The sequence below is a fragment of the Oncorhynchus gorbuscha genome, linkage group LG02 (genome assembly GCF_021184085.1).
Source record: "Oncorhynchus gorbuscha isolate QuinsamMale2020 ecotype Even-year linkage group LG02, OgorEven_v1.0, whole genome shotgun sequence".
NCBI classification, from domain to species: Eukaryota; Metazoa; Chordata; class Actinopteri; order Salmoniformes; family Salmonidae; genus Oncorhynchus; species Oncorhynchus gorbuscha.
The window spans coordinates 15,765,431-15,890,630 of NC_060174.1; the positions used below are offsets into that span (position 1 = coordinate 15,765,431).

General features: G+C 43.0%; 4 protein-coding genes and 1 pseudogene across 6 annotated transcripts; 3 read left to right on the plus strand and 2 right to left on the minus strand.

Moving 5' to 3' along the window:
* The first annotated feature begins 22,260 nt into the window (after positions 1–22,260).
* Positions 22,261–31,273, plus strand: LOC123995712 (annotated as a pseudogene).
* Positions 31,274–42,017: 10,744 nt separating this feature from the next.
* On the plus strand, positions 42,018–74,080 carry LOC123995720 (roquin-1-like). Its single transcript, XM_046299394.1, has 18 exons — positions 42,018–42,141; positions 48,924–49,384; positions 57,112–57,232; positions 57,629–57,871; positions 58,677–58,852; positions 62,443–62,643; positions 62,761–62,893; positions 63,196–63,314; positions 63,560–63,672; positions 63,867–64,127; positions 64,305–64,383; positions 64,590–64,958; positions 65,186–65,347; positions 65,468–65,614; positions 66,016–66,223; positions 66,311–66,555; positions 66,874–66,962; positions 69,821–74,080. The coding sequence occupies exons 2-18, from the start codon at positions 49,154–49,156 to the stop codon at positions 69,984–69,986; spliced, it is 3,063 nt and encodes a 1,020-aa protein (XP_046155350.1). The 5' UTR covers positions 42,018–42,141; positions 48,924–49,153; the 3' UTR covers positions 69,987–74,080.
* Positions 74,081–75,760: 1,680 nt separating this feature from the next.
* On the plus strand, positions 75,761–87,502 carry LOC123997731 (antithrombin-III-like). Of its 3 annotated transcripts, none has more exons than XM_046302246.1 (7): positions 75,761–76,253; positions 84,401–84,770; positions 85,071–85,286; positions 86,161–86,298; positions 86,438–86,656; positions 86,754–86,993; positions 87,203–87,502. In XM_046302246.1, the coding sequence occupies exons 2-7, from the start codon at positions 84,402–84,404 to the stop codon at positions 87,377–87,379; spliced, it is 1,359 nt and encodes a 452-aa protein (XP_046158202.1). In that variant the 5' UTR covers positions 75,761–76,253; position 84,401; the 3' UTR covers positions 87,380–87,502. The 3 variants fall into 3 exon arrangements, with proteins under 3 accessions (XP_046158202.1, XP_046158193.1, XP_046158209.1); XM_046302237.1 differs by lacking the exon at positions 75,761–76,253 and adding an exon at positions 78,952–79,110; XM_046302253.1 differs by lacking the exon at positions 75,761–76,253 and adding an exon at positions 83,004–83,025.
* A 4,067-nt stretch (positions 87,503–91,569) lies between these two features.
* On the minus strand, positions 91,570–99,662 carry LOC123997741 (zinc finger and BTB domain-containing protein 37-like). The gene is made up of 4 exons (XM_046302268.1): positions 99,151–99,662; positions 98,007–98,992; positions 97,684–97,783; positions 91,570–95,439 (listed from the first exon to the last, which is right to left on the minus strand). The coding sequence occupies exons 2-4, from the start codon at positions 98,966–98,968 to the stop codon at positions 94,936–94,938; spliced, it is 1,566 nt and encodes a 521-aa protein (XP_046158224.1). The 5' UTR covers positions 98,969–98,992; positions 99,151–99,662; the 3' UTR covers positions 91,570–94,935.
* A 9,147-nt stretch (positions 99,663–108,809) lies between these two features.
* On the minus strand, positions 108,810–111,185 carry s1pr1 (sphingosine-1-phosphate receptor 1). Its single transcript, XM_046292827.1, has 2 exons — positions 111,047–111,185; positions 108,810–110,246 (listed from the first exon to the last, which is right to left on the minus strand). Exon 2 carries the CDS (start codon positions 110,047–110,049, stop codon positions 108,931–108,933), a length of 1,119 nt encoding a protein of 372 aa, XP_046148783.1. The 5' UTR covers positions 110,050–110,246; positions 111,047–111,185; the 3' UTR covers positions 108,810–108,930.
* Positions 111,186–125,200: the final 14,015 nt, after the last annotated feature.

Genomic DNA, 125,200 nt, shown 5'->3' on the forward strand with positions numbered 1-125,200 from the left:
GTAGACAACAGGTGTAAACTAATAATATAATAATAATATATGCCATTTAGCAGACGCTTTTATCCAAAGCGACTTACAGTCATGTGTGCATACATTCTACGTATGGGTGGTCCCGGGTAAACTAACAGCAAAATGATTACTTATGGGTCCTTTCCCAACAAGGTAAGTTGGAACATTTAATAAAGAAATAGAAATAGTGAGAGTGAAATGCACAGTTAATAATAAATAAAAAATAATGAGTAGAAAATATCATTGCTATCTACACTGCTCAAAAAAATTAAGTGAACACTAAAATAACACATCCTAGATCTGAATGAATGAAATATTCTTATTAAATACTTTTTTCTTTACATAGTTGAATGTGCTGACAACAAAATCACAGATTATCAATGGAAATCAAATGTATCAACCCATGGAGGTCTGGATTTGGAGTCACACTCAAAATTAAAGTGGAAAACCACACTACAGGCTGATCCAACTTTGATGTAATGTCCTTAAAACAAGTGAAAATGAGGCTCAGTAGTGTGTGTGGCCTCCATGTGCCTGTATGGCCTCCCTACAACGCCTGGGCATGCTCCTGATGAGGTGGCGGATGATCTCCTCCCAGACCTGGACTAAAGCATCCGCCAACTCCTGGACAGTCTGTGGTGCAACGTGGCGTTGGTGGATGGAGCGAGACATGATGTCCCAGATGTGCTCAATTGGATTCAGGTCTGGGGAACGGGCGGGGGCCAGTCCATAGCATCAATGCCTTCCTCTTGCAGGAACTGCTGACACACTCCAGCCACATGAGGTCTAGCATTATCTTGCATTAGGAGGAACCCAGGGCCAACCGCACCAGCATATGGTCTCAAGGGGTCTGAGGATCTCCTCTCTGTACCTAATGGCAGTCAGGCTACCTCTGGCGAGCACATGGAGTGCTGTGCGGCCCCCCAAAGAAATGCCACCCCCACACCATGACTGACCCACCGCCAAACCGGTCATGCTGGAGGATGTTGCGGGCAGCAGAACATTCTCCACGGCGTCTCCAGACTCTGTCACATGTGTTCAGTCTGAACCTGCTTTCATCTGTGAAGAGCACAGGGCGCCAGTGGCGAATTTGCCAATCTTGGTGTTCTCTGGCAAATGCCAAACGTCCTGCACGGTGTTGGGCTGTAAGCACAACCCCCACCTGTGGACGTCGGGCCCTCATACCACCCTCATCTGTTTCTGACCGTTTGAGCAGACACATGCACATTTTTGGCCTGCTGGAGGTCATTTTGCAGGGCTCTGGCAGTGCTCCTCCTTCTCATCCTTGCACAAAGGCGGAGGTAGCGGTCCTGCTGCTGGGTTGTTGCCCTCCTACGGCCTCCTCCACGTCTCCTGATGTACTGGCCTGTCTCCTGGTAGTGCCTCCATGCTCTGGACACTACGCTGACAGACACAGCAAACCTTCTTGCCACATCTCGCATTGATGTGCCATCCTGGAAGAGCTGCACTACCTGAGCCACTTGTGTGGGTTGTAGACTCCGTCTCATGCTACCACTAGAGTGAAAGCACCGCCATCATTCAAAAGTGACCAAAACATCAGCCAGGAAGCATAGGAACTGAGAAGTGGTCTGTGGTCCCACCTGCAGAACCACTCCTTTATTGGGGGTGTCTTGCTAAATGCCTATAATTTCCACCTGTTGTCTATTCCATTTGCACAACAGCATGTGAAATGTATTGTCAATCAGTGTTGCTTCCTAAGTGGACAATTGGATTTCACAGAAGTGTGATTGACTTGGAGTTACATTGTGTTGTTTAAGTGTTCCCTTTATTTTTTTGAGCAGTGTAGTTGGTGAACCCGGTGAGGCAATCATTTGAGAAACCAAGGCTGTTGAGTTTGCCGAAAATAATATGGTGATTGACAGAGTTGAAAGCCTTGGCCAGATTGATGAATACGGCTGCACAGTAATGCCTCTTATCGATGGTGGTTATGATATCGTTTAGGACCTTGAGAGTGGCTGAGTTGCACCCATGACCAGCTCTGAAACCAGATTGCATAGTGGAGAAGTTACGGTGGGATTTGAAATGGTCGGTAATCTGTTTGTTAACTTTGCTTTCGAAGACCTTAGAAAGGCAGGGTAGGAGTGAGTGTGCAAACCCACCACCATTGACACGGGATTCTCAATGGTGTAAGAATTGGGCGGCACCACCACAATACCATTAGTTGGGCTCACTGGTGCCAAACTGTGATTGGACCTTGGTGGTGTTGGCAACACCGTGATGAGTGCTCCATGCCCATTGGTGCCCAGAATTTCCCCTCTCCTACTCCTCCTCGTCGACACCCAAACACTCCCACTGCTCCTGTCCGTCTCTCCTGCCCAGCCACGCCCTGTCCCGATGCTAGCCGCCACATCGCGGAGGGCTACCTTCCCAATGTCTCCTTGCTCAGCTCGGTAAGAACTGCCTGGTTGGGCACACTGGTAGCCACCCAGCAAGACATGAGCACCTTCCCCTTCTCCTCTCCGTTCACTGGGCCGTTCTGCCCTTTCGGGGGTGATGGGTTCAGATTCGGGACCCCACCTTCCAGGAACGTCCCGCACGAGTTGCATTGCCTGTTGAGCGCCTCCTGTGCTACCGCAGCTTTATAATGGCCCCAGCTTCCCCTGTTTACGTAGCCCTCCTGTGTCCTGTGAGCCTTCTTGTGCCATAAGAAGCTGTCATGGAGGCAGCGTCCTCGCTCGATCACTATTCCAGTTCCTGGATCAGTGTCCATCCGCCCGTTGACATAGGAAGAGAGGTTGGGCTTGGATATGAGCAGACCCTGGGCCCTCCTCCGCTGACGGAGCCTCTCCAAGTAACGTACCTCTGCATCTTTCTCTAATTCGTCCTCGAATTGGACCCGTGTCGGTGATTGGCTGTTGCGCCGCTGGAGGAGTCACTGAGATTTCCTGACAACGAGGTAACTGCGGCAACTATAGCCGATGACACACCTCCCTTCCCCACCAGAGGAGCCCGGTGAACGGGAGCTCCAGCCATGGACAGCTGCTCCCTGTGGATGGACACGCACACTGAAAGACAGAAACCCCATAAAGAAGCATCCAACATTTTTCCTCCTAACACAGATTGGTTACATGGCTGTGGGATTCTTCTCTGTGATCTGGCATGTGTGTATCCCAGCCTCTACATTCCGAACATGCTCAGCTCTTGCTAAGGGGAAGGTCATCCCCAGTACAGCTGTCCTCTCAGTCTGTATCCAATCATCTAGTCTATTTTATGACTTTTCTATTTACTGATGAAATAAACACATTAATGACTATCTAGAGTGGTGTGTGTATTAAATAAGCCATTTATTATTACTAATACACTTTAAATGTAAAATTACAAATGTGTTTGTCAATATTATTTTCATGATCCTTTCTACAATGACTGAACAGATAACTTCTAGTGGGTGAGAGGCTATATTATTGCACTGTACTGGTAGGGAACATCAAACTGCATGGCTGGCTAAAATAGCTCCCCAGAGAAGAGGGGAGTGATGTACTGTTCTTGCCTTGCATGTGCTCCTCCTTTTATACCCCTGGGGGGTGTGTGTGTGGGGGGGGGGGGGGGGGGTGCAGTATGACAGGTGCAGTGAAGCGGTACGAAGAATCAGTCTTATCAAGCGTCAAATCACAACCAGGGAGCTCCCTCCAAACCCAGATATATTTCCAAATGAAATCAGACCCAACAGTAAATACAAAATGAATTGTTCTTACAAAACACAATCCAATGCATAAACACAATCACATCAATCCAAATGGATTGCATTTAGAAGGATTTTCATAGGTTGGCTGTCTTTGCAGGGGCCATTATTACAATTTTTATATCACATCACCTAGTGGTTGGTCGGTATCCAAAACTTCCCGTCCAATCAGTCTAATCTGGAGTGGGTGCTGACACTCTGGTAATTGACAGCTGTATGTGTGGGAACATCCCACCTTAATCAGAATGAATATAATGAGGTAATCAGTAATCTGCTCCAGGACCACAGATGATATTAGGATTAAGATCGAGGAGGTGTTGTAGTTGTATAATTACAGCTAGATTGTGTAACGTGTATCTTGGAAATAGCTGTGAGCGAGAGAGCACCTGACATAGAAACTAAGGTAGCCCAATGGGCCATCATGTATAGGCCAATGATTTACATGAAGTTACCAAATACTAAACTCAGCAAAGAAATAAACATTAAGTACTGCAGTGCATCTCCTCCTCATGGACTTCACAATATTTGCCCATTCTTGCTGTGAGATGTTACCCCACTCTTCCACCAAGGCACCTGCAAGTTCCCGGACATTTCTGGGGGGAATGGCCCTAGCCCCCACCCTCCAATCCAACAGGTTCCAGACGTTGGAGATCCAGGCTCTTCGCTGGCCATGGCAGAACACTGACATTCCTGTCCTGCAGGAAATCACGCACAGAACAAGCAGTATGGCTGGTGGCATTGTCATGCTGGAGGGTCATGTCAGGATGAGCCTGTAGGAAGGGTGCCACATGAGGGAGGAGGATGTTTCACATGTAACTCACAGAGTTGAGATGGACTGCAGTGACAACAAGCTCAGTCCGATGATGTGACACACCGCCCCAGACCATGACGGACCCTTCACCTCCAAATCGATCCCACTCCAGAGTACAGGCCTCGGTGAAACGCTCATTCCTTCGACGATAAACACGAATCCGACCACCTCTGGTGAGACAACCGTGACTCGTCAGTGAAGAGCCCTTTTTGCCAGTCCTGTCTGGTTCAGCGACTGTGGGTGTGTGCCCATAGGTGACGTTGTTGCCGGTGATGTCTGGTGAGGTGATGTCTATTGCGGACAGTCTGAGCACTGATGGAGGGATTGTGCATTCCTGGTGTAACTTGGGCAGTTGTTGTTGCCATCCTGTACCTGTCTCGCAGGTGTGATGTTCAGATATACCGATCCTGTGCAGGTGTTACACGTGGTCTGCCACTGCGAGGACTATCAGCTGTCCGTCCTGTCTCCCTGTAGCGCTGTCTTAAGCATCTCACAGTACAGACATAGCAATTTATTGCCCTGCCACATCTGCAGTCCTCATACTCCCTTGCAGCATGCGTAAGGGACATTCACGCAGATGAGCAGGGACCCTGGGCATCTTTCTTTTGGTGTTTTTCAGAGTCAGTAGAAAGGCCTCTTTAGTGTCCTAAGTTTTCATAACTGTGACCTGAATTGCCTACAGTCTGTAAGCTGTTAATGTCTTGATGACCGTTCCACAGGTGCATGTTATTTAATTGTTTATGGTTCATTTTAATCCTCTTGGGGCTAGGGGGCAGAATTTTCACTTTTGGATAAATAGCGTACCCAATTTCAACTTCCTGCTACTCATGCCAAGAATATAAGATATGCATATTATTCATAGATTTGGATAGAAAACACTGAAGTTTCTAAAATTGTTTGAATCATGTCTGAGTATAACAGAACTTATGTAGCAGGCAAAACCCTGAGGACAACTGTTCAGATTTTTTTTTTGCCTCTGTTCCCTGACTTGTTATTGCCAAGGGATATTTCATAGGAACTTGTTTTCAGTTCGTACCACTTCCCCTGGATGTCACCAGTCTTTGGAATTTGGTTTGAGGTTATTCCTTTGTGCAATGAAAAACTGGGCCAACTTGGAACTGGGCACATTTTTGTGAGTTGCGCAAGACGTGAAAAGTGGCACTGGTTTGTTTTCTTTCCTGTATTGAACACAGATTGCCCCATCTACAATTTGATTGATTATTAATGTTTAAAAATACCTAAAGTTGTATTACAAAATTAGTTTGAAATATTTTGGCAAAGTTTATAGGCAACATTTGAAATATTTTGTAGTGACGGTGCGTTTTTTTAATCGAACAAAAGGACCAATTGTGATGTTTATGGGACATATTGGAGTGCCAAAAAAAAGCTTGTCAAAGGTATTGCATGTTTTATATTTTATTTCAGCGTGTTGTGTAGCGCCTGCAGGGTTGACATATGCTAACTGCTTTGTTTACTGCTGGTGCAGATAGTGCAGGCTATCAGATAATAGCTTCTTATGCTTTCGCCGAAAAGCATTTTAAAAATCTGAGATGTTGGCTGGATTCACAATGAGTGTAGCTTTAATTGAGAATTTTACATGTTGGATTTATTGAAAGTTTGAATTTATAGTATTTTATTTGAATCTAGCGCTCTGCATTTTCCCTGGCAATTGGCCAGTTAAGACATTTGCGTCCCGCCTATCCCTAACTAGTTTTAACTAGCATGGGAAACAGTGTTTAAACCCTTTACAATGAAGATCTGTGACATTATTTGGATTTTTGCTAATTATCTTTGAATAATTATAACTAAACTCTGAGTTTATAACTATGTACTCAGCTGTACATGGTCACTGCAGATAAGATACATTAGCGACATATTGTATAGTTAGTGTAGTTACTAGTTAGTTAAATGTAAATATCAGCATGTCACATTACTACATTATGTAGTATCTGTGTAACACACTTTAAAGCACAGGTGTCATACTCATTCCACGGCTGGCCGAGCGTCTGCTGGTTTTTGCTCCTCCTTTGTACTTGATTGATGAATTAAGGTCAAATTAGTAAGGAGCTCCTCACGCCTGGTTGTCTAGGGCTTAATTTAAAGGAAAAAACTCAAACCTGCAGCCCCCCATGGAAGGAGTTTAAAGCAGAGGTGTCAAAGTGTGACACATAATAGATATCTGCGACATACCAGGCATTTAAAAACTACTGAAGTGCACTATAAACAGAAGACAGATGTATAGTTCATTTTACAGCAGTAAATCAAATATATATATATATAATGTGTGTGTGTGTGTGTGTGTGTGTGTGTGTACAGTTGAAGTCAGAAGTTTACATACACTTAGGTTGGAGTCATTAAAACTCGTTTTTCAACATCTCCACAAATGTCTTGTTAACAAACTATAGTTTTGGCAAGTCGGTTAGGACATCTACTTTGTGCATGACACAAGTAATTTTTATAAACAATTGTTTAGACCGATTTATTTCACTGCATCACAATTCCAGTGGGTCAGAAGTTTACATACACTAAGTTGACTGTGCCTTTAAACAATTTGTAAAAATCCAGAAAATGATGTCATGGCTTTAGAAGCTTTTGATAGGCTAATTGACATTTTGAGTCAATTGGAGGTATACCTGTGGATGTATTTCAAGGCCTACCTTCAAACTCAGTGCCTCTCTGCTTGACATGGGAAAATTTTTAAAAATCAGCCAAGACCTCAGAAAAAAATTGTAGACCTCCACGAGTCTGGTTCATCCTTGGGAGCAATTTCCAAATGGCTGAAGGTACCACGTTCATCTGTACAAACAATAGTTTGCAAGTATAAACACCAGGGGACCACGCAGCCGTCATACCACTCAGGAAGGCGACACGTTCTGTCTCCTAGAGGTGAATGTACTTTGGTGTGAAAAGATCAAATCAATCCCAGAACAACAGCAAAGGACCTTGTGAAGATGCTGGAGGAAACGGGTACAATAATATCTATATCCACAGTAAAACGAGTCCTATATCAACATAACCTGAAAGGCCGCTCAGCAAGGAAGAAACCACTGCTCCAAAACTGCCATATAAAAGCCAGACTACGGTTTGCAACTACAGATGGTTACAAAGATTGTACTTTTTGGAGAAATGTCCTCTGGTCTGATGAAACAAAAATAGAATTGTTTGGCGATCATGACCATCGTTGTTTGGAGGAAAAGGGGGAGGCTTGCAACCCGAAAATCACCATCCCAACCGTTAAGGACGGGGGTGGCAGCATCATGTTGTGGGGGTGCTTTGCTGCAGGAGGGACTGGTGCACTTCACAAAAAAGATGGCGTCATGAGGAAGATAAATGATGTGGATATATTGAAGCAACATCTCAAGACATCAGTCAGGAAGTTAAAGCTCCGTTGCAAATGGGTCTTCCAAATGGACAATGACCCCAAGCATACCTCCAAAGTTGTATCAAAATGGCTTAAGGACACCAAAGTTAAGGTATTGGAGTGGCCATCAAAGCCCTGACCTCCATCCAATAGAACATTTGTGGGCAGATTCTGAAAAAGTATGTGCGAGCAATGAGGCCTACAAACCTGACTCAGTTACACCAGCTGTGTCAGGAGGAATGGGCCAAAATTCACCCAACTTATGTGTGTGCGAGCAAGGAAGCAAAGAAAAAGCCATATCGGGCTGGCCAATGAAAATAAAAGATTAAGATGGGCAAAAGAACACAGACACTGGACAGAGGAACTCTGCCTAGGAGGCCAGCATCCCGGAGTTGCCTCTTCACTGTTGACGTTGAGACTGGTGTTTTGCGGGTACTATTTACTGCCAGTTGAGGACTTGAGGCATCTGTTTCTCAAACAAGACACCCTAATGTACTTGTCCTCTTGCTCAGTGCACCGGGACCTCCCACTCCTCTTTCTATTCTGGTTAGAGCCAGTTTGTGCTGTTCTGTGAAGGGAGTAGTACACAGTGTTGTACGAGATCTTCAGTTTCTTGGCAGTTTGTCTCATGGAATAGCCTTCATTTCTCAGAACAAGAATAGACTGACGAGTTTCAGAAGAAAGTTCTATGTTTCAGTTGAGCCTGTAATCGAACCCGCAAATGCTGATGCTCCAGATACTCAACTAGTCTAAAGAAGGCCAGTTTTATTGCTTCCTTAATCAGAACAACAGTTTTCAACTGTGCTAACATAATTGTAAAAGGGTTTTCTAATGATCAATTAGCCTTTTTAAAATTATAAACTTGGATTAGCTAACACAACGAGCCATTGGAACACCGGAGTGATGGTTGCTGATAATGGGCCTCTACGCCTTTGTAGATATTCCTTTTTTTTAGAGCCGTTAGCAGCTACAATAGTCATTTACAACATTTAACAATGTCTACACTGTATTTCTGATCAATTTGTTATTTTAATGGACAAAAAAATTGCTTTTCTTTCAAAAACAAGGACATTGCTAAGTGACCCCAAACTTTTGAACGGTAGTGTGTGTGTGTGTGTGTGTGTGTGTGTGTGTGTGTGTGTGTGTGTGTGTGTGTGTGTGTGTACACACACACACACACACACACACACAGTACCAGTCAGAAGTTTGGACACCTGTAGTAACCAAAAACTTGTTAAACAAATTCAACTATATTTTAGATTCTTCAAAGCAGCCACCCTTTGCCTTGACAGCTTTGCACAGTCTTGGCAGAAATGTTTTGGTACCTTTCCCCAGATCTGTGCCTCGATCCTGTCTCGGAGATCTACGGACAATTCCTTCAACTCATGGCTTGATTTTTGTTCTGACATGCACTGTCAACTGTGGGACCTTATATAGACAGGTATGAGCCTTTCCAGATCATGTCCAATCAATTGAATTTACCACAGGTAAAGTCAAGTTGTTGAAACATCTAACATCTCAAGTATGATCAATGGAAACAAGATGAACACTTTCCGAATAATGTATGGAAGAACCGTATTAAGTTTTCCCCATTTGTTTACTTATCACTTTGTCTATAAAAAGCATGGTTCATTTAGCAGGAGAATATTTGAGGCCATGAAAGTGAGGGACAGCAACCTACAGGCGAAAGAGAACTTCTGTTTGTGAGACGGTCACAATTAGGGGCATTACGATCATTAAACATCTGGTAAACAGTCAAAAATAGACTCGCCCTCCCTCCCACCTTCTCCTTGCTATTTTTTTTTCTCTCTACACCCCGTTGTAATTTATTACCTTTATCACATCACATTGATTGTTTATAAAGGTCCAATGCAGCCATTATCTCAATATCAAATCATTTCTGGGTAACAATTAAGTACCTTACTGTGATTTCAGTGTCTCCTGACCCCTCCTGTCTCAGCCTCCAGTATTTATGCTGCAGTAGTTTGTGTCGGGGGGCTAGGGTCAGTTTGTTATATCTGGAGTACTTCTCCTGTCCTATTCGCGGTGTCCTGTGTGCGTTCTCTAATTCTCTTCTTCTCTCTTTCTTTCTCTCTCTCGGAGGACCTGAGCCCTAGGACCATGCCCCAGGACTACCTGACATGATGACTCCTTGCTGTCCCCAGTCCACCTGGCCGTGCTGCTGCTCCAGTTTCAACTGTTCTGCCTTATTATTCGACCATGCTGGTCATTTATGAACATTTGAACATCTTGGCCATGTTCTGTTATAATCTCCACGCGGCACAGCCAGAAGAGGACTGGCCACCCCACATAGCCTAGTTCCTCTCTAGGTTTCTTCCTAGGTTTTGGCCTTTCTAGGGAGTTTTTCCTAGCCACCGTGCTTCTACACCTGCATTGCTTGCTGTTTGGGGTCTTAGGCTGGGTTTCTGTACAGCACTTTGAGATATCAGCTGATGTACGAAGGGCTATATAAATAAATTTGATTTATTATTTATTAAAATTGTCAAAAATAAACAAATAGCTTCTTAGCAAAGAGCAATTTCTCAAGCAAGAATTTTGCTTGGACTGTCTGGGAGTGGTCTGAGTGGGGAGGGGAAAACTAGCAGTTATTAGCAGAGATGTTTAGACTATTAACTAGTTTACTGCCTAGTGATGTTAGTAGGCAGGCCAAAACTCCATCCCACCAAAACAGGCTGAATTTTCCGGCGGTCTTTTCAAACAGCTCTTACATTACAGGGTTATCATTTTCACAACTTCACAGTATTATTCCAACCTCAGTGTGGTAAATCAATGTTTTATTCCAGCCTCATCAAAATGGTGGTGTCTGTTGCAAGAATATCACTGTGGTGGAAATATACTCTCCACCTGACTGCAAATAGATCAGGTTTGTCTGAGATAAATCCCTTACATCCCTGAGGGTAAAACAAAAAAACTTATTGTCTAGACTCTGTCTCTACTCACAAATCTCATTACTGTTATCTGAAGGTATGCTAAACAAGGCTAACACATTAGCTAACATTCAATAATATAATCCAAGGTTTTGATAATGTTAGTCTGAAAAGGTTGTGTGCTGAACTTGAAAATAGCAGTAGTGTGCTACTGTTTTTTGGGGGGAGAAAATCATTCGACAATATATTTTTTGTTTATTAGTGGGTGGAATATGGTGGAAAATGCAGGCGCAGCATCTTTAGCTCTTTACTGTACCTCTTCCATTGCATGGGGTCACTTCTGCTCTCTCTCCAGGTTCTCTTTGGACCCTGGCTCCGGTCCCTGGCTCTTATTCAGTATCTGCTTGAGGAGGCCCTGGTTCATCTCCACCCTCTCTGCCAGAGATATGAAACTCCGGTTGCTGCACACACTCTCAAGGCTGTTGGCCCTCCACAGGCCAAATGTTTCCCCCTGGGACCCCAGCTCGCCCATACACTGCCTCAGACCCTCCAGGCTGTCCCTGCATAGCAGCTCCCTGCCCACCCTGCTGTGCTCCTTGGCCTTCCTCTGCTGGCCCCAGGGTTTAGCCACGTTAGTGGCACTAACGTTATCCTCCAGGGGACTAGCATTGGCGCTAACGACAGAGAGGTTCTCTCGGCTGGAGACCTCGCGGGAGTGCTAGAAGGCTGAAGTCCAACCCAGCCATCCCTGCCCCCTCTATCAGGCTGTCAGGCACAACTGGCGAGAATGTGTAACCCTGGGACTCTGCATCGTCATCGCTACTGATGGAGCCCCAGCTCACAAGCGAGGGACTGAATAGAGAGGAGGGCTCAGGGGAGGCCTTCTTATCCATGTCAGCCTTGAAGGCTGTCTTGTTGCGCTAAGACAGGGCCTTGACCTTTCACGGGCGACACGGCTGATCCCGGGGGCCCAGGTTGCTGCTGGAGCAGGAGCTGGCTGAGGGGGCATGGGGAGGACGAGGTGGGTCTGGGGCTGGAGGAGGGTTGGCCGTCTTCTGTACCAGGGTGGAGGGTCTGGGGCTCGGCCCTCTGTGGCACATGAGGCATGGGGAGAAAGGAGTCTGCCGAGGCTACTTTCTCCATGTCCACATCACACAGTCAGGGGAGCATTAGCGCTATGGAGGAAAGAGAAGAGAAAGACACTATTTTTTTAGGGCAGGTAGCCTAGCGGTTGGAGCGTTGTTCCAGTAACCGAAAGATTGCACCTTCGAATACCTGAGCCGACAAGATTAAAAATCTGCCGATGTGCCCTTGAGCAAGGCACTTAATCATAATTAACTCCAGGGATGCCATAGTACTATGCCTAACCCTGTAAAACAACACATTTCACTGCACTTATCCGGTGTATGTGACAATTAAAGCTTTTTTTAATGTGAGATGTTGATTCAAAAGAGAGAATGTTTTTAATTTTAAGTTCACCGTTTTTGGAACTACAGCCTTTCAAATCTGTACTTTGATATGACAAATAACTGTTAAATCAAACTACAATCCACAAAGGGCTTCAACCTGAGATTAAGCTATTTGTCCCTCAATAGAAGAGAGAAACACACAGGAATTCTCTTTCCCCTGTCTTTGTATGAGGTTTGTAAAAGGCCAAGTGCAGCCAAAAACATAATTTTGCTGTGTTTTATATACATTTCCAGACTCATTTTGATAATGCCCTTTTAATGTCAAAGCTGTTTGAAAATCATATTTTGGTGGTTTTGGCCTGCCTAGTAACATCACCAGGTGGTCAATTAGTTAATAGACCAGTAACAGAGTTTCAAAGGTCTCTGCCAGAGTTTTTCGCTCCCCACTCAGACCACTCCCTGACAGTCCTAGCAAAGTTCTTGCTTGAGAAATAAGTCTTCCCTAAGAAACCATTTCGGTTTCTCTTTGACCATTTTAATTGAAAGTAATCTCATTAAGGTACTAGAAATTATTTTATCTTGAGATTAAAAACTGCTGCATTGGACCTTTAAGAGAGACCTGGCCTTTCTGTTAAGGAACATGGTGGGCAGAAGTACAACATTGCCTGGCAGCTAATTACTATGGCAACCCTCTCTGATATTCACTCCACTTTGAGGACACCACTTCATCGCCAAGGGTAACATGACGGCGGCGATAAATGATGTCACAAACAGACCAGCTCAAAAAAGAACTAGCAGACCAGTTAAGAACACTACAATTAACAGCATGAATTGTGACCATTCCAGAGACTGTGGAAACAGGTTTTAGGTTAAGAGGAATCTAATAGACCACTGTATCCTACTATACTGCATTGAAATTAATTGTGTAGCACTCAAAGTTATATAGAAAACTATGGATAAACATTTGTATGTCACCCCTTTCCAAACATATTGCCAAATATTTCTCTTATCTCGAGGAGTATTCAGATATATTGGCATTCCCAGCTTGCTTTTCTCACTCACTATGTAGCCACAAATCCACAGAAGACCTAACTCTGCTGGCTAAATGGCATTAGATATACATCAACAAACCTAAAATATAAATCCTATTATCACTGGTTAGAGGTTAACAGGGTTGCAACCACTACATTTGAATAATTTTCTGCAGTAAATTTAGAGAATATTTTATTAAACGCTAGGCAGGCTTTCGCAACTGTATGAAGAAAAGAGCAGAACGGTTGCCAGAGTCATCCCCATGTGATTCTGATTAATATAGTGTGTGTTGCTATGTTACCTTTCAATAACAACTCAGATATTTACTCTGACCATAATTGACCTGCTACTCGTCATACCCATATTCAACTACCTATCTCTGTGAACATAGGCCTACTGTGCACATGAGTGTTTCTTAATGTTAGCGAGCGGAATTAATGTAATACCACAGGAGGCTGGTGAGGGGAGGACGGCTGATAATGTCTGGAATGGGGTGAATGGAATGGTATCAAATACATGGAACCATGCGTTTAATGTGCTTAATACCATTCCGTTGATTCCATTCCTGCCATTACTAGGAGCCTGTCCTCCCAAATGAAGGTGTCACCAGCCGCAAGTATGAAATGCATACCATCATCACCAAACAAACCCCAACACAGTTCTGTGCCTCTGAAGACACATCCCCTGCAAACACTGACAGCTCACGAGAGTGCATGCTCACATGAGAAAAACACAGTCTGGTTCTCTGACAAGATAAACGAGTGTACAAAACATTAGGAACACCTTCCTAATATTGAATTGCACCTCAGAAAAACCCTAAATTCATCAGGGTATGGACTCTACAAGGTGTTGAAAGCGTTCCACAGGGATGCTGGCCCATGATAACTGCAATGCTTACCACAGATGTTAAATTAACTGTTGAGCGTGAAAAACTCTCCAGTGTTGCAATTCTTGACACAGTCAAACCGGTGTGCATGGCACCTGCTACTAATACCCGGTTCAAAGGCAGTGGTGGAAAAAGTACCCAATTGTCATGAGTAAAAGTAAAGATACCTTTACAGAAAATGACTCAAGTGAAAGTCAACCAGAAAAATACTACTTGAGTAAAAAAAAGTATTTAGTTTTAAATATACTTACAGTTGAAGTTGGAAGTTTACATACACTTAGGTTGAAGTCATTAAAACTCATTTTTCAACCACTCCACAAATTTCTTGTTAATAAACTATAGTTTTGGCAAGTCGGTTAGGACATCTACTTTGTGCATTACACTAGTAATTTTTCCAACAATTGTTAACAGACCGATTATTTCACTTATAATTCACTGTATTACAATTCCAGTGGGTCAGAAGTTTACATACACTACGTTGACTATGCCTTTAAACAGCTTGGAATATTCCAGAAAATTATGTCATGGCTTTAGAAGCTTCTGATAGGCTAATTGACAAAATTTGAGTCAATTGGAGTTGTACCTGTGGATGTATTTCAAGGCCTACCTTCAAACTCAGTGCCTCTTTGCTTGACATCATGGGAAAATCAAAACAAATCAGCCAAGACTTCAGAAAAACAATTGTAGACCTCCACAAGTCTGGTTCATCCTTGGGGGCAATTTAAAAACACCTGAAGGTACCACGTTCATCTGTACAAACAACAGTATGCAAGTATAAACACAATTGGACCATGCAGCCGTCATACCGCTCAGGAAGGAGTCGCGTTCTGTCTCCTAGAGATGAATGTACTTTGGTGCAAAAAGTGCAAATCAATCCTAGGACCTCCGGAGACACCTGAAACCCCACCTCTTTAAGGAATACCTAGGATAGGATAAGTATTCCCTCTCACCCCCCCCCTTTAAGATTTAGATGCACTATTGTAAAGTGACTGTTCCACTGGATGTCATAAGGTGAATGCACCAATTTGTAAGTCGCTCTGGATAAGAGAGTCTGCTAAATGACTTAAATGTAAATGTAAATGTTGTGAAGATGCTGGAGGAAACCGGTAGAATAGTATCTCTATCCACAGAACCTGAAAGGCCGCTCAGCAAGGAAGATGCCACTGCTCCAAAACCGCCATAAAAAAGCCGGACTACGGTTTGCAACTGTACATGGAGACATGTCCTTTGGTCTGATGAAACAAAAATAGAACAGTTTGGCCATAATGACCATCATTATGTTTGGAGGAAAAGGGGGAGGCTTGTAAGCAGAAGAACACCATCCCAACCGTGAAGCACGGGGGTGGCAGCATCATGTGGTGGTGCTTTGCTGCAGGAGGGACTGGTGCACTTCACAAAAAAGATGGCGTCATGAGGAAGATAAATGATGTGGATATATTGAAGCAACATCTCAAGACATCAGTCAGGAAGTTAAAGCTCAGTTGCAAATGGGTCTTCCAAATGGACAATGACCCCAAGCATACCTCCAAAGTTGTATCAAAATGGCTTAAGGACCACAAAGTCAAGGTATTGGGAGTGACCATCACAAAGTCCTGACCTCAATCCCATAGAACATTTGTGGGCAGAACTGAAAAAGCGTGTGCTAGCAAGGAGGCCTACAAACCTGACTCAGTTACACCAGCTCTGTCAGGAGGAATGGGCCAAAATGCACCCAACTTATTGTGGGAAGCTTGTGGAAGGCTACCTAAAACATTTGACCCAAGTTAAACAATTTAATCATAATGCTACCAAATACTAATTGAGTGTATGTAAACTTCTGACCCACTGGGAATGTGATGAAAGAAATAAAAGCTGAAATAAATCCTCTCTTCTATTATTCTGACATTTAACATTCTTAAAAGAAAGTGGTGATCCTAACTGACCTAAGACAGGGAATTAAATGTCAGGAGTTTTGAAAAACGGAGTTTCTAAATGTATTTGGCTAAGTTGTATGTAAACTTCAGCCTTCAACTGTAAGTATCAAAGTAAATGTAATTGCAACAATATGCATATTTCTTATAATAAGCCAATCGTATAGCACAATTTTCTTGTTTTTTAAAAACTTACAGATAGCCAGGGGCACACTAAAACGCAGCCATCATTTACAAACGAAGCATTTGTGTTTAGTGAGTCCACCAGATCAGAGGCAGTAGGGATGACCAGGCATGTTCTCTTGATAAGTGAGTGAATTGAACCGTTTCCCTGTCCTGCTAAGCATTGAAAATATAATGACTACTTTTGCTTGTCAGGGAAAATGTAAAGAGTAAAAAGTACATTTCCTTTCAGAATGTAGTAAAGTAACAGTAAAAGTAGTCCAAAATATAACGTACAGATACCTAAAAAAACAACTTAAGTAAAAATACTTTAAAGTACTACTTAAGTACTTTACACACCTGTTCAAAGGCACTTCCATACCCCATTCAAAGGCCCATTCACCCTCTGCATTTCACAAGTGACATCAATATGGGATCATAGCTTTCACCTGGGTTCTAATTTGATGTAATTACTGTGTGTGCTTAATATGCAGGGCTCCCTTACAAGTTAACACAACCCACAGGCCTCAACTGTGAGCTGTCAAGTACCCTCTACTTAACCACACAAAGCATTACTGTAGCGTACAGTACATCACCACCAGGCAAGATGGAACATTGTATTTGCTGTGTCACTTGAACATGACCTAAGTCACAGACACAGCTTTGATGGGAATGTGTTTGCCTCAAGTCAGACCAGGGCCCATATTCATAAAGTGTCTCGAGTGCTGTTCTAGGATCAGTTTTCCCCTTTAGATCATAGAGAATAATATTACAGGGTGGAACCTAGTGCTAGATCAGCATTCCTACTCAGAGACGCTTTATGTAGTGGCACCGTAGGGTTTTTTAATCCTCATAGCAGCTGCATACCTGAGAAAATCTATCTCCAAATTCCAGGGAGCAACTGTGAGACACAGAGAGCATGTTAGAGGTTATAGGCTACACTTCCACTGCACTTGTGTTGAAATGCAAAGCATTTTAAAAAACCATTTGTCATTTAGCAGACACTCTTATCCAGAGCAATTTACAGTAGATTTTCTCATACTGGTCCCCCGCCCCATGGGAATCAAACCCACAACCTTGGCATTGCAAGGGCCATGCACTACCAACTGACCCACACTGGACGTCAAGGTCTACTTATGAGACCAAGAGAGAGAAGGAAAACAATTGCTTCTGCAATACTGGGTTTCTACTATAAGAAACTGTCTTATTCTACCATAATTTATCATAATTTCCTCTCACGGTCCCATCTCTACTGAATTGCCATGTTTGATTCTCATTTTGGACTCTGCTCATTTGTCACTTCATATGTTAATGATTGTCAGATAACAATAATAACCCTTACATTTGAATTAATCTTTAAATGTGCAAAAAGTTTCACTAGTTATGAACTGCGTTCTCATGTTTATTTTTTTGGATCCCCAAAGTCTCCACGGCCTGTTTTGAAACAGGGCCAAAGTAATAGGGAAAATTGGGAAAAAGATTGAAATTTATGCACTGCCAGATCCAAATACACAGACCTGAGTTAAAAGTCAAGCTTGGGAAACTCAGGAATCTATCACAAACTCACAGCCTTATGAAAACATTTCTCTTCTTACCCCAAATCAATTCTGCCCCTATTTTCCGAGCTGAAATGTGAGTTGCTCAATTCATCCTTTCCTTCTTCGAACAAGACCTCTATTGTACTCTAACTCCTATTTGTAACATATGACCACCAGGATTCTAGACCAGGACTATGTCACATTAGCATTAGACCAATGCCCATCTCCACCTTGGGATAAAGCCAACATCTGTGTCTGGTGTTTGTTCACATTCTGTCAGTCTGAGTACCAGACTGGTAGTGTAATGGTGACTAATTATTTTTGAAAAGCAACAGTTTATGCTAGTGTTTCCTCTGTAGACAGGGTTCTCTGAGTAACTCAGGACTATGACCTAATTTCTGCCAGTGGGCTGTTGAAGCAATAGTCTAATAGTATGTGTAGCCGGAGAGAAAGTAGTCGACAGCATATTAATCTTTAACGTTGAAACAGTACTTTTCAGATTGTGGGGTTTTCAAAAAAAGCAGAATTCCAGTGCCTTCATGAGAGGGTTAAAAAGCTTTGCTGTATGCATCTGACAGCCTTAGAAGGACTATGGGAAAAGACGGTCGAAGATGCGGTGAAATCTACACTTTTCACCAAGCTTGAAGTTGTGCTTTCCTTTGAACATAGATTTAGGAACAGTTTACATTGTCGCAATCCTAACCACCGCTATTGAGGGATAAATGCAAACCTGACTTCAAGTCAGTGACTCTTACATCATACAGTCTGATGTTCTGGATCCCAATCATCATATACAAGACGCATTGAGCAACCAAGACCAAACGCTGGGCATATACATCCAGTGTTTCCCCTGGTTTTTTAGAGGGGGCAAAGGAAGCGTGGTGGGGTGCATTGCTACTAGCGTTAGTGCAATGACATGCTAGCTGTTCCAATAGACTTTCAGTCATTAAGCCAACAGCTATCCATTGAAAATAACGTTTTGGCAGAAATTACATCATATTTCTTGCTGCGGTGGCAATAATTTAGCAGCGGTGAGACACTGTACATAACATCAGATACACTATCTATACGAAAGTATGTGGACACCCCTTCAAATTAGCGGATTCGGCTATTTCAGCCACACTCGCTGCTGACAGGTGTATAAAATCGAGCACACAGCCATGCAATCCCCACAGACAGACATTGGCAGTAGAATGGCCTTACTGAAGAGCTCAGTTACTTTCAATGTGGTACCATCATAGGATGCCACCTTTCCAACAAGTCAGTTTGTCAAATTTCTGCCCTGCTAGAGCTGCTCCTTTCATTGTAATTGCTGTTATTGTGAAATTGAAAAGTCTAGGAGTAACAAGGGCTCAGCCGCAAAGTGGTAGGCCACACAATCTCACAGAATGGGACGGCAGAGTGTGTCTGTCCTCCCTCTGTCCTTGGTTGCAACACTCACTACCAAGTTCCAAACTGCCTCTGGAAGCAATGTCAGCTGTTCGTTGGGAAATTCATGAAATGGGTTTCCATGGCTGAGCAGCTGCACACATGCCTAAGATCACCTAGCGCAATGTCAAGCGTTGGCTGGAGTGGTGTAAAGCTTTCCACCATTGGACTCTGGAGCAGTGGAAACGCGTTTTCTGGATTGATGAATCACGCTTCACCATCTGTCAGTCCGATGGACATATCTGGGTATGGCAGATGCCAGGAAAACACTGCCTGTCCAAATGCATTGTGCCAAATGTAAACACTGCCTGTCCAAATGCATTGTGCCAAATGTAAAGTTTTGTGGAGGAAGAATAATGTTCTGGGGCGGTTTTTCATGGTTCGGGCTAGGTCCCTTAGTTACAGTGAAGGGAAATCTTAACGCTACAGGATACAATGGCATTCTAGACGATTCTATGCTTCCAACTTTGTTGCAACAGTTTGGAGAATGTCCCTTTCCTGTTTCAGCATGACAGTGTCCCTGTGCACAAAGCAAGGTTTTAGGCTGGGTTTCTGCATATCATCTTGTGACATCGGCTGATGTAAAAAGGTCTTTATAAATACATTTGATTGATTGGTTTGTCGAGATCGGTGTGGAAGATTTTGACTGGCCTGCACAGATCCCTGACCTCAACCCCATCGAACACCTATGGGATGAATTCAAATGCAGACTGCTAGCCAGGCCTAATCACCCAACATCAGTGCGCAACCTCATTAATGCTCTTGTGGCTGAATGGAAGCAAGTCCCCGCAGCAATGTTCCAATATCTAGTGGAAACCTTCCCAAAAGATTGGAGGCTGTTATAGCGGCAAAGGGGGGCCAACTTCATATTAATGCCCATGATTTTTTTATGAGATATTTGACGAGCAGGTGTCTACATACTTTTGGTCATGTAGTGTAGTTATCAAATTGAAGTGCAACATCAAATGAATATTATAAAACAAAGTATGTGTCGATGTACAGTAATCAGTTAATCATGTGAGAAAGTGAAAAACGTTACCTCTGCATTTCTTCAGTGCACTGTTTTCCCAGATAAGATCCAGGTTCAAAACAGAATGGGGTATGTCAATCATCTTGGGGCGGCAGGTAGCCAGTGGTTAGAGTGTTGGGCCAGTAACCGAAAGGTTGCTAGATCAAATCCCTGAGCTGGCAAGGTAAAAATCAGTTGTTCTACCCCTGAACAAGGCAGTTAACCCTCTATTCCTAGGCTGTCAATGTAAATAAGAATTTGTTCTTAACTGACTTGCCTAGTTAAAGAAAGATTATAAAAAATATGTAGCATTTCTCACAAACTCCTTCCTGTCACACAGTCTCTCTCTGCATATGAACAATTGGTTTGGTAATGTCCTCTGATATTAAATGGATTTGGGAAAAATAAATCCATGACGGTGAGCCATAGGCTGTTGTAATCATTGCAATCTGCGACACAGTGCCCTCAGCCAGCATGAGTGAATAAGACCTGGGTATACAGGAAATAAGCACATTTCGCCCCTGATCGAGCTATACTCAGTCATATGTGTGGTGATGTCACATCACAGCCTATTGCTGATCCCAGTTGATGTTTGGGTGCACAGTGGATTATTATTTACTACCAATACAGTGGTAGGCTAAATTTGGTCAATATTATGTTGCTCTTTTCTGAAATGGCATATCATCATGTTGGAAAAGCCATGTATGACTTGTAATATCTAGAAATTAAAAGTAACCTGTGAAAGATTAGGTTTGACATTTTTATTGATGTAGACTTGTGGCGTACTTATTCTGTTTGCTAGATGTGCTTGCTTCTGTCAATACAGATTATAAACTACGTAATTATGGCAAATGCGAGTATTTATTAGTGTATATCTGGTAAAATGGCGCCCCCTTGTGCTATGTTCCTTATCCCCTTACACTGTGTATAAGACAGTAGTTTTGGAATTGTTAGTTAGATTACTTGTTGGTTATCACTGCATTGTCGGAACTAGAAGCACAAGCATTTCGCTACACTCGCATTAACATCTGCTAACCATGTGTATGTGACAAATAAAATTTGATTTGATTTGATTTGTGATTTAATTCAAATGGTTATCAGTATCAAAACGCAGTTTTCCTTTGCAATACGTAACATACTAGCGTAGCGTCATAGCCATTTCATATTCTTTGCAACCACAACCTGACGCATGTCTACAATGTTGTAAATTGCACAAATTGCAAGAATGTTTGCAAATATGGGTTGAAATAATTATTGATTGAGCATATGGGGTTGAGCGAGTAATATTTTCAGCTCCTCTGATAGGTCAGCAGCCATGAAACGGAGCCTTCTATTGGCTGGACTTTTTGGTCAGCCATTGGAACATAAACAGCGCCACAATCAGTTTACATTCGATTTATCACAAGGACCGTTTGTGTTTAACAACGTGGAAAGTGATTAATTACTACATACGACTTTCGTTTTTTTGTGTGCTATCAATTGAAGATAAATATTAGCGAAACTAGATTGATACATCGTGGATTTACCGCGAATATGGCCGCTCTGATATTGCGGAAGAAGTCTTGAAACCACTGCTCGAGTAACATTACAGCCAGCCAATACGACTCCGTGGCACGCAAACCGAAATGATTCGCTAGCTATGCCATTTTCTAGGCTTTCCAGATGGCCAACGTCTTCTAACTAGTTTACGTGAAGTATCTAACGTCACCTTGCCATCTAGTTTGTCTTTTAGTGTAAGTGAATTACTTGCACATTTGCATCTTGTGGCATGCACACACATATTTTGACTAATAAGATGTAAAAGTTAGCTAGTTGTTGACGGAACCACTTCACATTCCCGTCCACACCACAGAAATGAGTATTCAAGTGAATTTGAAAGGACAGTCCTGGCCAATGTTTACAAACCAGAGAATCTGAAAATGACAACAAGGTATGTACTTGCGTTCTTCCTTTTATTTATTTATATATATATATATATATATTACACTTGTACCAGGGTTTATATATATATATATATATAACTCTGGTACATGTGTAATTGTTTTTTTAATCATTTTAATACAATAACTATAACTAACAGTTCCCACGGGAAGTTTGTCTGACACTAGTATTTGATGATGTTAACCATAAGGGACCCCACATCTAATGGGGATGTGATTAGCCTCCACCTATCCTATTACAGGTAGTCTACTGTTTTCTTTTTGACTGTGTCTTAGGATGCATCTCAGTAGGCCACGGTGGCTTTCTCATCTCCTTCCCTTGGTCTGTACTGATTTTAAATACTTGGCCAGTGTAAACTGCTTAATTCTCTCAAATCAGTTCAGTTGAACGAAAGGAGACAGGGAGCCACATTCTTTTGAAATGCACCCTGTGATTGTAATTAGATCATGTGCTGTCTTGTGCTTAAAAAACTTTTCTATTGAACAGAAATCCCAGACTACTTCTGGTGGAGAGTTCTTCGTTTGGCTCACCGGCATTCCCGAGGGAATAACAAGCCCCAGTTCAGCTGTTACTTGTTGGGGACTATTGCTGTGGATTCTGGTGAGATTACAATAGGCATTATCACAGAAATATTCATAGTTTAAGAGAACTTCTCACTCTATTTGTAGATGGAAAATAATTATGATAATGATGTATTGAGTACATATGTTACAGCTTGCTTTCAAAAGACAACTCTTAGCTTAAGTGCTTTTATTTAGAAAATTCCCCCTGTCCCTTCCCTTGATTAATGTGAACTCCCTTCTCTCTCTCCACTCTTCTTCCAAGATGAAGAGGGTGTGACTTTGAACTGGTTTGACCTGGGCCGGGAGCAACCTGGCTCCTCTGAAAAGGTCCCCACTGCCCTGATGCCCGGAAACATCCTGATGCTGTGCGTATTTAGAACCCAGGGGGTCGCTGCCACAGACACCATGGTTCACTCTGCAGAAGACTTCCACATCTCTTTCAAGGTAACATTAATGTGTAAACGTCTTCACTTAAAGTAAATGTCCTTTGTTATATTTGAATAAAATTAATGCTTGTTAAGTTATGTAGGCTTAATGGCAATAACTATACAATATATTCTTACACAATGCTGTTATCCATACTGGAATTTACATGAATCCAAACTGCAGCTTGTCAAACTCAACCCACCCTCTAACTGCCTATCGAAGTAACCCACCCTTTCTGTTGCCCGGGTAACAAAAGCAGCATACTCCCTCCACCCCAGGCTTGGCAGTTACTGCAACCTGTCAGTAACAGGTGTTGCTAATCACTGAACTGACTATTGTCAAAGCATTTTTTTGGGCTTGCTAATTCTAAACAGAGCTTTTTGCCCTATCTAATTTCCTGAGGTATTTTGGGGAGAAAAACACTTTGTGTTTCATTTACTGAAGTAAAGCAGAATTATGATTATTTTTTTATTTTTTTTTACATTTTCATCGCAAATGTCATGTTTGTACAACTTCTCACCCCTCCCTCCCTACCTGTTCAGATGCTGCAGCACCTGGGAGTCCCTGGACCTGTCCAAGCTGCTGGTCCTACGAGCACACCTTGGCTGCTCCCAGCAAACAGACAGCCTGGGCTTCTGCCTGCGCTGGGCCGCCGTCACCCCTGGTAACACACTGGACGCTGTGCCCATTCGGCCCGTGCTCATCACCCCCACAGCCTTGGCCAGGTACCTGAGCGGGCAGACCAGCCTCACCCAGCCGCTACGCAGCAGCGCTAGCCACAAACGAGAGTAAGGACATAGGCCAATAATGGGGTGCGTTAAGGTTAGAATACTTGACTTTGAGCAGACTTTAAGAGCTTATTGCAGTATTATCAGAAAATGGATGCCCCCGTTTCACTTCTTCTCTTTTCTGTTCAGCTTTCTGACAATGGATCAAAGCAGGAAACTGCTCCTATTACTGGAGTCTGACCCAAAGGCCTACACTCTACCACTGGTGGGACTGTGAGTATGCCCACCATCTACTTTATTGACATATTTTTCGTCCAGCTTGTTATTATTTTGGATGTGTGTAAATCCCCCTCCATTCATTAGAGATAATCTGAACCACAAAGGATTTGTCCTTATTGTGTTCATTTAGTCAAGCTGTTTGTGTGTGTGTGTGAGCCAATGCAGGAGTGTACAGTTTGATGTGGTTACTGTTTATCTGTAGCAGATTGCTGAGTGGGGTCTACCACATCTCCAACCCCCAGGTGTGGTGTTTGAGGTACCTGTTCAGCTCCTCTCTCCAGGACAAGTGAGTGGGGATGCCCATCTGTTCACACTGACTGTCATGTCCCAGTTGGCCTGGCTCCAATGCTGAATGTGTTGTTGATATTGTCACATGTTCAAAAACACTTTTTTATAAACATAAGATAAGGACAAATCAGTAAGGAAATAACGTGTTAGTATAGAAACTACATATTCTAGGCATCTTATAAAGGTGGTGGGTTAATGTTTGGGAAAAGCACCAAAATAATTGTAACAGGAGACATGGTGTGTTTGCTGTTCGGGTAGTCTGGATTTGTGTTTAGGCAGCTCTGTGTCTGACTTTTTGTATCGTTCTGTGTTCCACAACATTTGCCTGATATTGAACATACCCCTGGTTTGTCATTGCTGTGTTGCAGGGTAACGTCAGAGGGCGGTGCGTTCCTGGTGGTGTTGTACCCGCTGACCCACAGGGAGCCAGCGTTCTACCAGGTCCAGCCCTGCATGGGTCAGCAGCAGGACATGACCTTCCAACTGCTCACTAGCACAGAGTCACTCACCCTCTACAAGGTAGGCACAGGTATTCCTGAACATTTTCCTTTCAGGTTGTCCCCTCCAACAACTATCTATGTTGGATGTGTTAACCATCTCAGTACAGTTTGGCTCGGCTCAGTAGTATGAAAAGCCTCTAGTGCCCTTTACCCACTATTACAACAGATATGGTGGTAAATTCATGTGAATATATGACACTTATCTTTTGATCCTTGTCTGTACAGAATGTGGAGGAATCTGAGGGCCATACTCTGCAGTTTGACCTCAGTCCTTAGAGCCAAAACACAGGCTGAGTTCTTCAGGGAACTGGTGTCCCGTGCCTCCTCCACAAGGTATACATACACAAGCTCTTCTCTCAAACTTCTGTATTGACATGGTTTTACTTAGTCTAGTGCAGTGGATAGGTGGTCAAGGTGAATAGGGCCATTTCACTCTGAGTAGTGGCTGTTTGGATCACAAGAAAATCATTAGTCAGAAATGTTTTTGAATACTAACTGAACTCATGAGAAAGATACTCTTACAGAATTGTATGACTTCATAGGAGTTCAGTGAGGTAGACGGATGACAAAAGGCTTTATCAAGACAGTGGGCTCGACAGTGCCTGTCTTTTCTCCGTCAGCCCTGCAGTAGTGGCAGCATCTCAGAACAGACTGTCTACGACCATGACTCTGGAGTAGAGGACGATGACCTCTTCCCCCAGGCCCTCCCCAAACCCCCACCAGGTCAGTTCTGTCTCTCTCTTTTGACTCGTATCACCTCCAGCCCAGTCACGGACCAGGATGTCTTGCTCCCAGGCAGACTAAATAACTTTTTTGCCCGCGTTGAGGACAATACAGTGCCACTGACACGGCCTGCAACGAAAACATGCGGACTCTCCTTCACTGCAGCCGAGGTGAGTAAGACATTTAAACGTGTTAACCCTCGCAAGGCTGCAGGCCCAGAAGGCATCCCCAGCCGCGCCCTCAGAGCATGCGCAGACCAGCTGGCCGGTGTGTTTACGGACATATTCAATCAATCCCTATACCAGTCTGCTGTTCCCACATGCTTCAAGAGGGCCACCATTGTTCCTGTTCCCAAGAAAGCTTAGGTAACTGAGCTAAACGACTACCGCCCCGTAGCACTCACTTCCGTCATCATGAAGTGCTTTGAGAGACTAGTCAAGAACCATATCACCTCCACCCTACCTGACACCCTAGACCCACTCCAATTTTCTTACCGCCCAAATAGGTCCACAGACGATGCAATCTCAACCACACTGCACACTGCCCTAACCCATCTGGACAAGAGGAATACCTATGTGAGAATGCTGTTCATCGACTACAGCTCGGCATTCAACACCATAGTACCCTCCAAGCTCGTCATCAAGCTCGAGACCCTGGATCTCGACCGCGCCCTGTGCAACTGGGTACTGGACTTCCTGACGGGCTGCCCCCAGGTGGTGAGGGTAGGCAACAACATCTCCACCCCGCTGATCCTCAACACTGGGGCCCCACAAGGGTGCGTTCTGAGCCCTCTCCTGTACTCCCTGTTCACCCACGACTGCGTGGCCACGCACGCCTCCAACTCAATCATCAAGTTTGCGGACGACACAACAGTGGTAGGCTTGATTACCAACAACGACGAGACGGCCTACAGGGAGGAGGTGAGGGCCCTCGGAGTGTGGTGTCAGGAAAATAACCTCACACTTAATGTCAACAAAACTAAGGAGATGATTGTGGACTTCAGAAAACAGCAGAGGGAACACCCCCCTATCCACATCGATGGAACAGTAGTGGAGAGGGTAGCAAGTTTTAAGTTCCTCGGCATACACATCATAGACAAACTGAATTGGTCCACTCACACAGACAGCATCGTGAAGAAGGCGCAACAGCGCCTCTTCAACCTCAGGAGGCTCAAGAAATTTGGCTTGTCACCAAAAGCACTCACAAACTTCTACAGATGCACAATCGAGAGCATCCTGGCGGGCTCTATCACCGCCTGGTACGGCAACTGCTCCGCCCACAACCGTAAGGCTCTCCAGAGGGTAGTGAGGTCTGCACAACGCATCACCGGGGGCAAACTACCTGCCCTCCAGGACACCTACACCACCCGATGTTACAGGAAGGCCATAAAGATCATCAAGGACATCAACCACCCGAGCCACTGCCTGTTCACCCCGCTATCATCCAGAAGGCGAGGTCAGTACAGGTACATGAAAGCTGGGACCGAGAGACTGGAAAAACAGCTTCTATCTCAAGGCCATCAGACTGCTAAACAGCCACCACTAACATTGAGTGGCTGCTGCCAACACACTGTCATTGACACTGACCCAACTCTAGCCACTTTAATAATGGGAATTGATGGGAAATTATGTAAATATATCACTAGCCACTTTAAACAATGCTACCTTATATAATGTTACATACCCTACATTATTCATCTCATATGCATACGTATATACTGTACTCTATCATCGACTGCATCCTTATGTAATACATGTATCACTAGCCACTAACTATGCCACTTTGTTTACATACTCATCTCATATGTATATACTGTACTCGATACCATCTACTGTATCTTGCCTATGCTGCTCTGTACCATCACTCATTCACATCTTTATGTACATATTCTTTATTCCCTTACACTGTGTATAAGACAGTAGTTTTGGAATTGTTAGTTAGGTTACTTGTTGGTTATTACTGCATTGTCGGAACTAGAAGCACAAGCATTTCGCTACACTCGCATTAACATCTGCTAACCATGTGTATGTGACAAGTAAAATTTGATTTGATTTGACCTATTTGTTGATATGAACTCTGTTCTAAAAGACATACTCCATATTGTTTCAGACCAAGCGGGTCCACCGTCCTGTGCTGGAGCTCTCCATGGTGATGGACAGCAGCTTCCTTGATGGAAAGACCATGGGCCCCCCCTCATCCTTCCCCCTCAGCTCTGCAGCCCAGAGGCAGTTGCCCCCCCTCCCACCAGCTCCAACCTGGGGCAACCAGACACCCAGACCAGGGGCCCACCACACTCCGTGGCCCCCCCCACCCATCAGAAGGCCCCTGACACCTGCCATGGACACTCTGGGTAAGGGCAGCAGAGGATTCCTATTCACCCCTGGGCAGCAGCCACCACCACTCCGGCCCCCTTTCCCTGGCAGGACATCAGCCCCACCACAGTTCGGGAAGACTCTTCTTCCTCCTCTTCTCCAAAGACAAGCTCCTCTCCTAACGGATCAGTCCACCAGGCCAGGCAGTTCCACCAAGCACCAGGTCCCCTCTCTCACAAGTGGGCCTCCCCCGTCAGAGCCCCTCCACACCAGAGTCCCGGTTACCCCTCAGCCCCCATGCCCACTCACCAACAGCCTGCTGTCCATCTCAAACACTTCCACAGCACCCACAACATGAACCAGCCTTGTGGATGCTGCTCTTTCCACCCACATGACCATGTTACCCCCTTGTACAACTCCAACTACTGGCAGGGAACTTCATGCACCCACAACAGACTAGATAGACACTTCTGTTCCAACTTTGATGGTAACCTCCCCCCACCTCTCACATTTCCCCTTCCCACCAAACACACCCTCACCACAGCTCATTGTGCCACCCAATGGGGCCCACACTTACACCATTTCACCGCCCAGGGGCCCTGCTTGGAGCGGCCGACCCCTGTCTGTCAGAACCAGTGTTGCCAGGCCCAGTCGGTAAAGTCTCTCCCCCCCTGGATGGGCCTCCTGCCCTCTGACACCTACAGAATCCTGGTGGACCAAGACCGGCAGCTCATCTTACTGCAGTCACAGGTCAGGCTCTCTACGGTGTCGTTTGTGGTTGACACTGTACCAATCTTGCAGCTTTAGAGAACGACTTTTCAACCTTTCTTACCATTGGACTTTCTAATCCTGATGTACCAATTATTTCAGATCCAGAAGCTACTGGCATCTCAGGGAAAAGGGGGGAGCAGCTCCTCTCCATCCACTGAGCAGGCAGCCATGCAGACACAGATCTCCCCAGGAAAATGCACTAGGAGGATTGTCAGCATCGCTGTAGGAACAGGTACTGGACTCACTGGTTTCAGCGATCTCACACGTGGTTCATTTGAGAGTATTTCCCTGACTACATGGAGAAAGGATTGCTGCATAGAACTATAAACTGCACTCTCTGCAAGTCACTCTTAATTAGAATGCCTGCTAACACGAAGTCACTCTTGATTAGAATGACTGCTAACTGATTAGACATTTAGCTACTCAACTCTTAATGTATCTCTCCTTTATGTGTAGGTGCCAGTTTGTTCTGGGGAAACCCCATCGATGCCCCCGCTTGCGATGAGGACGAGCGCCAACAGCCAGAGTGGCACACGGAATGGGGGCCTGGTGCCACCGATGGTAGCAGGTCCTCCTCTGGTCGGAGATCTGGCATTGCCAGCCTCACCCACAGCAGGCACATTAATGGCACGGAAGACGAGAGTGGGTGTAGTGAGGGACATGTGAAAGGTACACCCTTCAACCAGTCAATGCACCAGAGGTAAGAGAACGGTTGGCTGCATTCCACCAAAGGGTGGCTGATCCATCATTATTTTGAATTGACTGGAAGGGTGCATGCAAGAAAGTCATGTCGTAGTTGGCCACCTAGAACTCTGAAAGGGGCAATCTGCTGTTTAAACAATAACAATGTTATTGTGTGTGTAGTGAAATGCTTATGCTTCTAGATCCAACAGTGCAGCAGTGTCTAACAGGTAATATCTAACAAATTCCACAACAACTTCATACACACAATCTAGTAAAGGAAATGGGATAAGAATATATAAGTATATAAAATATATGGATGAGGAGTGACAGCGGCTAAGATGCAATAGATAGTGAAGGATACAGTATACATTATATACATAATGAGATGATGAATGCAAGATATGGAAACATTCATAAAGTGGCATTAAAGTGTTCCATTTATTAAAGTGGACAATGATATCAAGTCTGTAGGTGGTGGCTGTTTTAACAATCTGATGGCCTTGACATAGAAGCTGTTTTTAAAAATATATATATATTATTTATAGGTAATTCATTTGCTCCATGTATGGAGAAAAACTAGGAAAGGAAAGGAAACAAAAAGAGTGTGCACAGCCCATGTGGTGATGTATTTGCCCCAGCTTTTATCCTGGTATACTTATTACTGGGTAGGCTTCAACAGAATCTAGTATTGCAGTGAAATGGTTAATATACAACGTTATGTGACCAACCTCCCTCCTGATCCCTGACTATTTGTCACTTTCCACTAAATGTATGAAAAGCGCTTATCAATGAATTAAATTCTTCTTTCCTCCACAGGGCCAAGTGAACAGCCGTCTCCACGGTACAGTGAACGAGGAGGGCGAAGACTAGGCGGAACAGGACAGGCGGACCTCATACCCACGGCAGGAGAAACACACCTTGTCCCTCTGTCAGTCCCAGCAGTCGTACCCTAGCCCTGTTCCCCTCTGCTCCTGTAGGCCGGAGCCCAGAGAGCAGCCGCCAGGAGGGAAGGATCAGGTGCTCCACGCCACACTGTGCCAGCTGCAGCAGCTATCGGTCCATGTGGATGTAGACTCTGCCGACTCGGGGGGCAAGGTCACACGCAGCTCAATGGAGAGTGCCAGGTATGAACATCGAATTGTCATGTTTACTTCAGCTTCTTTGTACCTACAGTATGTAGATCATAGATGCTATTACTGTTGCTAATAGTCTTATTCTCTCTCTCATGTAAATCCCAAAACTACTTGAAAAATAAATGCTTCAATTGGCATGCACTACAGCACATCTTAAAGAGTAATTATATAGGTTACATTACTTATGCAGAAGGTGTTCCTGTTAACTTCTCCCCAGTACCTGGCCGGCATCAACCCAGAGGCAGTCATCAGCAGACTGACCTTCCTGGAGTCCACGGGAACCAGCATGCAGGGCCCCAGTGGCAGCGTGGACCTCAGTCTGGAGGCCAACGCCATCGCCCTCCGGTACCTCAGCAACCAGCAGCTCTCTAGACTTTCTGTGGGAGGGGGCAACAGCCCTCCCTGGCCCTAGGGCCCTCCCTAGGTTCAGCCCCTGCACACCTCTCTCGGAGAAGCCTGGAGCGGAGAAGAGCACTGTGGAACTCAGTTGTATCCTGTCTCCCAACAACATGTCCTTCGCCCCCAACAAGTACATGAGAAGGTACGGGCTTATAGAGGAAGGGAGCAGGAGTGAGGAGGACGGCAGGGCCGAGGGGGAGCAGTTGGAGATGGGATATACCGTACAGAGAGGGAGCGCCAAGGTTTGGTTTTGAAAAACATCACCAATCAAATCAAATCAAATTTATTTATATAGCCCTTCGTACATCAGCTGATCTCTCAAAGTGCTGTACAGAAACCCAGCCTAAAACCCCAAACGGCAAACAATGCAGGTGTAAAAGCACGGTGGCTAGGAAAAACTCCCTAGAAAGGTCAAAACCTAGGAAGAAACCTAGAGAGGAACCAGGCTATGTGGGGTGGCCAGTCCTCTTCTGGCTGTGCCGGGTAGAGATTATAACAGAACATGACCAAGATGTACAAATGTTCATAAATGACCAGCATGGTCGAATAATAATAAGGCAGAACAGTTGAAACTGGAGCAGCAGCACAGTCAGGTGGACTGGGGACAGCAAGGAGTCATCATGTCAGGTAGTCCTGGGGCACGGTCCTAGGGCTCAGGTCCTCCGAGAGAGAGAAAGAAAGAGAGAAGGAGAGAATTAGAGAACGCACACTTAGATTCACACAGGACACCGAATAGGACAGGAGAAGTACTCCAGATATAACAAACTGACCCTAGCCTCCCGACACATAAACTACTGCATCATAAATACTGGAGGCTGAGACAGGAGGGGTCAGGAGACACTGTGGCCCCATCCGAGGACACCCCCGGACAGGGCCAAACAGGAAGGATATAACCCCACCCACTTTGCCAAAGCACAGCCCCCACACCACTAGAGGGATATCTTCAACCACCAACTTACCATCCTGAGACAAGGCCGAGTATAGCCCACAAAGATCTCCGCCACGGCACAACCCAAGGGGGGGGCGCCAACCCAGACAGGCTGACCACAACAGTGAATCAACCCACCCAGGTGATGCACCCCCCCCAGGGACGGCATGAGAGAGCCCCAGCAAGCCAGTGACTCAGCCCCCGTAACAGGGTTAGAGGCAGAGAATCCCAGTGGAAAGAGGGGAACCGGCCAGGCAGAGACGGCAAGGGCGGTTCGTTGCTCCAGAGCCTTTCCGTTCACCTTCCCACTCCTGGGCCAGACTACACTCAATCATATGACCCACTGAAGAGATGAGTCTTCAGTAAAGACTTAAAGGTTGAGACAGAGTTTGCGTCTCTGACATGGGTAGGCAGACCGTTCCATAAAAATGGAGCTCTATAGGAGAAAGCCCTGCCTCCAGCTGTTTGCTTAGAAATTCTAGGGACAATTAGGAGGCCTGCGTCTTGTGACCGTAGCGTACGTGTAGGTATGTACGGCAGGACCAAATCAGAGAGGTAGGTAGGAGCAAGCCCATGTAATGCTTTGTAGGTTAGCAGTAAAACCTTGAAATCAGCCCTTGCTTTGACAGGAAGCCAGTGTAGAGAGGCTAGCACGGGAGTAATACGATCCAATTTTTTGGTTCTAGTCAGGATTCTAGCAGCTGTATTTAGCACTAACTGAAGTTTATTTAGTGCTTTATCCGGGTAGCCGGAAAATAGAGCATTGCAGTAGTCTAACCTAGAAGTGACAAAAGCATGGATTAATTTTTCTGCATCATTTTTGGACAAAGTTTCTGATTTTTGCAATGTTACGTAGATGGAAAAAAGCTATCCTCGAAATGGTCTTGATATGTTCTTCAAAAGAGAGATCAGGGTCCAGAGTAACGCCGAGGTCCTTCAGTTTTATTTGAGACGACTGTACAACCATTAAGATTAATTGTCAGATTCAACAGATCTCTTTGTTTCTTGGGACCTAGAACAAGCATCTCTGTTTTGTCTGAGTTTAATAGTAGAAAGTTTGCAGCCATCCACTTCCTTATGTCTGAAACACATGCTTCTAGCGAGGGCAATTTTGGGGCTTCACCATGTTTCATTGAAATGTACAGCTGTGTGTCATCCGCATAGCAGTGAAAGTTTACATTATGTTTACATCCCCAAGAGGTAAAATATATAGTGAAAACAATAGTGGTCCTAAAACAGAACCTTGAGGAACACCGAAATTTACAGTTGATTTATCAGAGGACAAACCATTCACAGAGACAAACTGATATCTTTCCGACAGATAAGATCTAAACCAGGCCAGATCATGTCCGTGTAGACCAGGGGTGTCAAACATCCGGCCCGCGGGCCGGAACCGGCCCCCAAGGAGGTTCGATCAGGCCCGCAGGATAATTTGAAAGTGGAAAAAATGCATAAAAGACATGGAATTAATATTTTTAATTCGCTGCAATTCATGGATTATCCGCTATGGGGCGCACTCTTTCCATCAGAGTAGAAGACAAGCCGCATCACTGAGACAGACTGAAAACAGCAGACGGTATCAATGCGCCATCTGCTGCTTGTTACGACGTTGTTAATACCTTGGTCTCTACCTCTCCGCTACACCCTCATTAGCCAAAATGTCGTTATCCAAACGGAGAAAAGTAGATAAGGAGTGTAGAATTTAAGAAAAATGGACCACGTCCTATTTATTTACAGAGATGCGCGTATGTGTAAGTGGTTTAAAAATTCCTTTCTTTAAAAGTCTCATTTAATCTTAAAGTGCATTACTATATTTTTCAGTGCCAATTAAAGTTTTGTGCCTTTGTACAATCAGTGGGATCAGTTGCAATGCATATTTGTGAATGATAAAAGTAAATTGCACATTTGTCTAAGGAAATATGAGGTGTTTCATGAAATGTTTCGTAAAAGGATAGTTCATTAAATTTCAATATTTTCCTAATGTTCTTGTGCTTCTTTACACCAAAACAAAGGAAAGACATGATATTTTGGTTATTTATAGCAGAGTATGGTATAATTTTAATGGTCCAGCCCACTTGACATCTCCCTAGGCCGTATGTGGCCCACGATGCGAAATGAGTTTGACACCCCTGGTGTAGACCAATTTGGGTTTCCAATCTCTCCAAAAGAATGTGGTGATCGATGGTATCAAAAGCAGCACTAAGGTCTAGGAGCACGAGGACCGATGCAGAGCCTCGGTCCGATGCCATTAAAATGTCATTTACCACCTTCACAAGTGCCGTCTCAGTGCTATGATGGGGTCTAAAACCAGACTGAAGCATTTCGTATACATTGTTTGTCTTCAGGAAGGCAGTGAGTTGCTGCGCAACAGCCTTTTCTAAAATTTTTGAAAGGAATGGAAGATTCGATATAGGCCGATAGTTTTTTATATTTTCTGGGTCAAGGTTTGGCTTTTTCAAGAGGCTTTATTACTGCCACTTTTAGTGAGTTTGGTACACATCCAGTGGATAGAGAGCCGTTTATTATGTTCAACATAGGAGGGCCAAGCACAGGAAGCAGCTCTTTCAGTAGTTTAGTTGGAATAGGGTCCAGTATACAGCTTGAAGGTTTAGAGGCCATGATTATTTTCATCATTGTGTCAAGAGATGTAGTACTAAAACACTTGAGCGTCTCTCTTGATCCTAGGTCCTGGCAGAGTTGTGCAGACTCAGGACAACTGAGGTTTGGAGGAATACGCAGGTTTAAAGAGGAGTTCGTAATTTGCTTTCTAATAATCATAATATTTTCCTCAAAGAAGTTCATGAATTTATCACTGCTAAAGTGAAAGTCATCCTCTCTTGGGGAATGCTGCTTTTTAGTTAGCTTTGCCACAGTATCAAAAAGGAATTTCGGATTGTTCTTATTTTCCTCAATTAAGTTAGAAAAATAGGATGATCGAGCAGCAGTAAGGGCTCTTCGGTACTGCACGGTACCGTCCTTCCAAGCTAGTCGGAAGACTTCCAGTTTGGTGTGGCGCCATTTCCGCCATTTCTCTGGCGTCCTTGGGTAGGCAGAGGGAGTCTGGAAGGGCATCAAGGAATCTTTGTGTTGTCTGTGAATTTATAGCACGACTTTTGATGTTCCTTGGTTGGGGTCTGAGCAGATTATTTGTTGCAATTGCAAACGTAATAAAATGGTGGTCCGATAGTCCAGGATTATGAGGAAAAACATTAAGATCCACAACATTTATTCCATGGGACAAAACTAGGTCCAGCGTATGACTGTGACAGTGAGTGGGTCCAGAGACATGTTGGACAAAACCCACTGAGTCGATGATGGCTCCGAAAGCCTTTTGGAGTGTGTCTGTGGACTTTTCCATGTGAATATTGAAGTCACCAAAGATTAGAATATTATCTGCAATGACTACAAGGTCCGATAGGAATTCAGGGAACTCAGTGACCAATGAGTTCCCACATTCCAAACCTGTCCACCCGCAGGGGCAACACGCAGACTCTCAAAGCCAGCTCCTCAGGCACTTGTCCTAAAATGCAGCTTTTGGCATGCGGCCCCAAACAACATTCGGACAAGGAGAATTGTGCAAGACGGCTGCCATCTTTAGGTGAAATACAAAGAGAGTGTCCTCAACAAAGGGGTCGATGGGAAATTTCTTGAACCCGAGTAGACTTAGACAGCTGCCGAAACTAAAGGACCACGGGAACTAATGCAAAGGAAACTCAAAATGACAAGTGAAATGTATTTTCGAATCCATTGGGATTTGTCAGTTTGGTTGTGTTCTTAGTAAGATATTTTTAAATGCTTCCATACATTTGTTTACAGATTGTTTTGAATGCCTCTATTTGACTCTTCATTGTGCTCATTGTTTGTAATGTATACTTTTGTATGGGACCACTGAAACAGAGGCTCTTACCAAACCACTGTGCTCTTTGTCTGTGCGCAAAATGTACTTGTTGCCTTTCTACTACAACTATGTGGAAGAGGGTGTGGCGTCATGATGTATCCAGCTCTTTTCAATGGTGGCAGCTAGGTCATTGAATTGTTTAAAAAAAATCACTTTTCATTTTAAAGTGCTTTTTGGTGGCATAATAGACATGACATAATCAAAATTACTAGGCCACCCCACCTTTAAATCATTAGAATTTAATCATATATTCGATGTCCCCCTAGTCTGAGTACCAGTCTCTTTAGCTAACATTTCACTCCTTGCCACTCAATGATGTGTGTATATATAACCCTGTATAGCTGAAGCAATATTTTGGCCATGGAGAGGCTTTGAAGCAGTCCTCCATAAGAATGAATGGAATTCTATAGTATTTCATTGTAAATGTTTCAAGGAATAAATTACATGTAGTTAAGTATTTTTTGTTGTTGTAGTGTGGACAGAAACATTAGTGCTTTCCAAAAATTATACTTTCAGGAAAATTTTTATTTATTTTTACATGTAATTTTTTTAAATGTTTAGCTCACATAATATAATTTAAAAGTATGCATAAAGGTGTCTAATATAATAAATGTGGCAATATCAAATGTAGACTTTAGTAAATTCCTTTCTATAGCTTCCAAAATAGGTTTTTACAATGGCGGGGGAGTGCCACGATGATGGAGCGGGGAGTGCCACGATGATGGCGCGGGAGTGCCACGATGATGGCGCGGGAGTGCCACGATGATGGCGGGGTGGCTTCAAAACAGCTCCCCCTGTCAGACATCTAGTGTATATATTGTGTATATATAAATCTCAGCGGATGGAAACCAAGTTGCAGGCAGGATTTTTTGGGGGTTGCAATCATGTCCCCTACTGCTCACATATAGATAGATACACGCACATGCATTAGTTAAATAAAGGTTAAATAAAAACAAATGTAAAAAACATGCATGAGTCCTTAGTATATACTTAATTTCAAAATTCAAAAGGCACTCGCACATCTGAGCTATCTTTTTTGCAGGTGCATGGTAACAGTTGAATAAGACGAGGAAAAAAGAAGGAACCCGCACACTGCTTTTGAGAATATCAAATCAAATGGTATTAGTCACATGCGCCAAATACAACAAGTGTAGACCTTACAGTGAAATGCTTACTCACGAGCCCCTAACCAACAATGCAGTTTAAAGAAATATAGATAAAATAAATAAAAGTAACAATTAAATAGCAGCAGTAAAATAACAATAGCGAGACTATATACAGGGGGGGTACCGGTACAGAGTCAATGTTCGGGGGAACCGGTTAGTTGAGGTAATATGTACATGTAGGTAGAGTTATTAAACTGATTATGCATAGATGATAACAACAGTGTAGCAGCGGTGTAAAAGAGGGGGAGGGGCAGTGCAAATAGTCTGGGTAGCCATTTGATTAGGTGTTCAGGAGTCATATGGCTTGGATAGAAGCTGTTTAGAAGCCCTTTGGAACTAGACTTGGCTCTCCGGTACTGCTTGCTTTGCGGTAGCAGAGAGAACAGTCTATGACTTTGGTGGCTGGAGTCTTTGACAATTTTTAGGGCCTTCCTCTGACACCGCCTGGTATAGAGATCCTGGATGGCAGGAAGCTTGGCCCCAGTGATGTACTGAGCTGTTCGCACTACCCTCTGTAGTGCCCTGCGGTCAGAGGCCGAGCAGTTGCCATACCAGGCAGTGATGCAAACAGTCAGGATGCTCTCGATGGTGCAGCCGTAGAACCTTTTGAGGATCTGAGGACCCATGCCAAATCTTTTCAGTCTCCTGAGGGGGAATAGGTTTTGTTGTGCTCTTCACAACTGTCTTGGTGTGCTTGGACCATGAAAGTTTGTTGGTGATGTGGACACCAAGGAACTTGAAGCTCTCAACCTGCTCCACTGTAGCCCCGTCGATGAGAATGGGAGCGCGCTCGGTCCTCATTTTCCTATAGTCCACAATCATCTCCTTTGTCTCGATCACATTGAGGGAGAGTTTGTTGTCCTGGCACCACACGACCAGGTCTCTGACTTCCTCCCTATAGGTTGTCTTGTCGTTTTCGGTGATCAGGCCTACCACTGTTGTCTCATCTGGAAACTTAATGATGATGTTGAAGTCGTGCCTGGCCATGCAGTCATGAGTGAACAGGGAGTACAGGAGGGGACTGAGCACGCAACCCTGAGGGGCCCCTGTGTTGAGGATCAGCGTGGCGGATGTGTTGTTACCTACCCTTACCACCTGGGGGCAGCCCGTCAGGAAGTCCAGGATACAATTGCAGAGGGAGGTGTTTAGTCCCAGCGTCCGTAGCTTATTGATGAGCTTTGAGGGCACTATGGTGTTGAATGCTGAGCTGTAGTCAATGAAAAGTGTTGAGTTTAATAGAGATTGCATCATCTGTGGATCTTTTGGGGCAGTATGCAAATTGGAGTGGGTCTAGGGTTTCTGGGATAATTGTGTTGATGTGAGCCATGACCAGCCTTTTGCACTGTCTCTATGCACACTCATTAGAAACTAATATACACAGGCAGTTAGAAAAGCCAAGGGTAGCTTTTTCAAGCAGAAATTTGCTTCCTGCAACACAAACTCAAAAAAGTTCTGGGACACTGTAATGGAGAATAGAGAATATCAATACCTCCACCCAGCTGCACACTGCACTGAGGATAGGAAACACTGTCACCACCGATAAATCCACTATAATTGAACATTTCAATAAGCATTTTTCTACGGCTGGCCAAGCTTTCCACCTGGCTACCCCTACCCCGGTCAACAGCACTGCACCACCCACAGCAACTCGCCCAAGCCTTCCCCATTTCTCCTTCACCCAAATCCAGTCAGCTGATGTTCTGAAAGGGCTGCAAAATCTGGATCCCTACAAATCAGCTGGGCTAGACAATCTGGACCCTCTCTTTCTAAAATTATCTGCCGAAATTGTTGCAACCCCTATTACTAGCCTGTTCAACCTCTCTTTCTTGTCGTCCGAGGTTCCCAAAGATTGGAAAGCTGCCGCGGTCATCCCCCTCTTCAAAAGGGGGGACACTCTTGACCCAAATTGCTACAGACCTATATTCTACCCTGCCTTTCTAAGGTCTTCGAAAGCCAAGTCAACTAACAGATTACCGACCATTTCGAATCCCACCATATCTTCTCCGCTATGCAATCTAATTTCAGAGCTGGTCATGGGTGCACCACAGCCACGCTCAAGGTCCTAAACGATAGCTTAACCGCCATCGATAAGAAACAATACTGTGCAGCCGTATTCATTGACCTGTCCAAGGCTTTCGACTCTGTCAATCACCCCATCCTCATCGGCAGACTCGATAGCCTTGGTTTCTCAAATGATTCCCTCGCCTGGTTCACCAACTACTTCTCTGATAGAGTTCAGTGTGTCAGATCGGAGGGCCTGTTGTCCGGGCCTCTGGCAGTCTCTATGGGGGTGCCACAGGGTTCAATTCTTGGACCAACTCTCTTCTCTGTATACATCAATGATGTCGCTCTTGCTGCTGGTGAGTCTCTGATCCACCTCTACGCAGATGACACCATTCTGTATACTTCTGGCCCTTCTTTGGACACTGTGTTAACAACCCTCCAGACGAGCTTCAATGCCATACAACTCTCCTTCCGTGGACTCCAATTGCTCTTAAATACAAGTAAAACTAAATACATGCTCTTCAACTGATCGCTGCCTGCACCTGCCCGCCCGTCCAACATCACAACTCTGGACGGTTCTGACTTAGAATATGTGGACAACTACAAATACCTAGGTGTCTGGTTAGACTGTAAACTCTCCTTCCAGACTCACATCAAACATCTCCAATCCAAAGTTAAATCTAGAATTGGCTTCCTATTTCACAACAAAGCATCCTTCACTCATGCTGCCAAACATACCCTTGTAAAACTGACCATCCTACCGATCCTCGACTTCGGCGATGTCGTTTACAAAATAGCCTACAAAAAATTGGATGCAGTCTATCACAGTGCCATCCGTTTGTCACCAAAGTCCCATATACTACCCACCACTGTGACCTGTATGCTCTCGAGAGCTGGTCCTTGCTTCATACTCGTCGCCAAACTCACTGGCTCCAGGTCATCTACAAGACCCTGCTAGGTAAAGTCCCCCTTATCTCAGCTCACTGGTCACCGTAGCAACATCCACCTGTAGCACGTGCTCCAAAAGGTATATCTCTCTGGTCACCCCCAAAACCAATTCTTCCTTTGGCCGCCTCTCCTTCCAGTTCTCTGCTGCCAATGACTGGAACGAACTACAAAAATCTTTGAAACTGGAAACACTTATCTCCCTCACTAGCTTTAAGCACCAGCTGTCAGAGCAGCTCACAGATTACTTCACCTGTACATAGCCCATCTATAATTGATCCCAAACAGCTACCTCTTCCCCTACTGTCTTTATTTATTTATTTTGCTCCTTTGCACCCCATTATTTCTATTTCTACTTTGCACATTCTTCCACTGCAAATCTACCATTCCAGTGTTTTACTTGCTATATTGTATTTACTTTGCCACCATGGCCTTTTTTTTGCATTTACCTCCCTTATCTCACCTCATTTGCTCACATTGTATGTAGACTTATTTTTCTACTGTATTATTGCCTGTATGCTTATTTTACTCCTTGTGTAACTCTGTGTTGTTGTGTGTGACGAACTGCTTTGCTTTATCTTGGCCAGGTCGCAATTGTAAATGAGAACTTGTTCTCAACTTGCCTACCTGGTTAAATAAAGGTGAATTAAAAAATAAAATGTAAAAAACTCACAGGGCCCTAAACACTCACACACACTGTCACTCCAACACACACATAACCAGTCACTCCATCATTTTCTCACTCACACGTAATATGCACATACATTCAGAATGACTCTACACACCCACACACCCACTCACATCTCCTAGTCCCCTTCCCCCTATACATATCTACCCCATCACCCCAGGATCCCTGCACATGTTAATATAGTATTGGATCTGACTTTTGAAATATTTCTTGTATATAGTATGCTTCCTTACTTACTTTATTGTGTATTTTGGTAGAAATACTTTGTTAATGATTATTGCATTGTTGGGTTTTGAGTTTGCAAGAATGATATTTCATTGTACTTGTTTATGTGACATTAAAACTTTAAACACAAACACACTTTAGTCACAACCACTACCCAAAAACAAGCTGTAAGACGATAACAGCACCAACCAAAATCAATAGTGTAAAACTGTGAGGTATCAGAGTGAAAATGGTAAAGGTATGGGTCTCTCTGTGTTCAATACACTAACCCTCAAAACAAAAATACCTTTTCAAACCGTAGGCCTCTAGTGTGTGTGTGTGTGTGTGTGTGTGTGTGTGTGTGTGTGTGTGTGTGTGTGTGTGTGTGTGTGTGTGTGTGTGTGTGTGTGTGTGTGTGTGTGTGTGTGTGTGTGTGTGTGTGTGTGTGTGTGTGTGTGTGTGTGTGTGTGTGTTTCAATGACAGGAGAGTACAATAACAGATCTTTGCAACTCAACATTAGGAAGGTGTTTTGTACACTCGGTATATATAAAACTGTGACAAGTGTGACAACAGTAGCAAACAGGTTCAATAAAAGTATACTTCATCAGATATTTCAGAGTGACTAATGCTGACCATGATCAATAGTAGTGTCAAATATGCTTACACATATTGGTACCAAGCAAATAAATACCATCAAGCTCCACTGACTACTTGATGGACATTTCAAAGTGTCTCCCAAATCGGAACTGTTGAGACCTTTTTAAGGGCTACAAATAGTAATCATATAAAAACCTCACGATTATGTGGTATTCTACTAATGTATGCTTGATGTGTATAATAAGTAACTGCTGCTGCGTATAGACAGGCAGCCAAATTCTGATATGTTGTTTGACCAATCAGTTCAGCTTTTAAAAAAAAAGAGCAGATGTGAAAGATCTAATGTGATTGGTCAAAATACCAATTCGTGGAAAAAAGCGGGGAGGACATGGCAAAAACAACAAAAGCAACATGATTCAAATAATTTCAATGGTGTTATGTCTCTGGAGATTGGGAGTAAAAATGGACTGACTATACTATCTGCTAAAAAACAATTAGCGTACCGCATATTATGTACAATAAAAGTGATATGCATGTGCTAATTTAAAAATTATGTAAATGAAAGTAAAGCAAACCTTTTCTTCTGAGAAAATGTATTATAGTAACCTGCCGATGTGTTGCTATTTTTGTATGTCTTGCTTGCAGTTTTGCATAGTGTGCTGCTGTGACATACACAGCCTAGCTAAAAGCTAGCCACCTAGTTAGCTCATTACTGCCACTGCCAGGTTCCAGCTACGTGGTCGACATGGCGACCGACGAAATACAACAATATTAGCTATCATAAAAACAGCTGAAGGTTGATGGCATTTAATTGGAAATTGTAAGTATACAAAAAATGGTTATACAAAAATTATAAACGGCTAGCTAACTAGATAAAGTCGGATTATGTTCGACAGGTTTTATTTTTGCGACAAATGTACAGCTAACGTTTTCTAGCTAGCTGTTCTGTTAAGTAGCTAACCATGTTAGCCGTCAAGTGTAGCTGGCTAGCTAGCTTTATACAAAAACAAAACAATGTAGCTAGCTAACTAATTGTTTTTGTTTCTGATAACAAGCTAACATTAGCTACCTAACTGGTCTATATTTCGTTAGCTCTGTCAATTTATAAGCTTGCTTACGTTGGCTAGTTATTCTAGCTAATGTTAACAATGTCCACTTAATTAATGTGTATTGCCTAGCTAAATTAGCACTGTAACTAATAGTTATGCTAAAGCACACATTACCAATAGCTAACGTTAGTTAGACAAACCAGTATAACTAGCTAGCTAGGTTCAGAGCATTTGACAAATTATGCTTTTGGATTTTAGTATGGGTAACGTTTGTCTCGTCCCGCAACGAGCCGGGCGAAGCAAACTCACATTAGCGAGTAAGCCTACTTTGAAGTATTAGCCTAGCAGCTGGCAGGTTAGCTAACTAACTTTAGCATCTAGCTCGCTAGCATTGCTTACGTTGCACTTCGTAGTGCTACGTTTTTTTTGTTATGTTTATGGATGCTTATACGTTTCAGAGGCCTAATAATAACTTTACAGTATTTAATCATTCTGCTGTGAAAGTGGAAAACAGCTTGTGGAAGAGCTCCATGATATTCAATCAAACTTGGTTTGCAGGTTGACGTTGGATTAATGTACCCAACAGCATGACAAGGGAACATTGAAACTAAACAAAAACGCAACTGCATATGTTGCTTATAGCTAATGCTTTACTGCTCATTCATTACATGTTATGCAAACCTAGTAAGTGGTTTTGATGATACAATGGTAAAATACATCACATATATTCTACATTGAATTGATTGATTAGTGTAGGGAAATCATTAGGCCTGTGACTAGTGGTTGTGTAAGGATGGTACAGTTCCTTCTAGTTTTATGAGTCATCGTTAAAGAGGAAATCTGCAGTTGTTACATCCATTTTTGACTTATACTTTAATGATTTATACCCCTTGATTCTTGAAGAAAACTTTTTATAAATGCCTCATGAGCTTAGTTCAACTGTCAACTCACCAGAGCCCGAAATATAAGTGTTTTACTCCAATGTTTGTAAACATTGTAAATGTACACAAACACTGTATAGCCTCAACATGTTTAAAACATAATGTTGATATCTTGGATGGTCAGGGCTCTGTTTATGAATTTGAGAAATGGTTACATTTCTTCAGGCCCATCCCTCAGCTTTTTACCAAAACAAATAGGGTGACCACAATTGTTTACTCATGTTAGCTGTGAGTGTTTTCATCTGCATCCTTATTATGAGTGTATGTCTGCTGTGGCTACAGTTCTGTAGGATTTAGGCCTTACTGAACTTTATTTGAGACTGATACGGTCATGGAGTCATTGGATATTAAACAGTCAATCGGATAGCAAATCACAAAGTTCAACAGTTAGTCTTCTGTCTTGGTGAAATGGCTATATAAGGACAAGTATATGGACAGTCAACATTACTCTGTCAGTGTCACAGCAGCATTATTTGCATGGCATTTTGAATATGGAAGATTGTGAGTACAAGGGGAGAGGGTGTAAAATGTAACCACACAGAATGTAGGCCAGGCTATCGAATCAAATGATATTTGTCACATGTGTGGAATACAACAGGTGTAGGTAGACCTTACCCGTGAAATGCTTACTTACAAGCCCTTAACCAACAATTCAGTTCAAGAAATGGAGTCAAGAAAATATTTACTAACTAGACTAAAGTAAAAAGTAACAATAAAATAATTAGGCTAGTCAATCACAGCCAGACTGTCAGGGGAAGTTGGGTGTAAATCTATTCATTAATTTTTAAATTAAGAATGCCTTTCCTGAACTAACACTTATCTTTTGCTTACTTGCTATGACTTTGCTGCTAGCTACTTTGAGGAAAAAATGTACTTCCTATGACTGTGGTGTAGTTGTCCTACCTAGCTATTTTAAGATGAATGCACTAACTGTTTGTCACTCTGGTTAAGAGACTGGGCCTCTCTTATTACATTCATTTACATTTTTGTAATTTAGCAGACACTTATCAGATGAAAACAAAGTCTTCAAAGGTCCTCACAATTCACACTTTTGTACCTGATCTTACATTAACCTCACTGGAATGTTTGTGTGGAAGTTGGCCTCATTTGCCCCATTTTAAGTTAAAATATTTTTATTTTATACACAAGGATGCAGTACATTCACTCATCTATTAAGCCCTTTGTTAGATCACATGCAGTGGACGTGGTAGATTTTTTATTTTGTCGAGAGGCATTGGATGAAATGACAGTTTTCTGATACCATAGAAATAAGAGTGAATTATTATTTCCATGTCTGCTACAGCATTGTGAGTGGTACCATAGCAGTTCCAGGCACAATGACCTCATTGACTGTCAACCTTCCCAAAAACACACAGGGATATTTATCATCATCTCTGTGTAGATTATCATAAGTCTGTCAGACTCAATTGCTGATTGAGGAAAGGCCCCTGTTGCTCCAGCACATGTATTATAGCCAATTCCCAGCACTTAGGCTCTCCCAGGCTTTATGGGAAACACGCTCCCTCTGCCTGGCCCACTCATCTCAGCACCAATGTGGGGGTGTTTCCTTCTCCTGTATCATAAGTAAACACTTAGCTATTCTACTTCCCTACTCAGATTGCTAACTCAGTCAGTCCACCCCTCCGGGCTATTTTCAGCCTGTGGAATCCCCACCCAGGTCGTCAACACCTGCTGTTGACATCAGGTGTGGCTTTGTTTTATGCTGGCTACAAGCAAATTATGCAGCAGAGACAGGGAAGGCAGAGGTAGTACATTTACATTTAAGTCATTTAGCAGACGCTCTTAACCAGAGCGACTTACAAATTGGTGCATTCACCTTATGACATCCAGTGGAACAGCCACTTTACAATAGTGCATCTAAATCTTTTAGGGGGGGGGAGAAGGATTACTTTATCCTATCCTAGGTATTCCAACCCTGACCTGGATGGACAATAAAGTTATATTCTATCCCTAACCTGGATGGACAATAAAGTTATATTCTATCCCTAACCTGGATGGACAATAGTGGAGCACAAACAAAGATGTCATTTGAATATTACACATGTCCATCTTGAACCAGACACGGGGATAAGTGCAGGCAAAAACAAAAAACAAAAGCCAGTGGCATGGCAGGAGACAAAGTAGCAATGCAGGAAGCATAATGTTTCTGGCTCTGCATACTAGTTAACCAGTACCAGCATCAGGGAGTATCTTCTACATTGAAAATCAGTACCGTACTGATCTGTCTGTTTACGCATGTCGTACCAGATGCATTTCCTTCATATTGTTCATTTCCTTTTGCTGTGAGTGTTGTTCATTGTCATGAACAAGGTTCATTACCGACTGCTTTGTCACTATTGAGAGCACTACTTTTGTAAAGTAGGCCTACACAGCAGGCTTTTTGTACTGGCATCCTTAGATGTTCTTGCTATTAATTTCTAGAGGAAAAGGGAGTTGACATGGACTAGTAGGTGAGCATGTAGCAGCATAGGTTTGTTTTGGTCTACTACAGGCTCAGACATGCTTCATAGTTGGCGTGTGATTACACAATTATTTATTGGAGTGACTCGTTTGGTTATTTCATGATAGTCACACTATTAGGTTTGCATATATTAGTCATGTGAAACACCATGCTTTGATATGTAGTGCTTGAATTTAAATAGATTTGCATTCACTTTTTGATGTAAACAGAACTTTCCATACATGTTTGGCCATGGAAGTGGTGGTCAGAAAGTGACATTTTGGGCCTGAATGCCACTGGAAAAGATAAATGGTTGAGTTTGATATTATTTAAAAGCTTACAAACGGTTGTTTCTTGTGAATAGTTTTTAAATCATTGTTCTGAAATGTTTAACCTTTTAACGTCTAGCTAAAAATGCATAAACTCAGTTTAAAAAAATCTCTTCCAACCATTTGTAATTTAGCTGGTACACCATTGAAATTTGAAATGGTGTATTGAATTGACATTTTCATTTCTTATTATTACCACAAAAATGGTCATCGGTCCACACACTGTCAAGTGACAACTTGGTAATGTCTATTGTATATTTCTATGACTTCAATAGGTTTCCTATGGAGGATTGTCAGTATAATTTAAAACAACAAATATTCCAATTCAACTCAAGATTCTCTGATGTGTGGATCTCCTTTCTTTGTGGTACCATTTGAAAGTTGAAATGTCAACTTTCAAAGGTACTGGCCTACACACAGTACCCCATAATGTCAAAGTGGAATCATGTTTTTAGACATTTTACAAGTTCAGGATAAAAGCTGAAATGTCTTGAGTTAAGTATTCAACCCCTTATGGCAAGCCTAAATAAGTTCAGGATAAAACATTTGCTTAACTAGTTACATACACTACTGGTCAAAAGTTTTAGAACACCTACTCCTTCAAGGGGTTTTCTTTTCTTTTTACTATTTTCTACATTGTAGAATAATAGTGAAGACCTAAAAACTATGAAATAACACACATGGAATCATGTAGTAACCAAAGAATTGTTAAACAAATCAAAATATATTTGAAATTCCTCATAGCCAACCACTGCCTCGATGACAGCTTTGCACACTCTTGGCATTCTCTCAACTAGCTTCACCTGGAATGCTTTTCCAACAGTCTTGAAGGAGTTCCCACATAAGCTGAGCACTTGTCTGCATTTCCTTCACTATTATTACATGAGTCCATGTGTTATTTCATAGTTTCGATGTCTTCACTATTATTCTACAATGTAGAAATGAGTTTAAAAATAAATACAAAAAACTTGAATGAGTATGTGTTCTACAACTTTTGACTGGTAGTATAAATTGCATGGGCTCTGCAATAAGTGTTTAACATGAGTTTTGAATGACGACATCTCTGTACCCCACCCAATTATCTGTAAGGTCCCTCAGTCGAGCAGTGAAATTCAACCACAAAGACCAGGGAGATTAGTGACCTGAAAATAGTTGTCTAGCAATGATCAACAACCAATTTGACAAAACTTGAATAATTTTAAAAATAATAATGGGCAAATGTTGCACAATCCATGTTTGGAAAGCTCTTGGAGACTTACCCAGAAAGACTCACAGCCAAAGGTGATTTTTAACATGTATTGACTCGGGGGTTGAATACTCATCTAATCAAGATATATTAGTGTTTTATTTTTTAACAAATGTTAGAATTTTTATGCCACTTTCATTAGAGTATTTTGTGTAGGTAGTTGACAATTAAATCTATTTTAATCCTACTGTTTAACACCACAATGTGGAGAATGTCAAGGTGTGTGAATACTTTATGAAGGCAATGTAGAAACGTACCGTTGTTACATATTTAGACTGGTGCTAGAGCATAATGAATAGAAGGTTGAAAAGTTGCAGAATTTTCCTTTAATGTAATTCTCCTAACCTTTGTCGTTGTAGTTCTCTTAACCACCAACATAAATTCTCCCTGTTATTCTCCTTTGTTACAACACAACCAGATTTCAGAGAAAGATGTACTGAGTGTAAAAAACATTTGGAACACCTTCCTAATATTGGTTTGCACCCGCCTTTGCCCTCAGAACAGAATTTGTCAGGGCCTGCTACAAGGTATCAAGCATTCCACAGGAATGCTGGCTCATGTTGGCTCCATGATTCCCACAGTTGTGTCACATTAGCTGGATGTCCTTTGGGTGTTGGATCATTCTTGATACACATGGGGAAACAGTTTTAAAGTGGAAAAACCCAGCAGAGTTGCAGTTCTTGACACACTCAAACCGGTACGCCTGGCACCTACTACCATACCCTGTTCAAAGACACTTAAATATTTTGTCTTGCACACAAACAATCCATGTCTCATTTGTTTCAAGGCTTAAAAATTCTTCTTAAACCTGTCTTCTTCCCTTCATATACACTGATTTTGAAGTGGATGTAACAAGTGACATCAATAAAGGATCATAGCTTTCTCTTGGTTTCACCTGGTCAGTCTCATGGAAAGATGTGTTCGTAATGTTTTGTACACTCGGTGTATAATACTACACGTCCTCCAATATTTATGATAAGTTATGTCATCCAATCCGAATGCTTTTGTACGACCAGGTAAGACGTATGATTATTGTACGACTGCTATTCCATTCGTAATGTATCATACTAAATTAATGCAAACATATTTGCGTACCAAATCTTCCGAATTGCCCTGAGGCCAGGTTGAACATCTAGCCTAGGGGTTCACTTGCTGTAGCTGAAATGTGGACATTCAGTTATAGTAACCTGTTCTTATGCAGCAACAAGATACTGTCACTACCCATTGAAACCCCAAACTTCCTGTTTTGAGATGAGTGCTTGTTATTGGACTAGGGAGGGTCCTAAAATAGCCGGAACAAGTAAATAATCAGCCTTCTGGCATTTAATGAACACTGCTGCTGGGGCAGGGAACACCCCAACATTCCCTGACCCCAGTGTGAAGACAAATCGGGAAGTTTTTTGACATCCTGCTGGTTTTGTCCTTTTACTGGAAGGGCAGCCAGGTGAATCAAGTTCAGAACATCGTTGGGTACTTAAGCAAATTTGAATGTTTTTTCTTCCCACATCTTTAACCTGTTTCCCGTTTGGTGTATGTAGTTGAAATGCTTACTGTTCTGTTTCACTTTGTCTTTCAGGTCATACCACATACTGAGTGTTCATAATGTCTGAACAATTAGATGAAAATTGATGTTCGGAATAGTTTTATTTTATTACAGTGGAATCTGTCAGATCTTTTGCATCACTCTGTTTTTTCGAAAAGAAAACAAACCCCACGCGACAACACACTTTAGGATCTACCTTTCTTTGAAAAAGAAAGCATCCGTCGAAGCTACAGTGCTTCCCCCAGAGACCTCCGTGGGTGACGATGCCTGTGCAAGCGCCGCAATGGACGGAATTCCTGCTGTGTCCCATCTGCACACAGCTGTTCGAGGAGAGCCTCCGCAAGCCCATCAGCCTGGGCTGCGGCCACACCGTCTGCAAGATGTGCCTGAACAAGCTGCATCGCAAGGCCTGCCCCTTCGACCAGACGGCTATCGCCACTGACATTGAGCTGCTGCCAGTCAACACAGCCCTGCTGCAGCTGGTGGGAGGACAGGTGAGACAGACGCTAGGTTGGTACTACTCAGGTGAGACGCTAGGCAAGGCTATACAACGGGTGTATATTTGACTGAAATACTTATAAGCACTTTCCCAAAAATGCAGTTTAAAAAGTAAGAAAATTAGCAAATAAAAATTGTTACACAAATAAAAACAACAAGGCTAGATACACAAGATAATACAGTGCATTTGGAAAATATTCAGACCCCTTGACTTTCATCACATTTTGTTACGTTACAGCCTTATTCTAAAATTTATTTCGAATGTTTTCCTTCAATCTACACACAATACCCCATACTGACAAAGTGAAAACAGGTTTTTAGAACTTTTAGGAAATGTATTAAACATAAAACAACTTTATTTACATAATTATTCAGACCCTTTGCTATGAGACTTGAATTTGAACTCCGGTGCATCCTGTTTCCATTTCTCATCCTTGATGTTTCTACAACTTGATTGGAGTCCACCTGTTGTAAATTCAATTGATTGGACATGATTTGGAAAGGCACACACCTGTGTATGTAAGGTCCCACGGTTGACAGTGCATGTCAGAATAAAATCCAAGCCATGAGGTCAAAGGAATTGTCCGTAGGGCTCAGAGACAGGATTGTGTCGAGGCACAGATCTGGGGAAGGGTACCAAAATATTTCTGCAGCATTGAAGGTCCTCAAGAACACAGTGACCTCCATTCTTCAATGGAAGTTTGGAACCACCAAGACTCTTCCTAGAGCTGGCCGCCTGTCTAAACTTAGCAATCGGGGGAGAAAGGCCTTGGTCAGGGTGGTGACCAAAAACCCAATGGTCATTCTGACAAAGCTCCAGAGTTCCTCTGTGGAGATGGTTGTCCTTCTGGAAGGTTCTCCCATCTCTGCAGCACTCCACCAATCAGGCCTTTATGGGGGAGTGGCCAGACGGAAGCCACTCCTCAGTGAAAAGCACCATTTTCCAACGCTATGATGGTGGCTAATGCAACTTCCTGATATTGTGCCCTGCTTTCAGTCAGGGGTAAACAACAGACTGCTGCAACCTGATTGGCAGAATGCGATACGCAACTTCCGGGACTAGCATTTCTAGGCGTTAGCCACTTCAGCATGGTTGTGGAAAATTGTGTTTCATAAAGGAAAGTATGTATGTCACCTCGCAGTTTCTTGCCATTTTTTAAATCTAGTTAACGGGGAAGTCAATGAATGGAGAATCCTTTAGGTACGAACCGGTCCACAGGGGATACGAGTGTATTGCCGGCTGCATACAATGCGTTTGTCGGTAAGATGGAAACGACTCAATATTGCCATCTGCCGGCTTTTGGGCTAAGTGTATTTCAGTGTGTTCTAGACCTGTGTCAGTGGTCTTCATCTCTCTATTGTTTGAATCAAATATTAAACCTATGCTGTACCCCACCCTGCTTTCACCCCTTCCAGGGCTGACCCACACACACTCAAATGTTTTTTTTTGCATTAAGGTCACCCAGAGCATTTGGGACCATCTGCCAATATGGTTGGTAAGCTTAGACATTTCCCAGCCAGTGCCAAAATCTACCAGCATTTGGCTGGTGTTATTTTTGCCTCCATAATCCCAAACAAACAGCCTTTGAAAAAGAGCTCACAAAGGTCTGCATTTGATTTCTCTGCGAACTATTGCAGTTTCATCCACAAGCACATGAAAGGGGAAGACTACAATGACCGTGTGAGACTGCCTGTGTATTTCTCTTAGTGTGTGTACGCACACGTGTCACATCTGTGTGTGTTCTCACAACACATACAAGAGTGCCCTTTAGTTCTCTGATATGAGGAAAAGGGAAACTAGATATGTCCCTATCAAGTGGTTCAAAAGATACTGGATGTAAATTACTTCCTGTTTTGGATGGCTTGTTCTCTACTCTGGCTTTTGGGAAATGATGGCACAGTATACTGACTCCTAGATCTGTTTGTACTGTCTGACCAACTCTAATGGTCACGCCGACACATTATCTGGGACCAGGCTACAATGCACCCCCATTGGATATGAATGCCAGGCAATCTGGATAGACTCTTGGGGCAATATCTCAATCCTTTGGCGTACAAATCTTCTGTTGATACCAAAGTCTTAGAAGAGCCGTGCAGATTTTTTAAATTTATATTTATTTTATTTTACCTTTTTAAACAGGTAGGCCTGTTGAGAACAAGTTCTAATGTACAACTGTGACCTCGCCAAAATAAAGCAAAGCAGTGCAACAAAAACAACACAGAATTACACAAACGTACAGTCGATAACAAAATTAGGGGGAAAGATCTATGTACAGTGTGTACAAATGTAGGGAGGTAGGCAATAAATAGGCCATAGTGGTGAAATAATTATAATTTAGCATTAAGACTGGAGTGATAGATGTGCAAGTAGAGATACTGGGGTACAAAAGAGCAAGAGGGTAAGTAACAATATGGAGATGAGGTAGTAGGGTGTGCTTTTTACAGATTGGCTGTGTACAGGTACAGTGATCGGTAAGCTGCTCTGACAGCCTATGCTTAAAGTTAGAGAGGGCAATATAAGGCTTCAGTGATTTTTGCAATTTGTTCCAGTCATTGGCAGCAGAGAACTGGAAGGAGAGGCAGCCAAAGGAAGTGTTGGCTTTGGGGATGACTAGTGAAATATACCTGCTGGAGCGTGTGCTAGGGGTGGGTGTTGCTATGGTGACCAGTGAGCTGAGATAAGGTGGAACTTTACCGAGCAAAGACTTATAGATGACATGTCGCCAAACCCACTGGCTCCGAATATGTAGTGAGGGCCAGCCAACGAGAGCATACAGGTCGCAGTGGTGGGTAGTATATGGGGTTTTGGTGACAAAACAGATGGCACTGTGATAAACTACATCCAGTTTACTTAGTAGAGTGTTGGGGGCTATTTTGTAAATGACATAGCCGAAGTCAAGGATCGGTAGGATAGTCCGTTTTACGAGGGCATGTTTGGCAGCATGAGTGAAGGAGGCTTTGTTGCGAAATAGGAAGCCCATTCTAGATTTAATTTTGGATTGGAGATGTTTAATGTGAGCATGGAAGGAGAGTTTACAGTCTAACCAGACACCTAGGTATTTGTAGTTGTCCACATATTCTAGGTCAGAAACGTCCAGAGTAGTGATGCTAGTCGTGCGGGGGGGGGGGGGGGGGGCAGCAATCAGTTGAAGAGCATGCACTTAGTTTTACTAGGTACTATCCCATCCCCACACTTCTGTGAGGGGGGGGTCATTTACACTTGTTCGTCAGGTTGCAATCGACGGTTCATTCGATCATGTGTCAGATGTTTGCGGAGACCATTTTCAGGATTGTGCTTCTCTTATGGATTGTTTAAGGAGCGTTCTGAATCATCTCACTATATTCCCCATTTGGGATATTTCAGATGTGTTAACTTCTTGCATCGAGCCATCCCGGATCCGGGATAATGACTACAGCCTCAAGCCCATTACCGTAACGCAACGTTATCTATTCATGAAAATCGCAAATGAAATGAAATAAATCTGCTAGCTCTCAAGCTTTGCCTTTTGTTAACAACACTGTCATCTCAGATTTTCAAAATATGCTTTTGAACCATAGCAAAACAAGCATTTGTGTAACATACTGATAGCTAGCGTAGCATTTAGCGTTAGCATTCAGCAGGCAACATTTTCACAAAAACAAGAAAAGCATTCAAATAAAATCATTTACCTTTGAAGAACTTTGGATGTTTTCAATGAGGAGACTCTGTTAGCAAATGTTCAGTTTGTCCAAAAAGATTCTTTGTATAGGAGAAATCGCTCCGTTTGGTACATCACGTTTGGCTACCAAAAAAAAAAGAAAATTCAGTCATCAAAACGCAGAACTTTTTTCCAAATTAACTCCATAATATCGACTGAAACATGGCAAACGTTGTTTAGAATCAATCCTCAAGGTGTTTTTCACATATCTCTTCGATGATATATCGTTCGTAGAAGTGTACTTTCTCTGAATCCCATGGGAAAATGCCTGCAGTTGAAGATTACGCACCAATTTAGACAAAGGACACCGGGCGGACACCTGGAAAATGTAGTCTCTTATGGCCAATCTTCCAATGATATGCCTACAAATACGTCACAATGCTGCAGACACCTTGGGGAAATGACAGAAAGGGCAGGCTCATTCCTGGCGCATTCACAGCCATATAAGGAGACAATGGAAAACAGAGCCTCAAAAATTCGGCTCATTTCCTGTTTGAAGTTTCATCTTGGTTTCGCCTGTAGCATCAGTTCTGTGGCACTCACAGATAATATCTTTGCAGTTTTGGAAACGTCAGAGTGTTTTCTTTCCAAAGCTGTCAATTATATGCATAGTCGAGCATCTTTTTGTGACAAAATATTGCGCTTAAAACGGGCACGTTTTTTAAATCCAATAATGAAATAGCGCCTCCATAGGTTCAAGAGGTTAAGAAGATGGACAGGGACTCTGCTGCCCTAGCTTCAGGGGGAAGCTGGTTTCACCATTGAGGTGCCAGGACAGAGAAGAGCTTGGGCTGAGTGGGAGCTGCCCTCCCGTAGGGGTGGGGGCCAAGAGACCAGAGGTGGCTGAACAGTCTACTTGGGTTGATGTGTAGGGTTTGAGCAGAACCTTAAGGTAGGGACTCTGTCCGTAGGCATGTACCATGGCCTTGAAGTGGATCCGAGCTTCGACTGGAAGCCAGTGGAGTCTACGGAGGAGCGAATTTAGGAAGGTTGAACACCAGGCGGGCTGCAGCGTTTTGGATCATTTTCAGGGGTTTGATGGCACAAGCGGGGAGCCCAGCCAACAGTGAGTTGCAGTAATCCAGACGGGAGAGGACAAGTGCCTGGATTAGGACCTGCGGCGCTTCCTGTGTGCCTTAGGGTCGTACTCTATGGATGTTGTAGAGCAGGAGCGAGTCATTGCTTTGATGTTTGCAGAGAATGATAGGGTGTTGTCCAGGGTCACACCAAGGTTCTTTGCACTCTGGGAGGGGGACACTGTGGAGGTGTCAACTGTGATTGAGCGGGCAGGCCTTCCCCGGAAGGAAGAGCAGCTCCGTCGTGTCGACGTTGAGCTTGAGGTGGTGAACCGACATCCAAGCTGAGATATCTGCCAGGCAAGTGGAGATGCATGTCACCACCTGGGTGTCAGAAAGATAAAAGTAGTTGAGGGCAATCTACATACCAATGATAGGAGAGACCATGTGAGGATATGATGCAACTGAGTGACTTTGTGTAATAGCGTGAAAAGGAGAGGGTCTAGAACGGAGCCCTGAGGGACACCAGTAGTGAGAGTATGTGGTGCAGACACAGATCCTCTCCATGTCACCTCGTAGGAGCGGCCTGCCAGGTAGGATGCAATCCAAGAGTGTGTAGAGCTTGAGACACTCAGCCCAGAGAGGGTGAGGAGGAGATTCTGATGGTCCACGGTGTCAAAGGCAGCAGATAGATCTAGGAGGATGAGAACAGAGAGAGTCAGTTTTGGCACTGCGGAGAGCCTCCGTGACAAAGAGAAGAGCGATCTCGGTTGAGTGACCCATCTTGAAGCCTGACTGGTTAGGGTCAAGAATATTGTTCTGAGAGAGCTGGTCAGCACAAGTGTTTTGGAAAGAAAAGCAAGAAGTGATACTGTCCTTTTTTTGACGTCAGGGGTCGAGTGTTGGTTTCTTGAGAAGGGATGCAGACAGTGATGAGGGAAGTGAAGAATGGGAGAAGGTCTCCAGAGATGGTCTGAAGGAGGTGATGGGGACAAGCAGGCAGGTTGTCGGGTGGCCAGGCCTCACTAGTCGCAGGATTTTTCAAAGCGGTTGACAGTCGTTCGCAGGGAGCGGGTGGATGATTGGGGGAGAAGGTGGAAAATGGTTTCCTAGGGTTAGAGGCAGAAGCTTGACATTTTGTGATGAAGTGGCTTCAGTAGCGGATACAGAAGAATATAAGGTAGGGAGGAGGGAGTGAAAGGATGATGGGTCCTCCGGAAGTTTAATTTTCCTCAGCTACCCACAGCTCTGTTCTGTACACTTGCAGTGAGTCACCATGGAGCAGTAGAGGAGGGCCGAGCTGGCCGGGAGGAAAGGGGAGATTGCGAGTCATATGATGCGGAAAGGGAAGATGGTAGGGTCAACGATGCAGAATCAGGAGACATGTGGGAGAAGGATTTAGCAGATGATGGGATAGAAGAGGAGAGGAGTGGGAGAGAGAGTGCCGATGGTGCATGACCATCTGGGTAGGGGCTAGGGTCTAGGGATGGCTGAGAGGGATGGAGTTGCCATGAGATTAGTAGGCGAACAACCTCTAGTAAAGATGAGGTCAAACGTATTGCCTGCCTTGTGAGTGGGAGGGGACTGGGAAAGTGTGAAATCCAGGGGCAAAGAAAGAGTTGGAGAGAAATTAATCAAAGGGAGATGCCAGAAAGTTGGAAGTTGTGAAGTATGAAGAGCAGTGAGCCATCATAAGAAAGTTAGATTATCAAGGTGTCAAGCACTTTGAGGAACTCTCAAAAGGGTACCTGGTGTGTGATAGGGTTGGGCGATATCCACATTTTCGTACAGTTTCTGTTCCATACCAGGGTATACAGTATTAACGGATATGCACTATTAACGGATATGCACATAATTAAAAAAAAATAATAATTTAAGTACAAAACTATTTAGGCAACAAGGATCTTGATCCAGGAAAGGATTGAATGCTGTAACCAAGAGGCCTGATTTTTGACGCCTAGCAACTTAGCTAGCAATAATATATAATATATATAAAATATATATAATATATGCCATTTAGCAGACGCTTTTATCCAAAGCGACTTAGTCATGTGTGCATACATTCTACGTATGGGTGGTCCCGGGGATCGAACCCACTACCCTGGCGTTACAAGCGCCATGCTCTACCAACTGAGCTACACAGGACCGCAAGTTAGCAAACCCAATGCACAGCTGGAGCTCTGAGCTAGATATAGTTTATTTGACACATCTTATATTTCTTCTAATTATACCTAACTTATAAGCAGCAGTGTAGCACGCAGCCCCAGAGAGAGCAGCTGTGGAAGCAGTATTCTCTGGGGTAATCCATGTCTTCGTCAGGGCCAAAAAGTCAATGGATTGAAGGGCAGCATAGGGTGAGAAACTCAGCGTTCTTGACCGCAGAATGCTGCCGGAGTGCAGGATTCCACATGGGTTGTGCGCGCAGGGTACATTAAATTAGAAGGGTTGCAGCCAAGGGGTGGGGAGTGTATAATGCCTACAGGGAGAGGAGGGAACTGGGATAGAAAACACACACGCGCACACAGTTGCCAAAGCTACAAAATGAGAATCTGAAAATGACTAGGTAAGATACTCAAGTGAGAGTGGAGCCCTCCTCTCTTTCCTTCCTCCAATAAATCTGCAGAACAGACTTTGTTTCGGCAACGGTCTTCGTTTTGACAACGAGACCGCCGCTGACACTGATTACCAAAACCTCAACAGTCACAAATTGCCCTGCCCTTTTATCCTGGTTGATGTGTCAACAATCATCTGCAAGTTATGAGCAGTCAGCAGTTCACACCACAAGTACGCAACTGGGGAGACATACAGCACTTAAAGCAGATGGCCCTAGATAGCAAAAAGACTACTAGACAGCAACTAAAATTATACTTATCACTCCTGGAGATATCAGGAGTCCTATAGCTATAGATTTAAGTATTTGTTTCTCTCTTTTTGCACACACACACTGTAAATGTAAGCTGCATTTCAACGTGTGTGTTTTGACCTTGGTGTATTTTTTTCTCTCCCCAGGTGCCCAAACGGCAGCCGACCACCTTAGTGACAGGGGCAGAGGACATAGCCCACTATGAGAAAGCCAGTGAGTGTGTGGAGGAGCTGGCTCAGTACCTGAAACCCCTGAGCAACAGCAGAGGTCAGTCAGATACCACCTCATCCTGCTACAGTCACAACCATTGCTCATGAATTGTGGGACAAGCCTCTTAATTGTTCAACATATAATATTTAATAGCAACAGTTTCAACCACTCCCCCTTTTTTTATCCACTCACAATCCTCATTCTAGTCTTCTTGCTTTAACAGGCATCATCTTGAATGGTGCTTTCTCTCTCTCCCTCATCTTGAATGGTGCTTTCTCTCTCTCCCTCATCTTGAATGGTGCTTTCTCTCTCTCCCTTATCTTTCCTTTTCCTCTCCTCATCCATTTGCTTTGATACTCGTGTTTTGCTGTTCCACAATTTCCTCCTTATTGTTTACACTGGTTGTAAATTTGCTATGAATAAGCCTCTCTCACACTTCATCCTCTCCTCCAGGTGTGGGGCTGAGCACCAGCAGCGCCCAGAGTTCTCTGAGTCGGCCCATGCAGAGGAAGCTGGTGACCCTGGTGCACTGTCAGCTGGTGGAGGAGGAGGGCCGGGTGAGGGCCACGCGGGCGGCCAGGTCTCTGGGGGAGCGCACCGTCACTGAGCTCATTCTGCAGCACCAGAACCCCCAGCAGCTCTCCTCCAACCTGTGGGCTGCAGTCAGGGCAAGGGGCTGCCAGTTTCTTGGCCCAGGTAACACGTATACAATAGCGACGTGCCACTGACATTCTGTCTTTCTCAGCCATCTTTTTTTCTGTGTTTTGAGTGGTGCAAAATCCATTTGTCACTTAAATCTCGCTGGATTGATTTGCTTTCATTTTACTCCTGTGACTCTTTCGTACTCTTGCCTGTTCTTTTCCCCCCGTTAATGTTACAACCTCTGAAATGTTTGTAATGACCTGTCATACACACCCCGGTAATGGATGAACAGGGATCAAAGGGAATACATTGTCTTTCGGTTTTGTCTTGAACAATGCTAAAGCTTGGTTGGGGATTTAAAGCATTGTCTCGACACTTACAAGAAATAGGATAACTTAATTTTGATGGGTGTTCATTTTTTGTGGAATTGAGAAAAATATATAATTTAATAGTTGAAATGATTACAAATTAGATGCTCTGAAATGAAAGCAACTTCCGAAAACGAACACTTGGATTATAGGGATATTATGTCTTATCTCAACTATAATGTGAAGTGTGTATGTGTGTACACCTTATATATAATCTAGAGCTGAGCATGTTGATTTTTAATCTGAGAATATCCTGCTATTGACACTTGTTTTATGCAACTGCGCATTTGACTGCAGGTAGGTGTAGACAGAGCAAGTTTTAGGTGGTTCGAGCCCTGTTAATAGTTTTATATATGCAAATACACCCAATGTATTTACGCAAATTAGGCACATTTTATTTGAACATAAAATCTAAAGTCGGGCCCAAATGACATGTCAATGAATCTCATCTGAGGAAAAATGGTAAGCATATGTTGCGCTGTCTGTTGTAGCGATGCAGGAGGAGGCTCTGAAGCTGGTGCTTTTGGCTCTGGAGGACGGCTCCGCTCTATCCAGGAAGGTCCTGGTGCTGTTTGTGGTCCAGAGGTTAGAGCCACGCTTTCCCCAGGCCTCCAAGACCAGTATAGGCCACGTGGTGCAGCTCCTCTACAGGGCCTCCTGTTTCAAGGTAGGTCTGACACGACCTACAAACGGTGGTGTACAAAGTACTCAATTGTCATACTTGAGTAAAGTAAAGATGCCTTAATAGAAAATGACTCAAGTGAAATTCACAGTAAAATACTACTTAGGTAAAAGTAGCCACCCTTGAGCTTGAAGACAGCTTTGCACACTCTTGGCATTCTCAACCAGCTTCCCACATATGCTGGGCACTTGTTGGCTGCTTTTCCTTCACTCTGTGGTCCAACTCATCCCAAACCATCTCAATTGGGTTGAGGTCGGGTGATTGTGGAGGACAAGTCATCTGATGCAGCACTCCATTACTCTCATTGGTCAAATAGCCCTTACACAGCCTGGAGGTGTGTTGGGTCATTGTCCTGTTGAAAAACAAATGATGGGTGTACCGCTGTGGTAGCCATGCTGATTAAGTGTGCCTTGAATTCAAAATAAATCAGTGTCACCAGCAAAGCACCATCACACATCCTCCTTCATGCTTTGCGGTGGGAACCACACGTGGCGATCATCCGTTCACCTACTCTGTGTTTCACAAAGACACTGTGGTTGGAACCAAAAGTCTAAAATTTGGACTCAGACCAAAGGACAGATTTCCACTGGTCTAATGTCCATTGTTTCTTGACCCAAGCAAGTCTCTTCTTATTATTGGTGTCCTTTTTAGTAGTGGTTTCTTTGCAGAAATTCGACCATGAAGACCTGATCGACGCAGTCTCCTCTGAACTGTTGATGTTGAGATGTGTCTGTGAAGCATTGATTTGGGCTGCAATTTCTGAGGCTGGTAACTCTAATGAACTTATCCTCTGCAGCAGAAGTAACTTTGGTTATTCCTTTCCTTTGGTGGTCCTCATGAGAGCCAGTTCAAAGTCCTTGACATTTTCCGCATTGACTGACCTTTGTGTCTTAACTTGTTAAGGATAGGGAGCAGTATTTCCCCTTTGGATGAATTGCGTGCCCATAGTGAACTGCATCAACATCTGTCCTAATTTGCTAATATATGCATATTATAATTAATATTGGATAGAAAAAACACTGAAGTTTCTAAAACCGTTTGAATTATGTCTGTGATTATAACAGAACTCACAGGGCAGGCAATCTTGCAAACTAGTTTTGAAATCCTGAAAGTTGGCAACTTTGACATCATCGCCCCCTCCCTTCCCACACTTCTTATGTCTTCCATTAGATGTCCTCATTCAGTAGAAAGTGTAATGGAGCATTTGCTGTGAACTTTGACCTAATGGGAAGGAAAGTGCTACAGTGTCGCAAAAGATTAATGTGCTTGAAGGCGCGTATGCGTTGGAGTGCTTCGTCTGTTCCAATCAGCCCGAGATGAACTAGGATTGCCCGGTTGGAATGCTATTCGTTTTGTACATTTATAACATCCTGAAGATTGATTCTGCACTTAGTTTGACCAGTTTCGTCGACCTGTAATATGTAATTTGGAAGTTTTGGTGCAACATTATCCTGGACCAGAAGTAATTTTTTGGGCATTTGAGCTGAAAGTGGTAGCAGATGCAGCTACATGGACACTAGAATTGAACATTATGAAACAAAATTAGGACTCCTTGCACTACATTCTGATCGTAGACCATCAAAGATAAGGGAATATTTATGTTGTATTTCTGTTGACTCTAACATAGCGGAGAAATATTATTACGTCTGAGCGCTGTCTCAGATTATTGCAATGTTAGGCTTTTTCCGTAACGTAAAAAAAAATGTGACACAGCGGTTGCATTAAAGTAATGATGGACTGTCATTTATCTTTGCTTATTTGAGCTGTACTTGCCATAATATGCACTTGGCCATTTACCAAATAGGACTATCTTCTGTATACCCTTACCTTGTCACAACACAACTGATTGGCTCAAATACATTAAGAAGGAAAGCAATTTCACAAATCAACTTTTATGAAGGCACACCTGTTAATTGAATTGCAATCCATGTGACGACCTCATGAATCTGGTTGAGAGAATGCCAAGAGTATGCAAAGCTGTCAAGGCAAAGGGTGGCTACTTTGAAGAATCTGAAATATAAAATAGGTTTAGTTTTGTTTAACTTTTCTAGGGTAGGGGGCAGCATTTGGAATTTTGGATGAAAAGCATGCTCAAATTAAACTGCCTTCTACTCAGGCCCAGAAGATAGGATATGCATATAGAAAACGCTCTAAAGTTTCCAAAACTGTTAAAATAATGTCTGTGAGAATAACAGAACTGATTTGGCATGCGAAAACCTGAGAAAAATCCATTCAGGAAGTAGGATTTTCTTTTTTTTGTAGTTTCCGATTCAATGCCATTACAGTATCCATCGACTTAGGACTCAAATTGCAGTTCCTATGCCTTCCACTAGATGTTAACAGTCTTTAGAAATGGTTTCAGGCTTCTATTCTGAAAAATGAGGGAGTAAGAGCAGTCTGATTGAGTGGACCCTGCTGTGTCACAGAGCTTGCACACGACCGAGAGAGTGCCTTTCTTGTTTACCTTTTATATTGACAACGTTATTGTCCGGTTGAAATATTATTGATTTATTTAGGCTAAAAACAACCTGAGGTTTGAATATAAACATCGCTTGACATGTTTCTATGAACTTCACGGATACAATTTGGATTTTTTTTGTCTGCATGTTGTGACTGCGTTTGAGCCTGTGGATTACTGAAGAAAACGCGCAAACAAAACTGAGGTTTTCGGATATAAAGAGAGACTTTATTGAACAAAAGGAACATGTACTGAATAAATAATGTCTTCCGAGTGCAAAACATATGAAGATCATCAAAGGTAAGTGATTAATTTTATCTCTATTTCTGACTTGTGTAACTCTTCTACTTGGCTGGTTACTGTTTGTAATGATTTTTCTGCTGGGCTATGTTCTCAAATAATTGTACGGTATGCTTTCGCTGTAAAGCATTTTTTAAATCTGACATAGTGGTTGGATTCACAAGAAGTTAATCTTTAAACCTATGTAAAATAGTTGTATCTTTTCTGAATTTTTATAATGAGTATTTCTGTATTTGAATTTGGCGCTCTGCAACCTCACTGGATGTTGGCCAGGTGGGACGCTAGTCCCACATACCCTAGAGAGGTTAACACTTTTTTGGTTACTACATGATTCCATATGTGTTATTTCATAGTTTTGATGGCTTCACTATTATTCTACAATGTAGAAAATAGTCAAAATAAAGAAATCCTTGAATGAGAATGTGTGTCCAAACCTTTGACTGGTACTGTACACCCATGCAAACATACACATGACCGTGATCTGACTGACGGTGTCTCGGAGAGAGTTGTGATATGCAAAAAAAAGTTACATTCACACATGCGTATTAATTAACAAATATAAGAACCCACCAAATTGTTCATTCTTATTACACGATTCTAAGACCAGCATAGGCCATGCGGTGCATATCCTTTAGAGACTACTGCTTTAGGGCACGCAACTGAAAAAGTTTTTAAAATTATAACAGAAAATGAAAATGGGAGGTAAGTGCTCCAAGTCCCTTTCAGTGCATTTTCTTCCTATCCGTGTAGTCAGTCTAATAAGCACAACTCAGATGTATCTGCCCTGATTTTGTCCTCTATCATCCCGTGTATTCAGGTGACCAAGCGTGACGAGGACTCGTCCCTGATGCAGTTGAAGGAGGACTTCTGGACGTACGAGGCGCTGCGGCGCGAACACGACTCCCAGATCGTCCAGATCGCAATGGAGGGGGGCCTCCGCATCGCCCCTGACCAGTGGTCTTCCCTGCTCTACGGGGACCAGTCGCACAAGTCCCACATGCAGTCCATCATTGACAAGGTGTGTAGGAAGTGTGTGTTTTTATGTGATGGACCACATTTTGCTATAACATGACTGTTGTCCTAGCCATAGTGGTGTTGCTGTAAATTGAACAGGGATTTTGTGTGTGTGTGTCAGTTGCAGACGCCAGCGTCATTTGCTCAGAGTGTTCAGGAGCTGACCATCGCCCTGCAGAGGACAGGTGACCCGGCCAACCTGAACCGCTTGCGACCACACCTGGAGCTGCTAGCCAACATCGACCCAAGTCCAGGTTGCTCCATTTTTACATCGCACCACTACCCTTTTTACAGTATTGTGCTGGCTCTATTTTATTGTCAGCTCAGTACAGCTTTATTTGGTTTGATTCGGCTCAGCAGTGTGAGAAGCCATCAACACTCTCACTTTAAAAATGTGGAGTAAGTTGTATACCTTTTCAGCTCAGTAAAAGAAACCCAAATTGAAATGCTTTTTTAAATGTAAGCAACATTGTTCCGTACATTCATAATGCCTGTTAGTGCTCTTCCAGGTATAACGCATCTAACTGAAAAATACCTGTCTTGTCCTCCATCTTAGACTCCCCTCCCCCCACGTGGGAGCTGCTGGACACGGGCTTGGTGGCAGTGAAGACTGTGGTACACGGCCTGGTGGACTTCATCCAGAACCACAGCAAGAAGGGGAGCGACCCACAACAGGTCTGAATCTAGAAACCCATATCTCAAAATAAGATCTAAATCAATAGAACAGGTCTGAAATTCTAGGTAATGCCAGGGTCATGTTCATTAGGGCATGATACGTCATTTTTCTGCCTGATGAACACGACCCATGTTTGACTCTGGAATGATACTAGTAATGGCAGTCTATGGTTGTCTGTTGGTTTATGACCATAACAGTAACAACATATTTTGGTTTGTCAATTTTAACATTTCCCCCTCCCCAGCCACCCCAGCACAGTAAATACAAGACGTACATGTGTCGGGACATGAAGCAGAAGGGGGGCTGTCCTCGAGGAACCAGCTGCACCTTCGCCCACTCTCAGGACGAGCTAGAAAAGTGAGTACAACTCTACACCCTGAGACTCCCAATGGGGGATCATTGGACAGAATCCACATTTTACTTAACGGTAAATGATTTATTGATGTTTGGTGGAAAGTTCAATTCAGCACTGCTAGTGTGACAGCAATCATTAGGCCAGACACAGGTGTTGAAACCTTTCACTAACCATGTCTTTCTCCTTCTTTCTGAAGGTACCGTAAGATGAACAAGAGGCTGGCTGCCCGCCGGCCCCTCAGCTTATCCCTGACGCAGCTGAACGAGGTTGGCCTATTGCCCGAGGAGGTGGGGATGCTGGAGGGGCTGGCACACAAGGGCTTGACGAATGGCATGGTGGCGTCGGTCACAGGCTCCGCCCTGCCCCAGCTCATCTCCCGCGGTGCCGACCCCTCCTACGAGCCCATGATGCGGAAGTCCCAGGGAAGCCTAAGTGCCCCCAGCTCTCCTCCAGACTTGTGAGTAGATGGACATACACAGCATCTGTCACACACACACACACACACTGAAATCCTTTGTCTTTCTCAGACTGGACCCGGTGCCCAATCGGGCCATGGCGCATCCCAGGATGGCAGTGGACCACCTGGCCATGCACAAGCAGATGCCCAGGAGGCCCTCCATGTACCCCCCCTCAGCAGGGAGAACTCTTCTACCCCCCTGAGCCCAGGGCACCTCCATCAGCCCTGCAGTATGAGGCCTCCCAGAACGCCCCAGGTAAGGCAGCACAAACTATACTTTTTTGTTGTGATTTCCTTCTTTTTTTTTGTGTGTAGATCTATGTATCTCGGGCTTATGACTCATCAGTTGATTTAAAAACTGTTTCTCTCTGGGAGCAATTGGACTTGTATATCTCCCAGTTGTGAGGTTTCATTGTGCTTATCTAACACCAATCATGTTGTCACTATTCTGTGTCCTGTCAGGTAACCCCCCCTACCCCTACCAGCCCTCTCAGTACCCACCCCAGCCTCGCTACGTCCGAAACCCCCCTCCCACCAATGACCCGGCCTTGCCCCCCTACCCCGGCACCTACCCCCAGGAGCGCCAGTGTCCCCCTCCCCCTCAGCTCTCGAGTTCCCACTTCTCCAATGCCAACCCCCAAGGGTTTGCGCCTCCTCCGCATTATGACGGCCGTCGACACCCCGCCTACCCCCCCTCCACCACCACAGTCCTATCCCCACCGGGAGGACCCCTCCATGCCTGCGGACGAGGCCTCCAGAGAAAGATACCTTCCTGAGGGTTACCACCCCTCTGGCCCCCACCCCAGCCACATGAGGCCCTACACCCCCAGGGTAAGAACAGGTCTGCAGTACCAGGCTCTGCTAAAGGACAGTATACATTACTATGCCACTTATGCAATTGCTTTTTAGTAGTTCAGTCATCAGCCTTACTCAGATTGAGTAAATGACCGTATTCAGCTAATAACAATAAGTGTTCAGGATAAATCCACTTAAAAAATGTATTTCCATCACTGCAAAAGTGCACTACAGTAAAGGTGTCCACATGTCCTGTTGTACAGGAGTCTTACAGCCGGCCCCAGCCCACTCCCAGTCTGGACTACTTGCACCGCCGACGCCAGGAGATCATGGCCCAGCTGGAAGACGGGAAGCAGGTCACTCCCCCACCCTTCGCCCCCTCACCTACTCTGCCACACCACTACGAGTCCAACTACACACAGGAGGTAAGAGGGAACTCTCGGCTGGTGTCTGTGGTTATATTCAGTGGTAGCCCCAGGTGCTGTCACCGCAGTTAGTTACTTCAAAGAATAGGTTGATTTAAAAATACTGTGTTTGTGTCACAGCAACAGCAGTATTTGGAAAACTCACAAGCGTTTTCAAAGTACCGCGAGCCAGACTACGCGAGCCAGTACTCTCCTTGGTCATGTGACACTATCGGCTCCTACATTGGCAGCAAGGAGGGGAAGTCCAGAGACAGTATGGAGAGGATGGTGAGTGTCATTAATTATCTAATCCCATTCAATGTCCTGTTTGTTTGTAAAGCTTGACTGCTTTTTAACATACCAAATCTATCTAAAGCTCAAAACATTTTCCAAAGCTCATTGTCTTGCAATAGGTCAAACATCTGTTTGTATTTTTTCTTCTTTGACAGATGTTAACTATTCTATAGCTCTTTTTCCTTTTACACCATGTTGATTGATTAAAGGTTACTTGCACCTTATGTACTAATCAAAGGTCACCAGAAGCCAATAGAAGTGCTGAGATTTATTGAGAACACGGTTAATTCTACAAATACTCCTTCAACTACAGTTTTCACTGGAGTGGGTCTGGTAGTTTCTCTATGCAACATTATATAACTAATTCCACTGGTTGTGGCCTCTGGGTGTTGTAGAATGCTGAGGGGAAAGGTGTGGAAGGCAGGCGCAGGGCTGCCGAGGCCAGAGATGACGACCCTATCATCCCCTTCGGCTCTCTGCCCACCGTGTCACGCTTCGGGGTGATCTCCCGCACCCCCAAGACGGGCTACTTGACTGCCGGGCCGGGGCAGGCCATGACCCTCTCACATGGGACCAATGGCCCCAAACACAGCGCTGCAACAGGTACAGCGAGAACTCGCACACCTTTTGGGTTTTGCTCTGTTCGCTGCATTTCGCAGAGTCTGACTGGCTCTTGTTATCCTCCTGCAGGGTGGGGTGCTGCCGGGTACAGCCAGCCCCCTCAGGCCCACCTCAGTGAACGGCCAGTCAAGGAGAGGGAGCAGCTGACGATGGAGCTCCAACAGGTCAATCAGCAGATCAACAAGCAGACTGCCCAGGCGGACCATCCCAGCCCGGAGGAGTGGTCGTCAGGGAACATCTCCAGCCAACAGCTGAGCCTGGAGCTCCACCATGTGGAGAGGGAGATCGGCAAGAGGACCCGCCAGATAGCCCTGGTGAGAGAGACAGAGCGGCACAGAGATGGACAAATGGAGAGGGAGAAATATATATATATGCACACACACACACAGCCTGCTTTGATCTCTAAAACGGCAATGTGAACACGGACAAGGCTGAAGGAGCCCTGGGCTAATGTCACTGCTACTGCTATCCCACTTATAAAATATGAAAGAGTGAAACACAACCGAGCCCAACAAGTGCAGCTTGAAAGCTTTTCTTCTGAGACAATATTGATGTACACTCTCAAATGTACAAGCATTGTCTCCCAGTCACTATTGTGGTGAACTGACAGTGGTGCCATTGTCCCCTTGCAGGAGCACCTTGTGAGTCATGATGGGAGTGGGGCTTATAAGCTGAAGCCCACTGAGAACGGGCAGAGAGCGGAGCACTCGTTGGTCCTCAGGTAAACGGCACAAAGCAAGAGTAGTTTGTTCATCTCAACTGCTGTGCCATAAGGAACCGTTAAATTTGCTACAGAATTCTCCCTTAAACAAAATATCTAAGATAAGAAATGCTGTCTTAGAAATTACCCACATTTTCTCACATTGTTTTGTAATGGCTTTTTAAATATAAGAAGTTACAAACTACTGCCATTTGATGCTGTAAAATACACTACATTACCAAAAGTAAACTCGGCAAGCTTTAGAAACGTCCCTTTTTCAGGACCCTGTCTTTCAAAAAGATAATTCGTAAAAATCCAAATGACTTCACAGATCTTCATTGTGAAGGGTTTAAATATTGTTTCCAATGCTTGTTCAATGAACCATAAGCAATTAATGAACATGCACCTGTGGAACAGTCGTTAAGACACTAACAGCTTACAGACGGTAGGCAATTAAGGTCACAGTTATGAAAACTTAGGACACTAAAGAGGCCTTTCTACTGACTCTGGAAAACACCAAAAGAAAGATGCCCAGGGTCCCTGGTCATCTGTGTGAATGTGCCTTAGGCATGCTGCAAGGAGGCATGAGGACTGCAGATGTGGCCAGGGCAATAAATTTCAATGTTCGTACTGTGAGACGCCTAAGACAGCGCTACAGGGAGAAAGGACAGACAGCTGATCGTCCTCGCAGTAGCAGACCACGTGTAACACCTGCACAGGATTGGTACATCCGAACATCACACCTGCGGGACAGGTACAGAATGGCAACAACAACTGCCCAAGTTACACCAGGAACGCACAATCCCTCCATAAGTGCTCAGACTGTCCTTAATGGGCTGAGAGAGAGAGGCAGGTCCTCACCAGACATCACCGGCAACAACGTCGCCTATGGGCACACACCCACCGTCGCTGGACTAGACAGGACTGGCAAAAAGGGCTCTTCACTGACAAGTCACGGTTTTGTCTCACCAAAGGTGATGGTCGGATTCGCGTTTATCGTCGAAGGAATGAGCGTTACAGGGTCCGTCATGGTGTGTCACATCATCATCATCTGCCTGCAATGACAACAAGCTCAGTCCATCTCAACTCTGTGAGTTACATGTGAAACATCCTCCTCCCTCATGTGGTACCCTTCCTGCAGGCTCATCCTGACATGACCCTCCAGCATGACAATGCCACCAGCCATACTGCTCGTTCTGTGCGTGATTTCCTGCAGGACAGGAATGTCAGTGTTCTGCCATGGCCAGCGACGAGCCTGGATCGCAATCCCATTGAGCACGTCTGGGACCTGTTGGATTGGAGGGTGAGGGCTAGGTCCATCCATTCAGAATGTCGGGGAAATTGCAGGTGCCTTGGTGGAAGTGTGGGGTAACATCTCACAGCAAGAACTGGCAAATTGGTGCAGTCCATGAGGAGGAGATGCTCTGTAGTACTTAGTATCTGGTGTGGCCACCAGCTGCACTGACTATTGATTTTGACCCCCCCCCCCCCCCCCACATTATTCAATTTCTGTTCGTCACGTCTGTGGAACTTGTTCAGTTTGTCTCAGTTGTTGAATCTTATGTTCATACAAATATTTACACGTCAAGCTTGCTGGAAGTTAAGACTAACAGTGAGAGGACATTTTTCCTTTGCTGAGTTTATAGGGACACCTGCTGGTCTAACATTCCAAATCATGGGCATTTAGTATGGAGTTGCCCCCCCCCCCTCCCTTGCTGCTATAGCAGCCTCCACTCTTCTGAGAAGGCTTTCCAATAGATGTTGGAACATTGGGGGGGGGGACTTGCTTCCATTCAGCCACAAGAGCATTAGTGAGGTCGGGCGATTAAGCCTGGCTCGCAGTCGGTGTTCCAATTCATCCCAAAGGTGTTCGATGGGGTTGAGGTCAGGGCTCTGTGCAGGCCAGTCAAGTTCTTCCACACCGATCTCGACAAACCATTTCAGTATGGACCTCGCTTTGTGCACAGGGATGTTGTCATGCTGAAACTGGAAAGGACCTTCCCCAAACTGTTGCCACAAAGTTGGAAGTACAGAACCTTCCAATGACACCAGGCTTTACACCACTCCATCCGACGCTTGGCATTGCGCATGGTGATCTTAGGCTTGTGTGCGGCTGCTCGCCCATGGAAACACATTTCATGAAGCTCCCACCGAATAGTTATTGTGCTGACGTTGCTTCTAGGCAGTTTGGAACTTGGTAGTGAGTGTTGCAACCAAGGGCAGACCAGTTTTACACGCTTCAGCACTCGGCGGTCCCATTCTGTGAGCTTGTGTTGCCTTTCACTTCATGGCTGAGCTGTTGTTGCACCTAGACTTTTCCACTTCACAATAGCAGCACTTACAGTTGACCGGGGCAGCTCTAGTAGGGCAGAAATTTGACAAACTGACTTTTTGGAAAGGTGACATCCTATGACGGTGCCACGTTGAAAGGTACTGAGCTCTTCAGTAAGACTATTCTACTGCCAGTGTTTGTCTATGGAGATTGCATGGCTGTGCTCGATTTCATACAACTGTCGGCAATGGGTGTGGCTGAACTAGCCAAATCCACTAACTTGAAGGGGTGTCCACATACTTTTGGGTGTATATGGTTGCACAAAGGAAGGAATACTTGAAAAAAAAAGTGCGATCTGCGTTTCACCAAAGCTTCTCTTGTGATCAACGAAACAATGTGGTTCAGGTGACAAAATCATGAATTCACTGTCAGTACCACCAGTGAGATGCTACTTGCACTGTTCTCAATGTCAATGGCTTAACTAACAAGTCATTATGTAATTCGTGAAGATTTTTTTTAAAACATTTCAAAAAATTGATGTAGAATAATACAAAATGTTTGATTCATTGTTTCTTCCTATCTCTCTCTGACCTTTCATTCTCTGCAGTGAGGGCTGTAACTGTCCCAGTGGTGTGCTGCAGGACGGCTGTGTGGCCAGCTGTGGTTTGTCCTGCCTTACCAGCAAGACCTCATCCCTCAGCCTGTCTGCAGACCTCTCCATCGCTGGGGGCACTGACCGAAAGACCAACGGCGTGGTCCACCTGTGCTCCTAGTCACACAACTGGAGTCTGGTATTACCACCACAGCTACAACTAACCGATCAGTCAACTACATAGAGCCTTGGGAAACCTTTCGTCCTCTGAACGTTAGAACCGTTCTACTGTCATTTTGAGACACAACCAGGTCCTCCAAACTGTCTGGTATACCCTACCTACATCTACATTTGCAAAATCTGATTGACGCCACTAAGAGAATTTTAACTTGATTACAAAACGTGTAGAGAGAGGCGGCACCTCTCTCCTTGCTTAAAATGGCAAGAGACCGTTCTAGGTTTCTTACAAAGAGGGATTTGTGATAGAAGGGCTAGGAGTATCGAAGTAACTGAAAAAGCCACTGATTTGCAAATGTGGATGTAGTGCCATCATAGACAACGGCACTTCATTTGATACAACACAAATTTGCACACTTGCAACTTTAGTCTGTCTACAACTAAGCAGTATCTGCCCTGAATTTAATATTTTTTCATTTTTGTTTTTTTTGTTCTGTGAATGAATGTTTTTTTCATATAAAATCTCACCCTGCCTTGGAAACAAGATGTTTAGATTCCATGAACTCAAACCCAATAATGATTAGAAGAAGAATATAACGATGAGACCAGTTCCTTGGTTTCAAATGGATAAGGCCACCATAATCGCATTGACATTAATTACATCTGTTAGCTTCAAAATGTGCAATTTTATTTAGTATTTTTTTGGTAGCATCGCTACAGCAATATTTGTGCTTAGCATATATGCATGTCCTGAAATGCAGACTTTGTGTTTGGAATTAATTGTAAGTTCTTGTTTCTAAGCTGCAATGTTATTCGCCTACCTTCTTTTTTGGTTTGTTGTTTTTTTGCTTTTCGTTAAGTTTGACTCTTGGTTCTCTGGAGGACATTTACATCTTAGCAAAATATCTCCATCGCATAGAAACAATACTGGTTGGCAAACGGCTGTGAATATGTTTGCGCATATCCAAGATAATACAAATTGAAGATGACACTGGCCTCTTGAAGGCAGAGAACGCCTTTCAACTGGGCAATTTTAAGATTTAGATGAAACTATCAGATACATTTTAACAAGAAGAAAAGGCTCCCTTGTGTCCACTTCAGTGGCTTGACCCTCTTTTGGCATCTCCCCTCACTACTACCACCACCTTCAGGATATTTACTTCAGCCTCTACCATCCATGCTTTGGTATGGGGCTGATGAGGAAAATGATATATACATTTAGGCTTGGCATTCAAGCTGTCGTCTTTTGGGTTTAAATGCAGTGATGGACTAGGTGGGAGGGAATCACAACATGGGTCAAGCATACGTCTGTCTGCCTGTTGATTGGGGGGGGTCAGAGGTACTGGGTATATGGAGTAAAGGAAACAGGAACGAAGCCAGACATGACCCATGGCTGGAATTTGAGACCTTGATCTACAAAACATATTTGCACTTTCATAGCTTTAAGGATGGTTTGTACTGAGTATATGTATTTATTAAATGTACAGTATTTGCATCCTGAGGATGGATATAACATTAAAAGGTCAAATTTAAAACCACATTCTGTTTTAAGAACGTGTAGTTCAAGATGGCCATGGTTGCTCCCTAAGGTCCTAATAGTGTTGGCCATGTTGTACAGAGCAGGGTTCAAACAGCCACTCTGTTTTTATACATCAATCTACTGTAAAATAATGTATTTTTCTGTAGAGTTACGACATGTTCACTTCAACAATTGTGACACCCGGTATGCTGTCAACATACCCGTAACACCGCAAATTACAGGAAAGGTGAAATTCCTTTTTCAGTTCCTCATCTCCACTCCTCTGAGCACCTTTTTCACCAATCGCAGCAGACATTTGTCTAGTTTTAATTTATTTTAACTTCCAAGAAGTTGCTCTAGTAAAAGGGTTTGTGATGCGTTCCTGGAGGAGGCTTTAATCATTTGTAGATGGGGGTCGATGCATAGGAGGTGACAGGCCACTGAACTGGGCTAAGGCAGAACAACAGTTAGCAAAGCAGTTAGCATCACTGGAGACAACCACAGCACCACCCCACAGGGTGAGAGGAGACTAGGAAAGGCATTTTGATGACACCAAATAAGTGCTTTTTCCCAAATATGAACAAATTAAGTGCTGCAGTTGCATTATCTGCATTACTTTTACATATTTTATGTGCTTAAATTATCGCCACCCCTCACACAGATGCAATTTGTTACTCCCAGATGCATGCGAACTATGAAATTAAGTACTGCAAGCTTACTGTCCTTCTTGGTAAGATGAATTCACAGAATGTATTCAAAGGTGTCATATTGTGAAATGGTGGCTGGGATATTCCATTTTAATTCAAAATATATCCAACAACTGGATTAGTGAAACTTGTTTTAAATCTAATCTTTGTTTTTATGGAAATATTTAAATATGTTTTTTATTTTTTGTTACATCTCACTTTTTGAGATTTTATTTCAAATATGAAATGGCTTACACTGTATATGTATAGACTATGTACACATTATACTGTACTGTATTTGTACAGTATATGCACATTAGAGTATATACACATTATACTGTGTGTATATACACAGTATACTGTATTTTCAAAGCCAGACAATGACAGACTTAAGTCAATTCGTCTCCTAGAGAAGTTCTCTGCCTTCTGTGCACATGACATTGAAATGTCCATTAGTCCTCAAAAGTTGCTGCCTTTTTTTGAGTTCTCCCCAGTTTGTCCCAATGCTTTGTCTGCACTCATGTCAGAGCATTGGATAGCAATCTAGCAATATTATAGAAAATGACTGTTATCAAGAAGACAATATAGGCTACTCAATGCAGTTTGCATTACTCTTCATGCTAATCATAACCGATGGTCCTTCAACCCTCCTTATTAATTGTGACAGAGTTAAGGACATGAGGACACAGTCCCTTAATTGGCATGGCATTATGCATGTTTGTGGTTACAGAAGTTATCTGGCTTTAGTCACCTCTGTATCATGTAGAGGGAAATTAATTGCGTTGTAGTGTAGCCATCGTGGTGGCTAAATTATGGTGGTTGTTTTGTAGTAGTTTTAGAGCACTTCATAGGAAAATAAAATATCATTGTGCAAAAGCACCTGTAGTTCTGGGGCTGAACAGAACTGCAGTCAACTATGCTGTGTGCATACATAGCCCATAAATATTTTGTCATAAGGTCACATGACTTGCTTTCCATACGGAAAGAATTTCCATATGATATATTTGTTTGATCTCTGTGGCTTTGACAGAACTTCATGTTGGTTATCTGATGAGCAGTGTTGTTCCAGAGGTCAAATGACTATCAATACATCTGTCAAACCATATGGCAAAATCAACTACAACAATCGCATTTGGGACTGAACTTCAGGTAATGCTTACGGTTCAGTTTCAGATAGCTCTATGTATTTGGACGAATGTTCCTCCATCAGTGTCATCAATACAACATGTCTCCTTACTCCTGTACATCCATCAGTGTAGTGTCATCAATACAACATGACTGAGCCTTTTATAAGGTGACATGTTCCTCCATCAGTGTCATCAATACAACATGTCTACCTATAAAAGGCTCAGTCATTGCCTTTCCAAATGTGGGTTAATCATGCACACTTTTGTCTTGAAGGTATGCAGATCTTTTACAGAGAAAATCAAAGTCCTCAGGACTTGGTTGAGAGTCGTCGGGGTGTTAGCAGCTAGGCCAGCGATGCTAATTTACCAATTTAGTGAGATGGGTCAATATACAGATTTACCGTGACTTGACTCGGTGTTGAGGAATTGGGATGTCTGAGATTAGATGTACACTACCGTTCAAAAGTTTGGGGTCACTTAAATGTCCTTGTTTTTGAAAGATAAACACTCCCCCCCCCATTTAAAATAACTTCAAATTGATCAGAAATGCAGTGTAGACATAGTTAATGTTGTAAATGACTATTGTAGCTGGAAACAGCAGATTTTCTAATGGAATATAGGTGTACAGAAGCCCATTTACCATCACTCTTGTGTTCCAATGGCACTTTGTGTTAGCTAATCAAAGTTGATCATTTTTAAAGGCTAATTAATCATTAGAAAACCCTTTTGCAATTTTGTTTAGCCAGTTAAACTGGCCTTTAGACTAGTTGAGTATCTGGAGCATCAGCATTTGTGGGTTCGATTACAGGCTCAAAATGAAACTCGTCAGTCTATTCTTGTTCTGAGAAACAAGAATGTGAGAAATTGCCAAGATATTGAAGATCTCATACAACACTGTGTACTACTCCCTTCACAGAACAGCACAAACTGGCCATTACCAGAATGAATAGAAAGAGAAGTGGGAGGCCCCGGTGCACAACTGAGCAAGAGGACAAGTACATTGGTGTCTAGTTTGATAGACGGACGCCTCACAAGTCCTCAACTGGCAGCCTCATTTAATTGTACCTGCAAAACACCAGTCTCAACGTCAACAGTGAAGAGGGGACTCCAGGATGCTGGCCTTCTAGGCAGAGTTGCAAAGAAAAAGGCATATCTCAGACTGGCCAATAAAAATAAAAGATTCCGATGGGCAAAAGAACAGACACTGGACAGAGGAAGATTGGGGGAAAAAAGTGTTATGGACAGACTAATCTAAGTTTGAGGTATTCGGATCACAAAGAACAACATTCGTGAGACGCAGAAAAAAATGAAAGGAGGCTGGAGCACCATCTGTCAAGCATGGTGGAGGCAATGTGATGGTCTGGGGGTGCTTTGGTGGTGGAAAAGTGGGAGATTTGTACAGGGTAAAAGGGATCTTAAAGGAAGGCTATCACCTCCTTTTGCAACACCATGCCATACCCTGTGGACGGTGCTTAATTTGAGACAATTTCCTCCTCCTGACTTAAAGCACAGCTCCAAACTATCCAATAACTATTTAGGGAAGAAGCAGTCAGCTGGTATTCTGTCTATAATGGAGGGGCCAGCACAGTCACCGGATCTCAACCCTATTGAGCTGTTGTGGGAGCAGCAATTTCCTCCTACAATGACCTTATGGTATGTAAGAAGTGCCCATCAAGCCAATCCAACTTGTGGGAGGTGCTTCAGGAAGCATGAGGTAATCTGAAGAGATTTCACCCCAACAAATTGACAACTAGAATGCCAAAGGTCTTGCAAGGCTGCAAATGGAGGATTATTTGACGAAAGCAAAGTTTGAAGGACACTTATTTCAATCAATCATTATTTATAACCTTGTCAGCATCTTAACTACATTTCCTATTAATTTTGCAACTAATTTCTTGTATGTTTTCATGGAAAACAAGAACATTTCTAAGTGACCATAAACTTTTGAACGGTATTGTATGTTCTTGATACTTTTTTTGAGGCAAATAACTGACTAAATGTATGTTACTATTTTGTAGACACATACTCGTCTCTCGAGGCATCCTTTGATCTTTAAAAGCACAGATTTAGGTTGGATCGGTTTTAAACATATAATTGCTGTGTAGAAGGTTCACCTCTCACCGGTTTTTATGTTTATTTTTTATATTGCCATGCTTCATGGGTGACATGCTGACTACACTGTGCGTGTATTCATTTGGGGAAAGGGTGAAACACATGAAACATTCATGGACATTGAGCTAGCTTGCTGTTGCTAGCTAATTTGTCCTGGAATATAAACATTGGGTGGTTATTTTACCTGAAATGCACCAGGTTCTATTTTTTCCCTGGGATCTTTTGAAGAATTTTGACCCATTTGAGTCACACAAAATCATGTGTTCTCTAGTCTGACAATTCATCCACAGATAAAAGGTGAAACTTAGTTTCTAGTAATCTCTTCTTCTGTGGACTTCAAATGGCGGTTGGCAACCAACTTTAAGGTGCATTACCACCACCAACTGGAGTGTGGACCTCAGTTCAGCTTTCAATCACCCACTTGGGTATATTTTCCATGAAAACCAATGAGGAGATGGGAGAAACAGGACTTTAACACCTGGCTACGCAGACACCTGCGAGCAGTTTAGATTACATTATTAACGTGTATGTGTACATTTATTTTGCCTGCTGACCACACTGCTTGCGTTGCAAAATAAATTTACACATAGCTGAACTGAGGTACACACTCCAGTCCAGTTGGTGGTGGTAATGTACCTTACAGTTGGTTGCCAGTTGACAAATAAAGTCCACAGAAGACTACTACTACTGGAGGAGAGTTTACTAGAAAATATTTGTTTCTCCTTTTATCTGTGGATTAAATGTTAGAGTAGAGAACACAACATTTTGTGACTGAATGGGTCAAAATTCTACAAAGATCCAGAAAAAAAGGACCTTGTGCATTTCAGGTAAAATAACTCAATGTTTATATCCCAGGACAAATTAGCTAGCAACAGCAAGCTAGCTAGTTAAATGTCCATGAATATTTCATGTTTTGACCTGTCCCCAAATTAATATAGTTTAAGAGTTTTAATATTTCAACCTGTGTCCTGACGGCATCTGGTGTGGATGGACAAAATCAACATGTGCATGATGGCACAAGCGGACCCACGCATGTGCCCGGTGTAGTCGTCATGTTAGGCTACTTCTTAACATGCTGTGGTCAAGAACAGCTATCAGAATTTAACATTTTCCTCGCATGAAGAGGAAGGAACTACCATTGCTTGCACTGGGAAAGCTAATTAACTCTTAAGTTAACTACTTTTCTGGGTTTGTCAAATTACATCGTTTGCATACATTTTCACAATTTTGTATCTTTGTTTTTGCAGAGTTACGGTATTATGACCTTGGCCCATCATTGAGGGAACCATTTTGAATTGAGCTGTTTAAAGCACTGTCTGTTGCTCAATTATATTTTCATAATTAAGTATTTGTGCTGGTGCAACATTTTAACCTTTTTTCAAATTAATATAATATTGAAACTTAAACATGCATGTTTGAAAATGTCCTTGAATGTCCTTAAATGTTTTTGAAGTATTCATTTAATTAGAAAAAAATTTGGGCAAAATTCACGAGTGCTTAGTAAATGTGATCCTTTGCATAGTATCTGCATAGGAATTCTCTTCGCTCCATACCTTCACTGCTATCTTTTGAATACTGTCTGGTCTCAGTTGCTCTATTGTTGATTATTGATTGAAGCTTAAGAAATGTGACCTGCCTTCCAGCAGGCTATTGACTATTTCAAAGTTTAACATGCATACATGTAGGTTTGTCTATACAGTACATCAACTTGCAACTGTTAATTAAACTCCTTCAGGAGTCAGCATTTATATTAAATGGTCTCTACGAATCAGCCCTGGAAACATGAGTCAATCGGCTGATTTCCATTGCAGAGCCGAGGAACCGCTTATCCTTTCTGAGACAAAGGAGTTCAGTGCCAGATTCTCTGGGGGGGGGGGGTGTGAGTTTCCTTGAAGTCTTGCAGCACTAACGTCTTTACGAGTTTTACAATTGTAAAACTGTGACGCGCTAATATTAAAGATCCATTGATACCGGGGAAACTTGCCTATTTGTTTACATAGCCATTTGGTGTCTGTTAAATAGAAACCCAGGGAAATAGTTTGGCATGTTTTGTCTGTCACGTAGCATTGTTTGGTCTGTGTTTTAGATGGTGTTAGGCTCGCCAGAATTTGAGGACAGAGATTCTGTCTTTTCCGAGGGGTTTTTCGATCCTATGGAGGGGTTCCCGAGTGTCGCAACAGTCTAAGGCACTGCATCTCAGTGCTCGAGGCGTCACTACAGACCCTGGTTCGATCCTGGGCTGTGTCACAACCGGCCATGATTGGGAGTCCCATATAGGGTGGCGCACAATTGGCTCAGCATTATTAGGGTTTAGCCGGGGTAGGCCGTCATTGTAAATAAGAATTTTTCTAAACTGACTTGACAAGTTAAATAAAAAAAGACCCTTCTAAAAGGAATGTTTTGGAAGTTGTGTAGAGATCACAATAGTCTTAATTTATACTTTCTAATTTAAATTGTGTGTGTGTGTGTGTGTGATATGATCATTAGGACAAGTATTGGGTAAACACAGTAACACTTGACAGTAGGATAGCCATACACCAAGACACGAGTAACTTCTGAATTCTTTGCCAAGAATGTCTTGTTCAGTGATTCATTTGACTAAATACTGTGGAATTGTTTACTTTGGACTTCGTTGTCCTTTTTTTTAGCAATCATATGATGAGTTAAAAAATAAGTACCATAGGATGACACATTAAACCACCCTGGCAGGGAATTGATTTCCGTGTGAGCGGCCATGTCCCAATGGGAGAGACCGCTTCATTTCAGATTGTTTTCTTGTTCACGCTGAACACACTCATTGCTTCCACTCAAATTGAATTCCTTGTTATAAAATGGGCTGCTGTTGTATTTTTTTTCCATTTATTTTTTACATATTTTCTAACTTTGGGAAATGTAATTGCTTTTGATTACTACTACCCAAGTTTTCTTGTAAGAGTTTGCTTAAATTAAGGTACAAGTTTAACTTCATTGTTTTTATATTATACTCCCTTAAGGAATGTTTAGAATGAGATTTCTCCAATGTGGATATAGGTCTTATACCATTTTTCTTTGTTAAAGAATTCACTGTGTGAAAATGGGATTGCATTTGTATAATACAATTGCTTTTGTTTTGTTTCTTTGAGGAGGGGAGAAGTGGAAGTTTGAAGTAAATGTAACTTATGTGCAACAGTGATTCTTTACTGGCAGGGACTGTAATTAAACAATATTGTGTAACTGATGCCTTTTAACCATCTTTTGTAGTTCTACACACACACACACACACACAGCTGTTCATATGGCATAGAGCAACATTTTTTGTCAAAGATGTGCATTTCTTGTCTATTGTATGGGGTATTTAAGCAGGCTAAAGACAGTTTGCTGTTGCTACATCAATATTAGTATGTACTAATATGAATGAGCCTGTACTTTTTTGTTCTTCACTGTGACAATTCTCTGTGCATTTGGTTCTATTTGTATAATTTCATATGAACAAATACTTGCGAAGACATTAGAACATTGGGTCACAGGATGTGGGACCAACGATCAATACTTCAAAGGTTGAGCTGAGTAAATGGTCCTTTCTACAGCCCCGGCGCACTGCAGGACACTGACCCTGTCCCCTAATGAGGGACTCGCCAGCTCAAATCGCAGCCGATTATTTTTACTTTCCGCACAGTCATTTACTTACAAGGAAATTTACCTCAGGTAAGGCGTCAATTCATAACATTGTTACGGAGAGTTTAATATGGTTTAAAAAGGTTATGCCATGGTGAGATTGGCTTATAATTGTATTGAGGCTAGAAATAGGTATTCATTTCTCAATGGCTAGCTGAATAAACAACTCAAAGCTTCAACATAAAATAGAATATCTTTTAAGTCTTCAAACTTAAACATTTGTATTTGTTTTTCAATGTGTAGCTGCGTAGATGGCACTCTAGAGTTGACATAATTATAAATATCATGAGGTTTTGCACGCATCCAAACTTTACAAGACCTGGACAAAATATTATACACATTAAAGAAAATGTAACGTCCACTGACTGTTTGCTGCCTCTGATAAGGTGATACCATTACATACCCCTGACATGTTATTAAAATATCCCGTATTGGGAGAGCTAACTGAGCTAAATTCTTTTAAAATGATGAATTATCCCCAAATCGTAAATTGATAGTTCCCGTGTTTGCTTTGGTTCATTTTCTGTACTTTGCATTTCACTATTTTTACAGCGGGCTCCCACGATGTGAAGAAAATGTTGGACTGTGGAAGTTATTTTCAAAAGTGTTATGGTCTTGGTTAAAATGTGTGCTGCATGGCGGCTGGTGACTTAGGGAGGGGGATGGATGAAAGTTAAATTGAATGCGTTCAGGTTTAAGCCTATGGTATGACATGCTATTATTGGAATTATATTTGGATTGTTTTGAATGATTAACACAGCAGTATTTCAAGGTATCTTAAAGATCGAATCTGCATGAGGGGAAATAGCACCACTATAGCAACGCAGTTGGTCTAGACCAGATATTCCCAAACTGGGGTACGCCAAATAAAAATGCGACTTTTTTTTTTTCATTTTTTTTTTTCAAACAGTCCATTTATATTTTCCAACTGGGGCTATACATTTGGGTGAAATTTTTATCTCACCTGAGTAGCCTTGTTTCACTGACAAAAATAAAATTCAACCATCTAGTGTTCAAATAACAACACAATGTCAAATACAGGTAGCCTAGTCAAATAATTAACATCCAATCACATTAACCGTTGCACTCTCGAGGGAATTCCACTAACGGTCCATATGTAGCTGCAGCTCATGTTGGTATCTGTACTGATGGCGCAAAAGCCATGACAGGGAGACCTAGTGGAGTGGTAACGCGTGTGAAAGCAGTTGCTCCCAACGCCACTTGGGGACACTGCAGCATCCACAGGGGGCGCTTGCTGCCAAGGCCATGCCTGACAGCTTGAAAGACGTTTTGGACACTACAGTGAAAATGGTTAACTTTGTTAAAGCAAGGCCCCAAACTCTCGTATTTTCTGCACTATGCAATGATATGGGCAGTGACCATGTAACGCTTTCACAACATTCAGACGTGTGCTGGTTATCAAGGGGCAAAGTAATTGACATGTTTTTTGAATTGAGAGAGGAGCTTAAAGTTTCCTTTACTGACCATAATTTTCACTTGTCTGACTGCTTGCATGATGAGTTCCTCACACAAGTAGCCTATCTGGGTGATGTTTTTCTCGCCTGAATTATCAGAAAGGATTACAGGGACTCCGCAACTATATTCAATGTGCCGGACAAAATTGAAGGTATGATTAAGAAGTTGAAGCTCTTCTCTGTCTGCATTAACAAGGACAACACACAGGTCTTTCCATCGTAGGATTTTTTTGTGTGCAAATGAACAAGTTTATAGACAATGTTAAGTGTGATATAGCAGTATGCAATTAGGCAGGTACTTTCCCGAAACAGATCACACAAACAACTGGATTCGTTATCCCCTTCATGCCCTGCCCCCAGTCCACTTACCAATATATCTGTACCTCATCGAAATTGCAACAAGCGGTTCTGAGAATTTAATTTAATCAGAAGCCACTGCCAGATTTCTGGATTGGGCTGCGCTCAGAGTATCCTGCCTTGGCAAATCGTGCTGTTAAGACACTGATGCCCTTTGCAACCACGTACCTATGTGAGAGTAGATTCTCGGCCCTCACTAGCATGAAAACTAAATACAGGTACAGACTGTGTGCGGAAAATGAATTAAGACTGATACTCTCTTCAATACAACCCAACATTGCAGAGTTATGTGGTTAGTTATTGACCATTTTTCAATTAACAAATACGGTTTTATATGTAAGATGGTTAAATAAAGAGCAAAATGATGTATTATTTGTGCCTTGGTCCTTGCCACTTCCCAGTAGCCAGGTTGTGACACAAACTTACACTCATTCTTATGTTTAATAAATGTTGTATAGTGTGTGTCTGACAGGCTTACAATGTTGGCAAAAAATCTACATTTAAGAGTGTGCTGACCCTGGTGCCAGCATTGCTAACTTAGCGACTTTGTCGCTATATTTAGCGAGTATTCAGACCCCTCTAACAACACACTTTAAAAAAAATTGACTAGCGACTTTCTCTGGTGTTTTTGGAGACTCTGACGTGAAAGCATGTATCATTCATTCTTACTCTCCTCAACGAGCAGCGGGTGCTGCCGTGGGCACCCGTCCCAAAGCACTCACAGGCGGCCCAGTCCTCACGCAGCAGTCCCTCCCAGCTGCAGTCAGAGCAGGAGATGTTCACCCCTCCGCGTCCAGACTGCAAATGAATCGCACATGCGGGAAGCCGCCGCTGGCTGATCCCGCCCTGGCTTACATCCAGGGCGGGATGTATTTTAGACAAATGTTCTTTGTCTAAAATAAATCTCTGCACAAAAATAAATAACTGCATTTGACTCACACCGCCTCAGTCACTTACTCACCTTGTCCACTTTGTGTGTGCCTCTGTGACATAAGCTAAACATCTAGCTGGCTAGCTCATCAATACAAGGAGTGGGAATCAAACCCTGAATTCAAAGGCTGGTTGAAGCCGTATATTGGAGATGATACACGGGCCTATTGCCTGTATTGTAAGGCTGATTTCTACTCCAGACTTAGTGATGTAAAAAAAACACATGACAACTCATAAACATACTCAAAGGGCAAAAGCCTTATAACAGTTCCACCCAAAACAAGCTGCCATTTATGGTTTAAAAAAATTGACTCTGCAAAAAAGGCTGAGGCACCATGGCATCAGCTATCGCTGAACACTGTTCCATGCTGGCATGTGATCACATTGGAGAAGCATGTAGAGCTGCTTTCTCAGACTCCACTGCTGCTACCCACTTCAAAATGCACAGGACAAAGTGCACAGACATGATTAATGGTGTTCTAGCACCATACTTTCTGAAAATGTTGGTCGCAGATGTGGGTGACCAGCGTTTCAGCCTCCTCCTCGATGAGTCCATGGGATGTAAGTGTTTCTAAGTACCTGGGGGTTGTGATAAGGTACTTTAGTGACACCAAGCAGACAATTGTATCAACATTTCTGGGGCATGTTGAGTTGGAGGGAGGATCTATAGCCTGTGCTGTTGTGGCTTTCCTCGAGAAGTGTTGTCTTAAAAAACAGAAACTCCTGGGGATAGGGACTGACAATGCCTCTGTTATGATGTGGATTAACAATGGGGTCCATAAAGTGCTGAAGGAGGAGTATGGCCTCAAATATCTGGTTCTTATTCGCTGTGTGTGCCACTCTCTGCAGCTTGCTCATTTGTAGTGCTAAACATATTTAGGGTGTTTTTTACTCACTTTTTGCGTCTCCCACAACGTTATTCTTCTCTCCTACAGCGTCCATCACAATTACATGCACATGGCCAATTATGCAAATTAGGCGATTACGTTATTTAGGGACTTTTAGGACAGCCAATAGCTACTTTCCTTACTGAGGAGTTGGCAACACTGCCTGGTGCTAGAGGGGCGCAGCTGGAGGTTGAATGTTTGAAGGGGTACGGGACTATAAAACATTGGGAACCACTGCTCGAGACCTAGAGGCACAACTTCGCAAGACTTTCTGGAACGCTTGCAAAACAGACCAGGTTTGGGGTTTGAGAAGTCAATGAGAGAAGTGAAAAAGTATTCCTTTTGGTTCATTTTTCAAATCCCTAAAGCCTCAACCTAGATTTGAGCCAATGTCTTTATTAGTTGAACATGTTATCACTCTAACCTGGTGAAATTTTTAGTCAAAAACAACTTTATATTGAAGGAGTGCCTTTGATTTGACGGCCTGCAAATGCACAGTTCGGCGCAAGATGACAGTTAGATCTGATGACTTGTTTCTGCGCATGAGTTTAGCTAGCCAACATCGCCTATACGTGTGATCGGGAATTCCTACTGGAGAAGTAGTTTTCACCTATTTTCCTCCTGTCTTTGGCTGCACTGTCCACTAGAGCTGCAGTGTCTGGTAGTTTCCCCTTCCCCTGATACTTCATTGATCCCTACATTTACATTTTATTTCACTAGGCAAGTCAGTTAAGAACAAATTCGTATGTACAATGATGGTCTACCCCGGCCAAACCCTCCCCTAACCCAGACGACGCTGGGCCAATTGTGCTCCCCTATATGGACTCCCAATCACGGCCGGTTGTGATACAGCCCGGGATCAAACCCGGGTCTGTAGTGACGCCTCTAGCACTGTGATGCAGTGCCTTAGACCGCTGCGCCACTCAGGATACATGCCATCGATCAGCCAGAGTCCAAAGAGACAGCTGGTTTCTAAATTAGCCATTGACCAATGACCAAAGAGATTGAATAACCCTGCTACAGTGGTGTAAAGTACTTAGGTAAACGTATTTTAAAGTACTACTAAAGTCAGGTTTTTTTTGTTGGTATCTGTACTTTACTTTATATTTTGTACAACTTTTTAAAACTTTTACTTCACTACATTTCAAAATCAAAGAATGTACGTTTTACTCCATAGTTTCCCTGACACCCAAAGGTACATTTTGAATACATAGCTCGACAGGAAAATGGTCCAATTCAAGCACTTATCAAGAGAACATCCCTGGTCATCTCTACTACTTGATCTGAAAGATTCACTTAATATAATAATATAACACAAATGCTTAGTTCGTAAATTATGTCTGAATTTTGGAGTGTGTCCCTGGCTGTCCATAAAATAAAAAAACAAAATGGTGCCATCTGGTTTGCTTAATATAAGGAATGTGAAATGATTTATACTTTTACTTTTGATACTTAAGTATATTTGAGCAATTACATTTACTTTTGATACTTAAGTATATTTAAAACCAAATACTTTTAGACTTTTACTCAAGTAGGATTTTACTGGGTGACTTTCACTTTTACTTTAGTCATTTTCTATTAAGGTATCTTTACTTTTATTCAAGTATGACAAATTGGTACTTTTTCCATCACTGCCCTGCTATACCCTGACCCAGACCCATCTCCCCGCAGAATGAGGCTTCCCCAGTTTGTGTGGACGCTGGGGCTGCTATTGCCATTGCTGTCAACCTCCCAGGCGTTCAAAGACATCTGCAATGCCAAGCCCAAAGACGTGCCCCTGGAGCCCAGGTGCGTCTACCGCAGCCCCGAGGACGAAGCTCCGACAGGGGACGCTATCCCGGAGAAAGTCCCTGAGAACACCAATCCCCGGGTGTGGGAGCTGTCCAAGGCCAACAGTCGCTTCGCCCTGTCCCTGTTCAAGCAGCTAGCCCAGGGAAAATCCAGCGAGTCAAACATCTTCATGTCTCCTATCAGCATCTCCTCAGCTTTTGCTATGACCAAGCTGGGCGCCTGCAACAACACGCTAAAACAGATTATGAATGTAAGGGGTCTGAAGCGTAGCCCACAGGACTGTTAAATAGGCCTGGTAACCAACATCAAAAGGCCAAAATATAAAACCAAGATTGAGACTTACTATACATTTACAAGTACATGACTCATTCAGCATTTTTTCATCCACATTAGGCAGGAAGAACTTAGAAATGTGGGGTTTCTGTCAATTCACATGTTCACTTTTTCTTGTTCCTCTAGTGATAAACATGTTCTTTTTAAATTAATGGCCACAACCAAATAACAGCTCAGGGCATCCCAATGTCTGATCTCTGTCTCAATCTCAATTCAGGTGTTTGAGTTTGACACAATCAAAGAGAAGACGTCGGACCAAGTGCATTTCTTCTTCGCCAAGCTAAACTGTCGCCTGTACCGCAAGAAAGACAAGACGACAGAACTGATCTCAGCCAACCGTCTTTTTGGAGAAAAGTCTCTGGCATTCAATGAGATTTACCAGAATATCAGTGAGCTGGTGTATGGAGCCAAACTCATGCCACTCAACTTCAAGGTCTTTCCTTCTTGCATTGTCTATAGCCTACAGCTTAATTTAGAATTTTCACACATCACAAATAGATATTATATACTCTTTAATAACAATGTGTGTTCAAGAGTTAAACCACATAACTATAATGGAACAGCGTTAAGTCTAATCAATTACATGCACCATTACTACATGGTCTTTATCTGCAGTCACACAGCTGAATAATTACAGTGCCTTCTGAAAGTATTCATACCCCTTGACTTATTCCACATTTTCTTGTTACAGCCTGAATTCAAAATTGGTTAAATATATTTTTGCTCACCCATCTACACACAATACCCCATAATGACAAAGTGAAAATGTGTTTTTAGACATTTTTGCAAATGTATAGAAAATGAAACACAGAAATCTTATTTACAGGCATTGGAAAACCTCCCTGGTCTTTGTGGTTGAATCTGTTTGAAATTCACTGCTCGACTGAGGGACCTTACAGATAGATAATTGTATGTGTGGGGTACAGAGATGAGGTAGTCGTTAAAAAATAATATTGAACACTTATTGCACAGAGTGAGTCCATGCAACGTATTATGTGACTTGTTAAGCACATTTGTACTCCTGATCGTATTTAGGCTTGACATAAAAAAGGGGTTGAATACTTATTGACTCAAGATATTTCAGCTTTTAATTTTTTATTCATTTGTAAACATTTCTCAAAACAGATCCACTTTGACATTATGGGATATTGTGAGTAGGCCAGTGACACAAAGTCAAAATGTTATCCATTTTAAATTCAGGCTGTAACATAATAAAATGTGGAAAAAGTCAAGGAGTGTGAATACTTTCTGAACCAAAGTAATTCTAGACATGTAGAAATGCAATTCTGTGACCATGGGTCTTTTAGGAGAAGCCAGAACTGTCACGGGTGACCATCAACGATTGGATTGCAAACAAGACTGAGAACAGGATTCAGAACACCCTGCCGAAGGACTCGCTGAACTCTAACACTGTGCTGGTCCTGGTCAACACAATCTATTTCAAGGTGTGTTGAGTTTATTTCCTCTCTGCCTATGGAGGGCCTTTGAGCCAAAACTACTTAATTTTTTCCTCCACGGCCTTCCTTATCCACCACCCAGGCACCCATTTCCTTCCATTCAACTGTCATCTCTGCTGTCTCACAGGGTCAGTGGAAAAGCAAATTTGACAAAAAGAATGTCTTCAAGGCTGACTTCTATGTGAGTAAATCCAAGACGTGCCCAGTGTCCATGATGTACCAGGAAACCAAGTTCCACTACGGCAGGTTCACGGAAGACAAGGTGCAGGTGCTGGAACTGCCGTACCGTGGAGATGACATCACCATGGTGCTGATCCTACCTCTCAAAGACACACCCCTGTCTGAGGTGGGTGCCAACTGTCATCATTTACACTGTTCACTGGCAATTATAGTGTACAGTACTATATCACACTGAATTTTCGCTCTGCCGATGATGTTCTAAGGTGGAGGAGAACCTGGACTTGAAGAAGCTGACTGGCTGGCTGCATAACATGAGGGAAACCTCAGTGTCGGTGCATCTGCCGCGCTTCCGCATTGAAGACAGCTTCAGTCTGAAGGAGAAACTGCAGGCCATGGGGCTCGAGGACCTCTTCAGCCCCAAGGACGCCAGCCTGCCAGGCATCCTTGAAGATGAGGCGAATGATCTGTACATTTCCGATGCATTCCATAAAGCATTCCTAGAGGTATGTATAGTATCCATCATAAGGATCATGATTCAAACATCTATAATGATCATCACAAGTAGCTGGGGAAACAAACGTCAACAAGCAAGTGAACAGATCAAACGTGCATCGGCTGGGGCACTCATCGATAAACTTTATTATATCAATGAAAATTATAAACTTTCAAAACATTTTTTTTGCCCAGTAACTTAAGAAATTAACTGTTGCAGGTGAATGAGGAAGGCAGTGAGGCGGCTGCTGCCACGGCTGTAATGGCCGTCGGCCGTTCCATAAACTCAAACCGGGAGTTGTTTGTGGCCAACAAGCCCTTCCTCCTGCTCATCCGAGAGTCCACCATCAACACCATGGTGTTCACTGGCCGAGTGGCTGACCCCTGTGACCCCTGATCACACACTTCAGATGTGTCATGATGTGTCATTCCCCAATGTAAACTGTCATGCCATGCAACTACCTACTTCTGATATCTGTATTGAGCTAAAATAAATAATAACCAAATGGGATGAACAGTGGACCACTTTTGTGATGTATTTTTATTTATTTGAAGAAGAATTTACTTTAATATGTACTAGTGAAGAAAATGATAGTGGTTATTGTGAAGTAACCAATTTCCACATGATCAAAAACAATAACAAATCAACCTTTGGCCTTTACAGTGTAATCAATATGTTTCTTTTTCAGGAACAGGACCATGCAAAAGAAAAAGAAACTTCACATATAACCTGCAAGACCACAGCTGGTTTTGTACCTCACTTGACAGGATTTAAAAATATATATTGTCATGGAACATATTCCATTTCCTTCGAGATATCATTGTTTTAAATGAATATATTTTTAATGTCAAATAATATTTTACTTTAAGTCATTAATTACATAGCTTAATGATTTGTGGGAGTAAGCATTTTGTGGTCAAAACCATATTGGATATATGTATGCATCTTTGTGTATAAACATTGAGACAACTGTTAAAGAATATATCTGATAAGACACGAGAGCTCAATGAAGCAGCAAAACAAGGACATAATAACACAAAATGTAGAATATATTAAATATCACCTAATAAATCATTATTTGGCAAGTTTGGCATTAAAAACCTATGACAAAGACATGCATCACAGCTAAATATGGGCTCAGCTTGACCATTAAAGACACTGAAATGTTTGGATTCCTTTAACATTTTTCAGCTACATATGTTGTTTTTCACAGTTGGGACAGATGGGTCAAAACAGGACGTTTCAGGACAGTACTTTAATAAACTTTATCTGTATTATTGTCATCCTCTCACTAGCTTAGTAAGAATCTTCTCAGGACATAGAGGTAAGTGGAGACGATGAAAACCGCCATAATTCTGTTGTTTGCTCAAACTAGAGGCTAGTTCACGAGAGCTTGTTCCTGTCATTGATCTACATTCAGCAGTAACAACACACATATAAGGGTTCAATAATCATACACTTAAAGCAATTAAAGCTTATTTAAAAAAATGTAAAAGCCCTTTTAGTTCTAAACAAAGAAAAAGGCATGAAACAATAAATCTTGATCAAACCCCCAAAAAGGCATTTCAAAACAAAATTCAAATCAAGCAAACCTGGTACCTGGTGGGAATTATTATTTTTTAACTAAATTAGTTGTATTCTGTTTCATAGTAATTGTTTAAAAATCAAATCGTTTTTACACATTTGAATAATGATGGAACACTTCTCTATCTGGATTACAGGTTTTCCAGCATCAAGGTTGGTAATGTACTATACCTCTAAGATGAATGAAATCAACTGGATCTGAAAATCTACTGTCAATTCAAATCATTCCACTTTAGTTCTACATTGGAATGCTATAATTCTTTAATTGAATGCCTGAATTCTAAAGTCAGCATGATTGGAGCTCTCCAGAACCCAAGGTTGGTGACCACTGGCTTTGAAGCATTAACTGTGAGTGTGACTAAAATGTTCACATAAATCTTCCACCATTGAACAATTCAAGACCATCTTCAAATTTTGTTAGCTGAAGCAATCACATTGTAAAGAATGTTCAAGCTACAACCATGAGTATTACTATACCTATGTTTCAATCAGGGATGCGTGATACTGTATCTGCCTTTCATATCGGTATCGACCGATGATGGCTGAAAAACTGGACTAAGAGTGGATGGTGTTAAAGGGGCAATCTGCAGTTGCTACATACATTGTTGTACTCAAATGAATTATGTACCCATTCATTATTGAATAATATAACATAATGTCGAACCCCATCAGAACTCAAAATGTGATTATTTTACTAAATGTTTGTAAATTTAAACAAACACTATATAGCCTTAAAATATGGTTTAAACTATACTTTTTTAAAGCATGGATGGTCAGTTCTTGCATCCATTAGCTTTGTCTATGAATTTGTGTGGTTTCATTTCTCACCGAAACAGGGTTGGGGAACATCCTTTGTTATTGATTCAACTACTGATTAGTGCTTTAAATCTGAGCTACAATAAAATGACACGGTGCACTGAAAAGTGTTTCTCGGTGAAAATGTTTGATCTTTACATTTGCTCATTGATTTAAAAAAAGGTTTGTTTTTTAAAAGTATTTTGATCAATAGCTAGTTGTTCACACAATATTTGTAATTTCATATCAGTATCAGCCATCATGGACAATAAAATATTGGTTATTGACCAAGAATTTCCAAATTCGTGCATCCCTAGTTTCAATATAGGAGAATAGCTGCATTGCTACGTCCATAATGGCGTCTTCACTTAAAAAATAAAACATCATGCATACACTGAACAAAAATATAAACGCAACATGTAAAGTGTTGGTCTGATGTTTCATGAGCTGAAATAAAAGATCCCAGAAATGTTCCATATGCACAAAAAGCTTATTTCTCTAAAAATGTTTGCACAAATTGGTTTACATCCCCATTAGTGAGCATTTCTCCTTTGCCAAGATAATCCATCCACCTGAGAGGTGTGGTATATCAAGAAGCTGATTAAACAGCATGATCATTACACAGGTGCACCTTCTGCTGGGGACAATAAAAGGCCACTCTAAAATGAGCAGTTTTGTCACACAACACAATGCCACAGACGTCTCAAGTTTTGAGGGAGCGTAAAATTGGCATGCTTGACCGCAGGAATGTTCACCAGAGCTGTTGCCAGAGAATTGAATGTTAATTTCTCTACCATAAGCCACCTCCAACATAATTTTAGAGAATTTGGCAGTACGTCCAACCGGCCTCACAACCGCAGACCATGTGTAACCACACCAGCCCAGGACCTCCACATCCGGCTTCTTCATCTGCGGGATCATTTGAGGGAGGTGCTGAGGAGTGTTTCTGTCTGTAATAAAGCCCTTTTGTGGGGACAAACTATTTCTGATTGGCTGGGCCTGGCTCCCCAGTGAGTGGGTTTATGCCCTCCCAGGCCCACCCACAGCTGCACATTTGCCCATTCATGTGAAATCCTTAGATTAGGGCCAACTGAATTCGTTTAAATTGACTGATTTCCTTATAAGAACTGTAACTCAGTAAAATCTTTGAAATTGTTGCATATTGCATTTATATTTTTGTTCAGTATACATTTAATCTTCGTTAAGCTGCACTTGCTAAATAAGGCTTGCTGTAAGATTTCTCTGCAGGTAGCCCAAGCTCAATGGTTTATCTAAAACCCCTTAAATGTTACGTACAAACAGAGTAAACTTAAAAACAGTAAACAAAAATACCTGATATTTATAAAGAATGTTGATCTGTTTTTGTCTGACGAATATTAACCGAGGTGTACTGTGGTGATGTGTAATGCATTCTCATTTCAGATAAGAAAAACCCAGTGGACAAATCAGTAAAAGTTTTTCACTTGCATACATTAAAAAATCCCATCACACCCACAAATGATTCAGATCTAAAAATATAAAAAATAAAAATAAACAGCTAATCCACTGGGCTACCCTTTATCTGTATAAAAACAATGTTTTAAGTTAAAGAAATATGTAAAAGATATATCGCAAATTGAATTGAATTAATTGAAGTGCTTGACGTAATTATTTTGGCCTCCCTGCGAGGGAGGGAAATACGACCCTTGGCTTGTCCTCTCAATTCCTTTGGATGCCTCCTCTTCTTAATGATTGATTTCCAGTGGAACACACTCCACTGTAGCAAGCATGTCTATCCTTTGGTGATGGGACATCTGTAGCATCAGTGGGCTGCAGTCTTTCTCTTGGGTGGTACTACAGTTCAGCTGCATTCTTTATCTTGGGTGGTACTACAGTTCAGCTGCAGTCTTTCTTTTGGGTGGTACTACAGAACAGCTGCAGTCTTTCTCTTGGGTGGTACTACAGAACAGCTGCAGTCTTTCTCTTGGGTGGTACTACAGAACAGCTGCAGTCTTTCTCTTGGGTGGTACTACAGAACAGCTGCAGTCTTTCTCTTGGGTGGTACTACAGTTCAGCTGCAGAGTCTTTATCTTGGGTGGTTCAGCTGCAGAGTCTTTCTCTTGGGTGGTTCAGAACATCTGAGTCTTTCTCTTGGGTGGTACTACAGAACATCTGCAGTCTTTCTCTTGGGTGGTACTACAGTTCAGCTGCATTCTTTCTCTTGGGTGGTACTACAGTTCAGCTGCGGAGTCTTTCTCTTGGGTGGTACTACAGTTCAGCTGCGGAGTCTTTCTCTTGGGTGGTACTACAGTTCAGCCTCGGAGTCTTTCTCTTGGGTGGTACTACAGTTCAGCTGCAGAGTCTTTATCTTGGGTGGTTCAGCTGCAGAGTCTTTCTCTTGGGTGGTACTACAGTTCAGCTGCAGAGTCTTTCTCTTAGGTGGTACTACAGTTCAGCTGCATTCTTTCTCTTGGGTGGTACTACAGTTCAGCTGCATTCTTTCTCTTGGGTGGTACTACAGAACAGCTGCAGTATTTCTCTTGGGTGGTACTACAGAACAGCTGCAGTCTTTCTCTTGGGTGGTACTACAGAACAGCTGCAGTCTTTCTCTTGGGTGGTACTACAGTTCAGCTGCGGAGTCTTTCTCTTGGGTGGTACTACAGTTCAGCTGCAGTCTTTCTCTTGGGTGGTATGACAGTTCAGCTGCGGAGTCTTTCTCTTAGGTGGTACTACAGTTCAGCTGCAGAGTCTTTCTCGTGGGTGGTACTACAGTTCAGCTGCATTCTTTCTCTTGGGTGGTACTACAGTTCAGCTGCGGAGTCTTTCTCTTGGGTGGTTCAGCTGCAGAGTCTTTCTCTTGGGTGGTTCAGCTGCAGAGTCTTTCTCTTGGGTGGTTCAGCTGCAGAGTCATTCTCTTGGGTGGTACTACAGAACAGCTGCATTCTTTCTCTTGGATGGTACTACAGTTCAGCTGCAGAGTCTCTCTCTTGGGTGGTACTACAGTTCAGCTGCGGAGTCTTTCTCTTGGGTGGTTCAGCTGCAGAGTCTTTCTCTTGGGTGGTTCAGCTGCAGAGTCTTTCTCTTGGGTGGTTCAGCTGCAGAGTCTTTCTCTTGGGTGGTACTACAGAACAGCTGCATTCTTTCTCTTGGGTGGTACTACAGTTCAGCTGCAGAGTCTTTCTCTTGGGTGGTACTACAGTTCAGCTGCAGAGTCTTTCTCTTGGGTGGTACTACAGAACAGCTGCAGAGTCTTTCTCTTGGGTGGTACTACAGAACAGCTGCATTCTTTCTCTTGGGTGGTACTACAGAACAGCTGCAGAGTCTTTCTCTTGGGTGGTACTACAGAACAGATGCAGTCTCTCTTGGGTGGTACTACAGTTCAGCTGCATGCTTTCTCTTGGGTGGTACTACAGTTCAGCTGCAGTCTTTCTCTTGGGTGGTACTACAGAACAGCTGCAGTGTCTTTCTCTTGGGTGGTACTACAGTTCAGCTGCAGAGTCTTTCTCTTGGGTGGTACTACAGAACAGCTGCAGTCTTTCTCTTGGGTGGTACTACAGGTCAGCTGCAGAGTCTCTCTTGGGTGGTACCACAGAACAGCTGCAGAGTCTTTCTCTTGGGTGGTACTACAGTTCAGCTGCAGAGTCTCTATTGGGTGGTACCACAGAACAGCTACAGAGTCTTTATCTGGGTGGTACGACAGTTGAGCTGCAGAATCTTTATCTTGGGTGGTACTACAGAACAGCTGCAGTCTTTCTCTTGGGTGGTACTACAGAACAGCTGCAGTCTTTCTCTTGGGTGGTACTACAGAACAGCTGCAGTCTTTCTCTTGGGTGGTACTACAGTTCGACTGCAGAGTCTTTCTCTTGGGTGGTACTACAGTTCAGCTGCAGATTCTTTCTCTTGGGTGGTTCAGCTGCAGAGTCTTTATCTTGGGTGGTACTACAGTTCAGCTGCAGAATCTTTATCTTGGGTGGTACTACAGTTCAGCTGCAAAATCTTTCTCTTGGGTGGTACTACAGTTCAGCTGCAGAGTCTCATCTCTCCTCCTTCGGACACCCCCAATAGCGATGAGTGTCCTCCATTACAATCTTGTCTCTACATCCTCCAGATACATTGTCAGAGCTAGATAAAAATGTTCAGATGCGCTTATGCAAAAAAAACAGTCACTTATAAAAATAAGAAAAAGGTAGTTAACCACAACATAGAAAAATGAGAACATACTGTAAATTCAACTGAGTGCATCGACCAATCTGCTTGGAGCAGAGCTGTATTGCGTAGTGATGTGTGAGAGGTAACAGAGTTTTATTGTAGCTTATCTGAGGTAAAAAAAAATGCTTAAAAAACAGAGTTTCCTGTGTTCCTGTATAGAAGTATGCATTCAGCAGCTGGTTAAAGAATGTGGAGGTATGGTTCAAATACATATGGATTAACAAGTACTCTTTAAAAGGCCTCTTACCTTTGCCAATATCTTAATACATTGTAAAAGTGTTGCACTGATTAAATAATGGTATACTTCTGAATGCATTTAGCCGTGTTAAGACACATGACATAAAATCGTCATAAGACTGACATCAGTGTTATTTTCAGAATTGTACTCAATTACTCTACCAAATTAACTGGTTTTGGTCACTGGGCCATATCTACTATTCATGTGGAATTGCATTTTTAAGCCATTTTGGCACATTGCCAATTCCACCATAGACTCTATGGTAAACAGAGAGACTCTCTCTGTAAACAAACCATAGAACTATGTACAAGGACTACTTAATAAATTACACAGAACATTTGACAAAAATACATTTACTTGAGCAGATGCCAAGTCTGGTAACAGAATGACAGTTTGTGCTGTTGGTGTTGTCATTCTGTTACCAAACTTTGCCTCTGCACTGTCAAAGTAAATGTTTTTGTTACCTCAAGTAAATGTGTTTTTGTAAAATTGGAAATTGTTCAAAGTAGTCCTTGTGTAAAAAATGTGTATGGTTTGTTCAACTTTGCAACCATTGCTTTTTGTTTGACATACATTTTTATGTGAAAACCATGAATAACCGTGGAATTGCCCATTCAATGTATGAAGAGGAGTCTGATTATCACTGACCCCCATCTGTTCAAGATTGTCTCAAGACAAAAGGCAAGAATTGAAATTGTATGTAGTTATTATACAAAATAATAAAACTAACATAAGAAAATAGTCAAATAAAAACCACTGCATTCAGTGTTGTGAGGTTATTGGGAGTGTGTGGCATTTCTTCATGTGTTGGCTTAATCTGTTCATGTTTGTATTGTGAAGGTAGATATGGTTTAAAGCGGAAATATCATTTATAAATAACGACATATTACGAAGTGCCATATCAAACTACTCTGTTGCTTCGTTCTCCTGTCCCTGCAGTTTAGTCGAAGGAATTTAAAAAAAAAATGTTTATAAAAATCCCACCCTGGATGGACTTGACCTTCTGACCTCCCCCTTATCATCATTTCCTTTGAAGCAACTTCAACATACATTGTCTTTCCTCCACTGGCAGGAGAGTACAAACCATTAATCTAACCTATACCCTGTCCTCCTATACCCCAACCATCTCCCTCCCTGGTCCACTGGGTCAATCAGGCCCAGTGGTGGAGACAGAGGCCTGGACACCCTCTCTGAAAGAGGCCCCACCTCCACCCCCATCTGGCTCCTCCTGGCTGGGCGACGCCTCCTCGTTCTGCCCCCCCCTGGAGGAGACAGTGGTGGTCTCTGGGGAGGCGCTGTGGGCCACCTCTTGAGGGCCGCAGCCCGGGTGGTTCTTGCGGAAGTGCTGGTTGAGGATGGCCTGGAAGGGGAAGCTCTTCCCGCAGACGTGGCAATGGAAGGGCTTGTTTCCTGTGTGCTTGCGGATGTGGTACTCGAGCTGGTCCTTGCGGGTGTATTTCTTGCCGCAGATGCGGCACACAAAAGGTGTGATGCCCATGTGCAGCCTCATGTGGCGGTCCAGGCTGCCCTTCTGGTTGAAGGACTTGCAGCAGTAGATGCAGGTGAGTCGAGGGTTGTAGTGGCACCAGCGGTCAGCCACCTGTTCACGCAGGTACTCCTCGTAGCCGCCCAACACAGCCTGCTCCTCCCCCTGAAAGACAAACAAGAGGTACGTCTCAAGACTGTCAACATTCAATGTAACACTAGATTACACTGTACAAAACATTAGGAACACCTGCTGTTTCCACGACATAGACAGACCAGGTGAAAACTATAATCCCTTATAGATGTTACCTGTTAAATCCACTTAAAGATGGATGTTTAAGAATTGAGGCTGTTCTGCGGGCAAAAAGTCGTACAACTCAATTTTAGGAAGGCGTTCCTAATGTTTTGTACACTCAGTATGTATAATTGCTACAGTGGCTTGAGAAAGTATTCACCCCCTATTTTGTTGCCTTACAAGCTGGAATTAAAATGGACTTTTGGGGAGTTTGTATCATTTGATTTACACAACATGCCTACCACTTTGATGATGCAAAATATTTATTTTTGAGCGTGCATAACTGTCCACCCCAAATTAATACTTTGCAGAGCCACCTTTTGCAGCAATTACAGCTGCAAGTCTCTTGGGGTATGTCTCTATAAGCTTGGCACATCTAGCCACTGGGATTTTTGCCCATTCTTCAAGACAAAACTGCTCCAGCTCCTTCAAGTTGGATGGGTTCCACGGGTGTACAGCAATCTTTAAGTCATACCACAGATTCTCAATTGGATTGAGGTCTGGGAATTTGACTAGGCCATTCCAAGACATTTAAATGTGTCCCCTTTAACCATTCGAGTGTTGCTTTAGCAGTATGCTTAGGGTCATTGACCTGCTGGAAGGTGAACCTCCGTCCCAGTCTCAAATCTCTGGAAGACAAACAGGGTTCCCTCAAGAATTTCCCTGTATTTAGCGCCATCCATCATTCCTTCAATTCTGACCAGTTTACCAGTCCCTGCCGATGAAAAACAACCTCACAGCATGATGCTGCCACCACCATGCTTCACTGTGGGTATGGAGTTCTCGGTGTGATGAGAGGTGCTGGGTTTGTGCCAGACATAGAGTTTTCCTTGATGGACAAAAAGCTCAATTTTAGTCTCATCTGACCAGAGTACCTTCTTCCATATGTTTGGGGAGTCTCCCACATGCCTTTTGGCGAACACCAAACGTGTTTGCTTATTTTTTCTTTAAGCAATGGCTTTTTTCTGGCCTCTCTTTTGTAAAGCCCAGCTCTGTGGAGTGTACGGCTTAAAGTTGTCCTATGGAAAGAAACTCCAATCTCCGCTGTGCAGTTTTGCAGCTCCTTCAGGGTTATCTTTGGTCTCTTTGTTGCATAACTGATTAATGCCCTCCTTGCCTGGTCCGTGAGTTCTGATGGGCAGCCCTCTCTTGGCAGGTTTGTTGTGGTGCCATAGTCTTTAATGGTGCTAAGTGGGATGTTCAAAGTTTCTGATATGTTTTATAACCTAACCCTGATCTGTACTTCTCCACAACTTTGTCCCTGACCTGTTTGGAGAGCTCCTTGGTCTTCATGGTGCCCCTTGCTTGGTGGTGCCCCTTGCTTAGTGGTGTTACAGACTCTGGGGCCTTTCAGAACAGGTGTATATCTACTGAGATCATGTGACACTTAAATAAAGTCCACGTGTGCAATCTAACTAATTATGTGACTTCTGAAGATAATTGGTTGCACAGGGGGGGGGTGAATACATATGCACGCACCACTTTCCATTTTATTTTTCACTTCACCAATTTGGACTATATGTCCATTACATGAAATCCAAATAAAAATCAATCTAAATTACAGGTTGTAATGCAACAAAACAGAAAAAAACTCCAAGGGGGATGAATACTTTTGCAAGGCACTGTATTTGCAGTTGGAATTGTTGTACCACACTTCTGTTATGGGTTCCCATAATAGTTATGTCTTAATTAAGACCCTTAATTTAAGATGATGTCATAGGTGTTGGGGAAAGTCTTCCCTTCCTGTATTATGGAGTATTTCTGAAATCTGATGGAAGGACTTTCCACAGGGCCAGATTAAGGAGTTGTTCACAGGGCCTGCATCATCATCATCACCTCTATGTTTGTACGTGTCCATGAGGAATACACACAACATGCATGATTCCCCTTAGTAGAAAACCCCTTCATCATAGAGTACGCGGCTCAGTGCTATGGTCATTGAGTATGTAACAGGCTAGTGTACCAATCCATAACCTCCCTCGAGACCTTAAAATATAATTGATTGCACCTGGACTGAAAGCTAGCTTTTTTTGGACTAGCGTTGTATGATGGACTTTGGAAATGCAGAGTGCTGACCACCAGGGTAGGATACCAGTTGATGAGGGTGACACATACCTGCGAGTTGGGATGGCACTGGTCGTCTACTCTGCTGGGTGACTCACTCTTGGCTCTCGGTCTCTCTGCCATCACCACCACACTGCCAGTAGGACTAAACCTGACAGGACAGAGATACTGGATCCTCAAACCTCTTCAGCAGGCAAGTCCACTGAGCCATTTACCTTAGCACTCCATCTTCCATTAGCAATACATATAGTAGGTTGCTTTTGTTTAGAATTGAGAAAATTATGCACACATGACTAAGTCACTTTGAATGAAAGCGGCTGCCAAATGGCATACATATTATATAAAGTGACTGCTTCCCTGGAACTTGTACCCACCTCTCAGTCTCACTGAAGCTGCTGGAGGGCTGAGAGCTCTTGGCCCCCGTGACAATACCCTCCTGCACCAGCGAGCTGCACACGGACGTGTCAATCATCATGGCTGCTCCCTCTTCCGCCCCGCTCCCTTCTTCCTGGGTATCAGCCCCAGTCCACTCTTCCATCCTCTCAGTCTTTATCCTCAAACCATCCACCACCCGCATTGACTCCCCCTCTTCACCGCCACTCCCCCTCTCAGACTCTGCCTCCACGTACCACTGGCCGGCCCGATTGATGCGCAGTATGGGCTCCTTCCCCAGCCTGCTGCCCACTTCCACCCCCCCAGGCAGACCCTCCGGGCCCAGCCCACTGTGCTCCACCATCTGGGGGCTCATGGACTCCCCCGCTGGGCTTCCCACCTCTCGGATATCCATGGCACCTCGGGTTCTGCTTCCTTGAGGTCCCAGAACCCTGGGGCTGCTGTGGCGCGGGCTTAGGGAGCCCCCTGATGTTCCTACCCCACCTCCTCCTCCTCCCTCCAAGCTCCCAGCCCCCCTGTGCCCCCCTCCGGCCCCTAGCTCCTCCTCCACCAGGCTGATCTTTAGATGGATGCCCTCAAGGATCTGCGTGCAGCGGTCAATGATGTGCTGCATCTGCAGGAAGCTGGCGGCCGTCAGGTAGCTGATGATGTCGGCCAGCTGCAGGCACAGCCTCCCGGTGTAGCAGTATGAGAGGAGCTGATCAAACACCGAGGGGTTGCGGATGACTGACAGGGACACAGTGCTCATCTGGCCCAGTGACATGTGGTCTCGGAAGTAAGGGGAGCTGGCAGCCAACACAACCTTGTGAGCACGGAAGCTCTGGCCCTGCACGTTCACCACTATGTCGCACAGCCGCCCCTGCATACGCAGCTGGTTCAGTTGGGACAGCACAGAGTTGCTAAAGTCAGGGACGTCCAGCTGGATGCTGCCTGCTCGCTCCATCCTGCCGTGTATGATCCCTTATCACTGTGCAGAGAAAAGGGACATGATAATGAAAAAAATATCACTTTTATATTACTTCATGTACACAAAAAGAATATTGACAAGTTGGAAACTAGCAGACATATAGCTTAACTGTTTGACAACCTAACCAAGAACTTTGCTAAAGAGGACAACTTGCATACCTTTTCGGAATGCACCACCTGCACTTGTACCACGGCACTGAAATGTTACTGGCTATTATTTTCTGTACTGTGCCATAATGTTAACTGCTGACTGGCTAACTTGCATAAAAGATGGCAATAATTATAGCTTGCAACGAGTTGTGCATTGTTGACAAATGGTGTGAACTGATGCTCTTGTACAGCGGTGAATCTCAAATGCTATAACCGAGCCCTGGCCCTCCTTTCGGCCACTGTAACATACTGCAGTACGGTGATGAACCGAAGTCTAAACGAAGAATACACCCCGGCGTTGCTCGTGACAGGGAGGTGGCTAGCCAGCTAGTTTAACGTCCATATAGCTAACAAAAACGGAGCAAGACAGAACACCGTGAAACGTCTGTCATAACGAACCGTCGCTAATACAACTGCGGTACTGTCGCATATTTGATGTCAATGTGCATTATTTTCAATTTGATCTCCTCGGTTACTCCTTTCGCTGCTCTCATTTTCCAATTTCATTTCACAGCAGACGGACCAACTTTGACTGGGGGGAAAAAAGTAAATTTGCATTATGGGAAGTAGTGTTCTCTTCTAATGGACAAGTCGTTAGAGAACAGAAAAGACGCGGGATAAAATAACATCGGTTCCCAGAATGCAATACCTTGAAGTCAAATAGATTTATGGCGCAAACGAAGGGTTAACCCAGACACGTCATAGTGGCTATAAAGCTGAAGCGCCCGTTCACAACGTTTTCTCAACACCAAATATGGTAGTGAGAGGAAGTTCAGTCACGGGTAGTGAGAGAGGATGGAACTAGGTAAAACTGGGCCGACATTCAGGTAATTTTCTCATCGATTAAACATCTGATCTCAATAAATTGTTCTGTTCCCAAAACTAAAATATTTTACGAACACAGTGCACTAAGTTTCATAGACTTAACGCTATGTCAAAGTTTTAAGATATGCAAATACATGCTACAACAAGCCAATAGGATCTCGTGAGCTCGTGCTTGGCTTTGCCCAACTCCTTGCTTGTTCTGCACACTGCTTTATTTACTCCCACTGTAAAAGACATGGATTAATTATCTTGATGAACTAGTTATAAATATCGCTGGTTCCTTCTTTTTTTCAGCATTTGGTAGTTTTTTAAAAATGTAATCTTTATTTAATTAGGCAAGTCAGTTAAGAATAAATACTTATTTACAATGACGGCGTACCCCAGCCGTGTGTGTGTGTGTGTGTGTGTGTGTGTGTGTGTGTGTGTGTGTGTGTGTGTGTGTGTGTGTGTGTGTGTGTGTGTGTGTGTGTGTGTGTGTGTGTGTGTGTGTGTGTGTGTGTGTGTGTGTGTGTGTCTCAGTATCGTGTAATTGTTCTGGACCAGCTGCAGCTTAACCAGGTCTTTGCAGCACTAGACCATATGACAGGTCAATAATCAAGATAAGATAAAACTAGAACCTGCAGGACTTGCTTTGTGGAGTGTGGTGTCACACGGACAAACCTCACCCCATCTTTACAACCATTGAATCTATGTTTTGACCATAACAGTTTACAATCTCGGGTAATGGCAAGTAATTTAGTCTCCTCAACTTATTCAACAGCCACACCGTTCATTACCAGATTCAGCACGTGGGGAATGATTTGTACCAAATACAATGTTCTTAGTTTTAGAGATGTTCAGGACCAGTTTATTACTGGCCACCCATTCCAAAACAGACGGCAACTTTTTGTTAAGGGTTTCATTGACTTCATTAGCTGTGGTTGCTGATGCGTTTATGGTTGAATTATTATTATATTATGTTCCCTCTAAGACTGCCACACAGCTCCCCAGAACTGCCCTACAGAAATGTCAGCCCACAAAGAAAAGCATGAGATTGAACTTCACTCAACTTTCTAGAGCAGTGGTCACCAACCGGTCGATCGCGATCCAATGGTCGATCTCCAAGGCATTGGAAACCGTGGATTGATGGCAGCATTCGCGTGAAACTGAAAGCGCGAACCACTGCTTTTAATCAGGGCAAGGTGTCTGGCAACATGACTGAATACAAACAGTGCAGCTATTCCCTCCGTAAGGCTATTAAACAAGCTAAGCGTCAGTACAGAGACAAAGTGGAATCTCAATTCAATGGCTCAGACACAAGAGGCATGTGGCAGGGTCTACAGTCAATCACGGACTACAAGATGAAATCCAGCCCAGTCACGGACCAGGATGTCTTGCTCCCAGGCAGACTAAATAACTTTTTTGCCCGCTTTGAGGACAATACAGTGCCACTGACACGGCCTGCAACGGAAACATGCGGTCTCTCCTTCACTGCAGCTGAGGTGAGTAAGACATTTAAACGTGTTAACCCTCGCAAGGCTGCAGGCCCAGACGGCATCCCCAGCCGCGCCCTCAGAGCATGCACAGACCAGCTGGCCGGTGTGTTTACGGACATATTCAATCAATCCCTATACCAGTCTGCTGTTCCCACATGCTTCAAGAGGGCCACCATTGTTCCTGTTCCCAAGAAAGCTAAGGTAACTGAGCTAAACGACTACCGCCCCGTAGCACTCACTTCCGTCATCATGAAGTGCTTTGAGAGACTAGTCAAGGACCATATCACCTCCACCCTACCTGACACCCTAGACCCACTCCAATTTGCTTACCGCCCAAATAGGTCCACAGACGATGCAATCTCAACCACACTGCACACTGCCCTAACCCACCTGGACAAGAGGAATACCTATGTGAGAATGCTGTTCATCGACTACAGCTCGGCATTCAACACCATAGTACCCTCCAAGCTCGTCATCAAGCTCGAGACCCTGGGTCTCGACCCCGCCCTGTGCAACTGGGTACTGGACTTCCTGACGGGCCGCTGATCCTCAACACGGGGGTCCCACAAGGGTGCGTTCTGAGCCCTCTCCTGTACTCCCTGTTCACCCACGACTGCGTGGCCACGCACGCCTCCAACTCAATCATCAAGTTTGCGGACGACACAACAGTGGTAGGCTTGATTACCAACAACGACGAGACGGCCTACAGGGAGGAGGTGAGGGCCCTCGGAGTGTGGTGTCAGGAAAATAACCTCACACTCAACGTCAACAAAACTAAGGAGATGATTGTGGACTTCAGGAAACAGCAGAGGGAACACCCCCTATCCACATCGATGGAACAGTAGTGGAGAGGGTAGCTAGTTTTAAGTTCCTCGGCATACACATCACAGACAAACTGAATTGGTCCACTCACACTGACAGCGTCGTGAAGAAGGCGCAGCAGCGCCTATTCAACCTCAGGAGGCTGAAGAAATTCGGCTTGTCACCAAAAGCACTCACAAACTTCTACAGATGCACAATCGAGAGCATCCTGGCGGGCTGTATCACCGCCTGGTACGGCAACTGCTCCGCCCTCAACCGTAAGGCTCTCCAGAGGGTAGTGAGGACTGCACAACGCATCACCGGGGCAAACTACCTGCCCTCCAGGACACCTACACCACCCGTTGTTACAGGAAGGCCATAAAGATCATCAAGGACATCAACCACCCGAACCACTGCCTGTTCACCCCGCTATCATCCAGAAGGCGAGGTCAGTACAGGTGCATCAAAGCTGGGACCGAGAGACTGAAAAACAGCTTCTATCTCAAGGCCATCAGACTGTTAAACAGCCACCACTAACACTGAGTGGCTGCTGCCAACACACTGTCATTGACACTGACCCAACTCCAGCCATTTTAATAATGGGAATTGATGGGGAATGATGTAAATATATCACTAGCCACTTTAAACAATGCTACCTTATATAATGTTACTTACCCTACATTATTCATCTCATATGCATATGTATATACTGTACTCTACATCATCGACTGCATCCTTATGTAACACATGTATCACTAGCCACTTTAACTATGCCACTTTGTTTACTTTGTCTACACACTCATCTCATATGTATATACTGTACTCGATACCATCTACTGTATGCTGCTCTGTACCATCACTCATTCATATATCCTTATGTACATGTTCCTTATCCCCTTACACTGTGTATAAGACAGTAGTTTTGGAATTGTTAGTTAGATTACTTGTTGGTTATCACTGCATTGTCGGAACTAGAAGCACAAGCATTTCGCTACACTCGCATTAACATCTGCTAACCATGTGTATGTGACAAATAAAATTTGATTTGATTTGATCCTAGTTGATCACCAAACATTTCTGTAAAAAAACAACAACGATAAAGCCTTGTGTTCCTATTATTCGTCTGGGGCTGTTGACAGTAGGTGTACCCGATGCAGCTGCCCTGCACGCCGTGTTGGCGAACTGTTGCCATTTTGAACCATTTCATATGTCTCTTCCTTCCCGGCGGGCCCAGAGAGCAAATCAAGTGCATTATAGGCTTACCGCTGACCAGTCGGATGGCTCAGGTGAAGTACATGCAGTAACGTAGCAGGCATAAAAGAAAGCTACAGCAAAGTTAATACTGTGAGATTTCAAAACATTTAAAACAATGACTAGAGAGAGAATGTCAATAAATACAGCAAAAAATGTTTTATGGGTGAGTTTAAGTTCTTACTCAGCACTATCAACACTGTTTATTTAACACTTTTATAAGCCACAAAATGCACTTTCTTCCCATTTCCACTCAGCGCTACAACAAGCACTGCAGCAGCAGTAGTGATGGCAGTAGTAATGGGAGTAGTAGTAATTGTCGAATAGGGATTTCATAGGCTATGGGTTAGTTATAGTCATGTAGTGTTTACAAGGAATCTGATTGAGATTAATTCCATCCCTGACCACCCTACAACTGGTGATGTGGTTGGTGTGGGATATACAGTTCACCTCCACTGTGTTATCCATAAGCACAACCTGTGCATTTACAGTCAACACTAAAAATAGTGCAATATTTATATTTAAACAGTAATACACAGAACTGGACACTCACCAAATGTGCACCTCAAAAATGATGTTATTTCATAACTTAGGTTATTTCACGAACGCAGCGCTGGGTCAATGTAGCATAGAACACATGTTGGGTTATTTTGACCAAGTGCTGCTGAGCTTCGTGATTAACCTAACGGATTGAGTTACTCAGATTACCCCAACAACTTGTAATTAGTGGATTATTTCTTACTTCCTTGCTGGGTTATTTTTGATAATTCTTTCTATAGTTGGTTTTAACTGCCGAAACAGTGCAAAGAAAAGCAAAGTGCAAATAACAACATTCTGTAAAGTATATCCAGTACCTTGAGACAGCACAGCAGAGAGACGGCTGTCACATTACGATTTACTCATTTTTGCAGATGATAACAGTGTAATATTTATTTCAGGAATCAAAACAAAATCACCTTGGAATCGATTGGAATCAGAAAAGAAAGTAGCCTAATACAGTACACTCACCAAAGGCTCAATAAAACCAACATGGACACACATGGTGTCCAGGGGTAGTGAAGCTGGAAACAAACTCAAACCTGACCCTTTGTATAATGTTGTTAGTTGTGTTTACCTTAGATTCACAACAAGGTTACAAGGGCATGGGAGGTTCACAGGGATATTGTCATCCACAGTACTCTATCAATTATTCATTTTTCAACTGAATTCTTTCTTGTATTCTCCCAAAATGTTGTTAATAATGTTGTTTATGCACTCATTTTTTGGCAAATATTTCTTGCAGATAAATTATGTTGACCACTTTTAGTGCTATTCCCTCCCTTTCCATGGCCCATAAATGCTTAATCTTGTTCGCGTTCAAATCCATATACATCTCAATAAAATTGAGTTGCGATAACTGTCAGTGGTGTGTACTTACAACTACATTGAGTCAGTGTTAGTCGATACTTGTAAAAATAACAATTATTCAATGTCTACCATGTATCTAGGTTTGTCCTGTGTAACTGCAAACTTTTCCTTGGGTGCTGAAATCCGTAGTTTTTGATTAAAGTCCAATTGTACGTGACCGTTGCCAAGGGAGCCATTCATTGTTAACAGAGAAAGTGTCACAACCTGACCATAGTTTGCTTTGTATGTTCTATGTTTTGTTTGGTCAGGGTGTGATCTGAGTGGGCATTCTATGTTGGATGTCTTGTTTGTCTGTTTCTGTGTTTAGCCCTGATATGGTTCTCAATCAGAGGCAGGTGTTAGTCATTGTCTCTGATTGGGAGCCATATTTAGGTAGCCTGTTTTGTGTTGGGTTTTGTGGGTGATTGTTCCTGTCTTTGTTGCACCAGATAGGACTGTTTCGGTTTTTCACGTTTCTTACAATGTATTATACATTGTTCAAGTTATCATCTTTATTAAAGATGTATAAAAATAACCACGCTGCGTTTTGGTCCGCCTGTCCTTCCCAGGAAGAACCGCATTACAGAAAGAGCAGCAGATTCTTTAGTTTTGGCAGGGGATGCACATAATGCAATTTTTTATTTTAAAAAACGATGGATTCCAACTTTGACTGACAACTCTATAACGATCAGGATAAGCACGGGTACACAGTAAATTTTTGAATGGATCATTGTAAAAGTAGCGAGTGGTAGCGCAAGGTTGTAGTCGTAATATCAGCCTTCATTGGGAAACAGTGGATTACGGAGCGCAATTTGACAGACATCACTAAAAATAAGTAACAATAAGTAACACAGTTCTATGTGATGTCTCTGTATACCATGTAGGTAGTAGTTTATCCGAAAAAGTTTAAATAAAAGACTTGCCTGCGAAAGTTGCAAAAAACGTATCCAACAGCTTGAATCGAGTTTGAAGGGCTCGATTCCCGTGTCAGTTTGTCTGATAATGAGCAGCAGTATTTGTCATTATTAAGGATCCCAATTAGTTCCTGCCAAGGCAGCAGCGACTCCTTCCTGAGGTCCAGCAACATTAAGGCATTTATATACAATTAAACATATTACATGACAAATAACACTTCACAACACATTAAGTGTGTACCCTCAGGCCACTACTCTACTACCACATATCTACAATACATGGTAGTAGGCTCTTACTGGAGGGAATTTTTGAGTATTTTATTTCATTTAGGTAGATTAATCTAAAAGATAACTGAGTTTTTAATCTTGCATAGAGCAAGCTAATTCAATGTAGGCCTGAATACTAGCTAGCTAAAACATGCAAGCCAGCTTGTATAGCAACAGCCGATGAAAGGACAATAACAGAACAGGCGGTGGACAAGGAGCGTAAGGGCCAGGTAGGTCATTTTCATTCAAATGTTTCCTAAATAGCTGGCGTTAAACATATGATACATAATATGAAAGTGATGTCAGTAGCAACATTGTTCATTGGTCTAATGTGCAGGCGCAATTTCATAATGCGTTTGAATTACACCTGCCATACATATTAATGTAAAGAAATGTAAATGTTGTCCCAAAAAACAACTTTATGAAGCAAAACAGCAGATAGCCACAGGGAGGCGCTAAGTATCTTATCATAATCCAGCACGACGTGAGTTTGCCTCCCCATAGACTTTAAAGGCCCAGTGCAGTCAAAAATGGGATTTACCTGTGTTTTATATATACACTATATGAGTATGTGGACACTTGCTTGTCGACCATCTCATTTGACAAACCATTTCTGTATGGACTTCGCTTACTGCACGGAGGCATTGTCATTCTGAAACAGGAAAGGGCCTTCCCCAGACTGTTGCCACAAAGTTGGAAGCACAGAATCATCTAGAATGTTATTGTATGCTATAGCGTTAAGATTTCCCTACACTGTAACTAAGGGGCCTAGCCCGACCAATGAAATACAGGCCCAGACCATTATTCCTCCTCCACCAAACTTTACAGTTGGCACTATGCATTGAGGCAAGTAGTGTTTTCAGCTGACCCTTGGCATTGCATATGGTGATCTTAGGCTTGTGTGTGGCTGCTCGGCCATGAAAACCCATTTCATGAAGCTCCCGACAAACAGTTATTGTACTGACGGTACTTCCAGAGGCAGTTCCTGGAATTTTGCAACCCTGTTCAGGACTGCTGTTGAAACAGCTGGGTAAGTTGTTGGACCTGTCCCCCAAACTAGTTGCTTTCAGATGACCAGCCTATTATTAACAGATATTTATCCAATTTCCACTACTGTCCCCCACCTTTAGGTGGCAGTACATAGTCAGAACCCCTCATTTAACCCAACTTTGACAACTTTAACAATATGACAACTTATGTTACAAAAATATGTTTTTTCTTTAATGTCACAACATTCTGTCCTGAGCCTATCTGTTAAGAAAAGACAAGAGAAGACAACAATACCATTTTTTTTATTTACAATATTTATTAAGAGCTAACCAAAACACGTGCAAAATATGACTTGGGTCCACATGGGAGTTTGGCAAACTGTGATTACGTGACCCCTGAAAAGCGACATTGTACTTGTCCATGGATGTTTAAAGGTGCTCTTAACAACAAATCTATATGGGAGGATTCCAGTGAGCTATTGGTGATGTGTGTGCCCATTGTCATGAACTTATTCCATTATGAAAATGTAAGTAATTATTGGGCTCGGTACTTTCAGGAATGGACCAGTGCTATTGCTTATCCTTTGACGCCAATCTTTTTTAGTTTTCAACCTCATGAATGGCTGGAGCTACGGTATCTTCATCTAAAAGTGAAACAGAAAGGACAATAAAATCATGACTGGATAAAAAAGATAACCTTTGTCACACAAACCAAACGCCTTTTTCGCTTTTGAATATAAATTATTATTGCAACTACATTGCTTTGCTACAAAGAACTTTATCCAATAAGAGTGAAATAAACCAAATTACAAGTACAAAATACATTCTCAATCAGGGGGTAGAATTGACATTGTACTAGCCTTCAGAGTTAAGATGAAAATACACAAGCACTTCATTCATTGTATTTCTTAAATATTTCAATAAGAACAATAAGCACTACAAACAATTTTTACTCTTCCATCAACACCCATTATAGAGAATCAGTAAATGCCTATAATGGGTTGATGGTTCTTATTTAGCACTTTTACAACAAGTGCTGTACTAAATACAAAGAAATACCTTTGACAAAAACGTCTTCTTCTCATAATACTGTAAACCAGGTTTATAATTTAGGTGCTATACTGTAAATCAGGTTTACAATTTAGGTACTATACTGTAAATTAGGTTTAGGGTTTAGGTGCGATACTGTAAGCCAGGTTTACAATTTAGGTACTATACTGTAAATCAAGTTTATGGTTTAGGTGCTATACTGTAAGCCAGGTTTACAATTTAGGTGCTATACTGTAAATCAGGTTTATGGTTTAGGTGCGATACTGTAAGCCAGGTTTACAATTTAGGTGCTATACTGTAAATCAGGTTTATGGTTTAGGTGCTATACTGTAAATCAGGTTTACAATTTAGGTGCTATATTGTAAGACAGGTTTATGGTTTAGGTGCTATACTGTAAATCAGGTTTATGGTTTAGGTGCTATACTGTAAATCAGGTTTATGGTTTAGGTGCTATACTGTAAATCAGGTTTATGGTTTAGGTGTGTGTGCTTCCCATTGTCTTTTGAATATGAACATATTCAGATCAGTGCTGGCAGTCCAAGGTGTGAGGGGAGAAGAAAACAAACTAAACAACTCTACATCTCTACTCTCTGACATGGACAGACACTTTGTGAAGTGATAAAACAAATGGAAACTGAAGAGGCAACTTACTGTACAAACTGACATACTGTACATCCACACATCCACAGGGCAACAAAACCACACACACACAACGTATACACATTTATATACATAATGTACAAAAACATCTGCACACTGCACAAAAACATATATACATCCACACTTCCTAAGCAGTGGAGCTACTTTTCACACAACATTCCAGAAGGCTCTTTAAGAAGAGGAGGTGATATTCCCAGAGGATACGATGTTCTCCCCTGGCAAATACTCCGGCTCATCCTTATTGGGGTGGGACGAGTTGTCCGACTTGCTCCGGCTGAACTCTGCACCAATAATGGGCTGGGAGAACTTGCCGGAGGGCTGGGTGCAGACGCTGCAGCACAGGAGCGTTTTGAGGAAGGCGCGACGCATCTCGTTGCTGGTGAGTGTGTAGATGAGGGGATTCATGGCTGAGTTGAGCACAGCCAAGGCCAGAAACCACTCGGCCTTGTACAGGATGGGGCACATGCGGATGTCGCAGGCCACGTCCAGCAACAGAAGGATGAAGAGTGGGGCCCAGCAGGCGATGAAACAGCTCAGCACGATGATCACGGTCTTCAGCAGGGCCATGGACTTCTCAGAGCTCTTGCTGCTAGCGCTACCCCCGCCGCGGCCGTTGGAGACCTTGCGGAACACCATCTTGCGGCTGCGGGTGCGCACCAGGGCGTAGATGCGTGCGTACAGCACTACGATGGCCATGAGGATGACGCTGAAGACGGTGGTGCAGAACAGGATGTAGGTCTTGTGGTAGAGCGGCAGTACGGTGGAGCAGCTGGGCATGCTCTGAATGCAGTTCCAGCCCATGATGGGCAGGCCGCCCAAGATGGCTGCAATCAGCCACACGGTGCTGATGAGCATGAAGACACGGCACGTGTTGCCATTGTTGTGTAACTTCATCTTCAGCATGGTGAGGTGGCGCTCGATGGCGATGGCCAGCAGGCTGAAGACTGAGGCTGCCAGGGCCACAAACATACTACCCTCCCGGAAGAACCACTGTGTGGGGGTCAGTTTGTATGTGTTGGCACCTGACAGCAGGATGTTGGCAGTGTACACCACCCCAGCCAGCAAGTCTGATAAAGCTAAGTTCCCAATAAAGTAGTACATGGGCTTGTGGAACTTCTTGGTCCTCCAAATAGTAAGTAGGACCAAGACATTTTCAAGAATAATGAAGCAACATACAATGATGAAAACCACAGAGTCCGCTTTGAGCCTGGAATCCTGCTCCACTTTCCGGAGCTTCCCTGTGAAGTTGTAATGTCTGGCTATCAAGTCAGAATACATGGAGTCACCCATGGTTCTGTTTTTAATGAAATCCCCCCAAATTCTTTAGTTCAAGATTTTAGTCCATTGAGTGGAGCTGGTGAGTCAAGGCACAGCTGGCAATGGTAATCCTACACGCTTGATGGGTTGTCATTGCAGACGCTCAAATCAAATAATCCTCAATGCCACAGGATATTCTGAGAATGTCCTTGGACCCAATCATGAAACTCCTGGAAAAAAATAGAAAATACCAATTTAGAACAGTCATGAGAAAATGTTTTGTTGTAGATTTTTTTTATGACTCCTAAAATTAAATCTATTTACTAGCTCATTTTTATATGGAATGGTGATTGAGTATTCAGTAGGCTAATCGAACAAAAGACAAAGACAGAACAAAAGTCATTCTAAAAACAAGTGAACATGAGAACGAGGCAATTATTTTGTAAAAGAGTTGAGGATAAATCTATTTTCTTTTTGAATATGTGATAAAGCAAACGATCAGAAAAGTCGGACCCAGATCGGCCCTTTATGGACATGACGATCACGATACCTGATTCTGAACTGTGTGCTGAATTCCACAAGATGGAAAAGTATCGCGATCATAATAGGCTATTCTGATTCTGAACAGGGCTAAGAATTAGATGGGGGTGACGCATTGGTAAACTATGAAGTAAGCTATAAAAAAAAATGTGTTTGGAAAAAAGTCCATGAACTTCAGAACAAACTTACAAGAACTATCTAACGGCGTCTTAACATTCACTTGAAATGCGTTTAAAACTCATGGGCAAGTGATGAGCAAGATTAACTTTATTTTTGTTCAAACATGTTTTTTCGATTTCTTCTGTAGGCCTATTTAAGATATGATCTTAAATTACTTTAGAAAGCAAATAGTATTTTTGTTGTTACAGAAGAACTTTTATTTGCATTATTTTAAATTCTTCATAACCTACTAATAATGATGGCCAGACACATAATTAGGCCAAATACATTGATAAAATCTAGAAATGATGTCAAAGTCATGTTTCCTTACCTTTAATAATAGTCGTCATCAATGCGAATATTCTTTACAAGTGTCAACCTTTTATATTGGCACAATTTGCTAAGTAAGAAACCTTTTTGTGTCTTTCCCAGTGGCTGAGTTGTTTCCCCACAGTGATCCCATGGACTGAGTACGGTGCGCAAGATAGGCTAAGTAAAAGCGAATATTTTTGTCAGTTCAACCCACTCAACTCAACCCTCCCCTCTCATACCGTCCCAGTCGCGTTGTCCAGCAGTAATTTCACAGAGATTAAATTTATTTAGAATTTCTAAATTTAGTGTGCCTTACATTTAAAAATTCTGCCAATTTTCCTCAAGAACACATACATTAAATGAATATAGGCAATGAAATCAGTATAAAAAAATATATATATGTATGTGCTTTCAAGCTATTTCGCGTCTGTTAATGAAGTGGTGGTTTGATATGTCCATTTGTGTTGCACTTTATTTTAAAATGCATAAATGACCAGGTACATACAAGAGATTACATTGTAAAATGGTAATTGCGTAGTAATAATCTGAGTTACTAGATAGATAGATAGATAGATAGATAGATAGATAGATAGATAGATAGATAGATAGATAGATAGATAGATAGATAGATTGTGTAGATAGTTTTCATATCCATGGGAAGATGATTATGGCTTCAACCCAAATGTTCCTCCATTGTAATCTGAACAGAATAGCCTGCCTAAAAATACCAACGTCTGTCATGACGATGTGGTGCAGTTGATTTAGTATGCTTACTAACATGAGTTTAGATATTCAAATGCACACAGATGAATAATTATTATGATACCTCTACTACTATTACTTTAAGTATTTGCAAAGCCAGCAGTCATTGTGGTAGTAATTATAACAAAACAATAATGATACAAAAATACCATTAATAAATTCAGTTATCAGAATTAATTGTGCTTTTATCTCTGGTAATGCACCAGCTGTGCACATTATTCCACCTCCTGATGACGCCCCTTCAACCAAATTAAGTCAAGCTATATGTGCATGAGAACCCCCCTCCGCCCCCTGTGCTCCATGAGTAACCCCCTCTGTCCCCTGTGCTCCATGAGTAACCCCCCTCCATCCCCTGTGCTCCATGAGTAACCCCCATTCCGTCCCCTGTGCTCCATGAGTAACCCCCCTTCCCCCGTGCGAGTCCCAGCTCCGTCCCCGTGCTCCCAGAGTCCCAGCTCCGTCCCCGTTCCCCCCCGTGCTCCCAGAGTCCCAGCTCCCCCCCGTGCTCCCAGAGTCCCAGCTCCGTCCCCCCGTGCTCCCAGAGTCCCAGCTCCGTCCCCCGTGCTCCCAGAGTCCCAGCTCCGTCCCCCTCCCAGAGTCCCAGCTCCGTCCCCCGCTCCCAGAGTCCCAGCTCCGTCCCCCGTGCTCCCAGAGTCCCAGCTCCGTCCCCCGTGCTCCCAGAGTCCCAGCTCCGTCCCCCGTGCTCCCAGAGTCCCAGCTCCGTCCCCCGTGCTCCCAGAGTCCCAGCTCCGTCCCCCGTGCTCCCAGAGTCCCAGCTCCGTCCCCCGTGCTCCCAGAGTCCCAGCTCCGTCCCCCGTGCTCCCAGAGTCCCAGCTCCGTCCCCCGTGCTCGTGTGTGTGCTTCAAAACCACCCTTGGTTTCAAACATGATGGTGGCTGCATTATGTATTGAGAATGATTTAACCAGAAAATGCTCACGACTATAATTGCTGCCAAAGCTGTTTTCACCAAGTATTGCCTCAGAGGATGTATACTTAGGCCTATGCAATCACAACATCAAATGTTCTTGCATTAATGACAATTTTATTTTTTCTACTTTGAATTGGTGGGGGGAAATCCTTACGTGTTTGTGTCTGTGTGAGAAAGAGAGCAAAGAGAGAGGCAAATAACTCAAAGGAAAGAGGATAACATGGAAAACTTCCTTCAAGAGGTCTCGTTGCTGAATTCTTTGACAGGGGGAGAATATCTATATCCCTGCTCCAGTTGGTTGTCTGTGAGCGAGCGTTGGCACCATCGCTGTCAGCTCTCTGGACCATCAAACCAAGTGAGATCACAAGCCTGCTTGCAGAGAGAGACATGGTCTTTATTTTGGGAAGTCCCACTGCCATCCCTCTTTCTTTGTTTATATTTGATCTCCTTCACATAGACAGTCTTTATCCACCACAGGACCCTGGCCCATTTATCCTCCAATAGTGGTTGCTCCCAAAGTGGCCTAATGGAAGCAGAACATCAGCATGAATATAAAACAAATTGACCATCCAAATAAGCCCTCTAGACTTCATATACGAATCATTTCACAGTAATTCTTTGCTACAGTACACATTGCTGTTGTATTTGATACATTTGTGTGAATGTGATCCAAAGCAGCTTGGGACCTTAGGCATGTTAACCCCCCCCCCCCCCCCTCCAATGTCTGAGAGGTCAGAGGGAGAGTAGCCATGCAGAGAGAATATGTGGAGGGGTGAGAGGAAGAGAGGAGAAGGGGAATGAACAAACAGAGGACTGTGCTTTTGAGCTCCAAGGACTTCGTTTCATGACTCTCAGAGGAGAGAGTCGAGGAGGTGAATATGTTGGCCCCATAAGGAAGAGGAGAGGCCCCAACATGACAAGCTTCGTTAACACACTGGTACGGTTAGAGGAAAACCAAGAGATGTGTTCATTGAAATTGCTCCAATTGATCCACCATGATACTTCAACTGTGACATTCTTTACATCCATGTGCCAGCTGAATTAGGCATCTCACCATCACCCCATTCCACTCCCTTTCTTGCTATGTATTCATTCTGTTGCATCTGGTTGGTTTATCCTTATCCCAGTCCTTCTCCAGGTGCAACCCCACCAGAATCTGTATGTAACCCTAACACGCACACCAACACAGTCATTGGATTGTGAGAAGATTTGAAAGTCTATTGGTTGATCGTCCTTTATGCAATAAATCCCTCCCCTCCATACTAGTACTTTATGTGTTTGATAAATGTTAACATACCCAGACTTAAATTGATTTATGTTTGTGTAGTATATTTTTCACAGGGTGCCAAAAGTTATAGTAGTTATATATGAGCTACAGAGACTTTACATCAAGACAAAGTCACACGTTCAGAGGCCACCTCTGAGCATAGCCTAGAAAAATATGGAGATGTGACCTATGTTGGACAATGAGAGCACATAGGCCACTCAACCCAGTAGGCGGTACTACTCTAGGTTATTGTTGCAGTTTAGCTTCATAGCCATAGGTTTAGACAGCTAGACAAATCAAGTTTTGAGTGCAAATCATCTGTTTAAAGAAAGCAATAAATACAAGAAACAGACTAAGTGCTGCAGGGCAGGTTAAGTGCAGCAAATCATTTATGGAACACAGCAAAGTCAATTTAGTGTCTGGTAACATGACTGTTGTTCTGTTGACCATGTCAGATGTCAGTGAGGAAAAGGAATCCCCCCCAAAAAGAAAAGCAGGAGTGGAAAGGAAAGCCTTTCTCTCAAACAAGTGATGGATTTACCTAGAGGTGAAGTAAAACATGTGGGAGCTGTAGGTGTTTTTAGAACTCCCTCAAGTCATGGGTTGTAAAAAATACCGATGGCGTGTACTCACAGCGTTACACTGCTCTCATAAAGCATTCCACAGGAATATGATCGCAGGAAATGGTCAATGAAGGAGAGGACAGAAAACAAAAGTAATTTCCGGAGGTTTTTACAAGGCCCCCAAAGGTTTCATGTTACAATAGATAGGCCTAAGTGTAAAGTAAAATAAAAATGGCAACAAAGTATGTCCTTATATCAAGATGTTTATTAGTGCCATTTAAGACACACGGATAAGCACAAGTAGTATGGATGGAGTAATTGAAAATAGACCAAAAATAATACACTTAGTCTTAAACCAGGATTTCGATGTCCCTGACCAACCTCAAGCTCAGACATTAAAGTGAGTCCCAATTCTAATCATCTACCCCTCACCACTCATCTAAAATCCTTCACCAGTTCAACTGGGTCAAATATACGTTGTAAGGGGGGTTGAAAGAACAACATTTCACGAAAGATAACAATCCCCACATCCTTGTCTTTTCCTTCCAATGCCCTAAAAAAATATACCTTTTCTCCTTCCTCTATCCGGTTCTCACAGTCGGTATAGATAGCGCGAATCAGGCCCACACTAAACATAGTTAATCTAACCATAAAGGCCACATACAGAAGCACTGTCATCAAAATGCAGGTCAAAAGGACAAAACTTAGGATGATCAATACAATGCATTGAATTATTGAATTTTAGATGAGCATGTTCCCATTTTATATATCACCCAAACAGAGGAAGGCCTACAGAGCATGTAATTGAGATGATCACCATTTAAGAGTCTGTGTTAACCTGTAAGGACAAACAGTATGCAATGGCATGATCAGTAGACACAACAATGAGATGTGGTCCTGTGTACCTCAGCTGGTAGAGCATTGTGTCTGCAATGCCAGGGTTCTGGGTTCCATTCTCACGGGGAACAAGTATTAATAATATCTGCTAAATAACAAATAAAATGTGATGCCAAGTACAATATGGGGTGAGATTGCAAGGCATATGTTACATGTTCTTCACGTCATGGCGAGCTGTGAAGTCCCAGGAATGTCTCTCACCCCCTAGAGTAAAATGGTTGACAGTGACACTTCAGTCTTTTCCATTTGATTGACATATAAATCATGGGAGCTTCATTCTCAAAGGGAGGGATTCATCAGCAAATGCAGGACTGGGATGGTCAACATTGTTGCTCTTCATTAGGTGTTGTGATAGAGGCTTTGCAAAGCTAACAGTAATTGAGGACCGCTGGTTATTTCAGTTCAATTATTTGTTACAGCATGAGCATCATTAAAGTGAGCATTGGGGAAAGCCTTGAGAAGTAGCTAAATGCTCAGGGTTAACCACCATTGCCTAGTTCAATTTTAAAAAACTATATAAAAAAACAGAAGGTCTATAAGATGGAGATTGTTTTGGACATGCCAGGACTTTGTGGAATACTGGAACCATTTTGGCTCCATGAGAAAGTGCCATAGTTCTCTGAAACTTTTGAAAATGCGTGTATCATATACATCTGTGTTCCTGGACATGCAACTGGCCACACACAAGTAAGTAGAACAAAAGAGTAAGAACCTCCATTTGTTGTCGTGGGCATCAAATCAGAGCGTGACGTGATCCAGCTCAGTGTAAGCCTTTTGGCTTTTAGAGGGCCTTTGCAGATTGGTACGACAAAAGAATGCTTTGTGTTTTAAATGCAGAAGAATAAAAAATAACCACACCCACTCGCCCAAACACACAGATCTTGAACGTGGAGGGGAGAAGTGAGAACAAGCTACAGAGAAATCACTAGTCTTCCATTATCCAACTGTGGGGTTCAATCCAGTTATGGGAGCTCTTAATATGATCTGTCAGCTTCAGTGGAAAAGATTAAAGCAGAAATGTCTTTCCTAGTAATAATCTCTGCAGGAATTAAATACATCTTTCTGTTTTGATTGGTTTCTCTGGAGTTAAAGTAGAATAGGAAATAGGAATGTGTGCATTGCAATATTCAGTAACATCAAGCAAACTATGTTTTGGTCGTACATTAGGTCTGATATGTAGACCACCATTTATTTTTCACCCCACTTGCTTGTTTCTCTAGTTCTGACATGGCAAGCCGTATACTCTTATTTATGACTGTCATGGATAATCATATTCAGAAAGGTTAATGGCTACTGTACACAGGTCTTTGTCATGATTAGTTTGATGATTATTTCAGGCAAAATCATTGTCCTGTAAAGGGTTAATTGGAGCGGCAGGGTAGCCTAGTGGTTAGAGCGTTGGACTAGTAACCGAGAAGGTTGCATGTTCAAATCCCCGAGCTGACAAGGTACAAATCTGTCATTCTGCCCCTGAACAGGCAGTTAACCCACTGTTTCTAGGCCGTCATTGAAAATTAAGAATTTGTTCTTAACTGACTTGCCTAGTTAAATAAATGTAAAATATAAAATCTATATTGGTCAAAGTTCAAAGACCCAGATGCATGTCCTGTATTGTTTCCATATAACTTCCTGTTACCTTGACACGTCTCATCCATATAGCTTATAACATAACATGGTGTCAGAAGTGGCATCCAAACTCATGCTGACTGACATTAGAATGTAAACTGTGGAAGGACATCATCTCCATCCCTCACTGGAAACTCTAGAGAACTGTGCCACTCCCACCATCTATCTAATTGGAACTATTCTCCAAGAAAGCATTGGTTTGAAATCAGGTGAAGCTCTCTGTCAAGTTTGGTCTCTAAAACTGTTATAGGCAGAAGTAAAGAACTATGCACTCGACCACCTAAACACATCTTAAGATTCCTGTCACGTCATAGTGTGTTTCTCTCTGATGAATCTAACATTACCGTAACTTTGGGAAAATTCACTTCCTCCAGTGGAGGTTTTCTTAAGGCACCCAGGAGAATGAAATGACACAGGCGCATTGACACTGCTAGTTCTTCAGCATGTCGCCATGGTGCTTAGTAAACTATGCCAAGCTCTGAAAAGGGTGAACTGCACTCACAGGAAAGTCTTTTGTCGGAGGAACGCCCCCTTCACAACTCTTCTCTTTCTCGTCATCTTTTCTCTGATTTTGAGAGTCTTTCAGTTGAACAGGAAATGGGATATGGACAGGTCATGAGTCTTGGTCACTTGCCCTGAACTGCCATGTAAAAATACCCTATGGACAATTAGTTCAGTCCTACCCCAAGTTGAGCTTAGCTAACAGGCCAAGATTGCAGCAAACACTACATTGTAATGTCTAGTTTTTCAATGAGTCTGTGTCTTTGAAACTTCAAAACACAAATGATCGATGATGATCCTAAGAGGTCTACTATTACTCAATGCTCTGGAGCGTAAAGGGCTGGTCAGTGGCAAACCAAAGCCTGCCTTTCAAGACCTGGAACAAAACCTTCTGGTACAAACCAAACTGGATGTTGTTTTTGAAGGAATGAATTCCATGCTGGCAGATCTCTGTTATCACATCTAAAATGGAGATGTTGCTACATATAGAACTCTGACTCATGTGGAAAAAAGAAACGTCCTCTCACTGTCAACTGCGTTTATTTTCAGCAAACTTAACATGTGTCAATATTTGTATTAACACAAGATTCAACAACTGAGACATAAACTGAACAAGTTCCACAGACATGTAACTAACAGAAATGGAATAATGTGTCCCTGAACATAAGGGGGGTCAAAATCAAAAGTAACAGTCAGTATCTGGTGTGGCCACCAGCTGCATTAAGTACTGCAGTGCATCTGCTCCTCATGGACTGCACCAGATTTGCCTGTTCTTGCTGTGAGATGTTACCACCTTCTTCCACCAAGGCACCTGCAAGTTCCCGGACACTTCTGGGGGAATGGCCCTAGCCCTCACCCTCTGATCCAACAGGTCCCAGACTTGCTCAATGGGGTTGAGATCCGGGCTCTTCGCTGGCCATGGCAGAACACTGACATTCCTGTCTTGCAGGAAATCACGCACAGGACGAGCAGTATGGTTGGTGGCATTGTCATGCTGGAGGGTCATGTCAGGATGAGCCTGCAGGAAGGGTACCACATGAGGGAGGAGGATGTCTTCCCTGTAAAGCACAACGTTGAGATTGCCTGCAATGACAACAAGCTCAGTCCGATGATGCTGTGACACACCGCCCCAGACCATGTCGGACCCTCCAACTCCGAATCGATCCCGCTCCAGAGTACAGGCCTCGGTGTATCACTCAATCCTTCAACGATAAACTCGAATCCGGCCATCACCCCTGGTGAGACAAAACCATGACTTGTCAGTGAAGAGCAGTTTTTGCCAGTCTTGTCTGGTCCAGTTACGGTGGGTTTGTGCCCATAGGCGACGTTGTTGCCGGTGATGTCTGGTGGCCTACAAGCCCTCAGTCCAGCCTCTCTCAGCTTATTGCGGACAATCTGAGCACTGAAGGAGGGATTGTGCGTTCCTGGTGTAACTCGGGCAGTTGTTGTTGCCACACGAGGTGTGATGTTCGGATGTGCCGATCCTGTGCAGGTGTTACATGTGGTCTGCCACTGCGAGGACGATCAGCTGTCTGTCCTGTCTCCCTGTAGCACTGTCTTAGGCGTCTCACAGTATGGACATTGCAATTTATTGCCCTGGCCACATCTGCAGTCCTCATGCCTCCTTGCAGCATGCCTAAGGCACGTTCACGCAGGTGAGCAGGGACCCTGGGCATCTTTCTTTTTGTGTTTTTCAGGGCCAGTAGAAGGTCTCTTTAGTGTCCTAAGTTTTCATGACTGTGACCTTAATTGCCTACCGTCTGTAAGCTGTTAGTGTCTTAAAGACCGTTCCACAGGTGCATGTTCATTAATTGTTTATGGTTCTTTGAACAAGCATGGGAAACAGTGTTTAAACCCTTCACAATGAAGATCTGTGAAGTTATTTGGATTTTTACTAATTATCTTTGAAAGACAGGGTCCTGAAAAAGGGACGTATCTTTTTTTCCGTTTATATACAGTTTTTCATAAGAAAACATGGTACTCCTGTACTATTTTGTCTCGCTGTCAACAGAAAGGTTATAAATATCCACAACTTGTTGGTCTCAGGATGTTTGAGTGACCCCACCTAGGTGAACCTTGACGCCATTATCCAGAAGACAACACATGTTACATATTTTATAACACAGTCTCTGTGATTTTAAAATAAAACATTCAGCACTTGCCACAATGCAATCAATATATGATGAACTGGAACTCACAAATGGAGTAATGGAAATTGCTGTTCTGTGTCTTATTTTCCAGCCCCATTTCCTGACTTGGGATCTGTTGGTACGCACTGTCCATTCTAGAGGCACGACGCCCCTAAACAAAGGCTTGGCTCGAACTGACCGGCCACAACACTTGACCCAGGATGTGTGTGTGTGGCAGAGGGCTTATTCAAAGAGGTAGTGAGGTCAGAACACATACACATGCCTGCCTGAGTCCTAGAATGGCTGGGACCTTCCATTAAAGGTAGGGCAGCCATGTCACCCAAAATTCAATCAAAACACATGACCATTGCTACAATCACCATGGTGATTATTATTGTTGTTGACTTCTGACTCTCTCTCCCAGGATGTAATTCCTGGTTTTCAGTTGGTACACTTCATCTGAATCCCTTTTTGTGTTGATTTAACATCCATGGGTTATTAACTGAGTAGTTTCTCTGTCATGAAATGGCGCTCAAAAGCAGAGACCGAGATGCAGTTGTGCTCCCTGTACCTCAAAGGGCCTCGGCAACAGCTAATTGGGGAGCCTAATAAATACTACTAAATACTACCAATGGACATTTTTGCAGGGGTTGAATTTTTCGTAAGGGAAAATCACTTTGAAATTTCTAAGTGGAAATTACAAACTTTAGATGTCTTTTTAAACCTCAAACACACTACAGGTTGTACATTTCCTGCATTACAGGAAAGTTATCCTGCAACAGGGTGATTTAAATTAAGATCCTACATCTGTACCATGATCTCTCAAAGTGAATGTCCCTTGTTACGTAGCCTTACATGGAAGACCCCTCACTGTATCTGTTGTATCTGTTTGCCTTGGCTCAGGTGTGGACTGAAATGGGCCCCGAATGTTCTAGGGAAATCTAATGGTAACCGGAGTGAGAAATGTCAACCTCTGGCGAGAGGCCAGACGGTACAGTCTATGCCACTACAGATGCTCCGAAGAAAGTGGGATAATTCAGTGGAAGTACCAGCTGGCACCTGATGTCACTAGGAACAATAGTGATGTTTGGAAACACCAGGGTCGGCCCACTGAGGTCTCCCTGCTGGGAAATAAAAAGGCACGCTTGCTGGTTTTGCTCTTCCCAAGCTAATCTCTTCAATTTAAACTGTTACAACCCATCCACCAGCACAATATATTCATTAATATGGAATGGAACAATCATGTGTAACAGAGAGTAAACATGATTAAAAAACCTCAGATTTGTACAATAAAAAAGCATTCATTAAGTTAGCTATCCAGTTTTGGGGAGATGAAGAAAATTGACTGACTCCATGCCAAAAACACATGTCCCACCATCCAAGATTTTGTTGAAAAAACATGCAGAATTATAGGTTCGGGAATAGTTGTTGATATAATGGATTAGTTGAATAGACAAACACTCAAACAACACATTTCAGCTAAAAACCTTCATCAGGGTGCTATGAAAATTATATCAATTATCATCTTGAATCGTCTGTAAATCATCCAATAAAATATCAGTCTCTTGTCAGAGGACAATGTAGTGATTGGGCCAAACTCTCACTACTCTCTGTAGTCTCAAAAGATAGATGTCCGGGTCCCTTTCCAGGGGACTTCCTGTATCACAGTGGAGAGTTGGACCACAGGGAGATCCAGCTCACTCTCTGCCAAGTGACAAACCCCCTCGACTCGATGTTCATCATTTAGCTTTGTCCTCATGTCTCACAGTCTTTCAGTTGATGAGATACTGTGCTGTCAGACAGCCAATGCCAACCAGCCAAATGGTACATAAATAAAGAGTGAGAATATGGCACAATGAACACCTTGATCTCTAGGAAGTCAAAGATATTATGAGGATACACTTAAAGGTTAACGATATAAGGCCCAGTTAATGCCCTCAGTAAACAAGCACCCAGTGGAGATTACTACATCGTAATCTGTAAACACCGGTGTGCCACAAGGATGTGTCCTATCCTATCCTACATCTGCTATCTGAGCAGCTAACCGATTGCTGCAGCTGTACATAGTCCATCGGTAAATAGCCCACCCAATTTACCTACCTCATCCCCATACTGTTTTTATTTATTTACTTTTCTGCTCTCTACCTGCACATGACCATCTGATCATTTATCACTCTAGTGTTAATCTGCTAAATTGTAATTATTCGCCTTCCTCCTCATGCCTTCCTCCTCATGCCTCATGCCTTTTGAACACAATGTATATAGACTATTTTTTTTCTACTGTGTTATTGACTTGTTTATTGTTTACTCCATGTGTAACTCTGTGTTGTTATCTGTTCACACTGCTATGCTTTATCTTGGCCAGGTCGCAGTTGTAAATGAGAACTTGTTCTCAACTAGCCTACCTGGTTAAATAAAGGTGAATTTTAAAATGTAAAAAAGGTCAACAAAAGACAAGCCTATCCTCTTGACATTTGAATTCAGTTGTCTTTCAAGATTTTTCTGGATTATTTTCAGTATAAACACTATGCTACCTCCATCTTTGACTTTACTCTGACTGAGATCTTGCTATAAACTACAACTCAGGTGCCCTACTCTACTCACATATGGAAAATATTTAGGTAAATCTTTGATGAAAATGTAATATAGGGGACCTTTTTTTTTTTTAAAGAGCTAAAAACTGATTAACAAAATCAGCAGGCCAAAGGACACTCTTCAGCACAATGTTTGGACTGCTCTAACAAAAATCTCTTGTAAGTCGCTCTGGATAAGAGCGTCTGCTAAATGACTTAAATGTAAAATGTAAATATGTAGGAATGTCAGAACCAACTGCCACTGTAGCTATAACTACTGCCAACTGTCTAAAGAGGGAACAAACCGGAACAAGAACTGGAGAAAAAGAGAACAGTACTGTAGGACCCTGACCCCAACCATACCCATGGAAGGCTTGTTGGGGGAGGAGGGATGTTGAAGCAGGGGCGGGTTGGGCGGCTCACTGAAGGATAGAGGGGAATTGGGGAAGGGGGTGGTTGATTTAAAGGGTTAAGCATGTCATAGGAATGTTAATGTATTTTGTCTAATTGAAGCGAGCCATTAGATGGGTTAGGAGCAGACAGAAGAAGTCCCAGAGTTGGAATGCGCAATGAAAAAAGAATCAGAACCCACCCACCACTTCTTCCTACTCATCTCGACACACTGTAGCAATGTTTACACAGTTGATTTTGTTTACAAATTTCTGCCTGTGTGTGTATGGTCTTACGTGAAAGTATCTACGTCTGAGGGGAGTGTACCTGGTGGGAGTAGTAAGCTACTGTTGTAGTATATATGAATAGTTGCATCATTTTATGTGGTATGTCAATGCTCTTCATAAACGACAAGCGTTATATTGCTACTACTGTAGGTCAGTATTATGACAATGCCTGGGTCCCTAAAGTCACGTGTAACCAAAGAGCAAGGACAGAATGCAGTAGCATTAGAATGAGTCAGTGAAACTTGATTGTACAAATCAAACCCATGAAAAAAAGTGCTTTTAAAGTGCTCCTCTAACTATGACAGACTAGTTACTTCTTGTGGCCTCCTTGGGAGGTAACTTTCTATTGGTTAAATAGAAAGATATAAAGGCAGTCAAGCTCTCTGGAGTCTGGGAGAGGGAGGGGGTGTAGTGGTGACGTTACCACGGGAGCACAGGAAAGCACTAGACTGCTCCCTCTCCATCACTTCCTCTGATGTCATACACTGCCCTTTCTGGTAACATAGCGGTGGTTTGGGAAGGCCTACTGACTCGTCATATCCCACATTACTTCAAATTCTAACTTTGGAATAGTCAGGACTCTATGAAGTCTGTATGGTTGAAGTGTGATAGAGATGTAAAGGTCATTTCCAACTGAGCCGACATATACCGCATTTCCGGTGAGTTCAGTCTCTGCTAACGCAGGAACATTGCCTTTAATCACTCTGTAACGGTGAACTTCCGCGATATAGATTGAATAAGGCTCATAATAACACTTGTGGGGAGACTGATTACAGTTGTGTGTTCATCAGATCATAGAAAAGAGTTGTACAGTGCTTACTAAAGGGAACCTAAGAATTATACGTCATGAATATTTATAAAATATCATTATTTTTCTAGTAAACTTTCATTGTCCAAGATATTATGTTGGAACTGATCAAATGAATGATGTGCTATAATTAAGCTGGAGACCAAAGTGGAGCATTTTTCCTCTTATATACTGTAGATAGCAGGTGAGCTTAGTTTCTTTGCTCTAATAATAAAATGCTATTATCCAAACTCACTGATCCCAACAGACCACCCATTAGATGCTCTTAGTGGACCAATGGTGAAAGGGGAAACAATCAAGGGATGTGGACTCAATGCATAATGGTGAGCTGAAGAGATCCTATTGCAATTATTAGTTGTTGTTTTAAGCAAACATGGTCTAGTAATACATTTTGTGATAAAGGCACAAACATACATAGTATACTGTACATTCACACACTAAATGCCAATACAAACGTGTGTGTGTGTGTGTGTGTGTGTGTGTGTGTGTGTGTGTGTGTGTGTGTGTGTGAGCTGAACAGCTTCTTGTGAGGGGACACTGTGTTCCAAGTGACAATAGAGCAACAAGAAATGTTATCAGCAGAGGAAATCTGTTGGACAACTGAATTAAAAAAGAGGGGCGTTGTCAGAACTGTGGCTATTTGCTATAATTAACATGCTTTACCAGCTTTCACAACCGTGGATTCATGTGGAACACTTAATAATGTAGACATCCAAAGATCTGGAACGTAGAGGGAAATGTTATGTGGTGCTGTGGTATATCATTATATCAGGGTTAATTATTATGACAAGGGACATGATGATCGTAGTAATGGAGCCAAGCCTTTTGCTTGTCTGATTAATACCTGGTACGATGACGGAGCTAAAACATGAGAGTGATGTGTATCTGTGACTTCTCCCCGCTAATGTCTCCATTAATGTTGCCAACATACTAATAAGCAGAAATGCATGGCATTCATAAGTGTGTATAAATCACATTACTGCCTTCCACATTACTCTGTCATACACACACACACACGCACGCACACGCACACACACATTCTCATCCAGTGCTGCTTCTCAAGCCAGTACTAAGACAGTGCCAGTGGCCTATAACAATGAGAACCAGGAACACCAAGTCCACAGAACAAGTGCAACCAAGCCAAGTGAGCGGGCCAGGGGTCCTGAGAACAACCTTTATTACCACTAAATGGACTAGGCATTCCCTCTAGACAGAATCTGTTTAATAAAATCCCTCTTCTCTTACAGAGAAAGACATATTCAGAGATGTTAAATAAGAGTGTTAAACAATGTGATTTCTGGTGTGTCTGCCATTTACTGTAGAGGTCCAACATCAGAACCCAGGCTGGATCATAAAGATGGCTATTAGATCTACTGGAGGTTGTGTCTGGGGTCTACTGGCCTCCTTCCTAGGTCACTCCTATAAAATCTGACATCGATCC

Excerpts from the sequence above, each read along its gene's own strand:
- LOC123995720 (XM_046299394.1), top strand. The coding sequence starts at position 49,154 with ATGCCTGTGCAAGCGCCGCAATGGACGGAATTCCTGCTGTGTCCCATC. Across the intron at positions 63,673-63,866 it reads TCTCAGGACGAGCTAGAAAA|GTACCGTAAGATGAACAAGA; the intron begins GTGAGTACAACT and ends TTCTTTCTGAAG. Across the intron at positions 66,963-69,820 it reads GAGCACTCGTTGGTCCTCAG|TGAGGGCTGTAACTGTCCCA; the intron begins GTAAACGGCACA and ends CATTCTCTGCAG.
- LOC123997731 (XM_046302237.1), top strand. The coding sequence starts at position 78,977 with ATGGTCCTTTCTACAGCCCCGGCGCACTGCAGGACACTGACCCTGTCC. Across the intron at positions 84,771-85,070 it reads CGCTAAAACAGATTATGAAT|GTGTTTGAGTTTGACACAAT; the intron begins GTAAGGGGTCTG and ends ATCTCAATTCAG. Across the intron at positions 86,657-86,753 it reads AAGACACACCCCTGTCTGAG|GTGGAGGAGAACCTGGACTT; the intron begins GTGGGTGCCAAC and ends TGATGTTCTAAG.
- LOC123997741 (XM_046302268.1), bottom strand. The coding sequence starts at position 98,968 with ATGGAGCGAGCAGGCAGCATCCAGCTGGACGTCCCTGACTTTAGCAAC. Across the intron at positions 97,784-98,006 it reads AGCTTCAGTGAGACTGAGAG|GTTTAGTCCTACTGGCAGTG; the intron begins GTGGGTACAAGT and ends CTGTCCTGTCAG. Across the intron at positions 95,440-97,683 it reads AGTGCCATCCCAACTCGCAG|GGGGAGGAGCAGGCTGTGTT; the intron begins GTATGTGTCACC and ends TTTGTCTTTCAG.
- s1pr1 (XM_046292827.1), bottom strand. The coding sequence starts at position 110,049 with ATGGGTGACTCCATGTATTCTGACTTGATAGCCAGACATTACAACTTC.